General features: G+C 40.2%; 5 protein-coding genes and 1 long non-coding RNA gene across 7 annotated transcripts in view; 1 reads left to right on the forward strand and 5 right to left on the reverse strand.

Moving 5' to 3' along the window:
• Positions 1–40,162, reverse strand: part of fras1 (Fraser extracellular matrix complex subunit 1) — a 222,655-nt gene extending 182,493 nt beyond the window's left edge. For both annotated transcript variants that reach the window (XR_001960653.2, XM_018673668.2), the window contains exons 1-2: positions 39,230–40,162; positions 34,553–34,584 (exon numbers count right to left, since the gene is read on the reverse strand). Coding sequence is in view for 1 of the 2 variants with exons in the window: in XM_018673668.2 (XP_018529184.1) it covers positions 34,553–34,584; positions 39,230–39,317 (120 nt within the window). In the remaining variant the exon portion in view is untranslated. The remainder of the gene's footprint in view (positions 1–34,552; positions 34,585–39,229) is intronic.
• A 4,820-nt stretch (positions 40,163–44,982) lies between these two features.
• On the reverse strand, positions 44,983–56,464 carry mrpl1 (mitochondrial ribosomal protein L1). Its single transcript, XM_018673672.2, has 9 exons — positions 56,336–56,464; positions 54,811–54,910; positions 54,471–54,738; positions 52,735–52,818; positions 52,288–52,359; positions 51,077–51,188; positions 50,885–50,985; positions 50,081–50,162; positions 44,983–45,146 (listed from the first exon to the last, which is right to left on the reverse strand). The coding sequence occupies exons 1-9, from the start codon at positions 56,364–56,366 to the stop codon at positions 45,037–45,039; spliced, it is 960 nt and encodes a 319-aa protein (XP_018529188.1). The 5' UTR covers positions 56,367–56,464; the 3' UTR covers positions 44,983–45,036.
• Positions 56,465–56,891: 427 nt separating this feature from the next.
• Positions 56,892–78,198, forward strand: cnot6l (CCR4-NOT transcription complex, subunit 6-like). Its single transcript, XM_018673671.2, has 12 exons — positions 56,892–57,107; positions 60,733–60,854; positions 62,164–62,350; positions 63,207–63,292; positions 63,440–63,529; positions 63,715–63,783; positions 65,512–65,669; positions 66,912–67,066; positions 67,181–67,332; positions 68,367–68,594; positions 68,865–69,067; positions 71,347–78,198. Exons 2-12 carry the CDS (start codon positions 60,743–60,745, stop codon positions 71,566–71,568), a joined length of 1,662 nt encoding a protein of 553 aa, XP_018529187.1. The 5' UTR covers positions 56,892–57,107; positions 60,733–60,742; the 3' UTR covers positions 71,569–78,198.
• Positions 64,025–90,203, reverse strand: LOC108881618 (uncharacterized). Its single transcript, XR_001960654.2, has 4 exons — positions 90,189–90,203; positions 90,053–90,105; positions 88,341–88,434; positions 64,025–64,908 (listed from the first exon to the last, which is right to left on the reverse strand). It is a non-coding gene; the product is annotated as an uncharacterized LOC108881618 (long non-coding RNA).
• Positions 78,920–81,475, reverse strand: LOC127143191 (C-X-C motif chemokine 10). The gene is made up of 4 exons (XM_051075200.1): positions 81,335–81,475; positions 80,347–80,467; positions 79,536–79,616; positions 78,920–78,985 (listed from the first exon to the last, which is right to left on the reverse strand). The coding sequence occupies exons 1-4, from the start codon at positions 81,399–81,401 to the stop codon at positions 78,937–78,939; spliced, it is 318 nt and encodes a 105-aa protein (XP_050931157.1). The 5' UTR covers positions 81,402–81,475; the 3' UTR covers positions 78,920–78,936.
• Positions 90,204–91,068: 865 nt separating the features above from the next.
• On the reverse strand, positions 91,069–119,945 carry LOC108881619 (protein FAM102A). Its single transcript, XM_018673673.2, has 12 exons — positions 119,788–119,945; positions 119,392–119,697; positions 104,897–105,017; positions 103,529–103,558; positions 101,083–101,199; positions 99,299–99,345; positions 97,897–98,048; positions 96,339–96,449; positions 95,825–96,020; positions 95,609–95,730; positions 94,791–94,860; positions 91,069–94,154 (listed from the first exon to the last, which is right to left on the reverse strand). The coding sequence occupies exons 2-12, from the start codon at positions 119,532–119,534 to the stop codon at positions 94,109–94,111; spliced, it is 1,155 nt and encodes a 384-aa protein (XP_018529189.1). The 5' UTR covers positions 119,535–119,697; positions 119,788–119,945; the 3' UTR covers positions 91,069–94,108.
• Positions 119,946–121,896: the final 1,951 nt, after the last annotated feature.

The raw sequence follows: 121,896 nt of genomic DNA on the forward strand, positions 1-121,896 counted from the left end.
TTTACTTGAATATTAAAATTTGGAGACACGTTTCAGATTCTGATTTTAAATTAAAGACATGAAATAAATTAAAAAGTGAATATAAACTAGAGCAGGGAGTGAGGAGACAGTCGATCTACAGGTGGAGGCTTTTTAATGTTGTATGAACAGCAGCTGCAGCAGCAAAATATACATTGGCTTTGTGTTTGTGTTTCGCTGCCACTGAATTCAAGTGGCATTTCCTGATTTTATAGCTTCATATTTTGCTGTTTGTCCAAATTATCTCTTTTTCTTTCCCTTTATTTCTACTTGTTCCTCCACCTCTGCTAACACCACAGCACCTGGTCACCTGAGGACAAGTCCAGAAATCCAGTAAAAGGATGACACATCATCCCAGAGGCCGACAGGAACACGAAAGTCAACCACATGCATCATTTGCCGCTGACAGACAGAGGCTGATGTGGCGGATATACAGCTGTTGTTCCTCACGGCCTGTGCCTTCACCACATCTTGTGGCGACAGGGAGCGGCGGCTGAAATAACAGCAGCGGTGACCTCTCTGTGGGAGGAAGAGAGCGCCGCAGACGGGAGAGGAAGAAAAGAGTGGGTGGGAAGCAGCCGAGCGTGGCGACACAAATCATCTCCACGCCACCTGACAGGTGACTGCGGCGTGTTGCTCAGGACTCAAGGTCCGCTGGGAGGAGGGGGACGGGGGGTTCAACAGACGGCGAGGTGGTGCTGCAGGTGGCGTGACTGTGACAGACTGCAGGAGAGCTAGGTCAAGTCACCATCATAGATCTGTCAAGAAAGGCATCTAATCCCAGGATGATAAAGATGGAGGTTGGCGACTAATACAACTAAGTTTTTTGACCATAATCAGCTCCATATAGTGATGTCACATGTTGGATAACTATTAAGAAGATGTTGATTCTAGAAATTGGAAACAAAAAGTGTGAAAAAAGTTTAAACCATAAACATTTCTTTACAAGACATTTATTTTCTTTTTTGTCGAGAGCTAAATGAGAAGATTGATACCATTCTCGCACCTGTCTGTCAAATCAAACACTACAGCTAGCAGCTAGTTAGCTTAGCTTAGCGTAAAGACCGGAAACAAAGGGAAACAGCTAGCCTGTCTCCATCCAAAGATGGTGCCTTCCAGTTGTACTCGGAAGTCGGAATTCCGAGTTTCTAGTCACAAGTTTCAACTGGAACGCCCCTGAAGTCGGATTTCCAACTCTCACCACCAACCCTGGTATAAGAATTCAAGATGGCTGCTATTGGCGCCAACAGCAGTGAACACGCTGTCTTCTGTCTTATTAGTTTCACATTAACTCAGTCGGTTCACGTTCATGGTTTAACATTACATTTTTTCAAACAGTTAAATCTGAATGGCTTTTTAAGAAAGTGTTTGCATTAAAATCTAACTTCTGTTCTTCAGGTGGAAGAGAATAAAATTCGCCCAGCAGCACCTGTAAAGCTCACTAATTAGCACTTATTTGTTTAATCCAACCACAAACTAAAAACCACAAGCTGTTGTTATTACACCTTTCATCTAAGTGTGTGTGTGTGAAGAAAGTCTATTATTTTCTTTATCATCAAGCTTCAGCCACGGTCACAACCCAATCAGCATGACAGTTCATGTGTAACCTTGGGAACAGTTTGGGAACATAATCCTAATTCAAGGTCCACTTCAAGCTTTAGTATGTCTGTTAAGTTTGGCCTGTGGTTCAGTCAGTTTAAGGGCATCAAGCATTAGTATTGTTGCCGTGGATAATCGCAATTGACTATGCATGGTGTACTGATTTAGAACATTAATCAGCAGCTGTTATTCAGTTTAAATGAACACCGGTCAATATCCCATGGTGACGGCATTAGAAGCTTCTGATTACGACCAATCTGCAGGACTAACTAACCCAAACAGCTTCAGGCTTTTCTTATCCAACATTTCTGCTCTCGCTCGCTTCAGTCCCTGGAGGATAAAAAAAAAAAAAACTCTCCCTGCTCCAGATGGTCCAGTCGGCCTCTGGCTGCCAGGTACGACTGTCTGTTAACTGACTTTGTGTCAGTGTGAAGCAGAGCTTATGTGCTCTGCAAATCTGTGAAACAAAGGTTAAAAATGTCCTCCATCTGGCAGCGGCTGAGGACAAACTGAGAGTGCATCCCTGCCAAGCAACGACCTGCTGCTGCTGCATCTCATCCACCATCAGTGAAGGGCAACTTCTCCAGGAGTTAAAATGCAGCATTTCTAAGACTTTTGGGAAGTAATTAAAGGCAAGAGGAAGCTCACCAGCTGTGCAGACGTTGAGGATTCAAAGAACATATTCAACTCCGTGAGTGGCTTACATGGTTTTGATGCTGTAAAGGCCAAACACATCGACCTGCAGCACGTCGGGGTACAGAAACACCCAGGATGTGCTACAGATGGTTGTTTGGACCGGAGCCAGACTGATTCAGACGCTCTGCATCACAGTCAGGAGGGAAAGTGTTCGATAAAAAAATCGAGAGGTGAAGCTGAATTGAGCTCACACGCTGTAGCTCTTGTTATATATTTGAATAAAAAATTAAATGTACAATCATAGGAGGAAGTCTTGGCTCAGAATCACGGATCCTTTGAGATCTTGTGTTTCAAATAAGATCCACATTTGATGAAAAGTAAAACTACAAACCTCTACACCTGAGCTGTAATATCTGGTAAGTGACAGACAGTGATGTGCTGAAGGTCGGCGAGTTAAACCCAGTAGTATGAAATAATAACGCAGCTGGAAACTTTTAAGCCTGAAAGTTCATTCAGAAAATGGAAACTTTTGTCAGGAGTTTAAAGATTATCAGGTTCTAGTTTCCCAAAGTGATAAGTTATGATTTAAAATACGACTACTCAGAATTTCACGCAGTCTTTCCCACATTTATTCATCATTAAGGCTACATTGATTGATTTTTCTGGCCACTGGGGGGCAGTAAACACACCCCTCATTAGATTAAAAAGCCTAGCATATCACCAAATAATTATGGTGCGTTCCAGTTGTACTCAGAAATCAGAATTTCAACCAGAACGCCCCCTGAAGTCAGATTTCCAACTCAGAAAGTCGGCGCAACTCCACCAACGGCGACATAAGAATTCAAGATGGCTGCTGCTCGCATCAATAGCAGAGAACACTCTGCTAATTTTACTGTTTATAGCAACATTAAGTCAGTTTTGTTTTTTGATACTATTACTAACATTTGATTAATCCCAAACATACAGATCATTCATGAGAATGATCCATAGTTGCAGCAAAAATAGAAATAATGTCACTTTAGTCAGTTGTTTACTTGAAAAAGTTTGTTCTTTTAGAAGTACCTTCAAAAAACGTATATAGAGGATTTAAGATTAAAACCTTTTATAATTCAAATTAAAAAAACACCAGAACAAAACTTCATTAACTAAGAACAAGACTGCAGTTCTGCAAATAATTATATAACAACTCAGTGATGTAATTACTGCCTCATTTAAACTTCCAATTAAGCCTCCTGTTTCCTCCGACATACTGAATCTCTGAGGGTTTCTGCAGCGTTTCGGCTTCGACAGGAACACATTGCTGGTTTTGTGTAAAGAATAAAAGAATCAAAGCCAGGTCGCTGATATCAGCTCAGACAGGACGATGTTTCCACAAATCCACAGTGATGGTGGAGGTGGAGGTGGAGGTCTCCCAGAGACAAACTCCAGAGTGTTGTAGGTGTAAACAACAAAGTGAATTCCTTCTGTCGATCAGTGCGAGTTCAAAGCCGGAGCCCTTGAATTTTATTATGCTGCTGCTGCTTGTGTGCAGGCAGGGAGGGAGGGAAGGTGTTGTAGGGGTTGATGTAAGTATTGCAATCCCCCCATTAAAGGAGCTGCTGCAGGTTGGCTCTGACTTCCAGGACCAGGCCGGCGATGTAAACCTCTTGCAGGAACAGCAGAGTCACTCTAAAGCCAACAGGGGAACAAATGAGGATGGATTTTTTTTCTTTAGTAGCAGTGGGACGACTTCCCCCGGAGGCACAAAGGCCTCATTCATGGCCTCTGCTCCAGGACGGGCCAGGTTTTTTCGGTCAGAGCTCATCGGCAAACATCTCTTTTGTCCTCCCAAGTGTGCGACGAATAAAAGGTTAAAATGAAAGTGGAGAGAGAGAGGAGCAGCTGGTGTTTGGATCAGAGCCGAACCTGATCACGTTACACCATCATCCAGAGGAGAATGAGTGTTAACGACACACGAGGCGCTTCGTTTATTTCCCTGATGAGAACGACTGTCAGCCATCTTTAAATACTGTAACGCAGTGGAGGAGGTAAAACTACAGTGTGAAAATAGTCAATTAAAAGTTTAATTATAGCAAGAAAGTGGTCAAACTTAATGAGGAAGTGAAGAAGTGAAGAGCAGAGGTGGGAGAGGAGGTAAAGAAACGAAAGAAACAGTGAGAAGAAAGAGGGAAAACTGAGCCAAAGACAAGAAGAGAAAGAGAAGATGGAACGAAGAAAAAGAAGGAAAACAACATGGAGGAAAGAAAGAATTGGGATGAAATGAGACTGAAAATAAGGAACAAATAGAAAACATGAAGACATAAATGGAAGAACAGAAGGTAGAAGAAGGTAGAAAGGAATTAAAATTAGGAGAGGAAATAAGAGGGAAACAGAAAGAAGAAGCAAAGAGAAAGGGTAGAGAAAAGAGTGAAGAATACAAGGTAGGAAAAGGTGTAAAGGAATGAAATGGAAAGAGGAGAGAACACAGACGAAAAGGAACAAAAAGAGAAGAGAGGAAGGAATGAAGGTGGGAAAGAAGGAAAGATTCAAGGCTGGAAGAAAAGAAGGAAAGTCTGAGGGAAAGATGGAAAGATATTTGTTATGTTTTCTGAGCCCACAGATTGAGATTTAAAGCTTCAGTGAGCGATGACTTTGACTTCTAACAGATTAAATTCACGATCTGCCTCCTTTAACTTGGCCTGAACTCCATCTAACGTCCTTTAGAGTTATTCTGGATCATATTTCTGCCGGCTCTTTCTGACTTCTGTCCTCTAAAAGCTGCATCGAATCCATCTGGATCTCCTAAATGTACATTTCCATCCTCTGACTTTCCCTGTCTCCTCCTCCTCCTCCTGTCCTGACACCCTGTTGATGTACAGCACTAATGGAGCTCCATTGTTTCAGCCCTGACGTGGTTTGTGAAGGTCACCGTCGAGTTATTCAAAAAGCTCTGACAGTTTTAGCTGCGAGTCCTTGTCAGACAACGATCAGCCGGCGGACAGAGAGAAGGAGAGAAGGAGAGAAGGAAACGATGGCGACGGTAAAGGAGAAAACGAAAAGGACGAGATTTCATTCTTCCTAATTTCTTTCTTTCCTTATATATATTTTCTTTCCCCTTACTTCGTTTCATCTTTGCTGAATACCTTTCTAATTTCAGTTTTTATCTTCCAGGCTTCCTTCCTCTCTTCTTCCTTTTTATTTCCCTCATAACACATGTTCTTTCCTTCTTTCTATGCTTCCTAATTCTTCCCTTACTTCCTTTATCTCCCTCCTTCTTCTTGTCTTTTTCTTATTTCTTTCCTTCATCTCTTTATTTTTCTTCCTTTGTCTCAGTCTTTCCACCTAATTTCATTCTTTGTTTATTTTGTTTTTTCCTTTCTTTTCCTCTCTTCTCCTTTCCTTCTTTGCTTCCTAATTCTTCCCTTATTTATTTTCTTCTTTCCTTAATTCCTCTATAATTTTGTTCTTTCCCTCCTAATCTTCCTTTCTTCTTCTCTCCCTTCCTCCTCTTCTTCTTTCCTTTACATCCCTCCATCTTGAAATACCTGTTTACTTTTATATTCATTACAGGACTTTATCGTGCAGCGGTGCAGATTTCCATGTGATATAAAAGGATCTGTCCCCCTCTTCCAACACAAAGTTCACCACCAACACTCTCTCCATCTTTGTGTGTCTTTTTCTTTTTGCGGGAACAGCCTCACATCAAGAAGAAAAAGAGCATCATTACCAAAAAAAAGCCCAATCTCTGGTAACAGATGGAAGAGAAGCAGAGTCTCGTCTGATAAGGACAAAAAGGATGTGGTGGTCTTTCGTTTGCCAACATTTTCCGTCTCAGCTCGAGAGCAGAGGAAGGAAAAAAAAAAGCTTCTCTTGCCTCAATCACTTGACTTTAGACACACACAATATACAGCTGCCTCCCCCACTGCCTCCCCCCTTTTCTCCCCTCCCCAACCCTCCAATCCAGGTCTCCTGTTGTGGCTCAGGCCTGGTTGACTTCCCTAATCCTCCTTCCTCCTCCTCCTCCCTCCTGGGGCTTTGGAGAGAGGAGAGGGGAAAGTCAATGAAGTGCTACCTTTAGATTTAGACACGGTTCAAGTTCACGGCTTCTTTCTTTCTTTGTTTTTCTTCTGTCCTTCTTTAATTCCATCCCTTTCTTTTTGTTTTTTCAGTTTAATCTGAACACACAAAAATCCCCCAAACTAGCTCCTAATAGACTACTTAAATTGTGGAAGGTTCAGGATCATGGCTTGCCTTCTTTTTTCTGTATTTACCGCCGCAAAAATTGAAATAAATTGCAAGTTAAGATTCTTCCTTGTACACAAACTGAACTCTTTTTTCATCAACACTATTTAAAGCAAGGGTTTAACCTGAAACAAACAAATTCACTTTCTTTTTCGTCTGGCTCTGGCAAATACAAGATTGCAGCTACACCAACGCCTTTCAAGCTAACACAAAGCATCTTGATTGTTTGAATTGAACACAAACAGAGAGGTAAGAACAACACAGCTACTCCTTATACGGTTTGAAGTGTGTTTGCTTTCTTTTATTTTCTTCTTCTGTTCTTCCTGGTGCTTCCTCACCTCTTTGATCGTACCTGCTCAGGTAGAGTAAGATCAGGTGTTCACGGAGCAGAGTAAATGATTCTGAAAGTGTTATTTTAAGGTAAAATAGCTGCTTAATATTTCTAGTACAAACACACACTGAATGACCTTTACTTGTGGGTATATTTCCACTGTTGCACAGCCATATTTCTGCTGGGGAAAGAGCTACCTTTGGATTTAGCCACAGTTCAGTGCTGCAGAAATAAAGAGCCCAAAGAAAACAAGACTTTTTTTGTCCTTGTTACTGTGGAGTCTTTTGTACGAGGCTGAGCCCTCAGGCACCTCGGCACTCATTAATGTCCCATCGCCGTCAGGCAATGCGGGCCAGCAGGGGGTGGAGAGGGGGGCTCCGCTGCTCAGGCCTCTTAAGGCTAATTTACAAGAGAAGCAGCAGCCTCAGGGTCACGACTGACTCATCAGAGCCTGGTCTATACGCTCTGCTTAAAAACTTCCTGCCCTCCAGTGCTTTGATTCCCGTCGGAGCGCAGGACTTGGAGCTGGTGCTGTGTAATTACAGCGCCGAGGAGAAAACATCCCAGGAGTATCAGTCATCATAAACCACGCGGTGTCGTCTCCGTCCTGGTCAAACACGTGAAAGCTAATTTAACGGTCGCTGGCTGATCTTCCAAGAGGATCGACTGATCTTCAGAAGAATACTGTAGGTTTAACAGCTGAAATTAAAGACTGAATCAAAGTGATATAATATGACCAAAGAGCAGAGCAGAGAGGAGAAAAAAAAACCTTACACTTTGTCAGTTTTTCAAACTTCTCACTTTGGATGAGGAGCATGAATAATTTATAATGAAAGTCCTGCATTTCCATATACTGCAGCGCTACAAAGACGAAGCCTTGTTTCATCTTTCATATTTACATTGGAGGCATTTCGCTGATAGATTCTCATGTTCATGGCGACTTGAAGCTGCAGCTCAGTGTAAACATGTTCTTTTAAAGTCGACTGCTGATGACAAATCAAATGGAAACGCAGGTCACGTGCATCAGTGTTAAATGCTGTGTTAACACGAACAGACACGCAGCAACTTTTGTACTGTATGTTAAAATATATTCATTGTTTATGAGCAGCAACACGACAACTGTGGCTGCAGCAGGAAAAGAAGAAGGTGTCCCTAATATGACTGGTTCTTAGTTACTGCAAATGTTCTAATCACATCAGCATTTTGTTTAGCTGTAATCCTCTCTAAAGCCTATAGCTCATCACGGTGAGTTTCGACTGAGATGGGCTTGTCTGCAACAAGAAACTGCAATAAATACATGTCAAAGACTTGTTTTAAATAATTTAGAAGCTGTACTGTCATTATATAGTTTGTGTACCCAAGGGTAAAACACACACTCACAGGGCCACATAAAAAAAGTAGCTGTGTTGGCGGGAACATGTTGCTACAGAGGGACACTGAAAAACAATCCAATACGTACAATAATTAAAACTATAAGACAGGATGTTACAGCTATTAGATGTCTTCTACTATATTTGATTGGTCCATTGTTAGTCCGTCATCGTAACTACGTCATAACAGACGGGATGTAAACACAGGCTGTGCACACCAAAAATGCAGATCTTTGTGATGCAGATAAAACTTTGGGACAAAAGTTTCTGATGATTCACTCAAACATGAATTTAATCTCAAACAGAAATATTCTCATGTAGAACTCTTTATTGCTGAAAACACACAATCCATTCACGCGCAGAATAATGCAAACTAAACAGGTTTATCCTCGTCAATAAATCATAATAATAACAATGTCTGCAGATGGAGGAGCTCAACAAATCAATACTTGGTGGAATAACAGTGATTCTTTATGACAGCTTTGATATGTTCCTCTGGCATGCTCCATCAATACCTGATCAATACCTTATTAAACTGAAATGCACTGCTGATGGAAGTTAACAAACACAAGGGACAGATGCAGAGAGGACTAACTAAGAAAAATGGAAAACACAACATATTCTAAAAAGTGGAAGTGGAGGGTTTTCTCAAAGGCTTCAGGTATTTTTTCCAGGTGTAGAAAAGTCCTGGAAAAAGCTGGTAAGTGAACCTCCACCACTGAGCTTCCAACTGGTCATTTCATTTAGCTCTGAGCTCTTCTACAAAAGCCTTTCTTCTTAGAAAGTTAGTGAGAGTTTGAAAGAGCGTGAGTAGAAACACAACGAGGCTGTAAAGGTGGACTGGTGAGTAGATGGGTTTTCATGTTAACGTCCCCGACAACCTCTGTAGTCTCATTTAGACACTCGTTAGCAACCGCCTTTTTTAAGACACGTAAAAGCTTCAAACATCAGGAGTGGGGGATTTACTGACCCATTTTATGTTGGAGAATAAAACCTGAAAATGTCTTGAGCTTGTGTTAAAACCACAGACCTTATTTCAGACATTTAACCAGAAACACACTGACTCTGGGACGAGGGAACAGGAAGTGCTAACATGCTAACATGCTAACTTACTTCCTGTTTCCTGTTTTCTCTTCCGGTTTTAAGACTCATTCCTGGACCACTCTATAGTCTCAACACCACAGATTCAGACAGACTGAGCCATCTTGCACTGCTCTTTCACTGGTCAAGCTAGCGTTAGCAATGAGGAATCTTGATATCTTTGTATCTTATAAAGGTATCTTATAAATCATAGCAGAGTATTTAAAAAGTGTTTAAGAATTTCACGGTTGAATCTTCATCCTCTCCAGCTGCAGGACAGTCTCTCTCTGACCTGTAACCTCTCTGCTTCCTCACTAATCACCCCAAATTACCCCAAAAAATGTGACAAACTGCCACACTTTCCCCCATTAAGAGGCTTTGGGCCACAGGTTTGACGTCCTAACAAGCCCCCAGCACTGTGAAAAGAAAACAACAAGTGGCCCACCTCCCTTCTCCTCCTCCTCCTCCTCCTCCTCCTCTTTCTTTGTCGATGGCTGCACTCAATAAAACCCAAAGCTGCCCCATTTTCACCTGTTGCATTCAACTGGTCTTTTGTGTGAGCCGAACTGTGTCAACGCTGGCCTTTGCAGAGGTCACAGGGGGCAGTTTCTTAACGCGAGGGAGGGTGGTGGTGGTGGGGGACGTTTTAAAGCCCTAAGCCGAGAGCTCTGGTGCACAGCTGAAACGTGCCGCGAGAACCAAGAGTGACATCCGTCTCCATCCGACCTCCTGAGAGGAAATCTGCAGAGACAAGCATCTAAACTATAAGAGTTACTGTATATTAATGATATTTGCCTGCTGTATTTTTTTCTGCTTACTCTACACTTAAAAACTAATCCCCAGATCGGAATATCTGTGTTCGCTAATGCCCTTTACAAGCACACGAATGCTAATAAGAATAAGCCTCACTCGTGGTTAACTTTCCAGGGCAGAGGTATACAAAGTGGTTTCACACAAAAAAAAGAGTGAAAACCTAAAAGATAAGCAATAAAATAAAAGTCAGAATTGGATTTTTTATTGATGTTCTTAGAGGGATTTGAAGGAATAAAACAGCCGTCAGAGCAAAACAGCTAAAAACACATCAGTCCGTCTGTAAAGACGAGTTTAACGGTGCAATTTAAAAAAAAAAAAGATGAAACCAATGGATCTGTTGCTTCGCATCTCCTTCCTTTCTTCTTTATCTCTTTTCTTTAATTTAGGATCATTATGTCTGAATTCCTCTCTTAAACTCCCTCGGGAGAAATGAGGCCATGAACGTAAGATTATGTATCTGCGTTTATGGCGTTCAAACTGCTGAACGCCACTGATATCTCTTTTGTAAATGGATACACTCGACGACTGCTGATAGATTTTCTTGAGCTCTTTTCTCCTCAACGAGCCATTTGAGACGCATAAAAACAATGAGTGCATATTAGGGAAAATATGAACAAGCAAAGGGGCGTAATTCACCAGAGGAAGAGAGGGAGACGAGCTAAGAGTTTGTGTCTGAGGAACTGAACTGCAGCGCTTTCAAGAAATTGTTTACAAAGAAGTAAATAAAAGAAACAGCAAGTTTTCTGTGTAATGTAATCACAAAAACCCAACTATGTCACCTGTAGTTGCTCTGTGTAACTCTGGTGAGCAGGTACGACCTCCCGCTAACTGAGTGATAGTCAAACTGCTGGAATCAGACCCAGCAATTTCAAGAGTAAAGCTTAAAAAGACTTAGAAGTCATTAAAAACCAGCGTTCATCTCTGATATCCAGCCAGGAAACTTTGAAAAACTCACAGTTAGAAACAGAGTTTGGTGTGTTTGTTACTGCGACAGCACTTCCTGCTCCAGAAGCCGGGGATCCTGGGTAATATACACTGTGTATCTGGTTGTGGTTTCAGTTCAGAGAGTGGGACTACACAGTCGCAGCTCCAGTCAAGAGATTGATAGACTTTGTTTTCTGTGCATGAAAACCACGTAACGGCTCAGACCTGGAGCTCAACAGTTAATTACCACTCATGGCTGCAGAGGGCGCTGTCGCTCATCAAAGTTACATTCTGTTGCTTTAATAGAGTGGTGCAGGAATGAGTCTTAAAACCAGGAAGTAGGAAGAAGGTCAAGCAGGTCACCCACTAACCAGAAGGTCAGCGGTTTGATCCCCAGCTCCTCCAGTCCACCTGTGAACAGGTGACGTTTATAAGGCTACACTCGGCTGCTCACAGAGCATTTCAAGTCCTCCATCAAGAATTCAGCTCCAGGATCGGCCTGGGGAATTCCCTCTTCTCTTGGCACTTTCCTTTCTCATCAGGGGTAACAAACTCATCACTGCTCGAAGGCTGAGTCTTATTTTGAAATGCAAATTTTCACAAAGAGTGCGCACGGTTTCTGTGCAAGTTTTTTTTTGGGGGGGTGACAGGTTTTTAAAAATGCAGAATGCAAATTCAACTTGCGCCTGGACTGAGTTCTCTGCATGGCTGTGCCGTGACGATGGATATATTTAAATATGTGAAGGCTCAGAATAGGTCCCTGCTGACAGAAGAGCAGCCATGTAAGCGACTTCCTTCGTCCACTGCCATCAGAAATAATGATCTCCACGAGAAGCTCTTATTTCTTCTATTCATAAGCGGTAACCAAAGTCAACGGGAGGACGGCGCTGCCGCTCTGCAGGCTCTTCATTAGGACCTGAAGCAGCCTGTAAAAGCCCTCATGCAGACTATTATCAGCAGGATCGATGTCGGAGAGGTATCGATCGCAGCGATACCTTGAGAAGCGAACATACATGTGAAGAAGAAACCCGGCGTCTCAAGTCCCTGTGGCCAACTTGCCCTTGGACTACCACACCTTTTTTTCCCAAACACACTCCCACTTCCTCTAAAGAGACGTACCTCTTTCCCACCAGTGTTGCAGACATCTCCTGAGCTCTCTGAGATACTGCCAACCTGTATTTTTCGCCCATACATGCCAGAGAGATGAATGACTCGGCCCGACTAATGACAGATAACGAGAAGCCCAACCTCTTGTCTTTTTTTTTTCCCCCCATCTCACCTTGTTTTTACTGCTTGTTCCCTCGCAAATTACAGTGGAGTCGACTTCAGCCTTGCACAGGCCCAGATGTTGCACGGCAGCATCATCGCCTGACATTATATCACTGCACTCTCCGAACACTAATTGCAGCACTGAGAGTTAAAGTGGCTGTTTCCAGAGCAGCTTTTCCCCCTGTGAAATATCTGTAGGTACAACTTAAACCCCTCCTCGTATGTGTCCTATGCTGTTTAGAGCCCTGAGGATCGTGTTTCTACAAGCTGCAGGAACTTGTAACAAGGTGTTATAGCCTCTGTATTATGATACACATTATTTGTATTCCAAAAACATACGTGTGGGATTTTGCAGCACTTACGGTGGCCGTCAGGTGACAAAATGGCGCCAACTACTGCATCGACAAGTCCGCCAAGTGAAGAAGTTTGTTTATATAACTATATTTAGATACTGTAACCACTCTCTCCTTTCTTCTTCTTCTATATACAAGTGTAAAAATGCGAAAGACGTTCAGTTTGTCCATTCTGAGATACTGTAGAGACACAGTGGATTGATTTATAGAATTTTCTATTCCTAAAAACATGGCGAAAATAGATTTTTTTTATGGCAGGTGACAGTATTTTCTGATTTATTGATTTGGTAAGAGATATCCAAAATGAGATATCCTTTGACTCTGATGTCTCAACAAAATGAAACAAGAACTTTGAAGCTGGTTTTATCTAATGTTCAGATTTCTGTTCTGGAAGTTAATGTAAAGTTGTGCATATTTAATTAGACAACGCCTCGTTTGCATATTTAAACATAAAACTGATATCTATTAGTTAAATTTACCATATTGATCTGCAGTGCCTCTGAAAAGATTCCCAGATCTTTGATTACAAAGTGTAACTTTTGCCAATTTTAGGCAATTTTATTCAGGCAAAGTTCTTGTGTTTAGACAACATTTAACTAGGAACTTTGCTTTTTTGTTAAGTGAAAAAAATGGATCTTTTGACTCAGGAGTGTTGAAAAGTTGGTTTATTTGCAGTATAAAGAGTTGTAGATCAATCAGTGTGTTTGCCGTCCTTGTTATGAAAAGCACCTTTTGTTTTACTCAAGGTAAGGTACAAACAAAAACCAGATACACCTTTGTGTTATATCAGCACTAAGTGTAGTAAAATCTCAAATAATACCTCCCCCCTAGATACAGGAGTTTGTGTTTGTATTCAGGTCAAAATATCCCATTTCGCTCTCTGCTGTTCATAAGGCTTGATCTAGATAAAAGATCAGACTCTGCTTTCATGCCTGGCCAAAATCAGAAAAAGTAAAAATGAGATTTTGAGACAGGACTTGTTGAAGACGGTGCCTGTCGTGCTATCTGTCCATCCATCCATCTTTATTTCTTTGTGCATGTGCGTCGTCTGAACTCACAGGGAAGTTCAGTTCAGTCCTGGAAATCAGCCAACACAGACCTGAGCCAGAAGACAGACTGCACAAAGAACAACGACATTCCTCACAACAAAGACCCAGTCGTCAAGCTGCTGTGGAGAGAAGAAGGAGGTGGTGGAAGAGGTGGTGGTGGTGGTGGGGGCGTCAAATAAAAGATGATGACGAGTGCCCGGCGTTGGCCCATTTTCTTTCAACAAACTATCAAATTATGGGCCAAAGAGAAACTGAAGTATCAGGAGGAGCCTCTGCAGCCGACCTCTCCGAGTCTGTTCCTGCATGACACGCATCCTTCCTCTGATGCCATACTGCATGTGTCTACACGTTGGCAGAAAAGAGCAGACCACAGGATGCATTATTCAGGTTAAAGATGGCTAGCATGAGAGCTTATGTCTCTCTTTATTCAAACCACAAGAGATAACTACTGGAAAAACAAAAGCTCGTGTCAGCACAAGGCTGCGGTGAGAGCCTAAAAGCAGCAGAGGAGGTACAGTAGACGAGTAGCACTTAGAGGACGCTGGGGAATCCTGCTAAAGATTCTTTTATTTGAATATTTTTTTGACTTTTTTTCAAATATAAAGACAATTCTGGCTCTTGCATTTGAAGTTAAGAAGAAGAAAAGAATAAGACAGCTTGTTTCATTTTTTTCTTTTCTTAAGTATATCTGCCATTCACTTTCTTACTGGAGGGAGAAGTGTTTCTATCAGTGCTCTACATTGGGTTTCTGTTTATACTACACAGGGTGTCTTGGCATTCATGTTCACACATGCAAAGTCATAAATTTTGGGCTGCACCCGGACCCTCACAGACACCGTTAGATAACACAATTTACATCAGACAGAACCTCCCTCACACTTTGAGGACGCAGAACAGGCAATCTGCGTTTCAAAGAACTCTGTTAACATCTAGCATCAGGTAAAACTCTTGAATTAAATACTAAAGGATCCAAAGAAAGAATAAAAAACCCTTGTACCATCAGTTTGGGGGATTTTCATGCTTTCACATCAGTTAAGAAAAAAGAAATAAATCAAACAAAATAAAAGAAGCTGAGAAAATATGGAAAAGAGGAAATAAATATGCAAATAAAGAAATAAAAGGGGGAACCTGAGAACAAAATAATGATTATACTAATTATATTTCCTGAGCTTATCTCACAGTACAGATTCAGATTTTCTCTCCGAGGTGTGGTGGAAGAAATGCAGGGAGTCCCATGAAGTAGAAATGTTTAAAGGGGCTATGTGTACGTTTTCTCTGCCACTCTCTTTGGGGCAGATTGGAAAGTGATGAGACAGGGCAGGGCTAGCTGGTTAGCATGCTAACTTCACCAGAAAAGAGTAGAAAAGAAGTGATAGAACTAGAAGCAAAACTTTGGCTTTGTTTTACTCACTGGAGACAAGTTGTTTGATCCTGAACTTGCATCGTTTACACTGATAAGTAAACAGCTGCTAATGCTAACGTTGGGCTGTGTAGCTTACAAGTAGACAATTACAGGTTTTTGTTGACAGTTCTGGCCATAATTTTGCTTAAAATAGCCCTGAAATGGGAACAGTAACTGCTGAAATCCAGAAGCACAGTGACATTGATAGAGTGAGGTCTAATGGGGCAAGTTGCACAAGCAGCGTCGCTTCTTTTTAGCGATTTTGCTATGTAACTAGATAGTACAGTGTTATCATTACTGATAGGTCTCATGGGCAAATATTATAGTCTTTATTTAACATCACTGCTCTTCCTCTCAACTTCCTTTAGTCTTTCTTTAATTACCACTCCTTCTTCAGCTGATGTAAAAGCATTTAAAGTAAGATGAAAGATGTTATTAACCATAATTTTCCGCTGAAACAGGTCTTAAACAAATGTACTTCCCACCTTTGCTCTCCTCCTCTGGGAAAGTCCAGAAGAAAAAGGTGGGCGGAGGAGAGCTTAAACACAGAGCAGGACATCAGCAGGAGGAGGAGGAGGAGGAAGACGAGGGATAATCGAACTTGCTCTGCAATGCTGTGGCTCTGTTTACGCTCTAGATTAATGATTGCTGGGCCTCTGCGCCTGGAAGGAAAGTAGGAGGAGGCGGCGATGGGGAGCTGTGAGACAAGACTGTGTTTACCTTTCTACACCCGTCGCCAGGCGGAGGCTCGAGGGTCTGCTGAGGCAGAGTGGTGTTCAGGAGGAGGCAGGGCGGGCGCTGTGCTATTTCCAGTGGACAAGATAAAGGATGCCCATGTCGCTGTGCTCAGACGTGGGAGGCATGGGGCACTGGGTAGCGGTAATTGCCTGCTATTATTGTCCCTCCAGGCTTTTTTTGGTGGCATTTTAACCCCGTGGAGATGAGAATAGTGCCTCCCCTCTATTTCTCCCTCAGAGTTTAGCATCCAACTTTCAAGTTCATCACAGCTTTGCCATGCATATTGTATCGCATAATCTGCACCAGCTCTCAAGTAAAGCTGACACGAGTGGAGAATTAACTGACGGTGCAGTGGAAAACCAAACCGTTGTTCAATGGTTTCTTTGCTTTATGATGTTAGAGGGAGAGCTGGTAAAATTTACAAGGGGGGGTTATTGACAAGGGGAATATTTTTACAGTGTGTTGAAGTGTTGAAGAGTTAACTGTTAACCTGTCATTTCGGGAGGTCGCTATCATAACCTGACTACACGTGCAGCCATCATTCATTGCTGTGGAGGCTGTTTATTATTTACAGCATCAGTCCCAGCACTCTTCCTCCTCCTCCTGAGGCTTTCTGTGAGGCTACTGATGTTCCCATGATAATCACACTCCTGTAAACTGCAGCACTTAACTGACACAGCCCCTCTGTATCCCTTCAACAGGAAAAAATCACAACCACACGCAGGCATTTTGGTTTGGTTTGTGCTCAATCGCATTCATTTCTGCATGAAATAGCAACAAAGTGGTTCCCAAACTGAGCACCATGGACCCCTCAGGAGTCCTTGAGGCACTTTTAAAAAGTCTCCAGGAAAAGTTTTTACTTTCACTTTTTATTTAGGCCTCATTATTTTTACTCTTTTATTTAAAAGCCCATGAGATTATCTGTTTAAACTTCAGTCTTAAGCTTGGAAACAGTAGTTGTGGAAGGAAACTAGTAGGAGGCTGGGTCCATTTAGTAGGTGCTCTGGATATTTTTGATCTTGGTCATTCACTATCATCCATTTTTTGGAGCATTTTAATGACTACTTTGGGAGAAAAAATTTTTTATAGGATTTATTGTTAATGATCGGGAAAACGTTAAAGATTCACCACATGTCCACCAATTTTAACATCTTATTTGTTTCTTTATCACGCCCAAAGTGGAAAGTAAGAAGTTACATAAATGTGTTGGAGATAGAGCGGAGTGGATCGCAGCTATCTCATGACCTCAATTATGGTCACGAGATTCGGGCAGTGACCGAAAGAATGAGATCGCAGATACAAGCGGTTTCCTCTGCATGGTGGCGGCACTCCTTAGATATAATGATGATCTCTGAGTGAAACCACTGCTCCTTCGCATCAAAAGGAACCAGTTGAGGTAGTTTGGTTAGGATGCTTCCTGGGTGCCTCCCTTTTCCGGGCACACCCAACTGAGAGGAGACTTGAGGGTAGATCCAGAACTCCCTGGACTGGACTATACATCTCATCTGGCCTGGGAGATCCCAGTGATCCCCCAGGAGGAGGTGGAAAACGTTGCCAGGGAGAGGGATGTCTGGTCCCTATGGGTTGTGTTGTACTTTATGTCTAATTTCTCCAAGGAAAGGTTGGTGAAAATAGATATTTGGTTGATATCCTGCCACAAACACAGGACCATTGGCTGGTTATGGTTGAAGAAATGCAAAACTATAAGAGGCACAACTGGGGGAAAAAATGTGGAAAATGAACATTATGTAAGACTAATAACATCAGCACAGAGCAGCAAAAAAATCCATCAACACGTCTCTGTAAATGGAAAAAATGTGAATGGATTTCCCAAAAAGTTGAGATTATTAAATGCTGCAGCTCTCTTACCAATACTCTCCACTGAGTCTTTATGAATGACTGGCTACAGGGGAAATTCTTAAGAGTATCCTCCTGGGGTTTCATGAAATTAAAAGCCTTGATGTACCAGGTCACTAACCTAAAATCCACTCACTTAACCCTGAAGCCTGAATCCTGACCCCCGTCCCTCTTTCAGCAGCGACTTTGTTTGCTTGTCTCTCCAGCACTAAAAAGGACGGACACCCCACTGGGTAGAAACCCTCAATAAAGACCCTGCCAGAGACAGAGCTGTCAACCGCCCAGCGGGTGTCATCGAGCCGGACAGCTGAGTCAGCCGACAGTGTCACAGAGGCAACAAGGCGGGGGGAAAAAATGGGACATGTAAATGTGATTTTCCCCTATTACATAAATGCTGCGATAAGAACGCCACGGCTTCACATCACGGTCTAATTGCAATGAAATTATTTGATGTTCTGTCCGAGAATTAGAGCAAACAACTTGAGCACGGCAAGCTCATCAAAAATTCATCCCAAGCTCTGGCTCCCAGACAAATTCTCATGCCCTTCCTCTTCTGTGTGTTTCAGAGAGTAAACTGGTTATCATATTAAAGCATACACATGTGAGACACACATTCCTATTGTTTGACGCACTGTGCTCAAGCGAAAAGGCATGAACAACTAAGATGTTTACACAGGCAGCTCCCCAAACGACGCTCAGAGACGACTTCTCAGTTTGCTGCGAAGTTCCTCTTTAGAGAGCTCGCAGGAATTTAAAAAATGGCCCTTTTTTGTTGCACAAAGACAAAAGAGATGGACAATGAGGCGACTGTTAAAATAAACGTTTAACACCCTCATTCAGTCACACATCGTTCGTTCTCTCGCACCAGGATGAAACAATAACGCCGGGGTCAAACACAGTGTCGCCTCCTCTCTCAGGAAATCAACTCTGGATTATGGATCAGAATCAAACTAATTCATTCCAGTACCTCATCCTTAAATGTCTTTTTTTACCCCCTCAGGGCAGGACCACTATCAGGGTTTTAAAAGGACTCACGTTATGATAATTCCTGTCAACTAAGTTCCTTTCACAGGCAAAACAAAGGCACAGAAGCTTTTAGTCTTTACCTCAGACTGGCCTGTAATAAAACAAGTTGAAGCATGTTCCCTGTCTAACTAGAGGGCAAAGATCAGTCAAACACACCAGAGAGTGTGTGGTCAGTTTTGGCCGGGCCGGCTTCAGCGTCTAACACAAGAAAAAGGTCAGTGGATTATAGGGTATCAGCTGTGAAAGGGTGAAAATTAGAAGTGTCTCCTCGTGTCATTTTGAAAATCTAACAGCGCTGGTTTGAAAAGAACAGGTCTAGTTAGGGAAAAGTCGTGAAAAGGGCATCATGAAAGGGCAACGCCGACAGCTTTGCAGGGCTTCTGTGATGTTTAAGGAACTTCAGACTGAGCAGATTTAAAAACAGCAGCAACACTTCTACAACTCGTTCTATAGGAGTGACAGAAAACTGAAGGTTGCTGGTTTGAAACCATGAAAATCAGGGAATGATAAAGAGTTATTTTCAAACCAATTTCTGCACAGTTTTTCCACAAGAGTAAAGGTATTTTTTGGTACTGCACAACACAAATAAAGAATATGAAAGTGCAAAATACTAGCCTGAAAAAGTCTAAATCCAAAGGCCAGCGTATGCTCACCTCACTCAGTCAGTAGGTCAGTTGGTTGGTAGGTACACCTTGGAGGAATCAGCATGTGACTGAAGGTGCTCGGTTGAAACACCTCCAGGGCATGAAGCGAGTGGGTGGGACTGTTTATTATTGAGGTGGGTTTTGAGAGCATCGTCACCCGTCCCTCGAAAACACTCAAAAATCTTGGGTTGTTATAAACATTGTAGTCCTTACTGAGGCTTTAAACTTTAAGAATATGTGTTCCTATTTTATTCCTAATGCACTATTGTTACTGTCTGACTTTTCTTTGTTTGAATGTCTGAATTTAGCCATGATTATTGCCTTCAAAATGCCCTCAGTTAAACAGAAATGTCATGTCTACGAACACTACTTTTTGCTATTATCTGCAATCTGGAGTAAAATCCTGACGATTTATAAGTGTATAATGCTCACTGTAGAGTAAAGGAGTGATTTCTGACACTAGTCTTGATAGATGAAAACAAGTCTTCAGGCCAAGTCTACCGTCTCTCGAATATATAAAGGTTTTTGTTTCAATAATCTCAACAACTCTGTATCCTCAAGTCGAATTTACTCGCCAATCACGAGCAAACACACGGCCACAAATCTCATCAGCAGAGCTGGGAAGTGAAAGAGATCAATCCCCTCCTCGACAATCCAACAGTCTTTTATATTTTCCTCCTCTCTTATCAGTCGGGCAGGGAGCCAAAGATTTGTATGCTGGTGGAGGGAGCTGTGGAGTAATCCCAGCATCCTGTGGGGTCGAACGGCGAGGGGTTTTGTTTTCTGCTGAAGAGAAGGGAAGGCAGTGGAGTTCAGGTATAAGACGGAGGAAATGAAGTCATCGACAGGCCGGGTCTGGTCTCCAACAGGTAACTCCCCTGAGGCGAACATCCATCTCGAACCTGTCATCGTCGGTTTTACCTCACGGACCTCAAATCCACCGGGCTCCTTTTTAGTAAAAGGTTAACAGTGCGAGGTAATGAGCACGGACTGAAAGATAATCACACCGCACTCATAAAACGCTCTCTGACAGACTGAGGTGCAATTATACCGCTTAGCTTTAAATCTCCAGGAATTTTACACTAAGGCTTTGCCTCTCATGGATTTAGAGATTTATGCCAATCATTCACAAAAAAAGCACAAAATAAGAATTAAAGCAGACATCTGATTATCTATTCATGCCAGGAAGCAGAGGTCAAATCAGTGCCTGTTTTTGTACTCAGTATCCAATATCTATGAGCAACAACAGTACTTCATCAATCAATGATAAGAGAAAGAGGTAGAACATTTGATTAACTTGGAGGAGCTCAGAAACTGGACTAAATCAGACATAAAAACAATGCAAACACTAAAATAAAAGCTTGGTTCAAAGAGAAGTTGAACATCAATTATCAGCTGTTGTCAGATTTGGAGCAGGTTTGAATCAATCAAAAAGAAAAAGAACAGACTGAACAATGTCTATTCTACATAAAGTGTGCACCACTTTCTGCCCAATATGCCATAATTACATGGATCCTGTAGCAGAAAAACAGCAGCCAACATTTGGTTTGTTTTAACCAGACCTTAGTCAAACCGGGTTGGGTGGAGTTTTCTGAGCTAAGGCACTGACAACCAACCTATTTTGTCCTTTAGGTATGAACAGTTGAAAAGTTTCAGTCAATGTGAAGTGATTATCTTTGGGTTCTCAAACGGAAAAAAGCAAAATGAAGATGTCAACTTGGGCTCCAGAAAACTTGGATTCACATTTTTTCTTCTTGATGTTTCGGACCTCCTCTAGACTAAAAGATGAAACATACATTGACAGTAGATGAAGCCCTAAACCTAAAATAAGAGTGACCTTTGAGGCTGTGAGTTACTTCAAAGTGCTTCCACATTATATGTTATTCTGTCTCCTCCCTGAACCTCTTTAACTCCTCACTCTGCCTGCAGTCTGTTTGGTTTCACCTCACCTGCTTCATCAATAATCCAGACAGACTCAAAGGAGAATGTGGTTGACCAGAGACTGACTTCATGGTAGGGGGAATAAAAAGCAGCAGGAGGCAGAGGGTATAGACCCACCTCAACCAGAACCATTGCTGTCCCCCCACGTCTTCAGGGGATGGATATTGGCAGCGCTGCTTCACATGAAATCAGAGCACGTCTGAATCAGCACCGGTTTTCAATCTACGGCTCACTGCTTCCCAGAGGGCCACGAGGAGGAGATGATTTTGGGGTAGTTAGGAGACGATTTCGAGGATAATAGTGGAATATGAAAAAGAAGCAGCCTGATTTTTAACCTTTAAATTATCAAGAGCGAGTCAGCTGAGTATGCTCGCTCTTCACTGAAGCAGCTGCCTTGCTTAATGGCACTTGAGCATTAGCTGGTGACAAAACAAAGACCACCAGCATTTCACAAATGCTAATAAAGCACAAAACTGTATCATCATCGTTTTTAATCTTTCTTGGTTATTTCAAGCCACAATTTGCAGCTGCCCTTTTTGCAATTTAACTTCTCTGTCTAAAATATGCCCGAAATGTAAAAATAAGAACTTAAAAATTCACATTTCTAAGCATAAATGCTTTTGAGCGTGAAGCCAGCAGGCCAGATATCACAATACAAAGGCTTTAAGTACATTTGAAAAGTCCTTCTGGTATGAATGTTGGTTACTGTCAGGTTTTATGCACACGCATATGAAGCTTAATTCATGTGATGGAGTGAGATAAATGTAGCTTTTCGTTTATTTTTTCTCTTATTTTGCAGGAAAAAATAGATTTCTTATCTCTAATCCACTTGTCCATTTAGGGAATAAAGAGAAATTTGATTTAAAAATTTTAGATGATTTTTATTTCTCTCTGTGCCTCTTAACAGATACGTGAGAGACTGATTTTGTGGCCTCACTGTTTGAGGACTTATAATGAAATGAGTTTCATTTTGTAACTCAAAAGAATCAGCAAATATCTCCAAAATGTTTTTTAAAATAAACCTCCATGGAGCGCTCTCATTTTTCACAGCTCTTTCTTCGCTCAGTCTCTTCTTACAGACAAAAGAATAAATTTTTTAAGCGGTTGTCTCTGAAGATAGTCTCATTTCTCTTACTGTATTCAGGACAGAAAACAAGGAGGGAAACCCAGGCATGGAGCCGGAAAAAAACGAGCCCTGTGGATAGCTGGTTTCAGATCTGCAGCGTGTGCGAACACAGCCAATCCGAGCCGACGGGGACAAAAGCTTGGCTCAGTTTAACGCTTCTCTGTCTAAACACTTGTAGCTCCAAGAGCCTGCAGGCACAGACAGAAGAAAAAGTGGAGCGAGAAAGACAAACCAGGGCTCGGGGGCCGCATGCTGGTATTTACAGATAAGGAGCAAACTGGGTTGAATGGCGAGCTGGGAATCAAATAGTCTGAATGAAGTAAAAGACAAAAGGCCGACGACCTCCCAGACCTCCAGCAATGAAACTGTCAAAGCCACCACCGGATGGCCTGGAGGTTCAGGGGGGGCAGATGAGGAAGGGGAGCAGCTAGCTTGTTTGTTTGCCCATTAGCCCAGCGGCTGGGTGTTTGCCAAAGGTTGCAGCACTTCACTCCAGTCCTCCACCAGCTCTCTGCCGACATGCAGAGGGAAAAAAGGGCTTAGTTCCAGTCGAGGGAGCATGGCGAGCTCTCATTTAGGCCCAGAAGCACTGCCGAGGCGTGGGACAGTGTCGAGCAAAGGGTCTCAAACTAAGGATCAGGGGGCCTCTGAGGAGTCGTTAGAGGAGGAGGATGGAAAAAATACATGTACAATACTCTGATTAATGCTTTTAATCAAATGAACTCTACTCTACTCTACAGCTTTCTCTGTTTATCAATCCCCTCAGGACACAGTCACACCAACAGCAGCACTGCCCTAAAAATAAAAATAGCCTCATCATTCAGTGTTCTGTCGGCTCAGTAGGGGTCCCCAACACAGAAAAAAACAAAAAAAAAAACAGGAAAACATTTGCTGCAACATTACCTTAGCAGCACACAATCATATCTAAAGAAGGGCACACATTTCTGTTGGATTAGTCTGTAGCATGAAGGCCATGCATTGAACTTTATCTCACAGCTTTACAGACCAGTAAATGAGGTGTAAAATCCTGCTTCATAGTATAATTACAAACCACTGTGCATCTGATAAAACTTCCCTCTCAGACTGGACTTCCTGCCACCTTTACCTGCAGAAACACGTCCACACCAACAAAGCCCCTTGTATATTTTTTTGAATGTAGTGCTGCTTTATATTTGAATAAGGTCTTACCCAACCTTCTTCTATCCTTTAACCTCCCCCCACACATCAGCACAAACCTCCATGCCACCTTTGTGGTCTTGAAAACTTGTTCCAATAGGCATTAAACCAGGGTTTTCCATAAGTGCTGGCTGTCGGTTGAATGGCCGGACATTAAAACATTTCCAGCCGACTATTTTCTAACTCTTTCAAATCACATCACTGTCACTTCTTATAAAGTTTTAACTATAGTTTAAACCAGATGAAGGATTTTTGTCATCGGACATCTGCATCCACCCAAGAACGTCACAGAGAAGCATCTGTTTTAATTTGTTTATATGTATCTGCATTACTGTAAAGTAATAACCTGTAGCATCTTCCCAAATAAGTCTCAAGGTGTCTTGAAACTTTAATGCTTCTCTGCAATCTAAACCCAACCTCAGTGATGGACATGAAAATAAAACAACACTGTTTTTACACTGCACTATATGAGTTTCTCCCACGAGGAAAACAAATGGGAAACTGCTGCTCTGGCTCAAAAAGTACGAAGGGATTCAAGATGCAAGAAGCAGTTTAGCTTTAAAAGCATCTTGAAAAGAGCAGCCAGTATAGGCACTTCACAGCCTCAGGCCATTTAATAATTCAGATGTGGTAGAGCCATGAATTGCAAGTCCCCAAATGATCTATTTCTGTGTGTCCTGGGCCACAGTTGCTTCTGAAAAGCCCCTATTCTCCTGACATCAGTGCGGGCCGGCGCTCACTTCATTATGTTGAGAACTTCACACATCACAGGAGCAGGGGAAACCTCTCAAAGGGATAAACAGGAGAGGAACAGGATGTACTGGGTTTGGGGCAAGGGATGATTTAGAGAGATCGGGATTCAGAATCTTCTGAGTGAAAGCTACTCAAAAACCCCAGCTAGGTACAAAGACCTCAATGCAGTTTTTAGAGGCTGCTGCACAAAACAAGCCTTTATCCTTGACCCGACATGAACAGTCAGCATCGGTTGATGAGATGCAGCCCAAACTCGAGCTTGAAGTTGTTTTTTGATGTCATGTTGACGCCGAGCACCAAAAGCAAACAACCTCCAACTGAGTCAAAAACTTTAAATGGCATGAAAACTGACGCCACACAGTCTGAAGCTCTTGACAGATAACATACAGGAGTTTAACACTGTACTGACACTGCAGTATTTGACATGTGTGTAGGGAAAATGAAATCATGCAAAGACAAAAACTTTGAATTCCCACTGACAGCACAAACTTCTGACAGAGTGCAGGAACGTTCTTTTGAAAAATCACATATAAAACATTGATGTGCAGTACAATGAACAGTTCATCTGTTATCCAAGACATCAGAAAAAACACTTCACAGATGTCAAAAATATAAAATTTAAGCCAGGTTTAAATTTTGAATTTGACCTGAAATGATTAGCATCTTGTTTGATGAGTCAATCGCCAGAAAATCAATCTTCAACTTTCAATTTTGATCTTTAAGGCCGAAATGTCAAACATTCTCTGATTCCAGCTTCTCAAATGTAAGGATTAGCTTGTGATTTTGTTTTCTGGTCAGATAAAATAAGACTTCTGAAGATATCAACTTGCACTCTGGGAAATTCTAACTGCCATATTTCATAAATGAAATTCAGCAGATTGAACAATAATGACAATAATTGTTAGATGTAGCCCCATGCAGTTATTAAAAGGCACATAACAACGTACTATTGGCCATTTGCCACCAAAAAACTGTTAATTTCATTTACCAATGAACTTATTTTGCATGAAATGAGGAAAAATTTACAATGTTACGAAATGATGCCACTTAACTAACAATAAACTATAAATGGAGGAATCTCCGTCTGTCTGTCCGTTGATCTTCTCAACAACCACTCATCAGATCGACTTCAAACATGGCAGGTATATTGTTGAGGACCCAAAGAAGTGCAGCGACAAATGTGAAGTTTTTCGGGCGAGCGGCTCTCGAGAAAGCTTGTTTGCTTTGTAATCAGCATGACATCTTACTGTAAATGGAGGATTTTCTGTCTGTCTGACCGTTGATTTCCTCAACAACCGCTCGTGATCAGCGTCAAACTTTGCAGGTGTATTGCTGAGGACCAAAGGAAGTGCAGCGTTGACTGTGAAGTTTTCTGGATGAATGGTTCTCAAGAAAGCTGGAACTAACACTATGAGGGCAACAAGACCTTACTGGGGCGGAGCGACCAACTGCAGTGGTAACAAACAAGCTCGACTGACCGCACACTTTGCAGCCAGGAAAGCATGCCAGATTAACGCAGGCCAAGTCCTTTAAAACAAGATAAGATTAAAAGGATTACAAAAAATAACACTTGATTCTATGAACTTCTTGAAACAAGTTACTGGAAGTGATCTCACCACGTTGGTAAATTATTCAACTTGTAAAAAAATTGACTTCAGGACTCAGCAAGAGGCTAATTGTCTTGTCTTCAGAGTCAAAGGTCGCTATTTGCAATTAGAAAAGAAGTTACAAACTACTTAATCAAAGCAGTTGAGTCAGAAGTTTTGTACTGTTCATCCAGTTTAGTTTGCAGTCGGTGTCCCGTCCCTTCTCTTCTGTCAGGTGACCCTACCTGTCCAGAATTTCTTATCAGGCTGAAAGAAGAAAACGCTGACACAGGCCTCCTGTCTCATAAGACTGAGCTGAAGTCAGGGCCCTGCTGTCAAGACTTCCTCCCTCCTGCTTTTATTTTGTCCCAGACTGTCATCTTCAGATGATGTTTCTCCCCAGCTCCTCTTTTTTCCCCTTCAGTACTTTCATCCAGTTTCAGTATTTTTCTGTTTTCCTCCTCTGGGCTCCCTCCCTGCAGCCTTGAAGTGTGCCTGTGGTGCATGTCTCATCCCTCATGGGGGATAGGGGAGGGCATGAGGTCTGATTTGGCTTTTCCTTTGATCACATGGGGGTGGTTTAGAGCAGGCCAACAGAACGAACACCAGTCAGAAGTGACCCGGTCGCCACAAATGAATTATCACTACAGCCCGAGCCTTAATCCACCAAGGAGCCTCAGAAAAGGCAGTTTCCACTAATATACATATTCTGTCCAACAGCAGTCAGATCCTATTAGTGCTTTTAATGTCATATTTCACCACCAAAACCCCAACGGGTGCAAGCGTCAATGAATATGAATACCCAGGCTGAGGATATAACCCCCTCGGCACAGAGGAAGTCAAGAGATCAGCTCTTTTTTTAAAAGGGAGCTCCCTGTATCTGCCTTCACTGTTCACTCTCCTTTTAATTTGAGCTGAATTTTTGGTTTTCAGTCAGCGTCATCAAACACAAGTTGTGGAGCGTGTCGGGTGGCGGCAGCAATCAGACACAGCTGAGATTGTTTTTTTCTGACAGTGACTACAAATGTTCTGCAACACTGTTTTCCTCAGTGCGACACAATCACACAAACGGTGTAATGCAATTCCAGGTGCAGCAAATTACACGTGGAGGTTTATTTGAAAATGGTACGTTGACTTTCAAGAAGTCTAGAAAGCCTTCAACACTAAGAGGAATAACGTATAACTTAAATTACTTTGAATTTTCTTTACAGTTTGCTGATTACATGTCTGTTTGGAAGTAAAATATCATGCAGGTTGGTTGGTGTGACTACAAAAAAATGTGTCACCTAACAAGGACAACAGGTCTGAGTTTAGCTAAATGAAGTATAAGGTGCAGCAAACCCAAAATGTAATGGCGCTTCAGTCAACTATTTAACTGCCGTTCTATGTCAACGCTCCAGGCATCTTAACAGCAACAGTGCTGACACTTCACGTTAACAGTTAATTCTCACTAATTTAACCCAACTAATCGTGTGTTAAACCGACTACAAACACCTTTAAAATTGAGGGGCAAGTAGTCATAGAGTAGTCATTTAAACTGGGACATAATGGCACACATTTTCAGACAGTTTCCAAAGCTTTTCCAAAGAATTCAACCAGCCAACAAGGACAATACACACAATAACACTGTATTTTCTATATTGTGCTTCATCTTTGTCGGTATCTTTGAGGTATTCTGACTGGAAGTGATGGAGAGCTGAAAGCAAACAAGGAGAGAAAGACATGCAGCAAACATCCTCAGGCAAACTCAAACAAGTGACGTTGTAATTACTTAAACCACCAGGACTCCAGGAGGATGACGTGATTTTGTGGGATTTGAAGTGACAGGAACTGGGAGGAATTAACATGTTTTATTACCATCGGTTGATTTAAATGCTGCAACCGTTTCAGCAAATGTAAATGACGTATGATTATTTTCACTCGACATAAATCCAGACAAATCTTCCACACACATATACCCTGACATAAACCACAACTACACCCCGGAGAACCGTGTTTAAGGCACTTCAGAGAGATTACAGTGGTTCAAAGAGGCACGTCAGCAAAATTCATTACCTTTTATGGTTCAACCATATTGTAAACACTAGACACGTGCAGCGATGCATGCACAATCAGGATTGTGGTCATGAGCTCAGCAGGTCTGAAATTAACCACTGAAGTTAGATTGAGTGGAATTAAAAGGGATTTCTCTTACAATTCCTATTTCTTATGCATTTGGAAGCAGTTACACATTCGGAGCTGGTTATCAGCGGTGCTTTGGATTAGAGATTCTCAGCGCTCGGTGTGGGAGAGGAATGACTCAGCAGCTCTACAAATGTTTTAGCCTCAACGACGCATGTGGTAATTACTGTACATCTACATCAACCTGACTGACACATTTAGCAGCAACAAATTAGCTGATATTGTAATGAGTGAACTCTGGAGAGCCGCTGTGATCGAGGGGTTTGGACCAGTACCAACATATTAAGCTACAAACACTGAGTGCCAGTTATGTGTTGCATATGTAAACACCTCATTCCAGCCTTGAGAGACATGGATATGTTAGCTGTACTCCAGTGCAAACCAGGATACTGTGTTATTCAAACTTCTTATCCTGGTTTCTGACAGGACTCTGCCATGTTTCCAGGTAGGGATGGGCATTTGAAGAAATTTCCTTGATTGATCATCAGGTAAATTAACAACAATTATCAATTAATTGTCATGTTTTATACTGAAAATGCCTAAAAGTGTGTTTTTCCTCTTCATTCCAAGAGGAAATTACAGTCCAACAACAATCCTCTTAAACAAAGCTTTTACAGTTGAGCTAACAGAAAGCAAAACTAAAAGGATTGGAGGCGTTCATTTAGGCAAATCAAACAAATTAACAAACCGAAGCTACGGCGCTCGTCATGAATACAACTTGTCTTTTAGACACAATACACAACAGTTATCACTGGCATTGCGATGTTTACAATGAGCTTTTTTATTTCTTAGCTCAAAATTTCTACATCAAAAGCAGCTCAGTTTTCTCGGATAAATTTCAAAGGCGCCTCCTGCTGATTGCTGCCACATAGTGGAAATCATTATATTGCAACACACAACATAGCCCCGCTGATACAAACAAATCAATTAAATTCCATGCAATTGATTAATTCCTTCTTGACTAATTATTCCAGGTGCACAGTTAGAAAAGCCTGATTTTGTGTTGTTGCTCTTGTTACCAAAGATCTGATGGATGGTGACAGATGCAGCAAGAGTTTGTCAGTGCCGAAATAAGAGGAAAAGATTCAGGGATCAGGAGCCAGCTGAAGCCTGTATACTGCTACAATCAACTGTAAACAGGGATGTGAGTAAACACCATACTCTACCAGCATAAGACTCACAACCGTGCATCACCACAGTTCAGGTTAAATCCCAGCTCTGCCTTCTTTGTAAACCCATAGCATGACTGCCTCGGACCTCCGTCCTGATGGCGCTATTCTCGAGGTGCCCTACATTTTGATTCCTACAGGAACAGCGACTTGCAATGCCAGGAATTCGAGCCTCGAGGGGACAGGTGATATATTTGGACATGGTGCTGCATGCTGCCGAGCCCTCTGCTGTCCTTCACTGCGAGCTATGCGCTGCGTTTCTGATGCATGTGTCAGGTCTGGGAGAATTTAAATCTACTTGTTACCTGCAATCACCTCAGTTTCACACTGTACAGCCAGTGTGTAATTACAAGCTACCTGTGCTCCTGGTTGTAGGAGAAAGATGTGTGAGAAAGTGCTTGATGACAAAAGTGCATTTTGGTCGTTATCTTATACAGTTTTCAAGTCCGTACTCATCAAGCCGAGCGTCAGCCGTCATTGGGCCGACGTCAGGCCGCAGTTGAACATCTGTAGCTGTCCTTTGCCTGCATTTTTGCAAGTCTGCCATTATTAGCAGCTGTTCATTATATTTAACGAGTTCAGCAACAGGTTCAGCCTTGTTTCCTTATTTATACTGATGTAAAATCTTAAATGCAGGTCATTTAATAACTTGAGTAGGAGTTAACTGTGTTTTCCTACTCCTTTTCTGCACCCTCTCCTCCAATATCTAAAGGTTTTATTGAGCTAAAGCAGAAACAATAAGTCAATTAATCCATTAGCACATTGGAAAAATTAATTGGTAACTATTTCGATAACTGTCTAAGTTACAGATCAAGCAAAAAGAGTCAAATATTTGTTGGTTCCAGCTTCTAAAAAGGTGAGGATTTGATGCTTTTCTCGTTTCTTGTGCTGTTTGAAATCAGTGTAAATTCTATTTTTTATTATATCTGGGTTTAATATATGGGTTTGACCACTGGTCAGAAAAAAACAAGCAATCTGAAGACATCATTTTCTGACATTTTCTAAACGATTATCAAAAAATAATGAATACATTCACAAATAACTGAGAAGACAATTTCCATTCACTATAATATCTGCTCTGCCATGTTTAGTACAGCTCATGTCAGTCGAAGCTGACGTGAGCTGATAAGATCAGGACGTTTAAGACGACCCGAGGGTGACGTCACTAAAGACCTCTGTTTACACCCAGACAGTCCAGGCTCAAAACCCTCTGCAGGTCTGTTCTGACTCACCAGGTTACAGGTGCTGGAGCCAGGAGACACCTCCACCCCACCCAGAGGAGGTCTGATCAATGAAAAACCGATTCAGCTTTGGGGACTAGACTCTTATCGGCGGTGGAAGAAAGTAAAGACTTGCTCTTCTGAGTCGTTGCTTTTAATCCATCCCACTCGTTGTGACACGTGTAAAACCACCGCAGCGTTGATCTGTGTGGGTTAATGACGAGCAGCAATATTTTCATTTGTAGAGCATAAAATTCTCAATTTAAACCGGCTACAGTTTGACGTTCTGTTGAAGGTATATCAACACCTGATTAATTACCTGTATGTTTAACACCCTACTGCTGAACAATGAGATGCATTTTTGGCATCAGAAATTTGGACTGACTACTTTAGAGTTTGAGCAGTTCTCTAGTCTGATTTCCCATATGGCTGCTGTCAAAAGTTCATTCCTAAATTTGCTTACTTTAGTTTTATTAAAGCAGAATGTTGTGGTAACTTTGGTTTTACTTTGTCCGAGACTGAGCAGTGATATAAAGAAAACTTTAAAGACAACTTTGCAGCAGAACAGATTGACCATGTTGCCCACTCCTTCCAGACCATCTGTCTATCCATTTCTTTTTCTTGTGAATGTGAAGTTGCCAGGTAATGAGAGAAAACATGCGCTGTACTAGCCCGGTTACTCTTAATGTGTTGGTTTGTTCCATGTTTACTTTGCCTGTCTTTGTCATGCATGCACCTAAAAAACCAGTTAGGCACCAAAAGAAACTCTCCAAAAGAAATCTAGTTTTCTAACTTTTCAGAAATGATCAGAAACCAGGTTTATTATTTACGTGACGCTTAAGAAATCAGTTTACTGGAGGAGGTCAACAATAACCTGGTTCTTGAAGTGCATTTAATTCTCTGAGCTCTTCTACAAAAGCCTTTCTTCTTAGAAAGTTAGTGAGAGTTTGAAAGAGCGTGAGTAGAAACACAACGAGGCTGTAAAGGTGGACTGGTGAGTAGATGAGTTTTCATGTTAACGTCCCCGACAACCTCTGTAGTCTCATTTAGACACTCGTTAGCAACCGCCTTTTTTAAGACACGTAAAAGCTTCAAACATCAGGAGTGGGGGATTTACTGACCCATTTTATGTCGGAGAATAAAACCTGAAAATGTCTTGAGCTTGTGTTAAAACCACAGACCTTATTTCAGACATTTAACCAGAAACTAATTGACTTTGGGACGAGGGAACCAGGAGTGCTAACATGCTAACATGCTAGCTTACTTCCTGGTTGTAGGGCTCATTCCTGCAGTGCAGCGAAGATGAATAAAAGGTGTAGCGTGACTTAAAGCAACGTACACAACTACTAAAAATCACACGTTTGCTCAGCTGTGCAGAACCATTACTAAAAAACATTAAAATTTAAAAACATTAAAATTGCTGGAAAAGCTGCTCTAATATGCGTTTACCCTGTGGTTTTAAATGTCTGTCATCTTACATGCAGCATATAATTGTGCTTTTACGTCTTTTTTAATTTAGCTGTGAAGAATGATCAGGCTGATCTTTGCTCTGAGTTATTATCAGCATAAATCAAGCCGAGTCTAATCAAATAAAGAAATCAAAGCCTGGAAAAAGAAGAGAGAGGAAACTAATCGTGTGCGAGAGGACTGTTTTGCTTTTGTGATTATTTTCTAAACCACACAGAGAGGCCTGAGGGCTTCTATTGAGACCTGCACTTTAATTTGTTTTTTTTTCTTTCCTCCCATTTGTTCCTATCTGCCCACCACTCCAGGTGTTGGGGGGTTGGGAGGGGGGTTCTTCACTTTGAACTCCAGAAGGGCCTTTTCTCGACTGTGTCCAAACATGCTGGGACGTCCCACCTGTCTCCCTGCCCTCTCCTTTTTCCCACAACCCCCCCCGTCCTCCTCCTCCACCACCCTCCTAAAACACCAACTGAACCACTTCTCCCTTTACATCCTCGCTCTGACAATTATCCCCCCCTTCAAAAAGACGCAGGGAGGCAGGATGTGTTCTCGTGCGTTTTACAGGATTGGAGTTAGGTATGTTACTGCTCACTGTTTTAAGCTTTACTGTAATTACACTGATAACACAGCAGGAACGAAGCAGGAGTTCGTCATTATTCTACCTGGGAACCACAACTCCTCCACTGAGAGCCGTGTTTAACGCTTTTTAAGAGAGATTACCAGTTGTTGCAGGACACAAGGGTGTTTTTCCAAAGTGCACAGCAGCAACAAATTTCATTCCTTTTTTTTAACTTGGCTTCATCCAATAAGAGGAGACAGAGATATCTTAAGGCAGAATCACCTCAAAGTACATCCTGTGCTGAGGCTGAATGTTTTAAACTGCTCAGAGTTTTGTCTTACGATGGAAAATCTTCTGAAACTGCTTGCAGACCTCTCGCTGCATACAAAAACTCTCCGCTTAAACCTGGCTGACAAATTTCTGTCAGGATTCAAAGCTCTATCATACCTCGTTTGTGACAGGAAACTCAAATAATTAACTGAAAAAAATAGTTTTACTGCAGACTATTCATGTAGCGGCATTCAGAAAAAAAGCTTCTTAATGGTAACAGATAACATGACTAACACACTGTTAAACTCCAGTTAGAAGGTGGGTGATAATACTTTGACAAAGAGGACGGATAAATCTAAATTTTCTCATGTTTCTGCTCATACTCTCTGCATACTGTGTTCTCCCGATATATAAAACATAAAATACATTGTCAAACTTTGACTAACGCTGCTTTTTACAGCTGAAACACGACTCGGGAAGGACTCGTGTCATATTCATGTGAATTTTCCCAGTCAGGAACTCATATTTCCCATTATTATGACTCCACGTTAAGTCAGACATTTCAGTCTTAGCTGAGATGCACGGCATAGCACTGCAACAGGTGTCTTTCCCATTGATGATCAATGATGCTGAGATTACAGCAGCAAAACAAACAAACAAACAAACAAAACCCATATAAATAAGTAAGAGTAAAGGACAGTAACGTACAGATATGGTCCAATTAAGATCAAGGTTTTAAAATGATTATAAGTGAGTGAGTTGATTGTTCCTTGTTCAGCCTGGTGAACTGAAGAATGAGGATCACTGCTGTCAGGCACCAAAATGTCCAAATGCCCAACATTGAAAACTAAATACCTCCAAGTAGTCGAATCTCAGCTCCCTTTCCTGTTTTAACATGATAATATCCTCATGCACAAAGGTCCACAAAGACATGGTTTTCCTTAAGACTGGAGCCTCAGCCCCATCTGAACTCTGATAACTCCGGCCTTATCACCCTAACATCACCAACACTCTTCCAGTGGGAGTGAATCCCTGCTGTTACAGCAGCAGATTAAAGCCCACGGTTTTAAAATGAGACCTTCAACAATCACAATCACATTTGGAAGTTCAACTCACTGAGCTGATTTGTGTCTTAAAAATCACAGACATCACATTAGTGGGCAAACCTCGGCTGCCTACACGGAGGGAATAAGGCGACTTCTCGTGTGTCGACGCCTCAGGCCAAACACGACGACTTCAAACATTGAAATAAGTCTCAAGCCGGGATGTGAGTATCCAGCAGCAGGGTTTAAAGAATGTAAAACAAAAGGCACATCTCGGAGCGAAAACCTTGGATGTTCGCCAATACCCAGCAGAACCGCTGGAATAAAAGCTCATCACAAAACTTCCTTTTCTAAACTTTGAAAAGAGCCTAGCCTTCAGTCGGCCGGAGCAGCGGGAGTCAGCGGCTCTTTCTTTAGCAGCCGGGCTGAGCCGCATCGTGCTCTCTCATCGCCATTATCATCCACAAAGTCGGTATCCGGCATGCATTATAGATGAGACACATCTTCTTGGCTACAGAGGATGTGCACACATGCCTCTTACCACCTACTGTAGCTCAGCACATATACACATTTCAGCCGTCACTCATACTAACCTGGTAATGTCAGTTTGAATAATACATGAGCAAATACCCATCAGGCTTTACAAACGGACACAGGATCCTAAATCTGAGAGCGCGCAGGGAGGAAATCTTAACCAGTGATAACATAGGATAATAAAGGGTGGGTGCACCTACCGCATGCAGCGATCCCTCGTAGATACAAGCTCCTAGGATGACAGAAATAAGAGAGGGAGAGAGCATTAGCATCAGAGAGTCAAGTCATGATCACACCTTTGGTATTGATATGTCACAAGGCAGTTTTTTTCTCAGGGGATTATGTAAATCTGTCATTATAATTCCTGCAGACGCTCGGGTCAAACAGCAGATCGGCCTCATCGAAGGATGAGGAATCAATTGCCTTCAAACTGTAAGATATGAGTTTCTGTCTGTTGAGCCCTGTGTGTCGTGAGTGTGAGCGTCAGTGAAAGTGGTCATCAATACATCTCTGCAACGCTGAGAAAAATGTCAGATAAACAAACAAGTCTGCCCAGCAGGAGATACAGAAATAAATATTCAAAATCTCTTTGACTGGAAGGTCAGGTCTCATGTTACAGGAACTCAGATTTCACAGACACTTGTGTTAATCTATAACTAAGATAAGTCAGCTAATTGTTACACCCTTTACTCATGAGGACAACCCAACTTTAGGCATATCCCAGCAGGTATATGTCCAGAGAAACAATGCCCCACAAGACTTTTTACATGCTAATCAACAACGCTAATGCTAGCCCAAATCTCCAAGGCAAGAGTCTGTAAATTACCAGTAAAACCCCTTTTACACAGGACAAAAACACCCACTAACATCTGAATTTTGTCTCCAGTGGAGAAGGTTGCAATCAGTGTTTATTCCCAGGTCAAATGACTCCACAGTCACAGGTATCTATTAGCTCCAGCTCCGATCAGTTAGGGTGCAAACATGACACCCAGGTGGACATGCTAATTTTTGCCTCTTTTTTCCTTTCATACGTAACACTGGGGTTGCAAGACTGAAATTCAGGGAGCTTAAAATGTGTTTATACAGTAGTTAGCTAGCTGGGAAATCTGATATACTAAGTGTAAACTAGCTAACACTATTTCATTGACAATTTAAGAGGCTAGCTATCATGGTGCTAGCTCAACTGTGATGCTGTTTCTTTATTTCTTTCAGTTTTCTCTCATCATACAAGACAAAGGTTAAAGTTTGATTTAGCAGCTGACTAAGTGTTCATTTATTCATCCAGCCTGTTTCTATTCATTTATCCAGCATCAACTGTAAAAAAAAATATTTTTAAAGACTATTCCAGTTGTTTAGCTAGCTGTTTTTATATCTGTGATGAGTGATCAGTGTAAACCCTTTCCTTCACCTCACACAGTCCTCACACTATGTCTTTCACCTGTGGTACCTGAACACCCTAGCCCCTCCTACTTTGCTTCTGTTGTTGGTCAGATTATTATTGCTTTTGTCTTCCAGCTCCTTACATCGAGTATTTACTCCTGATTTACACTCCCTACATCGCAAGCACCTGCCTAGACATTTAAAAATCCAGAAAACATGCTACCTTTGGACTGAGACAGCAGAGCGCTGATGATTATCTCTGCTCAATTTGAGGGCTAAATGTTGAGAAAACACAGTCGGACAGACAGACACACACCTCAGCCTACACAGTTCAGAAACGCCTCAGGGAAAGTACAGCAAGAGGTTAACATTCACCATAATGATCCAGATGGGGAGAACAAGAGTACAGCCACAGTTGTATTCACATACAACACGATGCCCGAGAGCGAGTCTGTTTACACTGCTGCTGTCTCTTTATCTCTCAGTGCGCTGCAAAATATAATCTGGCAGTTTAATCAGATCAGGGCAAATATACAGAAGTGGTTTACACTGCCGCTAAAGAAAACTGTTTAACTGTTAAGATTTTTAAACGAACAGCCAGTTTGACTCTGAGACATTAATTAACACATCAAATGTTGGTGGTGAGTATCTATCAACGAGCATGAATTCAGTGTAAGTTTGCAGATGTTATTTATGCAAATACACAAGTAGAGATTTCTTCCACAACTTTACCAACTACCAAAGTGTGTGGAAATAACTGGCAATATAAGAAAGACCAGCACACTTCAGCTAACGCGTTTCAACTTCAAAACATACTGGCTTCAAAATAAAGCTGTTTTTTTATACGACTGCTGCTCAAGCGTTGACCATATTGCAATTGAAATGGACCTTCTGTGCACAAAATAGAGGTGATTTTTCCCAAATTGCAAACTACAACAATGCCTCCAGCCTTTTCTTTAGTGGAGTAACTCTACTCTCATCCTGTATTCTCCTTTATAGTTTGGTTTAGGGAATACAGAATTTAAATTAAATTAAATTCTAAAAATCAATACATTTTCTATGGAGGTTTGGTATGTGGAGGTGGAAACCTGAGACACAAAATGTTGCTAATATTTATATTCAAAGCCCCATTTTCACAAGATGATTAGTTAATGAACAGAATCTTGAGTTATCAACCGCTGTTTTCCAGTGATCAAGCCTTGAATATCTCATCAGCTCGAGACAATCACGGTCTAAATGAGTTTCATCATACTCTCAGCCTTCAGAGGAAGATGCATTAATGAACAGATCATCACAAAAATGAGAAATTACCATGGCCTTTACATATTTTCATCAACATTTTATACCCCGTGAATTTGATACTGAAGTTGTGATCACAAGATAACGAGATATTTAAATTATATCATGCTTAATTATGAGAAACCATGGTAACTCTCACTAAACCCCGAGCTTGTACCCCATAAACGCTGGTTTTCTCTGCCGTAACTTCTCAGTCAGGTCTTTTTCTCATCACATGAAAATCCATCTGACAGGGTTTTTGAATGAATGAGCCCCCTCCACCTGAGAGAGGGTTTTTCGTGTCAATCATTCATCATCGTGTGGAGCACTTATGCTCAGAGCAGTCTGATTTATCCCAGAGGGAATTAATGTGGGGATTCACAGGTGAAAAACTTCGAAAAGTCTAAATTTGCTGTAAAAGTGAAAGGTTTTATGGTTGTTTCATCAGTTTTACAGTGACTTTATTTGAATTTACAGGCAGGACATGTTGAGTAAAGTCACAATCTTATGTATCGTAGACATTCAACACACCTTATTTAGCTGGACTTTAACAGGAAGTCTAGACATATTTGGACCTGCAAGTTGCCAAATCAATGCACCATGGGGTAGAAATGCAGCTGAACTTCAAAGCCAGTTTGAGAAAGTCTAATTTAAAATAGTTCTTCTCATGCTGGAAGTTCAGTTGCTTGCCTTAAAAATAAAGTATTCAGGCTGTCATTATCAATAAAAAATAGTCTTCTGCAGATACTTGCAGCCACATTCAACAAGGAATCTGAAACTTTTTGTCCAGAGGAGTCCTCTCCTCATCTCAGCATCCATCCAATCTGCCGAGCAGCACTTAATGCCGGTAACATTTCAACTTTTATAACGACTTTGCTCTGCTTTCCAACGCCAACGTGCTCTCTTTTCAGCAGAAGGGAGGTGAAGGAGTATCTCGCTTTATAAAAGTTTGAATCTTATCAAAGCAAGTGCTGCCAAACAGATTGGACGCGTGCCGAGATGAAGAGAAGATGCGAATGATTTTGGTTTGAAAATAAATAAATAAATAAAATAAAAAGTGAGATTCTGCTGCAGCTGAGAAACTTTCACCTTCCTGATTTCAACATGCAGCCCTGACTCTTTCCCACAGGTACCAGGCTGTAATATTAAAACCCTGAGTTTGATATGAGGACTGAAGTGAAAGCCCTGAATGGGTCAGCTCAGTATCAGCTGCACAGAGACCTGCTTTAGATTCTGCTCCTGACAATCTTATGCATTATGACTCCTCTGATGGGAATACTGTAGCTGTGCATGGAGCAGACCTTTTAGATTTGATGCACGGTTATAAATATTTAAATGGCAGAGAGGCCACGGAGCTTGGGATCGGTTTCAAAGACGTGTTTGGATATTTAAGAAAGTGAAAACGCATGACAGGTCGACTCGGACAAGCTGATTTTCATGTGTTGCTATTCTCTGCAGAGTTATTATCCATGAAGCAGATTACAGCCTCACTCACCTAGGAGATAATGACAGACTGAAGAGTTTATTTTTGAGGCAGCTTTCTTTGATTTAACTGACTTTGAAGTTTGACTTGTCTCACTAAGGACTCATTTTCTGATTTGTAGATCAAAAGATGCAAAGATTACCTGTTTAGGTTTAGTCTAAGTAAAGTTTAGAGCCTGATATTTAAGAGTCGAGATGAAATTTAGTCACTGAAATGCTGCTACAACGACAAATTCAACCTTAAAAACTTTCACTTTTCAACCCAGATTTAACGCTGGTGCTACAAATCTGAGCTCACTTTAAATTCACCACCTTTCTTTCCCAGGAAACGGTGGAGCTGGAATCGCACAAACTTCTCTGGCTGTCACCCTGGGAAACAATAACCTGCTAAGGGAGGGATCCCAAACCAGGGTCATGGCCCCCTCCAGGAGTCCTGGAGGGAGTTCCAGGCTGCCCTCAGCAACTTGAGGAATGAACTACATTTACTGCTGCCTGGATCAATGGAAAGTGTTCCCGGTAGAAAAGGTGAGGGACAACTTTCAGTCCCCTGCAGGATTTCTAAGACAGATTTCTGATTCAGTGCTGAGAATATATATATAATATATATATATAATATGGAGCTAAACCTGATCAGATTTGGGGTCTAATGTGAGTGTGCATGGTGGTCCCTGATAACCCCTGACCTACATAACAGCCCCAACAACTGGTTGAGGTTAAAAGAGACCAAAAATACCAACCGTATATCCCTCGGGGGACGGTGAGGATCCCAGCCAGAGCGCCAACAAATATCCACCATCCACCCATGGTCGCAGCCAAAAGGGGCATTAAATCCAAAATCCAGTCAGGAGGGAAAACGCGTGTTGTGTTTGTGTTTATCTCTCTTGTTCAGTTGAGAGCAGTTCTCTCTCTGAGCATAACTGGTGTCCCGATGTACCAGAAAACAAACCGGGAAAAGATCCAGGAGCTGGAGCTGGAGCTGGAGCGGAGAGACGGAGCGCACCGGGTCCGACTCCTGAGCGCTGCGCTCCGGCGTGGAATACAGCGCAGCCCCGAAACCTGGAGAAAGTGTCCACCACTACTACCACCACCTCTTCTCTCTCTCTCTCCGCCTGCTCACTGTTCTGCCGGTCGGGCGCAAAACTCTGCCAGAAAAAAAAAAGATGCAAGGTGGATTGTCCTCTCCCCCCAGCAGCAGCAGCAGCAGGAGAAGCAGCAGCAGCCGGGACGCTTTTAAAAGCCGACACTCATGACGACGAGAGGCGGAGAGGCGGTCGGACTTTCTGCGCTCCTGCAGTGAATGTTGCGCGGTGTTTGAAGTCACTTCTTGCGGTGCAGCGGTCTTCTTGTCCTCCCCGAGCCCCCCCTCCTCTCCTCCTCTCCCAACTCCCTCCTCCTCCTCTTCTTCTTCTTCTTTTTCTTGTTCGTCCTCCCTTCCTCTCTCCTGGAGGACGTCCCACCTCTCCTCTGCTGCCCCCCTCCTCCACCTCCTCCACCACCACCCACATCGCAGATATCATAATCTCACACGGTGGGGACTCTGCTCCTTTGGGGATTAAAACATGAGGGAGAGAATTAGTTGTTTTTTGAGGGGAATGTGATGATGAATGAATGTAAAGTAGATCATCGGGAGAATTCATCATTTTAATCCCATTTACAGCAGGAAATCTCACGTTAACAAAAATAAAAATAAAAATAATACATTACTGTGTCTCTGTGGTGCTTTGTGGAGTTTGTACTCACTTTATCACATTTGAACACTATTTTATCATCTGTGGTGTGTTTATAATATTCCTGTTATATTACTATAGGGACTTCTGTTGAACTCAATGCTCAGTTTTTAAGTTTTTAAGGTTATTTTAAGTTGTTTAGTGGTGTTTTTATCCCCATTATTAAAGTGTATGGGGACTTCATCTCACTTAATGGCGGTTAATCCTCCAGGAGAGTCCTTATTACATTCTTAACCTGTTCCTACTCATACATCTAAATTCCCAGTGAGTTAAGGAGGATGATACTGCACTGAGTGGCACTTTAGGTGTGATAATGTATTGATTACATATCTTATAAAGCAGTGTTCAAACCGAGAAGTTGTTAAATAAATATAAGCTTTAAAACTGAGTAAAGAGTGGACAAGTTTAGATGAAAATTGTAGAAAAAGTAACTGAGTTTTTAACCATTTTTCCAGCGACTTTTAGCTATCGCTACCTAGCTAAAGTTAGCATTAGCACCTGTTTACTTAACGTTCAGCAAGAAAAGCAGAGAGTCGATGGAGGTTCAGCATCTAATTTTAATCCTTTATCTGCCAAGAGTCGTTTCCAGTGATTCAAAGCAACGCCAAAGCTTTCCTTCTATTTCTATCACTTCTTTTCTTCTACTGAAGTTAGCATGCCAACCAGCTAGCCCCAGCAACGGCGGCCATCTTTGTCACGTTCGATACTGACGCAATGTTCCCATGGAGACGTAGTAGACTCTCACAATGCTAGAGGGACTTCAGAGGGTTTTAATAGTTAACTAAAGGTAGTTTTTGTGGCATTGTCACTAGAAAAATATGATTTTCTGTTAAAAAAATAAGCGTCAGCAGAAAGTGAACACATTTGTTGGACAATGAGAATGAAAATGATCCATATCAGCCACGTCTGTCATATTTACAGCTGTAAATCTGCATATTGTGTCACTGAAATATTCTAATTTTGTGTTTGATGAACCCAGTATCAATTTTATACCATATTCTATACTTTTAGTATCTCTTCATCTGTTCAAAATACTGTTTAAAAGCAGTTTGTAGTTATATTTTGGTATATTTCAGACCCCAGGTCATTTTTATTTTCCATTATTATATAATATCTCTATGTTTTAATAATGCAGTACACTGTATATAACGCTTTAGTATCATTATCTAACTCACAGGTGCTGTAGATTCTAATTTTATCTCCGGTGTTGTCACTTCAATAATCCTGCAGGGAACTGGTAAAGATTTCCACTGACCTTATTGTGTATTAATGGCACTTTGTATTCATAAAGTGTTAAAATATGATTTCCAGTGGGTTTATTTTTCATCTGTAGTAGCTGAGGAGTGTTTAAGTCAGCTGATGTCTGTATAATAACCTTCCAAACAGTGGAGTGTTATGGGCCGTCTGCAGCTCTCTCTGTCTGAGAGTAATGTTTAATCAGAGGGAGTGCAGGACTGAGATTCCTCAGTGTCACATGGCAGTAACCTGATCTCCACTCAGCCCTTTTGTCCTCTGCCAAAAACAGGGATCAGAAACAGTTTTGCCTTTGAACGAGTTTTCTTTCTGCTGCTTTAATGCTCCTGCTGCTGCTGCTGTTTCTGTCTGAACCCTTCAACTATTTATAACCACGACACAGTGACGCAAGGGGAGGATTAAAAAAAAAATACTCCTGTCCGTGATCACAAAACCTCCAACATGACCTGAAACCAGTCAGAATATTAGGAACATCACGTTTATTTACTTGATTCTCACACTGAGGTCACCAACAGTAAAAACATAAATAAAATCAACTAGTTTTTAAAGTTAGTTACAGTTGATGCTCTGCTCAGTCCATATTTAAAGATGTCAGATACTTCCTGTGTACTGTTTTTATTTGTCTAATCATCCGTGCTTTTATTTTGAAATACCTGTGCAGAACTTGAACAGGTGCCTGCGCTTGTATCTGTTTGAAAGCTATTTATGTTTTGTTCTCTAATGTTATGCAACTATAGCAAGCAAATGTAGGACTGCAACTAAGAATTACTTTTATTATTGATTAATCTGAGAATTATTTTCTTGATAAAACAGAATCAGAATCTGTTATTTATCTCTTTCAGGAAATTGTTGCATTGCAACGCTCCATTTATACAAATAAAATAAAGTAAAGTAAAATAAAATAAAGTAGAAATAAAGTAAAAGATGTCTTGTTTAGTCCGATAAACGCTCCACAAAGTATTAAATCCACAATGATATGAAACAGATTAAACTGTCAAAGCCGCACACTGCTAAAAGTAAAGTGAGTTTATTAAATAATTCATACAACATGCAGTAAAACAGCATCTCTGACTCTGGCTGTCAAACAAAATAAACCCATATAAATAAAAATAAAGGACGATAAAGTAAAGATAAGATCAATTAAACAGTGATGTTATTGGTTAAAACAGCTGCAAGTCGAGCAGGGGGGGGTTGTGCTAATCAGTTAATCAATTAATTTGGGACTAATCAGACATGGTGGTAATCTGAGCATCTAAAGTGTCTAAAACATTTGCCGAGTACACACAGGTTTCTTGATATGGAGTGAAATTATGTGATTTCTTATTGCTGCGATGCTGAAAACCTTCTCAAAACGAAAGAGAAACAGAGGAGGGAAATATCTTCCAGGACGAGGAAATCACGTCAAACATACAACAAAGACTGAAAAAAAGATCCACAACTAACAACTTTTCTGAAGTTCCTACTTGTCAACAAAAAACATTTCCACTGTTTCCCCCAGTTTTCATTCCATCTCTTCTTTCTGTCGTCTCTCTTCTCTCTCCTCCCTGCTGCCAAATCCTATTACATTAGCTCCTGTGACTGCCTGATTTCCCCACGGGGACCAATAAACGTCCCAACTTATCTCCATCTTACACTGAATATCAACCTGCGCAGCATCAGAGGATGGATGTTTAATTGGCTGTGCTAATTCAGCACACACAGTCTGACTTACTTGTCAAAAAAACAGAGTGTATGTTGGTGGCAGGTTATATTAAAAGTTGTGTGGAGCTACGGCGAGAGCAGAGATAACACCGTTACCGTTGGCTTTTGTGAGAGCAAATTTTGGCCTTAACAGGGAGAGACAGTTATAAGAATATTAACTTATTTAATATCAGGCTTCTAAAATCTGAATTAATAAAGATGCCTGGATTAAACGCAGAGACTGAAATAGACGAGAAATGGACCTAAACTTCACATTCTTTGGAGCTTTATTCATGAGGAAATCCTTTCAGATGTCCTCCTATATCACCATAAATCTCCATCACTGGGTTTTTCCCTCAGAGAGCTGGTGAACTCGTGAGAACTTTTCAAGGCCATTCAGTCATTTTCAGCAACTTTTAAAGCCTCGTTTGTTTTCTGGAAATCCAGGAAACCTTTAAGATTTGTTCTAAACTCCAACAAGAGCCACCCTGCACTTATATTTATGCTGTAATGAAGCTCTGAAGTGTAGTTTAAAAATTATGAGAGACTACATCTCAAACACACAAATCAATAAAGGAGTTTACATGAAGATTTCAGCTGCAACAGGTTGCAGGAAGCCCTCAGTTCATTTCTAAAGGGGTTAGTAGCACATCCTAAGTCCACACTGCCTCCTGGTGGTCAGACAGCAGAACTACACCTGGTTTTCCACCAGATCTTCCGAACCTGGCTCTGGGGACATTAGCTTCAAGAGGAAATGAGTTGAGGCATGGACAGATTAACCCTCCGGAGAAACTTCTGTTGATTAATTGTTTAGTTAGCTGACAAAAAAATAATTAGCAATCAATTAATTATGTTTGCTTATTCGTTTATGTCATTTTAAGCAAAAATTCTGTGGTAGCAGCTTCTAAAACGTGAATGTTAGTTTTCTGTGATAATCAACTCAGAAAATCAGCAAATTTTTTCTACCATTTTCTGACAATGTATTGATTAAACAATCAACAAGTTAGTTAACAAAATGGACAGACCTATTAGGAACAAAGGCAATTGTTGGCTGCAGCCTTACAGTGCTTTTTTGTGTGTTAACTATTTGCTACATGAACAAAATAAGAATAAAAAGAGTCTTAAAAATACATTTTGACACAGAGAACCTCTACAAGAGGGCAACAAGATGGAGGACCAGTCCGAGTTGATATTGTGCTTCAGTGGCTTTAGACTGGTAATCCAGCTCAGACCAGTCAAGTTCTTCTGCAGAAAACTGGTAAAACCATTTCTTTATCGAGCTGTTTCATCAGTGAAGTTTGGCCTCTTCACACATGATGATAACATGAATTCATAACATCTCACCCGAAACGAGTCACTGAATGTCTTCCTGAAATCATATTAAAGGCCAATTGGAGTCTTAAATCTGCAGAATCATATCCACAGTTGACAGATTTTTAAATTTTAATCAAGCGAAATGAAAATTAGGACATTCCTGACTGAAGGAGAGATAGCTGAAATACAAAAGGAAAGAATTTAAAAACAGGAGATGAATTCTTTAAAGGTCCAGAGGTGGATCTGTGCTGAGTAAACTGACCAAACCTGCTCTGACAGAGGGTAAAGAGACGAATACTTTTCTATAACAGAATTATTAAGTCAGGAAACACACACTAAAATCTTTTTAGACCATTTAAGGACCTCCAGATGTCCTGTAAAACAATAACAGCATCACATGATTTATGGGGCTGCAGGTTCCTGTGCGTGATTATTAATAAAAGTGACTCTGCTGTCCTGGTCACCTCGTCCTCCTGTTACTCTCCCGAGATGTTTTGAAACAACCGGAGCCAAACTCGGAACAAATAACTTTATTCAGTACAGTGACTATATACAATCTGAAACACGCCTCATTCCTCCTCCTGCTTCTTCTCTGCTGGTTTCGGTAAAACGTCTTCGCTCTTGAACCACAGAGCTTCACTGGTGTGACTGGCGATGATCGCTCGCTCGATGAAAGGTCCTGAGGAGGAGAGAGAGTGTCACCACTAAGATCCAGGACAGGAAAGACAAAATGGCAGACATGATGAAAAACACAGGCATTGGACTGAAATGAAAACAAAATCAAACTGAAGCCTGCTGCTCTTTCTCTTTAGCATTAGAGGAGAACTTCAATAATATCGTCGCTATCGATTCATCTATTAACATTTTTAAGGCTGCAACTTAAAGCAACTTAAAGTCCAGACATTTTTACTTTAGTATCACGTACGATGAGGACAAGCATCGCAGCTGGAAATCAGAAATGTTTTGCTTATACATGCAAAAAAAGATTAGTTGATTGTCAAAATAGTTGCATTAATTTTCTCTCAGTTAACTAAACAATTAATCAACTAAATTTACAGCTGTAATTAAGTGAATAATGTCAAGAATAAAAACAAACGTTATTCTGCTGTCCAACCCCTGCTTTATGATGATTGTGTTGATCCAGTTGTGTTTAATTGTTTTATTCTGTTCCCTTTAAAACATTTTGAAAAATGGTAATAAACAGATTGGAGACCAAACAAACACTGATCACAAGTTATCTGAGCCTTTGTAACGTTTATTAAAACGCGTCTGGTCTGATCAGCCAAAAAACAACACAAACAAAAAAATTAGAATTGCTGTTGTACGGCTGACGTTTTGTGCAGTCACTGTGACCTTGAACTTTGACCTTTGGCCACCAAAATCTAATCAGCTCATCACTGAGTCCAAGTGAATGCTTGTGCCAAATTTCAAGAAATTCATTCGCAGTATTACTGAGATATCACATATATAATGCCTCTAGCTATGTCTGTCGCTGATGTTGAGACATAAAAACCAGAATAATCATTTCATAAAGACGCAGAACAAGAGACAAACACCCACATTTATCATTCTGTAATCAACATATTTAACGATCTAAATGTAAAAACATGTGAGTGGGTGTTTAGAGCAGTCAGAGTCTCCCTGGATAACAAAGCTGAAACTAATAAAAACACGAACTAAGGAGTTTGAAAACTTTTAATGCACATCAGACTGAGCATAAATTTAGATGAGATAATATTAAACAGCTGGTTTCAATCTCTCTCACCCACACATCATCTATCTTTTTTTACTTGTTAACATGTACAAAGTCCCTGCAGTTTCGCTCTCTTTTTCTGTCATGTATTTACTTTTAACTTCCTTCGTTTTCCCTTGTCTTCTGTTTCTCTGCATTCAGGTCTTTATTTATCAGCGTATACTTCTGCTTTTGTTATGAATAATTCCCATCAGCCCCTTGGGGTTTTTTTTACTTTCCCTCACCCACACGCTGCATTTATACTCTCCTTTCTCAGTTTTAAGCATTTTTCTGTGAAGTTTCCTCTAGTTTCTGCCCACGCTGCAGCTCCATTAGCTTCTGTCCAAATGGCTCTTTAAGAGACGTTAATGGAAATAAAGGAAAAAAACTCAGCTCTTTACGCAGCTAAAATCAAGTTAACAGTAAGTATTCCACATGTTCAAATCTCCTGATCGTTGACTTTTGGGTGAAGAGGTAATTAACTTCAGCCTAGAGTCCTTGTGGGGCTCTAGTAGAGGAGGTGAACTGCTGCGTAATGTTTGCTGGCACAAACTCAAAGAGAGCTCTCCGCCGACAGAGGGTTCAGAGGAGCCCAGGTGGCTCGGCTCGGCTCGACATGCCGCCTTCGTCGCCACAGGCTGCTCGCCGATGAAAATGAACAGAACTGGAACGAGGCACCGAGTGAGACGTTTCACTCAAGTTAACCGTGGCGCAGAGGACACTTTGTGCAGCCGGGGCGGGTTCAGCAGAGCGTTAACACTTGGAAAAGTCCCACAGGGATCATCACCCGACTAAAAACTGCACACCCTCGACTTTACTGTGAGCACTTCAAACAGAAGCATCTGCTGCGACTGCAGTCACACACCTACTGCAGGTTCTGTTTGGTCTGAAGCTGAGTGAAAAAGTTTAATGACTTGGACCAGGGAAGTTTTCCTTTTTTTTTTTTTTTAGCCACATTTGATTTTATTTGTTTGCATGACTTTTAACTTTAAAGGGAGGATTTTCTGTCTGTCTGTCTGCTGATTTTCTCAACAACCGCTCATCCCATCAACTTTGAACTTGGCAGATGTATTGCTGAGGATCTTTGGAAGTGCAGTGTCGACTGAGAAGTTTCTTGGATGAGCAGTTCTTGAGAAATCTCCAAACGTTATCATCATGTTGCTTGACGTGAAGAAAAAGGCATATCTACTCAACAAGGGCAGTGTAGCACTCAGACAGCACGCACACGGCACGGTTGACTTTGTTTGATTTTAATTTCATTTTGTTTGCTTTGTAGTCAGCATGACATCTAACTATAAATGGAGGATTCTCTGTCTGTCTGTCCATTGATTTTCTCAACAACCGCTCATCTGATCAACTTCAAACTTGGTGGGTGTATTGCTAAGGACCCAAGGAAGCGCAGTGTTGAAGTTTCTTGGATGAGCGCCTCTTGAGAAAGCTTGAAGTGCTGCTTATCGACTTGCTACTTACTTACTTACTTACTACCTGGACAGTTTACAGCGTGCACATGCCAAGGTTTTAAGAAAGGAGGATCTGAACTGTGACGGCACTCTCTGTGTCATCACCCAGATGCCAACAAACGAGACCAGACCATAAAGCAAGATGGATTAACACAGGTCAAGGAAACAGTCTCCATCATTTTGAATGGGCACTCCACTTGTCTCAAAAACTTACCAAGTTTTTCAGTGAAAGCTGGAGGAGAGTTAGGCCATAAGCCAAGAAACAAGTGATTAGTTTCTGGTTTGGATCCAGAAAATTTAGAAGCATTTATTAACCCCAGGAGGCAGGGCATTTTTCAATGTTTTACACTTACTTGACTAAAACAATGTATCTCATCTGTGTATTTTTTCATTTATCAAATCTATACTGTTACCTTGATGTTTTTCTACTCTTTCGTTCATTTATTTTAACTGTTTGATTTCTAATGGTGTCATGTAATCCCATGTATAATGGGACAAATGGTTGGCATCCCACAGGAATAAAATCACTTATGATTAATTTTCTGTTTGTTGTTGTTTATTGTGCGTGATTTGTGACACAATCACTTCTCTCTGATGCATTTTCCAAACTTTGTGACTCATGAAGTGGAGATGAAAGCCACGTTCAAGCCTTAATATTAATGTGTTTACCATCACCTCTTCTGGTTCCCGCTCTAAGGACAGAGGGTGCTGTGTGCTGTACAGATTGTAAATCCCCTAGAGGCAAACTTGTGATTTGTGATACGAGGCTTTATAAATAAATCAGACTCGACTTGAGGAGCTGTTGTGGGCGTCCTTTTTTAATCATGCTAGCGGTGTGACTGTAAGGACGTCAATCTGTCAGCAGGTTGGTCTACCATTTTGGTCCAGATTGAAATATCTCCACAACGACTGCATGGATTAGCAAACGTTTTGTACAGACGTTCGTGATTTGTGCCCTGTAACCTCCACACAGTTTGCCATAGTTTTGCTTCCAGCCAGCTGTGGTAAACAGCTGTACTCTGTTGACGAGGGAAGGGACAAAAGGCACAAAACAAGAGTAAACACATCTGAGAACAGACTCAAACTAATGAACCCAGTGTGTTAACAGCTCAGAGTTGCTGTAAGACTTGAACAAATATTCAGTTTTCTGCTGAAGAGACGCATGTATAAATGGCGACATGGTCCTCAGGAGAGAGATTCAAGACAAATGGGAAAGTAAAGAGTTCTTGATATGAGAAGTTCCAGGTCACAGAGGGCCACCGGTTTTAAAGCGTCCTCCATCAGTGTTTTCTGAAAACTCTGCAGTTTACTTCAGCAGGGACACAGTTAATGACGTTTTATTTAGCAAGCTCAGAATCAATTATCTTTTAGATCATTTAAGCCTCTCGCTCTAATGAGGGTCCATTAACCGATGATTACACTCTGCATCTTATTACTGTGGAGAAAATGTTCAGAAATGAGTTCTGCTTCTCGGTTCAGTTCATAGAAACAATGGAGAGAGAACTAACTGTTAAAGTGTGTTTAAAGGATAATTCCTCATATATTTTACATTTTATCTCTGAATAAATGCTGCAGAGTTTCTTAAATCGATTTTCCTCCAATTGACAGCCATTAGTTTCTATTTATTCCTGTACAAATGAACATAAAATCTGCATTATTTACCATGTGTGGTAGTGCAGTCGAAATACAGAGTGATTAGAAACCTAACGCCTTTTTAGTAAATGGAATAAAACTTGTTCCTTTAAACGCATCCACTGACCTTCAGCCCTTAACCACCTTTGGATATAAAAGAATGATTTGGTGAAATTTCCTCAAGGCGTTACAGAGATACGGCATTCATGAGAATATGATGGACGGACATGGCAGTCTCCAGCATGGAGGCATAAACACAGGTGTAGGTAGTTGTATTTATTTAAAATTTAAAGTAACATGCAGGATAATTTAATTACAAAAATCGCCTCTTCCTTCCTTCTTCAGTTCCTGACAAATCTGGATGAAAACCTGTTTTTCAATAAAACATCCTTGTTTTTTTTTTTGTTTTTTTTTTGATAAAAATACAGTCTTGCAACTGCAGGAAACATGACCGGACAGCTTGTCCGGAAATAAAAAAGATTAGAAAACTTGTTTGAGGGATTGCATCAGAACCTGTCTGGAAAAAAAAAATCACAAAAGAACACCTGGCTGTTGTCTGCATCAGTCTGTGATTCAGTTTACAGCTGTGTCGGCAGAGAGGGAAATCAAAACCAGCCGGCAAACAAAAGGCTGGCATGTTTTGAAAGCTTTCCCCTCACTAACAAATATAAATCAATCAACAATGTGTTATTCTATTCTGAAGAACTGTCAGAGTGTTAGAGCTCATCAGCTGCTGCTGACAGAAGAAGAGCAGCCCTGCAGAGATTCAGTGTCAGTGATCAAACTTACCCATATCGGCCGGTCGGTGGGAGCAGATGTCAGCCAGGACGGTCTGCATGTTGGCGACGATGTGTTCTTTGGGCATGTCGAGCTGTGAGGAGGAGAGACAACAGAATGAAATAAAGTCTTAATATGTCAGGTTTTCCTCCTGTCTGCCGCCTGCAAATGCAGCATGTGAGGTTTTATTTAAGTATAGTGAAGAATGTGCTCAGATCAAACTCTCTTACTGATTTTTGCAAATTAAAATTACTTTATGATCTTTGCTGAGTCAAAATGGAGCCTGGTGGAAGCTTAAATGTAGAAACACAGGGACAAAAAAAAGAGAAAGATCTGCTCAAGATGATTAAAAATGTACTTCATGCCTAAATATACCCCAACACATTTCCCTCAGTCGTCCTCAGGGCGCACAGAATTTATGTTCCAGTTTCCTGTTGGGAAAACAAACTTATATTTGTTTAATCAGGATTTTGTTTTTAGCTTTGAGTTTTAAAATGTAAAACCTCCGGTTCCCAGGACACTGGAGCTGTAGCTGCTCTTGTTGGCAGAAAGTCGGCTTTACGCAGATGATCACAGGGCAGCAACTAACGACTGACTTCATTATCAGTTAATCTGCCAGTTATTTTACACCTTTAAATGTCAGAAAACAGTTTGCACATCTTGTTTTATCTGACTAACAGCCAAAAACAAATTTTTTGCATTAATTTAGCTAAATTATCAAAATACTTGCAGATTATTTGTCTGTTGATCAACTAATTGATGGATCGTTGCAGCTCTAGCTCTCACACATCATGTATGGTTGTGGTTTTGACCTACCAGGGCTATCTGGGTCCTGACGTAGCACTCATCCTCCACCATGAACTCGTGACCCGTTTTAAACAACGACAACATCTTGGGAATGTTGATGCCGACTGTGCCTGAACACAGAGATGCAGAGAGAAGAACTGATCAGCACTAAATCCTCTAACAGCCCTCCGGTCAGTGTGGTGACATGTTGTTTCGTCTTACCTCTCTTGCTCTTTGGAAACTTCTTCCTCAGTTTGCTTTTCAGAGGTAAAAGCTTCGGCAGAATTTCTGGAACTGCTACGTAGAAGTCTGCTGAAATCTCGTCATCCAAGATCTAGAAATGAATAAATTCTACTTAGATTAAAGTTTAAAGACTGAATGACATTTAGACACAACAAATGGAGAAAATGTTTGTTGACAGATTAAGTCGAAGCCCATCTCTATGTGCACATAAAGCAAGTTAATGATGCTCCGGAAATGTGCCGGATTTAAATGTGATTTAAATATTGTTTTAAAGTAGTTTTTCTGTTTTGTATCTACATGATGTGTGTGTTCTTTGCAGACGTATAAAGTGTCTGAAACAAACACAGGCACAAAAATGGAGCAAACCACCACCACCACAGTTCCTCCTCACTGTTATCTACTCTGACCACGTAGCTGCACATCAGCAGAACAACAGCAGCAGCTGCAGCCGTTCTGTCAGTGTCAACACCAGCTCTGTCTCGCCACAGTCTGCTGTAGACAAGGTTTGGATCAAGGACCTTAGCTGCCCTCGTGACTTTGGTATTTTTACTGCAGAGTTTCAACTCTGCAGATTTTGTACCCGACAAAAATTTAACAACCAAGGGAAACAGGACTGGAAGACGTGGCTGAAATCAATATCACACTGGTGATATTCTATTCTGTTAGTATATATCAGAATATGACAACAAACAATACAAGTTTTACCCAGGAACCTGTCTTCAATCGCAATTTTTGAATGACAAGTTGTGTTTATTGTTTCATGTGTCATAAACTAACAGATTATTTAGTACTTTAACACGTCCACAAGTTCCTCATGTCAGGTTTAGGTCAGGGTTTAAATGTCTGGAGTCACAGATGTGACGATTGTAACAGCTGATTCATTCATCTCCACCGCTGATGCAGTCACACTGTGTGGTACAGTTTATTAAATTTATTAAAAAATATAATTCGAGCCAGGAACTTAATGAAATGCCAAGTGTTAATGGGCCGATGCACTTTAGGTATTTAAAAAAAATCAGAGTGCGCGTTGATTGTAAACAAAGTTTATCTGAAAACTTTTGTCCTGATTTTTCTTTGTTGTTGTTATTCATTTTAACTTTGTTTGGAGCTGCAATGAAATCCAAAGGTGAGATGATCCTTTTCCCTTGAAAATAAAAATCAATTCGATCTGAACATTACTTTTAACTCACCTGCTGTATCAGTTCTTCTCCTCCTGCGACCACAGCTCCGTTCTCCTGCGCAACTTTAGCTTGATTAGCATCCTGCAGGGAAAAACAAGGAAGCAATGTCACCCATTTAAATTTGATTTTGGGTGTGTCAGAGTCTGGCAGAGCCACTCCAGTGTCATTCATTACGATCGTTAAAATGCACATTTAAGTCACAACCCAACACCCCGCGCTGCTCGACAGGAATATTAATCAAATCCTGCTTGTAGTGTGATCAAAAACAGCCCCTACCTCCTCCTCCCACCACAACCCATTCATTACAGACAAGCAGGGTGACAAATAAAAGGTGTTGCTGCACATCTGAATCATGCTCAGATGATAGTAAAGCAATTCATCAACAACACACAATCAATTGGCTATGAAATTAAGATTCAGTGAGGCTGTAGGTGGAGCAAAGATTCAAGTTTTTACCTCGGTGAAAACCAGAACTTTGTTCATCCCCGTCTGGAAGGGGTGAGGTAAGTGCACGGTGCTGACGAACGGGTCGACTTTTCTCTGTGAGGAGAGAAAAAAGATTTCATTATGACTATGAAAGAAAAAAGGAGGATGTCAATCACAGACAAGCTTAGGTAATCAAGTATTAAATCTGTTCCACCTCCACGTTAATATTTCACTTCTCGGGAGTGTACTTAATTCATTTTGCATAGGAACATTGGTTTTACACAGCTCTGTGGAGACAAAGAACAGACTCGGTCTCATGTGGACGTCTGGACATCACAGCCGCTCTTCAGTCCTGTGATGTGGAGACAAACTCATGAGGGTTTTTTCTAATGAGTCTGTGTCACACTGTGTTTTTTTTTTTGTTTGTTTGTTTGTTTTTTTTAAAGCTGAGTAACCAAATCTGCTCACGCTGCAAAACTTGATGCTATAAAATACCACTCTGATTTGTGGAGGCGAGGTGAGAACAGCAGCAGCAGCCAGAGTGGGAAAGCACCCAAAGAAAACGGCTGACACGTCTGCCAAGTCTGTTAAAATTAGACATTCTGGCAGGTGATCAACTGTTATCGGGACTTCCTCATCTATTCTGAGAATACAGCTACTTTCTCTGGAGATTATCTGAAATTTAAAGCAACACTGATGTGACAACTTAGTTATCCGACCCAAATACACCTGATTTATTTGAGGATATTTACACTCAGTGGCCAGTTTTTTAGGTACCCCTAGATTAAGACTGATACAGTCTAAATCCTACCTTCATTAAGGTTATAAGGTTCAGTTTTTGTGAAAGTGCACTGAAGAGGAGGCTGCAGTTTGTGTTGCTGTTGAATTGTGATGCAATACAAGGACAGGTGTTTCTATTATTTTGTCTACCCAATTCATATCAATGTGAGCAGGCTGAATAAGAAGTTAGTGTAATTCTTAGGGCTGCAATTAACATAAATTTACCTGGAAATTATTTATCAATTAACTGTTAGCATCAAAAATTAGCATCAAATCTTGCCACAGCCCAAAGTGATGCCTCAAAATATTTTGTTTTGCTTGAACAACAATCGAAAACATTTCGCTTACAACTACATATAGTGACAAAAAACAGTAGTTCCTCAGCAATTCTTTAGCACGCTTCACTATTCTTGCCAAAAAAAGGATTGACACTATTAAATAATTATCAAAATAATTAAATTAATAAGGTGTAGTAAATTTGGAAACCTTAATGCAGCAGTAAAATGTGGTTTACACAAAGTTCTGCTATAAACAATGTAGGGAAAATCGCTAGCAACAACATAACCTGAGTCCAGATTTAAAGGTGCTATATGTAACTTTTTGCTAGCTAACGTTAGCATTAAAAGCTAACTTATGAGGCTGGAGGAAATGTTGCGTTGAACATCAAACTTCCTTCATTTACTCGCCAAGAGCAGACGCAACACCACTGTTAGCTTTTGTTATGCTTCCATTTCTATCACCTTTCTTATACTGAAGTTAGCATGCTAACCAGTTAGCTCCTTGCGACTGTGAGTCACTGTAGTCCAGTTTGTCCTCAGTTAAACTTCAGAGGATGAAGAAATAGCACTGAACAGAGGACATACTCTAACCTCTTGTCTTGTAAACACAATGATGGTCGAAGCTCTAATGCTAACGTTAGCTAGGTAGCGATTGCAAAAACTTACATGTAGCACCTTTAAGAGCAGCCAGTGTGTTGACGCTGTTACCTTTTTCTCCAGTTTCATGTTCAGCTTCAGATCGATGTAAACAGGCTGACTGGCGGGAGTGAAGTCCAGCTCCTGGAAGTTCTTCAGCAGGTCGATGGCGTCTGATAGGCTGTAGATGGTCCTGGGGTAGAACCTCTTAATATACACGTCGTCCACAGGCACCCACGCCGTCCTGCCATAAGGCTTATGTCTGTTTGAGTCATCGATGACAACCTTTTCTTTCTTCACCGGCTTCTCTGCTTCCTCCTTCTTGTGTTTCTTTGGTGTCCTGACAAACAATAAATTAGACGTTAAATCAAGCCTCGATAAAACGTTGTTGTTTAAAAGGTTGTAAACTCACCAGACAGTCCTGACAGGGAGATTCCTCTGTGCAGTTTGCGGGACACCCATGTAGGTGGCACCGCTGGCGCTCAGCAGCTGCCTCCGACATCCTGCTACAACTGGAAAAGAGGAAAAAAGATAAAAAGACTTAAGAAAGGAAAACAAACAGGCACAGGGTAGAAATGATGACCTCCATTTAACACAGACAGATGCTGCTCTCTCTTTCTGGGGGACAGAACATCAAACTGCACACCAGAGCCTGAAAAACGTCTGTGATATTATAAAACACACTTTAATTTTGCATAAACCATAACAACAACAATATCAGACAGAGTTTATCTCCTAGGCAAAGAGAACAGCGTGTACCTCTGCCAAACTGAAGCATCCACTGTTCATATTATTTGCATGAAACAAGAATAACTTATAATATTTGCCTGTGGATGAAAATCTGCCTGTGCCAGTGTTATTTTATCACGGTAACTGATGTGAGCTCATTGATTTGCAAGACAAAATGTGCTCTCCAAAAGTTAAAACCTGTCTGAACTTCGCAGCATCAGTTAACGCGGCCTCCGGTGCTACTTTTAAGTTTTACATCACAAGCACTTTTCCCCAGTCTCGCAGTCTGTGGGTGAATACAAATATTTCAGTTAATTATAAGCAATACATCTCGGGATGCCTGCGAGGATGTGTGCTGGGAAAAGCTGACTCATGCTGGTGTGGTTGCACATCTAGTTTCACAGGGTGCAAAGCAAATTAAGTAAACCAGGTCTTAATGGGAAAATAGAAGTGTTGTAGCTGCTCCGGGACGGAGACAGATGATAGTTATGTGCAAAGTTCTAGCTGAACTACTATAAAGATAAATGTTTGTTTGTAGGTTCTTTAACTTCTGTGTTCAACAGTATGGATCTTAGCGACAGAGCAAAATTTTTCATCCGAAACTACGTTCAGAAATCTAACGATTTAACACAAGTATTCTTGTAAGCAAAGACACGTGCTCAAATAACAATATTTAAATTAACTTATTTAATAATTTGTGTTATCTCTACAATTCGGCATACATATAATCCCACAAACATCACTTTAATTTACCTAAATATCTTTGACTCGTTAGCACCTCTCGTCGCCGCCCACTACGGCGAATTTTGGTTCAAGGACTTTCTGCAAAGACCCATGAATCCACTGAAAAAAACGGTTTCATTTATTTCATTATAAGCTGCCTTGTTGGTTTTATTGATGCCGAATTAAACGAAAAGTGTCATTTAATCAGATTTAATCATATGCTGTGTTAACCATGAGTGGAATTACTCAAAACGCAAAGAAAAAGTAAGAATTACTCATATTTGTGATGTGATTTGGGATCTGTAGCCGTCATTCAAGAAGGCTAGCTAACAGGAAAACGGGCTAGCTAACAAGCTGTAGCCGTTTTGCTCTGTAACCGAAACAAATAAGAAGCGTGAAGGAAGTTTTAAATATATCTATTGGCAAATACATGAATGATTTTTAATGTCAGTAACAATAATGTGTGCTACACTTAAACAACTGACCTTTCCAGACAGTCCGCGTGCAAGTTGCCATGACTGGGAATGCTTCGGATCCGGGTGAAAACAGCGATACGTCCTGAACAGTTCCGCCCGAGAGGTGGAACCAAACCTTCGTTCAAAAATTGATAATCTGTCGATGCATTATCAATCAGGAACCTCACAAAACTGCATAAAAATAAAATAAGTATCTATCTGACATTGTTAGGGTCCGCTCTCATATTCGGCATAGTTTTTTTTTAGACTAATCTGAACTTACTATGTGAAATGTTTGATCTCATAGTAACATTTAGCCATCTCAAGACGGTAATCATAAGTTGATTTTAAAAAATAAACTTATGGAAGATTTTTTTTTTTTTGCTCAAATGCAAGCCGAATTTTTCAGTCGTTTCCACATATTCTATAAAAACATGAAAAGGTACAGTTTGAAGTCTATGTATCTGTCTATATAATATATATTTAAATATCTAAATTAAGTTTGGTTTGAAATGCTAGGCTCACAATAGGATTTCATTTTAAAAAAAATGGGACTGTAAACGACCGCATCTTGTGTTTTATTTCATTTTTAATATTAAGAATGAGTTTATAAACAAATTCCCAGACAGGTGGTGAAAAGTAGGGGGTGCATGCTGAGTGCGGACGGGTACGAGCGGAAGCCGCGTTTGTTGTTCTTCCTTCTGTTTCCGAGACGTTCAGGGTCTGAACGGGTTCAACAGCCGCGTCTGCATGTCTCTACCAATTCCCTCAATAAATCGTCATCTACCCTCCCCGAATGAAGGTAATGTCAATTCCGATTCTGTTCTTAACATCGCGGCCGCTTTACCCCGGGCTGTCCCGGGTTTAAATCTCACACTTAAATCCGCTTCCGTTTGTAGCGACTCGTCTCTCCCCCCGCAGTCCGCACTCGGTGAGAGCCCGGGCGGCGTGCGCCCCGCAGCCGCTAGCCAAACAAATCCAGCGCCGTGCTTCGAGCTCGCTCAGCGGTTAACCTGTTTGTGCTCCGTCCTGGTGCTATTTTTAATAGATTTAACACGAGGATATGTGGAGACTGGCGTATCCAGAGGGCGTGTTTACCTCGTTGCCAGGTGTGACAGCTGGTGAGCGGTGGGCCGAACTTCTCCTGAACGGGGCCTGAACCGTGTACGTTTACGTGCTTGTCACTTTTGACATTATAGCTATGTTTGGATACTCGCCTGTCAGCTGTCAGTGCAGTTGCCATCGCTACATTTTTTCCATTTATAAAAAAAATAATTAAAAAAACTCCTCTCCTGCAAAAAAAACAAAAACAAAAAAAACAATAACAACTCCGCAGTTTCCAGGGCAACAGATTCAGGGTTTATCATAATATTTGGCTGATCTGTGACATTGATATCATCTCGGGCGTGTGATGAAAGTGGCCGTTGCAACTTCAATTTCGTGCCTGTGTCCGTATGGTTGTGATATGAACCGATGTCAGCAGGCCGTATATCTGCCTGCAGCCGCTGTTGCCGCTTACTTGTGACCCAGTAGTGTGTAAACAGGTTATGTAAGTCTTCTCCAAACTTATTCAACCCCCAGCCAACCTCCACTAGTGGAGAAACTACTATGTTCAGCTCATTTACTCAAGTAAAAATACTCGAACAACAACGTGTAACTGCTGTATTTAAGCGCAGAAGTATTATATACAAAAGTAGTGAATGTAAAAGCACAAAGTTTGCAGAAAAGAAGCCTCTGACTGATGTAATAAGTTGCATTATCTTCACTAATGCATCAGTGTGTAACTGCTAGTTTCAGTTACTTTCTTTTTTAGAGTAGAGACACTAATACAGGCTGATTTTAAGACTGAAAACTAATAATTTTACTGCAAGAAACGTGTTGTATTTTATAAACTAATCAAATGTTTTTAATGTTAAATTGAAATAGTAACTATATCTGTCAAATAAATGTAAGAAGTGCAATATTTCTCTCTGTCAGTCATGTAGCTTAAAATGAAAGTAGCTCAAAACTGTCCCAAAGAATAGTACTTGAGTAAAAGTACTTAGTTACATCCCCACCACTGCCAACTTTATGCTGGATGAATGCTTAACATCGTGCACCAGTTGTACACTTCTTCTGCTCACGTGCACAGTGTTCAGACATCAGAGGATAACAGTAAATGTTATGGAATATTACATGTTTATTATTATTATAATACATGCTCCTGAGCCATGCATGTTTCTGTTGACTCGTGTTTAGGGAGTTTAAATTACCTGCAAACTCCTTCTACAAGTTGGGAGAAGATAACATGGCTGCTGATGTTCATACAGTAATTCCTCTAACTTAAACTGAGTAATTTGTTTTCAAGCAGTACTCATGGTATCTGACAGTAAGCTAGTAAAGGTGTTGTGATGATACATGTCAGATAAAAGCATTTATTTTTCATTTTATTCAGCATTGTTATATATCAGTACCAGACTCCATTGACAAAAACAGTTATTTTACCGCGCAGAACGCAGGAGCTGCTGGAATACCACTGCCTTAATGTGTTAGTTTGCTCATGTTATTGTGTGATGTTCGGTGGTGGAAGAAGTACTCTGACTACTTTTAATAAGTAAAAGTACCACACAATAACACAAACAAACTACCCGATCAAGGCAGTGGTATTCCAGCAGCTCCTGCGTTCTGCGCGGTAAAATAACTGTTTTTGTCAATGGAGTCTGGTCGTGATAAAACTGCTGTTTGTGGTTAAACAAAAAGGATCTTCCTCCTAAATAAAAAGCTTTATCTCTGTAGGAATCCTATCCATAACGTTGTCAGACACTTATTATATATTTACTTAACATACATATTAACTTTAATATGCATGAATCAGTTTAAGGGCTCAGATCACATGGGACATTTCTGATTGTCACAGTTGGTTGAATATAAAGAGTGAAGACATAATGAATTTAATCAGCTGCTGTGGCTTGAAGATAAAAATTATTTCTCTCTGCCTGGGAGACCAAAACAAATTCCTTAAATCACGTGGTGACCACAGTCTTCCTGATTATCAAAGGACCTGGATGCATTGCGTCACCGTCTCGGCTCCTTTCTATAGATGCCAGTTTTCATTCCGACCTGCCATAACTGTCCTCAGAGTGCTTCCTCTGTGGTTTTGGGGTTTGGCTCAGATTTTGGGTCGAGGCTTTGTGTCGCTCTCACGGTGGGAAATCACCTCCATCCAGCAGCTGCATGCCAGTAAATGCTGTCTGAGGCAGCTGAGGTCGCCGGCTCCAGCAACTTAAAAGGGCAGACAGTAATTTATTTGGTTATTTTGAATATTTAAATGTGTGGGAAGATATTTTACAGGTGGCTGGAGAATTTTTTGGGGGGTGGGGGGTTGGAGGTCATCGAGGCTTGGGAAAGAAGTTGAGATCTTTGCAGAGGGGAGGAGGTTTCTGAGCCTTTCAGAGGAAATTTCAGTCTGTTGTCTGTTGTTTATCTCATGGTGTTTGATTATTGTGCTGAACAGAATAAAGGCAGACTAATGAGCAGCAACAGATTCTTCATCTAGTTCAAACAGAACATGTGGTCTTACACATACCACAATAAGGACAGGAACTTTTTTGGTTTATTTTTTGTAGAGCTGGAACAATCAGTTGATTAGTCCATTAACAGAAAACTGATCAGCAGCAATTAATAATTTAGCAATTTATCAAGCAAAAACCTCAAACATGATCTGGTTCCAGCTTCTCCAGCATGAGGTTTGGCTGCTTTTTCCTGTTTTATATCTGAATATGTTTGGCAGGCTCTGTGAAACTGTGATGGACATTTTAATAATAATTTTATGACATTTTACAAACTAAAAAACAGTAGAACAATCGAGAAGGTAATTGGCAAATTAATTAATAACACTTTTATCACTTACTGAGTATCACTTTATTATTATTTAAATGAATGTTAATTATTTCACATGATATTTTTGTCATTAAGCTTTTTTTAAAAGCTATTTTTATGTCAACATAATGTTCCTTTTATGTAACTCTTTAGTTTCTTTATTTTCACCGAGTTAATCTGCTAATTAGCTTCTTGATTAATCGATTGTGTTTTGGCTACACAATGTCAGAAAATAATTAAAGATGCATTGATATAATTTCCCCCAGCTCAAATGAGATTCTGAAAATGTCCAATGAAAAATCCAAATCTGCAAAGTTAATTATCATATAAGACAAAGCAAATCATCAAATTCTCACATATAACGAGCTAAAATAGTTTCTTTTTTATTCTTCGGCTTGTTGCAGCTCTACTTTTTGTCACATTTTAAAGGTGCTTTTTATCTATCCTGTTTTTCATCTTTTATTATTGCTGTCGTTTGTCTGTGGGGTTGTGTTGCTCTCTTTAGCTGCCACCTTGTGAGTTTTCTTGGTTTCTGAATTTAAACTAAAATCTCTTTCTTTGTTTTTCAGATTAACAGGTATGCCAAAGGAAAAATATGATCCTCCAGATCCCCGCAGATGTTACACCATCATGTCAGCCGAGGAGGCGGCCAGTGGGAAGAAGTCTCACTGGGCCGAGCTTGAGATATCTGGTCAGTCTTCACTAACTCCCTCTGGGTCTGCCTCTGCAAAAACATCTGAGCTGAAGTCTTGAAGCTCAGATCTAAATAGACAGATTTTCCCTCCAACATGCTGCTGGTTAAACGACTCCTACTAAACCACGTAATTAACTTCTTTTGACCCCAAAAACTCAGATGTGAAGTGACAGTTTCAGACAGAATCACATGGCGTCTGAGGTTCATGGCTGAGTGTGAAACTGAAGGAAAAATTAATCATCAAACTTCCCCAGGGTGATCAAAGTTAATAATTAACAGAGAACCAGGTGTTCATTTGGTTTCTCTTGTAGGTTCCTGATATCAAATAACCTGCCAGTGTTATTCACCTCTCATATAATGGAGACTTCATGCTTTAGGAAGCTACTTTCATTTCAGTACGATTCTTATGTTTAACCAGAAACATCACTATATATCACTACCAGACTCCATTGATAAAAACTACTTTTACAGAGCATCACACAGGAGTTGTTAGAATACTACGGACTCAGTTTGTTTGTGTTATTGTATGACTTTCAACTGTGGAATAAGTATTCATATCCTTTATATGCGTAAAAGTACCACACAAAAATACAAACAAACTAACAGATCGAGGCAGCAGCTCCTGCGTTCTGCTTGGTAAAAACACTGTTTTTCTCAGTGGAGTCTGGTAGTGAAATATAGTGATTGATGATATGTCTTTATTAAAAAGGTCCATCTCTGCAGGAATCCTATCCATTGTCAGACTCTTTGAACAACAATCTGAACCTATCAGTGGCAAAAACAAGAACTTTAGTGAAGGTACTTTGACATGGACAGTTGCCCATTGGATTACATTGCAGCAGTTATTCGCAGTGGCTCAATCCTTCACAGTTTCCAAAGACTTTTATCAAACTTGTACACCCCAAAACATGGGAAAATAAGGTTTAAAAAACAGACTTATCCCCTAAAGTGCAGTAATGGGTCCCAGAGTTCTCTAACAATGTTGAGTTTTTCTGGTGAATTCCATCAGTCTGGTTTTAATTGTGGGTTTTATGCTGTTTCATGTGGTTTTTCACCCTGAAAAGAATTAGATTCTGGCTGAAAAACTGAATTTATTGATCGGGTTTTGGCATGAAAAAGTAAAAAAATTAAATGTTTTGAAAGAGATATTTGCCACGAAACAGAAATATCAATATTGACATCAGTTTTCAACAAAAGTCTAAGAGACAGAGTTTGTTTTGTTCCCTGGCTCGACTGATCACAAAGTTCTTCTAATGAAATCTGAAAGTGTTATATCTTCTTAAAGTCTGTGTTTGTGTTGACTCAGGGCGGGTGAGGAGTCTGAGCAGCTCGTTATGGACGCTCACTCACCTGACAGCGCTGCACATCAACGACAACAACCTGACCCGCATCCCACCGGACATCGCCAAGCTGCCCAACCTGGTCTACCTGAACCTGTCGTCCAATAAGCTCCGCAGTCTGCCCGCCGAACTGGGCAACATGGTCTCACTCAGGTTGGTCACCTGCTAGGAAAAATACAGAGATACTTTTAGGGGCATCGGGACATAACATGAACAAAAGCCTGGAACACGTGCAGAGGATGTTTTAATGGGCAGAATCAACATGAGGAATCATTGTTTAGAAAACTTGAAACCCTTTCCTTTAAATATGTGACTGCCTTTGTTGTAGCGCATCAAATCCTTTTTGTTTAACCAGAAACATCACTATATTATCACTACCAGACTCTATCGACAAAAGAGTCTGGAATAATCGTTGTGCAGCCAAAGAACTTGATGATTGAGCTGTCTCTGCTTCGTTTGGATAATTCTTTATTCTAAATGGAAACAAAGAAACCTGGTTTCCAGCTAGCACATTTTGCTGACGTCTGTCTACTTGCTTGAATGTTACACAAAGGATTACATTTTGCTAATGACTTTATTTGACTTTATTTTACAAAGCCTTCACTTCACTTAACAGTGTATGTTTTGTCGTGAAAAATAAAATATTCAAAGGATTATGTGCCAGACAATCCCAAAGTGTAGAAGAAAAGTGATTTAAAACAACAATTAAAAAACATAATGATCAGTTGCTCAGAAGAAGGAAGATTATGGAAATGTGTGGGAGTGAATGGCTCTCCTGCTAAGAAAAGCATCTCACCTCAAAACTGACAAACAAAAACGACGATGACAAGCAGAGACACATTTTGACTGGGAGACTAAATCCAAGTGACAACAAAGCCGAACACAGTAGAAGACGTTTTGACATCAGTAAAAATACATCAGTGACAAAGAATTACCAAAGTTTGTGAACAAAGGAAAAGACTGAGACACTAAATACTGAAATCTTTGATCTTTGTCCCATTTGTTGCAGGGAATTGCTTTTAAACAACAATCTTTTGCGAGTTCTGCCTTATGAACTTGGGAGGCTTTTCCAGCTACAAACCCTGGGGCTAAAAGGTTAGTCTTTCCTGTTATTATTTCCATTATTTTCAAAGAACTCACTTATGAGTAAATTCTAACAGATTTAAATGACCAATATCCACCAAATCCTGTTATTTTGTGTTTAGGATTAAAATTTCAGTCCGTTTCATGTCTGTTTTGTAGGAAACCCTTTGTCCCAAGACATCCTCAATCTGTACCAGGAGCCTGACGGAACCAGAAAGCTTTTGAACTACATGCTCGACAATCTAGCAGGTAAATGGCTCAGCTGCTTCACCTTACCGCCTTAAGGCTGTTTATTGAAACTCATGCATATTTAACCTGCAGTTTATTGTAAACCCAAGCACCACAGGTATATCATAGCAGGTATACCATTATGCTTGTAATGGACAAATTAGCACTAATCCTTATTTTGCTCTCTGCCATGCCCTGTTTTCCAGTGCACCCAGAGCAGCTCCCCCAAAGACCTTGGATCACTCTGAAAGAGCGAGACCAAATGATCCCCACAGGTAAGGGAGGGAAGCTACTGGAAGTTACACCTTCAACTTCCTGCTGTCATTGTATGGCTAGGTCAAGCGTGATTTATTTAAATGCACAGCATTTAATTTCTGCCGCAAAGGGTCTCTCAAGCAATACATTGACAAAAGACATAGTTTAATGATGTTGTGAAGTAGCGTAGGATCATGGGAGTTGTCTCCACAACCACTGTATCATTGCAGTCAGTATCTTATCATTCAAGGGGGTTTATCAGGAGCTGAATTAACCTCAGAGGTCTCCTCTCCAAAACAAACCAACCAAGTGATTACAACTGGTAAAAACACAGAATAAAGCAGTCTCATGTTAAAAATCGTCCCAAAGGCGAGTCGAGCTTCTGCTAACATTTGCTCTTATTGTTTCTCTGATAACGTAAGATCAAGATGTCTAATGACTACGATCCTTCATCCAGTTAAAATATATAGTTAAAAACTACAAAGATCAAAGAACTGTATCATAAAAATGTGGCTTAAAACTGGGTAAAATGTCAGTGGTTACGCTTTTGGCAACCACAACACTGAGTAGGTATGAAATGGACCATTACCTTGATTAAAGTTATGGATTTCTCAAAGTTAGCAAATTGCTGGAAACATTTGTGATAGAGTAGGAACACAACTCGTCAAAATATGAAATGGAAGTCAAGCCTTATTTAGACATTTTAGCGCAGAAAAGTTTCATACTACATCTTTTAAGGCAGCTTTGATCGATAGTGGAGGAAGTACTTGGATCCTTTACTTAAGTAAAAGCAGCAACACCATAGAGTGTCAATCAGTGAAGTTTTACTTTAGTAAAAGTAATCTAAATATACTTAAAGTACCAAAAGTATAAGTACTCATTAGGGAGACCGGGCTATGCAGGATCATAAGTAGACACTACTTTGTTTTCAGGGGTTGGGAACCACAGAAAGCTGCCTTCAGTAGTGCTGTCATGATCTGTTTCTTTGACTCTAAATCACAGAGGAGCCAAGCTGACAAACATGAGCGTGCTGTGTTTAGTTCACTGACATCACCTTGCTGGATTTTTGGTTTGGAGGTGTTTTACCTGTCATTTGCCAAGAAGGGAAGCTGCCCAGAGCTTTAAACGCTGGCCGTCACTTTGTCCTGAAAGTGAGAGGAAGGAAAAAACTGTCAAAACAAAAAATAAAAAACTAACACATACAGTGATGTAAGAGGGTGTAGAGTTTCATTTGGTTGTTGTACTCAGTTGCCAAGTAGGATAAAACTCAGTCACAACCTCATTCTTTATTTATAAAGCACATCTAAACAACAGAAGTTGTTGAACAACATCTGGGAGAGTAAGAGCCCAAAAAATGGAAGATTTATTGAATAAAATAAAGGCTTTAGGTTTTTTTAAATCAGTTTTTTTTTTCAGCCTTGGGAGACCATAACTTCCATTTATTGTATCATACTGGAGGTGAACAGGTTTAAAATTAAAACAGTGAATGGGAAGAAGAAAGATTTATGTCCAGTTTCATCCAAACTACAAAAAAATGCATAAAATGTTTTAGTCAGAAATATTTATAACCGTAATAATCTGCAGCTTTTGCTCAGTAGTAAATGTTTGTGTTACCATCTGTGTTTGATTGGTAGCTTAACCTTTAGATTTGCTAGTTTAAGCATTTGAATCATCTCGTATTATCTGCAGTCTTCCCAAATTCTGTTACTTGGTTAACGTGTTTCCTACATTTCCATCCTCTCCTGCAGCTGTGTTCACAGTCATGTGCTACAACGTGCTGTGCGACAAGTATGCCACGCGACAGCTGTACGGCTACTGTCCGTCCTGGGCCCTCAACTGGGAGTACCGGAAAAAAGGCATCATGGAGGAAATCACCAACTGTGACGCCGACATCATCAGCCTGCAGGTAGATGAAGGGTCTCGCAGCTCGAAGAGGACATTGCTGTTTCCGTTCTTACATTGTCAACTTTAAGCAACTTCAACAAAGCAGACAGTGAATACTAGAATGTAAACAAGTCTAAGACCCTACAGCCACGCTAGGTCTCCGAACTCGTCTTGGAACCATGGTTATCTGTATCAAATTTTGTACCAGTCCATCTGGTAGATGTTGATATATTTCACAAGATATGTAAAAACTTTGACCCACTGATGCAAAAAGAAGAAAAAGTCACTAGGATTTTTCCTCCTGTGACCATGAATGTTTGTATGAACTTTGATGACAATCCATCAAGGAGTTGTGCAGTTATTTCAATATCAACCAAACTGGTGGGTGGACTGACCGACCAACATCAACGTCATTGGACCACTCAGGATCTTTGCGTGTTCTTTAGCTTTTTATAGTAGAGGAGAGACTCTGGCTTTCTATCAGGATCTGCAATAAGAGGGTAAACTCATTATGGACAACTAAAATGTACCTTTTATTGACTGGCTGTGATTTGTCACGATTGCAGTAGTTTACAGTCTTGCTTTAGCTCACTTGTGACCTTTAATGAGAGGAAGGTCTCTGCCCACCATCAGCCCATCCACTGACCTCTTAATGACCAAGTGAGGCAGGATGATTCACTCAAGAGTTAAGCTGATTAATTGAGCCTTTCAGTCTCTTCAGTACTGTAAATATCAGACTGTACTCTCTGTAGAACTGCAATCAACTGCTCAGATCGATTCAGAGTGTCCAACCGTTTGCCTTCCACACAACCATGTCGCTATCTAGTAAAGTAGACAGAGAGACAGACATTACTGATTATCTGTCCTGGGTTTAGGTTAAAGCCCTCAGGGCAGGAAACTACAGCATGTTTACTTTCTGTTGGCTGGAAAGTCCCTTATTTACTGTTAATATCACTTCAGTAATTCACCACCATGTTTTATCACCTTACAAGCTAGATGGACGTTTCAGGAACCTCCGTCAGTTGAGGAAATGTGAAAATATTTTGGAGTTTAGTTAATAAAGCTATTTTTGAAATGGAAAGTCATGGAGAGGTCATGGACTCTGCACCAAAATGTATGATGGGAACCTTACTTCTTTAGAAAGGCATCTTCAGGACAGACCCTTACCTAGATCACGAAAACCAAGAGAACTACTTGCTAAAACCTTTACACATACCTTTCATTGACTCTTTTAGGTGACTTTTCTTGCCCTGTGTGTCTGCAGGAAGTGGAGACAGAGCAGTACTACACCTTGTTTCTGGAAACACTAAAGGACCGCGGCTACGACGGCTACTTCTGTCCAAAGTCTCGTGCCAAACTGGTTTCTGAGCAGGAGAGGAAACACGTGGATGGCTGTGCTGTGTTCTTCAAGACCGAGAAGTGAGTTTAAGAGCTTTATTTAGCAAAGCAAGGACATTTTTACATCTGATATTTAACAGTGAGCTTCTAGAGTCTTCCTTGGATAACAAAGCTTGTGTGTGGATGTTCTTCTAGGTTTACTTTGGTCCAGAAACACACTGTGGAGTTCAACCAGGTGGCCATGGCCAACTCAGAGGGCTCAGAGGTCATGCTGAACAGAGTGATGACCAAAGACAACATCGGTGTGGCCGTTCTACTCGAGGTTAACAAGGACATGTTCTCTGGTGGTAAGAACAAACAGAGGATGTCATGTCACTAACTTTTGACTTCTTGTGCTGTGATCCAAGGTGCCTCCAAGTATTTCAGCTTCCCAAACACATAGCCATTTTTGCCTTGTCCACCAGTGTCATCAACAGCAATACAACCATCATTTAGCAATCAACTGGTGAATTATTGTTTTCAATTGATTGTCACAAGTTCACGTCACAAGGTGACATCTTCATAGCTTGGTTTGCCTGATCAACTGTCCACTACCCATATCCTCACACCGAGAAGCAGACTTAAAGACTTAATGGTTGATCGATTATCAAAATGGTACCACGATTGCTCTGTAGCAAAATGGTATAGCCAAAGAAGTCAGAAGTGTATCGACAGTAACAGCTTTTTGCCACAAGGTGTCAGTTGTGACTTTGATTGGAAATCTGAAAAGTCCAATTGACGGCATTCAGTGAAGGAAAAGAATGAGCTCCAGAATAATACTATTAATAATAAATATGTTTTAGGGTATGGCTCATTGTGGATGATCCTGTTCCGATAGCATCCATTTCATAAATATGTTCTATTGTTGGTGTTATTATATAATCAGTATTTATCATTTTATTCATTAAACTTTGCAGAGAGAGACAAACAGTTTTGCTTCATGTGTTTCACAGTGAGGTACACATACAGCAAAACTTCCCGTTTGTGGTTTGATGTCTTTTTCATTCACGTGCTGTAATTCTCTGTCTTCCTTTTTAATTATTTTTATTTTACTGTCTCAGCACTTTTTCTTCAGTTGCATCAGAGCACAAGACCATGTTCAGGTTTACTTGGGGGTTTTGGTTTTTTTTTTACCAGACTTCTTCTGTTTTGTCAAATTTTTTTGTTCTTTTTTGTTATAATTCCCTTAAAATCTCACTTAAATAGTTTGGGGGCTTTTTATATTACCTCTTTTATCAGCAATTGTGCAATTTTATAGGGACATGATTTAATTAAACTTTTTTCACTCTTTCACTGGCTGCACATATGTGGCGTAACCCGGTTTTTCCCTCTCTGTTTTCAGGCATGAAGCCGCCACAGGAGAGGCAGCTGATCCTGGTGGCCAATGCCCACATGCACTGGGACCCCGAGTACTCGGATGTTAAGTTGATCCAAACCATGATGTTTCTGTCAGAGCTGAAGAGCATCGCAGAGAGGGCCTCGGGCTCTGTGGCAACTGGCTCGCCAACCTCCGACCCCTCCTATATCCCCATCGTCCTGTGTGCTGACCTCAACTCGCTGCCCGACTCTGGTACGGCTGTCTCATAGTTGGTTGATTAGTCTCTATGTTGGTGTTCGGGCTTCAACATTAACATTAACTAACATTAATTGCCAAGTGGGATTCTACAAAAACAAACCTGCTTTTTAGTCTATTAAGTACACAATGATTTCAGTTTCCCCTTCAGCCAATTGGACACAGTTGGACAGTGCCTTGATCTCCATCAAAAATAAACACAACTGATTTCAGGGGCACTTTTAGGGTTTTATTAACTAAACAAAATTTTACTTTTGTATGATCCAGGTGTGGTGGAATACCTGAGCAATGGAGGAGTGGCCGAGAACCACAAGGACTTCAAGGAGCTACGCTACAACGAATGTCTGACCAACTTTAGCTGCAATGGCAAGAACGGCAACTCGGACGGAAGCATCACACACAGCTTCCAGCTGAAGAGCGCCTACGACAGCAATCTGATGCCTTACACCAACTACACATATGACTTCAAGGTAAAAAAATACTTTTGCTGATTACTTTCCAATGCAGACTCTACAAGTTGAACTGAATTCCACAAATCAAGAAAGTTTCAAAATTCTGCTGCTGGGTTTAGATTGCAACCAATGAACAGAAACCAATGGATGGATGATTAAAGAGTACAATATAATTTGTAAAACAGCACGGTTAGCACAATGGTTGGCAATTGATTTATTGATTTATGGCCCTGAAGTAAAGTTTGGAGACCCAACATAACTAAATTGACTGCCGTGATTTTTACTGCTGTGCCAACGTTTTGGATAATGTAAGCGTTGGGAGTTAAAAAATAAATATTTGCTAATTCAATAAGGACTCAGGTACTCTGCATTTAGAGATGAATACATAGCAACACCTGTGCTGTGGTCACGCCAAACTTCAGCTAAATGACTCTACCAAATAAAAGAAAAAATGAAAGGTTTGCACCAAGGCAAAATTATATTTTAATCTGTCTGAATCTAACTTCACTAAGGCTGATTTGTTGCCACTTTAAATATGCAACTGACAGCAGTTTTTGACTGGGCTGAGCTGAGCAACTAGTTAAGGGCATAAAGGTCAACAGTGAGAGTTTTAAAAAACAAAAACTAACTGGTGTGATGCGGTATTAACCATAGGGTAGACTCATACAGTGTATGTGGAATGTTTTATATCATTTTGAGTATGTTTGCTGTGGGCGATCCCAGTGACACTGAAACCCTGCAGCGTTGGAGGTATTCCTTAGAGCCCTACACAACACAATTTTTCAAAGCTCTTTTAGTTGGTATTTAAATCTGCACTTGCCTTACAGTTTGTGGTGTCTTTCTGCTCCGGTTTCTAATGAGTCATGTCAGCATTTCTCACACAGATTCATGTTTTTCTGCTCCTTGTTTTTTCATTAGTGGCAGTGGACTTCCCCGACTGTCTTACACAAACCTTTAGCCTACAGTTTCTTACAGAAACGCTGAGGACCAAATGGATCCTTGGCTCCTTTTGAAACTTGAACCCTGTTTTTGTGCAGAAGTTCCTTTTTTTGTCTCTACAGAAAATGAATTTTTGCAGGTGTTTACATTAGAATAAAGGAAATAACTAGATGACTAATTAATGATAAGATAGGCAGAATGAAATGAGTCAGCTCATTAATGCATAAACATCCACCATCCATTGCTGATGACTCAGTCAACCAATTAGTATTACGTTACTGGCAAGAGGATGAACTTTATGTGTGAGAAGATTTTTCCTTCACACCACACAAATCTTTCCCTTATCTGACTGATAAACACAGTAAAGGCAGGGCTGTGGTTGATCTATACCTCCGGTTTCATACCCGAGAAATCAGAAAAACCATCGTAAACAATGAATTTGAGATGATTAATATGCAGTTGCATATGATTCATCTTAGACTGACAACTCCAATTTTAAAAAGCCAGAACATTTTACCAAACATATGTTCTCTCACAGGTATTCCTATCTACCTTTTGTTCTCGGACAATGTGCAAGATCTTTTCCTCATTATTTGTCCTGTGGTGGATTTTCAGATTTTTCAAAATTAGGCCAAGAATGCAAAAGGATGTCATCTGACGCTAAAAATCTGAAAATTTTTTGAGTTAGATGAGAATGTGGTATCGGTTAAGTAACAAAAACTGGTTCTGAATGCTTCTGATCAGATATTTCCCCTTTTTGAAATCATTTTTTAAATTTGAGTCTTTTCTCAGGTCTCAAAGGAAAGGTTTTGGGAAATATGCTTATTCAAGTTCATACTGAAAATTGGACGGACATATTGAAACCATTCTATACACCAATTATGAAACTATTACCAGTAACTGGTTAGCTTAGCGTCACACAAAAAGGTAACAGAGGTAACAAACCCCACCAACCAGCATCTCTAAAGCTCATCAATTAACATGGTTTATCTTGTTTGTATTATCCATACATAAATCACCATTTTACTGGGAATGAAGCAACTTTTTAACTGGCAGCTTTTGTTACCTTGAGACAAAGCCAGGCTAGCTGTTGTTTCCAGTCTTTGTGCTAAGCTAAGATACCGGTCTCCTGGCTGTAGCTACATATTTAGCGTACAGACATGAGATAGAGACCAATGTTCTCATCTGATTTTGGACGTGAACATCAAGAAGCGTTTCCCAAAACGTTTCCTTTTAGACCTTTGAGAAACAGGTTTCATTATCAAATAGAAAAAAGGGAAAATATCTGCTCAGATTCTGATGAAATACTTAAATGCTCAGCCCTAAACTGCGATCACATGACGTCTTTGTGTCTGCAGGGCGTGATTGACTACATCTTCTTCTCCAAGACCCACATGAGTGTCCTGGGCCTGCTGGGACCGCTGGACAGCCAGTGGCTCGTCGACAACAACATCACCGGCTGCCCCCATCCCCACATCCCCTCGGACCACTTCTCCCTGCTGGCCCAGCTGGAGCTGCACCCTCCCCTGCCCCATCCGCTCAACCCCCTCAACGGGCTGCACCTGCCGGTCAACAGGTAGTGCAGCCTGAGAGAGAGAGAGAAAGAGCCCCTGCCCACCCTTCTTACCCCAACCTTTTAAACACTGTCCTACCCCCCCTCCTCCCACTCTCCAGCTTTATACAGGACCCTGTACAGTTTACCAATCATGTTAAAACTCAGACACCATCCAACCCCTCCAACCCTAAGACACACCTACCCAAAAGGAGTGAAGTATTCGCCCCGTTTGTTGCTCCTTTTTGTCTTTTTGCACACTGTAAATGTTTATTTTATTTTTTCTTTTCCCCTTGAAAAGTCTTGATACCAAATGTTGGGCTTGGGATGAAGCTGCTATGGTAACCCCCAATGTCAACTGTTTTTTTTGCCTTAGGTATGATCATGACCGCTTGTAGATTCTGCTCCTACAACAACAAACCTTAACTAGTTCTATCAACCTTTTAAGATAAATCTACTACTGATTGGCTGACTTTCATCTGGGTTTCTTTTCACATAGCTGTGAAATAATCTTTTTAGAGTGATAACACAACATGATATTAATGCTGCACCACAGCATGTATATTGTGTTAAACTCAAAGTCTAAAGAACTGGAACCTGATACCACTCCCAAATTAACTTGACAGTAAAAAAATAAAAAATAAAAGCAGTTAACACTACAAACAACTGAATCTAAGTTATGAATGTTCAATGAGGATGTTAAAGGTTTGTTTATATCGGTACATATTTTAAATTTTGATCAAAATACAATTACATACCTGCGATTTTTAAGGTTAAAAGTACTGACTGGGCATTTTAAAAGTAATGTAATGTCGTTGTAACACTAAATTGGTGTGTTTCATATGGGAACTAGAATATGAAATCATCTCATGTCACGGCTGTGGGTCATATTACAGCACTGATAATATTGATGGTGCACTGTTTGAGGGGGCTTTCAGATTGACACCTGCTTTGTGGAAGATAAGGAATAATATCTCTCAAATTCAACTTTTTCTGGATAACGTTTCCACATTGTTTGGGATCATGGTGCCTGAAAAGGATGTCACCTGACTCAGCCTGAAAGCCGCCTCACAGTACTGCGTGGATGTTACTGAGCTGCTGCATTCAGCTGCATTCACTTCTTCTAATATTTTCTTCTATAATACGGGTCTTGAACCTTCTCTTTGATCACTGCTAAATATTTTACTTGCAATGGTGGCCGATTCACGTTCACTGTAGTTTAAAAGATACAACTTGTGAGTCTTCTGCAGCACTATAGGCAACAAAACAACTAATTAAGGCCAGATTTTTGCAAGCATTGCAACCAAATTACCCTCCCATACTCGTTGACTTGCTTTGAAAAAAAAAAAAATTTTAAGACATGAAATACATTTGTAACACAATCCTGACTTTGACCAACAGTGCGCTTAAACACTTTTAGCTTTTGAAGTCATGCTTTGAGCATCTACGGTCTTAAAAGAATATTGTTCTGTTTCCCATCCCCTGACTGGCCAAAGAATTTTCCCAGAATGACTGACTTATACTCTGCCGATAATAAGATAATATTTATTTATTGGTGCCAGAGGGAAAAAAAAAAACTTCCTGAGAAGATTCTGTTAATGATTCGTGACCAGGAGTTGAATGTATTTACCAAAGGCTCACTATGAAATTGGTTGTTGGAGCCTCTTAATGCCAGATTCCTGTGGACTCTAAACTTTGTATATTTGTGTGAGATGATTAGAACTAACAGCCCTTTATGTAAGTTGTAACTCAGGGCTATGCTATGCATCGAGCAGTACCTCTCCAACTAAAGACTCTCAGAGTCGCATTGTACGAGCAAAACCAAACAGGAAGCTATTGTTCTGAAAATCCTTTATAAGCACAGGTAATGTATGTACTTTACATACATATATGTTATTGTTGCTGTTGTAGTAGAAGTCCCATGTCTTTGTGCATTTTTGATAAAACTACTGCTGCACTTTTGCTCCGTTCCCAAAACGTGGGAAGTTCAAAATTGTCTAATTTTTGAGTCGTCAAAAGGTGCAAAAAGCGTTGAGAGACACTCTGGTGTCTTAAAACATCATCATTTGGTTTTGTTCTTTTTAACGAGGCTCAAGTATCAGTGCCGGATCGACAATATGAATGAATGCAGGGGTACTTATTTCAGCATTTAGAGAAAGCCTAAAAAAGTTTGAGAAAATAAACAAATTGTTCAACAAAACCACCTTCGTCCCTTAAAAAGGTTGCAAAACCAGTGGCTCCAAACCTCAGGGTTGGGACCCACACATAGGGCCATGAGATAATTAACAAGGTAGTAAACAAGAAAAATCAAAATTCTGTTTATTTTTGGGACTTTTTTCTAATCTTTACTTCTTTTTCTCACTGTATAGTTAGTGTCAGGGGTCAATACAACTGCTTCACCTAGAATAACATACAGTCTAAAACTGCAACAATCTGATTTAGAAGAATTGGTTAAAAAGAATCAGTGTCTGTGACATTTTTGGATATTTTATGGTGCATTTTGATCGGAACAAAAACAAGATACTGATGTTTGATACCCAGCACTATCTATGCAGAGGGACTCTATAAGAGCTGCCAGTATATGCACTCAGTCTTTAACATATCTGGCATGTTTCATGCTGCAGTGTCTTGTAAACCCCGACCTTTAGAGATTGAATTAGTTAAATTAGTCAAAGCACTTGCTCTGTTCAGTATTTAATAAATAAGAAGCCATAATTATTTTGGGACAAATGGTGTCAGCACAACACGGCACCCTGAACCTGAACCTCAGCTTTAAACCACGCTCAGATCAGTTTAACTGGCCTGGACGGGCAGTATCGGCTTTGCTTCAGTTGCACATGATTTGACTCTAACAAGTACGCCTCCAGTTTTGGAGGAGCGGATGTTTGTGAGCATCTTGAGGCCTATACTTCACTCCTGAACTCACCTCACGGGGTTTTCTGATTTTGTACAACAGCTGTACATAAAATTAAACTGTCTTTGATGACAGGGCGTCTTTCGCATCTGTGAGGGGAATGTACCATTCTCCAGATAAAGGGGCGTATTTTTTCTCACAAATCAACAATGTACTTGGTGTTGTACTTTTTTCTTTGCCCGGTGCACTACGATCTCATATGTGAATACCACCTCCACCTGTCTCTAATGCTCTTGTAGAGGCAAAAACGTCTCTGTCCAACTTTGTTTTTGAACTACGGGCATTTTCTGTCTCTAACTAACATGCAGTCTTTCAACTGGTACTTTGTACAATTCAGTATTACCAAGTTTTTGAGAAGAAAAGATAAATGTTCTAGGTTTAAAAGCAGTTTGTCTTGATGGCTTTTATTTCTCCAGTGCACATTTAAGTGTCATCTCAAAGGTTTTCACACTCTGAGATGATGCTTAATCAAAATTATTTAGGTTTTTCTTCTTTTTCTTTGATGTCTCCCCTCTGAGTTTTCCCAAAAATGGCTTTCCAGATCCCTTTCACATCTCTCTCCACATGTCATCCAATATCCACAGCCACTTCTTTTACTTTTTCCACAGTAATATCCAACTATCACTACCTGTAAGCATTTGACCTATTAATTTTGTTTTCTGTAGAGCGCACCTCACATACTTTTTCTACAAACAACGTGCCTAGTTTGTACAATTTCTCCAACAGCAGCACTGCCCATGAGACCAAGACGCTCAGAGATTAACCCAGCGCCATCATCCAGCCATTCATCCATCCATCTATCCATCCCTTCATCCTTCCAATCCTTCCTGAAACAACCTTTGGGGATGTGATCATTAGGAATTGAAACTGAGGAATCATTGCTCACCTCAGGCTGGTTTATGTTTTTTTGTATCCATAATGTCAAGGACAAATCACCCATTTCTACCAGAGATCTGAAATGCACACTGTCACTTGTTTGCTTGTTCACTTGTTTGCTGGTGAGTTTTTTCTTTCTTTTTTGCAGATTTCCTCTGCAATGACCTAGCTGTATTTTCCACAGGATTATCACAACCGCCATCGCATGCGATTTCTGAATGTAAAATCCTGTTATTCAATATCTGGCCCTGGTTTGTTTTGTTGTCCTCCACTAATAAGTTTATTCAGGCTAAGTTTACAGCAATGTGGTCACTACATGAGGTTATGAGTCTTTGGTGGCCAATGGGACGCCCAGCAATGTTCACTGGGGAAAATGAGGATTATCTGACAAAGTGTTAAGCATTTAGACGAAAGGGTTTTGTTGTCTTTATTCTGCTCTAACATGTTGACCTTGTCGGCCTCCAGTGAGGCCTGGTCGCTGCAATATGAACTTAAAGGATGCTGCGTAAATGTTTTCCTCCCAGTGTATTAACCTGGAAAGGGAATTCAAAAACATGACATCAAATAAATCTGATATCATGGAGATTATGCACTATTTGAAGTGAGCTGTTACAACCTCTAATGTACCATGTATAGAGGATATATCAAGATTTACTGACCACAGGTTAATGCACTGGTTAATTTGCTGGAATGAGGCAATTATAAATTAAGATTTGGTCTACAAAGCAGAAAAGGCAGCAACTTCTGTGTCAAAAGTTGAACCCCATCAGTTTCCTGTCTTCACTTCAAAACTGTAATTTGGTCAAAATGTCATCTATGAATTCTAAGAGAGAGAAATGTCAGCATTCCTAGAAAAGGTATTTTTAAGTTGCTGCCTTTCAGCAACTTTCAGTAGACTTGTTTTAGCCGTGTGTAGAAAATGAAGTGAAACCGGGTGAGGACCCTCAGCCACCAGCAGTCACCCCAAAAAGGTGCTACATTATTTCTCGAGGATTTTAAAGAACTGCACTTGAACCTGTCGTATGTAACTACAATGTTAAGTTTCTGTTTCCAGACCAGCACCCCTTCACTACATGGGTTTTCAATCCTACCAGCCTCCACCACAGAGTGGAGGAAGCAGTCAGTGAGCATTTGTCTGAAAGAGAAAACCTGCAGCTTTGTGGTGAAGAGCTGCTAACATTAGACACAACACAGGTTTTGTATTGTGGAATCCAAAGAATGCATCATGTTTGACAATATAATCAAAAAAGTTGCAAAACTGTAGTGACACAAGTTACTGTGCGCCCGTGAAGACGGGTGGAAGTTTGTCAAACGTAGGTGGCGGTGCTGACTTTGTTGTGTTCCTCTGACTAAAAAAGAAAAGGAAAAAAATACAGATCTAGCCTCGATAGAAGTCCTTTTCACTTTTCTTTTACAAGCTGAGTTGCTGTTGCACATTGCAGTTTAAGTTGTGTTCTCAACTGTCAGAAGTATCCCAAAAACTGGATAAATATAAATGAACAAATAAATAAATACATAAAGATTTAAAATCTGTAAAAGCCACAAAATCTATTTTGAAGGCAATTAAACGGCAAATGAAATATAATTTTTAAAAGATGTTTCACCTGTCGTATCGCTGTAATTTTCATGCTTCCATATGATTAAGGAATGACATGCTCCTCCACAAATCCATTAACTTTTTATAATGGCTGAATTTTAATAGCACTTTTCCAAGTGCTTAACTGGACAAAGAAAAAATCAAAAAATAAAAGCAAAGCAAGTAATCAGATGATACAATATGGTAGTTATTTGGTATTTGCCGTTTTGGGGGCCTCAGTGGCTCCTGGAGGCCCTAAAGCTGCTACTCTGAAGACCTGTTGTTGCTCTATGTAACTTTGGTGAGCAGGTACGATCTCCCTCTAACTGAGTAATAGTCAGTGGGTTAAACTGTCAGAATCAGGCCCAAGGCGTTCCAGAGTAAAGCTGAACTGTAGAACAGTTAAAAAGAAGTAATTAAAAACCAGTGTTCATCTCTGATATCCAGCCAGGAAACTGACGCAAATATCAAGAGTTAGAAACAAAGTTTGATCTGTGGTACGGTGACAACATGTCCTGCTCCAGAAGCAGGGGATTGTGGGTAATATACACCATTCAGCTGTATTTCAGTTCAGTGAGCGGGCCGATTTATAGGCTTTGTTTTCTGTGCATAAAGATTGTTTAACTGCTCAGACTCTGGAGCCCAGCAGAGTTAAAGACCAGTATTGGCTGCAGAGGGCGCTATTACTCAGCAAAGATACATTTTGTTGCTTTAATCATACTTTACCAATCACATTACAAATTATGGTAAACATTAGTCAGTGCTTCCAAACTTCCAAATTTTTGAACCAAGAGCTGCTAACTGAGCAGTCATTACCAATGTTGGTGGCTAAAGGGAGCTGGTACAGACAGCAGCTCTGTGCAGCTCAAGGGAAGCTGGAATAAATTATAAATCTGAGGATGAAAAAGGTCCAGAAGACCCTCCCTTACTTGTCTAGTCTTAGACTAACCTCCCTTTGGCAAACTGAAAAAAACTCAACCCACCTTCTTCTTTGACCAGTCTCTCCCCTTAATAATAGTCATTTATGTACAATCCCTTCTATGTAGATTAACAATCCCATGCTGAATTGAATAAATTGATAAAATGCAGCAAAAAAACAATAAATTGATATTTATACAAATAGAGTGATGGGACTTCTTCAGAGGCTACAGCTGTATTTGACATGTGAGCAGTAACACCTCAGTTGAAACCAAACATACTCGACAGCACTTGTATCATTGCTCCACATCCCCCCTTCCCCCAACACTCTCCCCACCTCCTGTAGGCAATAAACATGTCACTTTTGAAGAGTCTTTTTGTCTGTGTTTTATTTCTTTATTTAAAAAAAAATACAAGTTATAGATACAATACAAGCACATTATATCAAGTTTACTTGAAAGAATTGTACATAAAGTCATTTGTATCTACATGCAGTTTTTACTTCAGAGTACATTTTTTTTTTTTCATAATAAACATATTTCAACAGTTGAATTTCAGAGTAGAATCTTTATACCAATAATGCAATACCATTTTTGCTCGCTTAATGAGATCCCCAATAACACGATATACTTAAAAAAGGGTAAAGCAGCGCAGTCTAAGAGTATTACTATTAATTTCAAGCATATAAGGAAGCACAAAGACCAGATTATTGAGTAATTATCATAATTTTTCCAAAGCATAACAGTGCACAGGCCAGTCAATTGAAGAAAACTGTAACCAAAAAGGTTTGTTAAGTGGCTCAGACCTCTTACAGTTAATTCACAGCTTGGTAAAACTTAAATGAAGCTTTTGCTACATCAAATGTGATCAGAGGTTATGCAGGAAAGTGGTGGATGGCAGGGTGGTTGAGTTGGATGCCTCATCATTCCTGCAATCAAAATGAAAGAAGACAAAAATTAATTAAAAACTGTAGTGAACATCAGATAACAGGTACAGTAGCTTAGTGTTGTGTGGTGATCAGGGATGAAATGAGGACTAAGTGGGACATTAGTACAGTATTACTACACGATTATACGATTCCAGGAAAGTTCAAATTTTTATTACCATTATCGCTAAAACTGATGAACACAAGAGTGAGCCCCTCCTGAGAGACAGTCCGTCCTTTGGACACAATAACATACCAGTCAATACACACTGACATGGCAGAGGGCAGGGAAAGTTATAACACTAAAATAACAACTAATGGAGGTAAATGATTTAGTCCTAGTGCCTCCAAACTCCAAAAGTGTTCTCCCAGCTCATTGTTAACGTTTCCATTTGTAGTTTAGATTCAAAACATCAACAGTGAGATGGAGGGATTTGGGGATTTGGTGCCACTACTGGCTACTGTATCAAAATAAAGAGTGCACACTTTTAAATCTATTTCAAAAATACTGATTGAAAATGATTTAAAAGTGTGGAAAACAAAGGAAGAAACTGAAAAAACTCGACGACTACATCTCCATGACCACCACCACAGTCTTTGTTAAGAACTGCAACTAACAATTCTTTTCATTACTGATTATTCTGTTATTTTTGTAGCACATCTTCACCTTTAAGAGCCTTGTTCTTAACCAGAATAGTGTAAACTGAAATACTTTTGGTTCTATAAGTTCATATAATGTTGATGTGTAAGTATACAATCACTGATGAAACCAAGGCAAGTCATTACCTTGGCAAACTGGTGAGCATGTCGTTGATCCATTTCGCTTTTGGATCAACACAAACTCTGTAGCCATCCCTCCTGGTGACTCTGTGGAGAAAGACAGGGATTACATTTTTATGCAAAGTTGGAGAAATTCTCACATTGCACAAATATGAATAAACATGTCTCCCAATGAGTAATAATACAGCTCAGTCAGTAGATTCATATTTTGACGTAAGTAATCAAGCCGATGACATGATTTCTACTCCACTACTCCTCCTCCACTTGAGCCATTAGTTAATGAGGATGTGTCAGCATGCTAATGGGACACTTGGAAGTTGCATCATTGCTCTGATATCAAACCAGAGCAGAAGCACTGTACTTAGTAGTGCAATGGAAATGTGTTTAGTTGCCAGAGAGATGAGAGGATTAATACCAGTCCTGTGTATGTTAGTCAAGTGCAGACCTGGAGCCTGGAGGCAATTAGCTTAGCTTGGCTTAGAGGCTGAAAGCAGTGGGAACCAGCTGCCCTAGCCCTCTCCAAAGTCCAAAAATACATTAGACAGAACATGTTAATTTGTGATTTGTGACAGGTGTATTTTTTAACTGTAGAAAGATCTGACTACATCCTCCACCAATGCAGTTAATTAGCTAAGGTACAGTTCTAGTGAGACATTTTGGGCAAAAATAAACTCTAACCCTGCATATGTTAGAGATAACCCTCTTTAATTTTTATCCCTGCGTCTGTGCACACCCCTGACAAGCCCTGATATTCAGTACAGTTTCTTGTAATAGCATATTTGTTTACTATCTCTCAAATAAAATAATGACTACTCACATGATTTCAGTCCGGCGGCATCGTCCTGAAATTGGCATCACCTCAATTTTCTTAATGGCTCCACGAGGGATGACTCTAGGGACCATCCGAATGCAGCTACACCACCCATTCCTGGGAGAAGCTGTAAAAAAATTCAAATTTAGAGAGCAGTTTAATTGTCATCTAAGTCTGCTGTGGTTAACAATCCTCTGAAACTAAAAAAAGCTAACCCAGTGTCCATGTGTTAGCCTTTTTCTTTCTTTTTTTCTTTTCTTTTTTGGGAACATCTCACAATCGTCCTCTGTGGATAGTTTGTTCAGAGACTCATTGAACTCAGAGACAGGTGCTTTAACACCCATGTGACTAAACTCCACCAACTAAGACAGACTGTGAAATGTGGTTGAAAGCTCTACACAAAGCGCATAAGTGGGCCCAGAGGTCAGGTCAAGAATGCATTTTCACATTGACAATGTAACTGTTGACTTTAACTACACTAACTATTAAAGTCTTGTAGCTTTTATTAATATGTTGTAGCATTTTTCTTAAAAGTAGCACAGTTTGACACATTTTATGACATCACAACTAAAAATATAAATTCAGGTCAAATAAAACAAGGTTAAAGAGAGAAATAGGTTGATAAATCAATATGCCTGAGCACAATAAATGTGGATGAGATAAATATTGCAGAAAATGTTAATTAAAAGGTTCATCTTATGTTTAACAAATGTAAGTTATCAAAATAAAGTAAGTCTGATAAATAAACAAAGACATAAGCATAAAAGAGCATAAAAATACTTGGGCACTTGCTGTTGTCCAGCTTAAAGATTAGTAAAATATCCCTGTATGCAGATGACACCTTATTGTTTCATTAACTCCAGTTACATAAATTCCAAAAAAACTAAACTCTGAGGGAAAAAAAGAGACTGGACAATTGAAATAAGAAGTTGATTTAAGAAAAATAATAATTCTGTCAACTGTTAGACTGGAATATAAAACAAAAATCTCTTACCATGCAGAGTTGCAATGCAGCAGCAGAGAGTCAAAGCAGCCAGGAGGAGCAGTGGTTTAGGCATCATCTTGGCGGTTGTTTTGATCTTGCAGCACCAATGAGGATGTGAGAGTGATGTGAGAGTGAATAGAGTAGAGTCTGGGTTTATAAAGCTGCAAAAAAAGGAAGTTGTGCGTAGGAAAACTTGCTATTACGGAGGTTTCTGCTGAACGAGCAAAATTTGGGTTTTCCTTTGTTTTCCGCTCAATATTTCATTATCAACCAGACTTTCTTATTTCTGCAAACAAAATAATACAAGAAGTTGCACTATTTTATATGCACATTATTTGGTCTGCACCGTTTTTGGATAATAATGCCACATTTGCCCCATGAAAGGTAGCTGCAAATATTCTTGCTAATTTGCACACTGAGTGAATAATTAATTAGCTTTGACTTATGGTAATATGAAAGGAGGTGGTGGTACCTGAAGGTTAAAAAAAAGTATAAATAAATAATTAAATGTGTTTTTTTGTGGCTTTCTCCCTGGTACTCTGGCTTCCTCCCACAGTCCAGAGACATGCAGGTTATGTTAATCGGTGACTCTAAATTGCATGTGAATAGTTGTATGCCACCTTCTGGGTTTCTGACAAGGTTGAAACTAACTAGCAAACAGTGTTGGTCATGAATGCATTACTTAGGACTGTGTAACAGTGATGTGTTTATTTTTTTAGACACAAGTAGGGACCTTAAAGGCATCTCTGACAGAGCTGACAGCTGGGTAACGGAAGTAAGGTCATGGTCATGGTTAAAAGCGTGGGCATAATCAGCATATGCAGTGAAAGCCTGTGTGTAATCAGCCGACCGTGTAGTTTGTTGTGATTCCGTCTGACAGGTCAGAAATAACTGATGGCCAAGTTTAGGTCCAATTTTGGTTTATCATAAAAACCTACTACTGACAGAAAAATATACAAAGATACCAGACAGATCAAATAAACAGACCAGAATGCAATGTAGCCACAAGATGGTGCATTGCATCTGCAGGTGGTTTTATACTTTAAAAGAATAATTTGCAATAACTAATCCCTCTGGCTGAATCTGTGAGTTGCATAAAGATGTAGAAAATGCAAAAGCTACACATTTTGCTGGTGGGCTGCTAGACCAAGCTGCAAGTAAGGAAGCACTGAAAATATCTCTTTCATTTTAACTTTCATCTACACCCATGATCTGCTTATAATGATCAAACTAAGAGTGATTGCACCAGTCTGAGTCAGTGACCCCAGCCAGAATCAGGAACAGAAAATACTGGGCAAGATACTGGGGAGTACCATTAAGCAAACTTCTGTATTTGACTTACAGGTTGCTGACTGATAACCACATCCCTTCTGGTAAAGAATCAATGGAGGGGACCGTTATCACCCCCAAAATTAGGCCTCAGTTCCCGTTATGAAAATAAGATGTATAGTCTAAGAATAAATTTAGATGAGCTCAGTCACGTACAGTAAATACTGAACTCTGCTGGGATCACACTGGGACCCCCTGAACAACCATGCGATCATTTTGATGGCTCACAAGAGTAAGCTGAAATTTTATGGATGAATTTTACATGCATGTTTTTATTTAATAATTATATTTCCAGTTAAATTAAGTTAGTCCATCTCAAAAATGGGTGTTCTGGGAGTCCATGTTCTAAATTTAATACCCACCTGTGATATTTTTAAATAATTTTTAAGGATATATGTTTCAGATGAAATAACTGACATTAGAACCCAACAAGCCAGCAAGAAGTATGTGGACAAAGAGGAGGGATGTGCTACAAAGGCAAACAGGGTCTGCAATCAAAGAATAACATACACTAGCACAAGCAATGAAAATGAAGGGTGGTGCAGGGATGACATATTTTTGTAGTCCAACCTAGAAGTTAGCATCACCCCAGTTCCCTCGACAAAAGGCCAATGGGATTTCTTTATTGGGTTTTGGCTATTACAAGATTTTATGATACTTAAACGTTTTGTTTAGCAAGATAATCTTCACAGATGAACACCACTGTTCTGATGTTTGAAGCCTTAATACAATCTCCTGAAGTAAAAAGCTAATGTTAGGCTATAAACCAACTACACCACGGTCACATGACGTCAAGATGGACTGGTGAGTAGATGGGTTTTCATGTTAAAGTCCCCGACAACCTCTGTAGTCTCATTTAGTCACTCGTTAGCAACCGCCTTTTTTAAGACACGTAAAAGCTTCAAACATCAGGAGTGGGGGATTTACTGACCCATTTTATGTCGGAGAATCAAACCTGAAAATGTCTTGAGCTTGTGTTAAAACCACAGACCTTATTTCAGACATTTAACCAGAAACACACTGACTCTGGGACGAGGGAACAGGAAGTGATAAAATGCTAACTTATTTCTGAGTTTCTTTTTTCCAGGTTTGTTGTTGGTGCGGAGACATAAAATAATTGTAAAGCTGCCATTAATGTGACACATTAGTTATCAATGTGAACACAATTAAAAGCGTAACTCAGATTTAAAGTATAAGGTAACTTTATTTCATGAACTACTACCAGCATCTCTTTTGGGAACTGAAATGTCAGCACTGTCAAGTTATCAAACACACCCATTCTGTGTACTGCCACTATTTCAGTCAGATTTAGCCTGTTTTCTCTAGAAAATGGTGGTGGACCACCCAATGCTGCACAGCAATAACATACATTTTGCAAACAGTGTGCACCTTTAGTAACATTCAGCACTTTCCAGTTCCCCAAAATCAGGGCTTAGGACATAATATGTCCTAATTACATATTATGTAATTGCAGTTCAACCATTCAGATTCAGTTATCCCATTGATTCTGACACAGAGGACAGAACTATTGTTAGCACAATTTATGATTGGCTGCGCTGACACATTAAGGCTGATTTGGCAGCATAAGTTAGAAATTAAGACTGGCTTTTGGCTGCACTTGAGAGAATAATAAGGACAGAGTGGATTTTATTTTCTTCTCATTTTTATCAATTCAAAATCCAGAGGCCACAGTGATCTGACAGGAGCTGAACAAAGAGGAAAAAAAGAGCAAAAAAGAAGTGGAAAAATAAAGCTGAAATAATCAAATAATCATTTCCTGAGTCGCATATAGAATTCCACAGAAATACCATTTGGTGATAAACAGGAAACGTTCGGTCAAAACATTAAATGTGTGAAATCTGATAAAGATTCAGTGCCATTAATCCCGGAAAAAATACTGCACATTGAAGTATTCAAGAATGATCTGACAAGTCAGATTATATCTCTGTTTTTACAGAGATGTAAAAACAGTATATTTTATCATTACAGTAAATAAAATAGTCAAGATTTCAGGACTAATTTGCTATGAACTCTGGGCAAATTGAACAATTAATCGATCTAAAAAAACAGCTGCTGAAATGCAATTCAATGGCAATGGTCCACATCAAAGTACGTCCACTAAAGTGCCAGACTTCTGGAATACCTGGAATACCACTGCCTCTGTCAGTTTGTTTGTGTTACTGTGTGGTACTTTTACTTATGAATATTTCTTCCATCACTGAAAGTCTCACAATAACACAAACAAACTAACAGAGGCAGTGGTATTCCAGGAGCTCCTGTGTTCAACTCCTGTTCTTGTTCCTGTTTTTGTCAATGGAGTCTGGCAGTGATAAATAGTGACGTTTCTGATTGATTGACCAGTGTAAAATATCTTTGTAAAACGTGTCTCTGACTAATTTTCCTTTGAACTTAAGCTAACTCTTCTAAAAAAGAAACTTCAGAAACTGACTTTTTTCTCCTTAATTGCAAGGTGAAACAAAACTTTAAGGATGCATATGATGCTGCAGAAGCAAAAGTAGAGCAAACAAATCCAGCAAAAAAAAAGAAGAAGAAGAAAAAATCACACTCAACTGCAGACACTTCCTTCTATTATTAGCATGATTAGGGTATTACACCAGTATCTTAAAGTGAAACCCATCTGTCTACCAACAAAGGAAACCACTGCATTTCAATTTCCCGACTTTCAACATCAGAATAGAAAGGTCAGCCCACCCACTGATATACTGCTGAGTTAAGAATGCACTGGAAACCTGACTGCTTAGTTCAGCAAGTACTGAAGCTTTCTGTGTTGTCAGTGGATTCAGTGTTGGGTTTAATGTTGTGTTGCAACTGAAAGACAGTGAGTTTGGATTTGTTTACTGTAGTGCAGTGATCATTCATTAGCAGCTGAAATAGAACACAGATAGTTGTCTAAAAATAAATATAGTTGGTGCATCCATTCCAAACTGACCTAGATGACGAAGAAAACATGACGATACTCACTGTGACACTGAAAAACTGTATCGCAATGTGACAGATGTGAGTGCTGTGTCTGAAGTAATCCTGTACTTTACTGTGAGTGAGCGCACTGTGTGCCTTACAAAATAACCCTGGTAAAACAAGACCTTAAGAGAACAGATTTGAACTACAATAGATTTGAACTCCTAGTGATCACTAATAAGCTGACTGAGCGACAGTTGATCCCTCTCTCTCTTGCATAATTATTTTCTCTGACAGTTAATATTTTTCAGACTCATCAACTTCCACAGCTGTAATTCTTGTCTGTTTTTCGTTTCTGCAGTAAAGACGTCAGAAGACATTTTTTCTTTCTTTTGCACTGTGGTCTGCAGAATAAGAGAATAACTGCAAGATTTTATCTTTACATTTTAACTCAACTCAACTCAGCCTTATGACTAAAGTGCTGTACACAAACCTAAAACAAAGCAAATAAAAAACAATAAAAGCCAACATCTCAAACTGTGTTGAAAGCCAAAGAGAAAAAATGTGTTTTAAGAGAGCAAGTGAGTCGGCCTGCCTGATGTGCAATGGCAACTCATTCTACAGTTTCGGGGCAGTGACCGAAAAAGCGTGGTCACCTATGGATTTCCTCTTTATCTTTGGGATGGGACTGTGGGGCCAGGCCATGAGGACATTTAGAAACAAAGAGAAGAATTGTAAAATCAATCTGAAAACGAACTGGGAGCCAAAGAATTGATGCTAAAATTGAGGTAATGTGCTCCCGTTTTTTGGCACCTGTTAAAAGTCGAGCAGCAGCGTTGTGAACCAGCTGTAGGCGAACAAGTGACTTCTGGCTAACCCCAACAGAAAGTGCATTGCAGTAGTCTAAACCAGTTGTGATCAAAGCATGGATTATAATCTCAAAGTGATGCATAGAAAAAAATTCAAGATTCACAAGAATGGGATGGACAAGTGGACGGATGGACGGATGGATAGATAAACAGTCAACCTAAACACAAAACAATGCTGCTGTTTTTCTGGAGAAAACAGTCAAGAATTTTTTTAGCTGAAAAGACTCTCTAAACGAATCAACATACAAGAAGACACAAGGAATTTAAAGTGTATACACTGGATAATAATCTTCTATTCTGTCTCTGTTATCTAAAGCCATCCAACAAAATTCATTTACTTCAGAAACTACAACACTTTATTTGTGTTATATTGATTTTCTAATGCGATACACTGCACTGGTAACCACACTGATGTTGATACCATACTATTTTAAAGAGTATGGTCTAGACCTGCTCTATATGAAAAGTGCCTTGAGATGACTTTTGTTGATATGGCTCTATATAAATAAAAATTGAATAATTGAATTGAATTGATAATGATTAACATATCTCCTCCACATGCCCACACTTCCCTGGTTATTCCATTATCTGCTCTTTCCTGCACTGTAACAGTTTCTGTGTATGCTCTGTATATTTGTGTTGACAGAGACCTTCACTACATGAAAAATGTTCCGTGTTCTGCACTGTTTCTAGTTTCCACTTGCATCTCCTCGTTTGCTCCTTCCTTTGAGGAAACTTGCAACCACACACTGTCGTGCTCATGCGTGTTATTTCACTGTAACTGCCAGTTACAGTTGCTTACTGGTGTGTGTGTGTGTGTGTGTGTGTGTGTGTGTGTGTGTGTGTGTGTGTGTGAAGAAGTGGGGTTCCTGACTCAGAAGATACAGGAAAGCTGCTATACTTAAGTGCAACACAGATTAGATCAATCAAAGAATGTGACGATAAAGCTGTTGTTGATATTTTCATTATTTTGAGGTGTCAACCACAAGCGTGCTGTGCATCAGCAGATGGCAAAGTGAGAAATAAAGATTTTCATTTATGCCTGACCTGAAAACAAAAGCAAAACTCTGAGCCCTTGTTTTGCTGACTTGTTATGTCAGGCAGCCCACTACACTGTGCCCAGAGTGGTTTATAAAATACACTGGTTTTTCCTTTAGTTGCTGGAGGGAATTTTACAAGGTGACAAAACATGATGTCAGCTTGTTGTCTGGCCTTAAGTGACCAAAACATTAGCTCACGGAGGATTAAACTTCGCACTTTTAAACAAGTAGCGTGATGCCTGTCAAACTGGAGCGTGACCTTTTCAGATGTCATTAGTGATGTCATCAAAGGGCTGTTTTCTCATTTCAAAAGAAAACATGGTTGCGATTATGGTTATGGTCGATGATTCGATGCGCCTGTTGGGAAGACCCTGATTCATCTAAACGTGTTTTTAGCTCCCTCACAGTTCACACACTCAGAGCAACACAACAGCAAACTTTACACCCGAGACTCGTCTCAAAATGTCCGAACCACACAACTGTGATGGAGGTAGAGATGTGATTGAATCGGCCGCTCCGATACTCTCAGCTCCAGGTCGTCAAGAAAATTAAAATAGAGACGGACAGATGATGTGACTGATTACTGATTAACAGCAGATGCGGCACCTGGGAACTGATTAAGGGGCACTGTTTTAGAGTATACACTGGATGTTGTAAAATTAAAATATGAAAATTTCCAAAAGGTTTCCCATCCTGCCTGCTCACTCTGCATGTGACAGTTTTTTGTTTGTTTGTTTTTAAATGTTCTTTAGTATCTAGAAAACTTTTTAAAAGATAATTTAGTCATTCAAGCTAATTTAGATTAACTACAGATTGGTGAATTTAGGAGTTTTGTTTTTTGTTTCTCGCCTCTCTTACCTCCTGCCTCAGACGTCGATTCACTCTCGATTCCACACTCCAGACTTTCACCATGGTCTATTGCTCAGCATTCACTTCTGGTTATGATGGCCTCCTTAACAGACAAACAACACAATTATATTGTATATAAACAATACACATGGCGTTTCACCACACCGTGTACTAAATTTTTATGGCAGATTGCCTGAGATGTTTTTGCACATCCAGACCACTTTGGACCAGGTCTAGATCAACAAGACAACACTTAGACTTCAAATATGGACTAGTTTATTCCAGACAAGCTTTATAGCTCATTGTCTTGGTAAAACCTTTATTCCATTCGTGAAAACTGAAAAAAGGAAGATTTTACAGCTTTATACACATCCAGACCACATTGGACCAGGTCCAGATCAAAAACCACAGCTAAGAGACTCTTTAAAACACAGATTAACTCTTTAAAACACAGTTTAAAGAGTCTTCAGCTACTCTGGGACAATCTAGTCCAGATATGACAAATCTAAGTCTAGTGGTTTTGGTTCTGGATGTGGTCTTGATGTGAAATCTCCCTCTTTGAATTTTCACAAATAGAAAAAGTGTCTTAAGTTGTCTGGGAAAATCTTGTCTGGACATGGCAAGTCTAAGTGGTTTTTGGTCTGGACCTGGTCCAAAGTGGCCTGGGGAAAAAAAGGGGAAATCTCCCTTCTTGCCTTTTCACAAATAGAATAAAAAGCCCTCATGTACTCTGGGATAATCTAGATGGTTTTAGAATTTGGCAAGTCCTAAGTATTGTGGTTTTTGACCTGGACCTGGTCCAATAATCTGGACCTGGTCAAACGTGATGTGGATTTGGAAAAAAAAAAAAAGTGAAATCTCCCTTTCTGCTCTCCTTTTCACAAATCTGAAACCATGTTTTAAAAAGTGTTTAGCTTGTCTGGGATAATCTAGTCCAGATCTGACATGTCTAAGAGTGGCAGTTTGTGGACCTGGTCTGATGTGGTCTAGATGTGAAAAAAAGTAAAACTGATACAATATTTTTTGCATTTTCATAAATCTGAATTTTCAAATCTAGACTATATTATCCCACAGAGGCTAAAGACTCTTTAAACACTAGAACCTTTATCTATGCTGAGATAATGTAGTCTGGATTTGAGAAGTCTAAATGAAGTGGTTTTATTCTGGACAAGGTCTGATGTGGTCTAGATGTGGAAAAAAGCAGTGAAATATCCCTTTTAGAGAAAATAACCGTTTGACAAATCTGAATTAAACTGTTTCGAGGTTGGCAAGGATTATCTAGATCAATCTAACAAGTCTTAGTGTAGTGGTTTTTGATGTGGACCTGGTGTGATGTGGTCTGAAAGTGATAAACGCAGTGAAACCTCGCTTTTTGCATCTTCACAGACAGAATAGGTTTTAAGCGTTAAATCTATACAGAGTGTGTCTAACAGCCTTTCACACATGTAGGAGGTGTAAAAGAAAGATTAAGCTAACTTTTCCCTTAACTGACGAATACGAAAGTAACTTAAACGTTGTGTGGGCGGTGAGCGAATTTACTGTAGCTACAGTTGTTTCTGTAAACAGAAAAAGTATTATTAAAACTATCAATTGAACCCAACGCAGCCAGGTGCTGCAAATTATCATACCGAAGCGCCAATTAGCTTAGCCTCTTAAACCAATGCTAGCCGTTAGCCATTAGCACGAATTAAACATATCTAATTAACTACATATCAACTTACTTCCAGTTATCAACGCTGCAAACCATTACAGATGATATTAACCACTGCTGCGACTTAAAAAACCGAAGAGAAATCTCACATTAACTTGCTTTTTCTCACTCATCGATATCCTGAGTAATCAATGTCGTTTACTTACGTAACTGATGTAGACACTAAATACGTAAAGAAGTGTCGTAAAGAATTGACACCTCCGTCTAATCAGGTAAAATACACGTTGGCAGTGGTGGAGAAGACATTTACTCAGACATTGTACTAATTTGATGCACTGTACTTGTACTTTACTTGAGTATTCCCATTTTATGCTGCTTTAGACTTGTACTCTATTACAATAGAGAGGAAAATACCGCACTTTTTACTCCTCTACTTGATTACTTCAATTAGAGCCAGTAAATACGTTATACAAAAATTATGTATGTATGATTTCAAATGCAGAATTTTTACTTATTTTTATAATGAGTATTTTGAAACGATGTTACTGATACCTTCACTCAAGTAAAGAACTGGAGTACTTCTTCCACCACTACCTGTGTCCTCCAATAGATTCAATACAAGATTCAATAATACTTTGTCAGATGAATGAAATAATGTTTTTTTTCCAATCTCACCTGAAGCAAATAAGATTTAAACATTTAAAAACAGACAAAACTAATTCTAAGCATGTCTCTATATTAATCTCCTTCAATTTGTCTGCTGTCATTATCAAAATAAATGCAAATTTTAATTTAAAAAAAAAGAAATGGACTGCCTCTTTTAACGCATCTGCATATAAAAGTGCATGCATATTTCCATCTAATAATGTAGTGTGAGAGCATCCTCTGCTGTTTGAGGGAGAGAATCGCAAATCTTATGTAGTAAGATATACAGGATGTATTTCATACAGAATTCCCCAAAGTTCAGCCTCACAGATTTGTTATCTTTGGAGACTCTGGGATCTGACAGTTAAACAATCTCTGATTTATAATGAATATTTAATCTGCTGCAACACCAATTATTAAAAACATGACACAGAAACAAAGTCAATATTAGCTTTTTATTGTTTAGAAGTCATTTCTGCAGAAAATAAAAGACTGTAGTAACTACATGATTATTGGAAGAACAGTTCCAACTCAATTCTCTAATAAATTTAGGTTATACTAGCTTTGTTACAATAGAATAATTTGTTAGAAATACTAATAGAAAAAAGCTCAGGGAGGTGAGTTGTGTGCATAGCTTATAACCAACCTCCAGACCCCCCCCCCAAAAAAAAAATATATATATAAATAAATGCTTTAACAGAATACTAAAGGCTGTGGTGACGTAAACCCAAATTTAGACTATACGATCAGTGGTTCATCCCCAAAATGTGAGAGTCACTAACAATGTGATTAATAAACACAGATAACAGGGTAGTGTAAAGGTGAACAGCTTAATGAGCGTAGTGTGATGAAAATGTGAAATAAGAAAGAAAACTGCTGCTTCACTGGAAAAAAAAACATCCATACTTAAAAAGAATAGAGCCGTAAAGGTAGATAACTGTTAAAAAAAAAGGGAAAATATTCTGCTAAAGAGTTATTTTTTTATGATTTTTTTTTTTTTGCTGGTTCCAGGCTCTCCAATGTGAGAATTCTCTGCTTTTCTTTTTTTATATGATCATAAATTGAATAAGTTCCTGTTTTAAGCTATATAAATCATGTTATTTAACTTAATTGAAGAGATTTCTGAAGTTCAAATGACCTGCATGTGAAAAAGTAGATTTATTTCTCAGACTTTCGCCTTTTTTACAAACAGAAAAATAAGATTTTAAGACTCTGCACCAAATAAAATCCTCCTTGTTACGTCTTGAGTTCAAACAGAACACTAATTTTAAAAAGCATCAACCAGCCAGCTGGTTTGCTGTTAAAATCCTCCTCCTCTGTGTCAGCACAACAGAAAACCTAACAGCAGGCTGTTGCTCCACCAGGGGGCAACAAAGACTTTTAACAGTCACAGCCACTGCAACAATCCCTCTTCATCTTCAGCTGGACAGAGTGAAACCAGAACAGCCTGTACCACAGAACTAGTGTTTTTCAGCTGACCACACGTTTTGTTTTAACTTCTGATGGCTGAGGAAAGAAAAGAACTTTTTTTCCCCTCAATAAATTCCTTATGGAGATGGAGCAACAGCGCAGCAGTAGCTCAGTAATCAAGCATGCAGTGAGTATTTCAGTGGGGTTTCTTAGATGGTTACACCTGAAAGTTACGACAAAACAAAAAGAAGTGAACTAAACAAATGAACAGAAACAACATTTCTCTCCTCACCATCACAAGCACTCTGTTATCACAGCTTTCATGGCGCTTTAGGATCATTTAAGAGAAACTTCACAGGCACATAGTGGTTCGACTGCACCTCCCTGATCAACAGGGAGCAGCAACAACAACGTCAATCAAAAAAAAAAAAAAGAGTTGCTCAGTGGTTTTATAAACTCTCGATCACATTCAGTGTTGGATGTGTTGCAGTTTCAAATTTAGGACGTGTAAACTGCACAGAAAGTTATTTCAACCTGTCTTTTCCCTGCTAAAACTAACTAATCAAAACACATGAAGTAAACTCTGAGCCAGGACGATTCCTGCTCAGGATTTCAGACAGTTTGCAGCAATAAAAAAAGTGTCAGATTGATAGTGATGAAGGGGAGAAAGAAAAGAAAATATCTCACAGACACAGACAAAAAATAATCAACTGAATCCACAGTGAAAACACTAAAGACCTGTGGTTAAATTGTGGGTATAATCAATCAAGTTTATAATAAATTGGCTGCTTTGCTACCGCAACTGAAAACCATTATCATCCATACATCCCCAGTCCATCCTGCAGCTCTGCTGAGCCTCACTGCCTTCCTGTCACTAACAGTATTAGTAACAGTTGGGGGATTTCTCTCTCTGCCTGTGACTGGCTTTAATATAGTTTCATGACTCACACACAGAAGGTTTTCCACAGATGAAAGACAGTTTTCCACACATGGTAAACATGGAAATTCAAGTCTAAAAAGATCATTTTAACCCGAACTGTGCCACAACAAATTCACTCTACACTCTGTTGCTTCTTCACAGACACTTTTTCTAATTCAATCACCCAATGTACAAGTTACTGAACATGTTTAATGTTAAATCTGCTTAAAGTAAGATGGACAAAGTGCCTGAGAAGATACAAACCTGCTGTAGCTTTATAGACTGAGGTTGCTGTGGATAATCCATATGGTTTGTAGATGGTTTTCTTACTCACTCAAGTCGAGATGAGTCACTTAAGTAAGACTAACAAACTCTGATAGCTAATTAATTAACAAGAACGTGTGCTGCATGCTAGCTTTTTAGTATAAACGCTACAAACTGATGGCATAATCCATGCTAACACTTAGCAGCATGAATGTTAGCTGCGTCCCAGCGGAAGTCACAAAATTAAATGTATAAAGAGGAAGACAGGAAATGGAGGAGCTGCTCACAGCTGGAAAAAATAAGAGAAATCGCAGGAGGTGGTGAGACTGCTACAGAGCGATCTAGAAGAGCAGAAAAATGCTAAAGATGTATTAGATCTTTGGGGAAACAGTTTGCTTTTTTGTGGATTTTAATTGGCAGTCGCATTCGCTCACTCGCTGTGAATCCTCTGATTACCTGCTCGATTCACACAGACTCAATCAATTTCAGGCTTACAGAGCATGTGTGAAAGCAGCTAATGTTTCCCTCCTCCTCCTTTGAATAATGCTGGTCATTAGTACAGTGTTAGCATGGATAATGAGCTGGAGAGGCATGGATGATGTTGGTGTCTGTGTCTTTAAATCCCCATCCCAAAATTTGTTACTGCAACACAGAAGCAGGTAAACACATCACAAAGGCAGTCTCAGAGAAAAACGTTTTGTGCATCTGTGCTTTTTGCTCTGAGTCGGAGGCGAGTAGGCACCGCCACGCGTTTCACATAAAGTGCAAACGGACGAGGTTCTTCCCCATCACGGCGTCAGACCAGCTGAAGCTCCAGGAAAACCGGCGAGACAAGAAGACAAGACGATTCCACACAGGTCAACACGTCGCCTTTTCCTGCCGCTCGGTTTAATGGCTCTCGATCACCACAGGCTCGTACCCGCCCGCAGACACCCTGCAGGGATTTCAACAGACAGGGACAAAGGTCAGAGTGGACAGTTCACACACTTCTTTTTATGAATGTCAGTTTGTTTACACTTCATCCTGCAGCGTAAAATGATTTTGTCTTTAAACCCTTTAAGACAGATTTTCTTTCTCTTATGCATCTTGCAAGTACATGAAGTTGTGCCAAAAGAAACAAACTCTTGACTTCTTGAAAATTTGAACTACAAATTCCAACAGCGACCCAACGCCACAGAGGAAAGAGAGTGATTTAAATGGAAACTTGTAAAACTACTTCTGTGGTCAGATTTCTACAGAGCCCAGGAGGGGACATGGAGGAAAAAAAATCTGGAAAAAAGAAAAATCTTTTGAGATCTCGTCAAAGTTTCTCAACACCTTGCAAACGTTTCTCAAGATTTTGCAACATCTCAAGAAATTTTTGCAAGATCTCAAAGTTTCTCAAGATTCTTATCCATCGCTCAACACCATCAGAGAGGCATCTGATTGGTCCAAAATGTATTCTGCAGCAGGACAACGAGCATAAGCACAAAGCCAGAGTCATGAAGAACTGCTTTTTAGCTCCAACTAAGAGGAAGAAGAGGAAGTGGCAGAGAAACAGAAAGCGACAGAGGAGCCTGAAGTGTCTCACCTGTTTCCGAGCCTGATGCCGCTGAGCGCAGTGGTTCCATCTCTGCTCACAAACAGACGTAGGTTACTGTCTGAAAGCCAGAAAACACAGGAACACGAGTTAGCAGCCGCTGACGGAAACCAGACGGCGTCAACACACGGACAATAAAAGGTGACGAAACACAGAGCCGGGGGGGCGGGGGGGTCACTGAAGGAGAGAGCTCAGTCCAAAGATGGTGCAGGATGGTAAAACATCTTAGGGAAAAACCTTCCCTCCACATCTTTTTAGTGTCAGATAAGTCATTTGATTTGTAACTTTTCAAAAACATAATCTAGTATGACCCGATCCTCAGCCTGAACAGGAACAACAGAGCCAACGTTTGTCATTAGAAAAAAGTCTCTTCATCTGTCACAGTTTATAAACACCTCATAAAGGTGCTGTCTGTAACTTTTCACACATTTAAACTAAAGCAAAGAAGACAGGACTTCTAGTCAGAGACGAACCACAATAACATGATTTTATTTATTATTTACTGAGCTGATGTAAGTTTGAGTCTTCAGTGTTTCGCTCCGCCCTTCACCCTGATTTATGATCCAGCTGAAGATTTAAAGTCTTGGCCTCACGTCACAGTCGGTCTGTTTAATGTGCATGTGTTTCAACAGACGTGTGACAAAGTCCACTCTCCTCCAGATAAACCCTTCAGTATTTCTGCTTCAGCTGTTCTCTGTTTTCCTCTCGTTTTAAGCTGTGGAGTATCACTACTTGGACCTTTGTGTCACTCACAGACAGAATGAAGTGAACATTCAGCTGCAGCTTGCTACATAATGAACTAACTGTACCTTCAGTGTTGTTGATGTCTGCAAAGTTTTGGCTTTGGACAATTTTCTCCACAATGTCGTCAGCGTCCATACGAGTGTCGTTTACCCAGGAGGGGTGACTCTCCACCGAGTCCTGCTTCCTCCTGAAATACAGTGAACCAAAACAAATGTTGTCTTTTACTGTGAATCTAAAGAAAGTAGATCCTCATGACGAACAACTGTTCTCTGTGTCTGTACCTGGAAAGCCTGTTCGGGGGTAAGACAGGCCGGGGGGGTCGAGGGGGTCTCTCTGGACGTCCGGCGTCCTTGTCGCCCTCTGTGGGTGTGTCGGGGCTGAAGCCCAGGCCTCCAGATGCGCTGCTTCCCGTCGAGGTGTTCCTGCGATGCGTGAGGTCCGACAGGCTGGAGGAGCAGGAGTGCTCGGTGCTGTAGCCTGAGGGACGACGAGGACACAAGAGAGGCATCAGAACCTCAACAAAACTCAACAGCTGAAGACCTGAAGACGCAGCCCGGTCGTATGAATCTGGATTTCAGGTGGGAGGGTGAAAATTCATGAATCCATGGACCCAACCTGCCTTGTGTGAACAGTCCAGGCAGTGGTGTGGGAAATGTTTCCTTGGCACACTTTAGGTCTCTTAATTCTAATGATTGAACTATTAACTTAACTATTAAATAAAGTATTTAATCCACTTTTTTAGAAGAAGACATAATAAGGAAGGTTGGATGAAACATCTGCTGGTGAATGTCGTACCTGAGATTTTGCTGTGCTGGCTGGCGTAGCTGGAGTTACGAGAGTGACCAGACTGGAAGACTTCAGCAGAACCCGACTGGTTCTGGTTCGCCTCTGATTCATCGAGGAGACCTGAAGGCAACAAAAAGAAGAAAACACCACTCATAAACATAAAGCAGTCTTTGTTTACTTTCACAGCATGGATACACAACTCAGCAATGGCCTCCTTTTCTGACTGACAGGAGCTGTAATTTACCAGCGTACACTGTCAGCTGCTGTGAAGTCAAAGTGTTTCACTCCAACCAAAGTAACCGCTTTATAAATTAACTTTTGTTTGTAATGAAAGTCTGAAAACTCTTGGACCTTCACGTCTTGTGGCAGAGATTTTGCACTTTTTCCTCACGTGGAAACATTGTTTTGGACAGACTTACTGAACCAGATGCTGCGAACAACCTCAGCCTTTCAAGTCGTTTTCCAAGTTAAAGCAGAAAAAAAACGGGTTTCATTTTTCCTTTTAATTCAAACTGAACAAATCCTAAACACCGTCAGCTAGTTTTCCATATGAGGAAAGATTTTTGTTTAGAACTTCGTCCAGGACGTTTTGGCTCAGAATAAGAAACACATCTGGCTGAGCGGGGGGGGGGGTTCGAGGCAAAAGACTGGAGTCCAGCTTTAAGAGCACTTTATCTTCTTTTAATCTCAGGTCTTTGGGGCATAATTTCACTGGGATTTATTTTCATATCAGGTCTTAACGCAGGTAAACTGACTTAAAAAGCTTTGACTGGATGTCAAAGAGTTTAGCAGCGGTTTAGTTGTTTTGGCTCTTGAGGTGCTTTTTTATTCGTCTGGGACAGTAAAGCGGAATCAGGCAAACGAGACTTTGTCTTCATCTCAAATCCCTCTGGATCTCAGATTTTACTGTCTGGAAACAGGTTTGGGATTCAATACCATTTTATTGATTCTGAATCCAGGAGCAAATCAAATCCAAATCTTTTTTGAATCCCTCATAAAATCTGTTCTGCCTGAACTGAAACTCAAACATCAACTTTTAAACAGTCTCCAGGTTTAGTTTAAGTATGTTACACATTTTCACATCTACTCTTTGCTTCACATACAAAAACAGGGACAAAATAAAAGATTGAAATAATAGATTAGTTATACTCTGAGCTGGAAGCAACTGTCTTGAACCTAAAACGAAAACATTTCATGCCTGCTGTACATAAACAGAATTATTTTATTTGCAAATAACAAATACTAGTTGAACAACCCGAAAGTTGCCAGTTTTTAAAGACAAAAGCAGCAAAAATCTCCAAATCTATTAAAGTAAACTTTAGAGCAAGAAAGGCTTTCTCATATTTTGGGTATGACTGATGTTTTCACTCTGTTTTTCTTTTCTTCCTCGTCTGTCTAAACAAGTCTTGTAAATCGTTACAGCCCTGCAAGCATCAAAGCACATTTGTTTAGTTATTGTTCCATCATGAAACAGATTATTTCAGCTTTGCATTCCCTTCACAGAAATTAAACCGACCCAGACTACAGCAGTCCTTTTCTAGTCTTTCTGCTGAGACCTGAGTTGTACCTGAGTTGATGATGGAGGGTCGAGGTTTGGCGGTTCGGCCCAGGGAAACGCCTCCAGCCGGTCCAGGCTCGGCTGTTCCCTCCCCCTTACAGTCCAGCTGCAGGGTGTGTTCTCGTCCTGGGATGGAGATGGACTTTGCTGTGCTGGGAGGCCTGCAGGAAAAAAAACACACCACATATCAGTCTGGAACAGATTAAAATGAGGAGAGCTGTGGCTCTGCTTAGCTTGGCACGCTCAGATAAGATTAATTTTATTGACTGTGGGGAAACTGAGTCATTGCAGCAACAAAGGACAGAGGAACACAAAGGTTGTACGTCTTTAACAGTCTGGTTAAAAGGTTAAAAATGTACAAAAAAACATCAAGACAAGAAGAAATACCTGCAGCACATATGACACACATGATAACTCTAACAGCCTACATGGGACAAACAAAAAGTCCCAAAAGTTTCATCAAAAAATAACAAAGAAATCCACATTTGTTGTTTATTTCGCAATAGACTGTATCGGTTCTTTATGTCAACAAGTACAAAACTTTAAATCAAGTCAAACACGAGCCTTCTACTGGGTTTTGCTGGAATCATTTCATCAGCATGAAAACTATCCAGGAAAATGTGCATTAACGTAGTTAGTTTTACAGAACAGAATTCAAGTCATAATGAGTCCTGACAGTTTTACAGAGGAGGCAGGATATCTGTAGTTTAGCTAGCTGGATTTTTATTCTTTAATCCAGATTACCAGTTTTAAATCAGGAGTGTGGGACTTCATACAATGCTGATTAAGACAGGTAATCAGCACCAGGTAAATCTCTGTGTACTGGAGTTTTTAATCTGGCGTCTGTGGCCAAATTCTCATGCTCATGCATCGGTAGAAAGGATTTTTAGTCAACTAGCAGTGATTGGTGATTGCCAGAGCTGAAGAGCAGAGTCACTGTGGATACAGCAGCTAGGAGTTTGTTGGAAAAACCAAGGAAGCATCCAAGAAAAGTTTCTGACGCCCAAAATAAAAAAGAGGAAGGAACAAAGTCTAAAAAAGGAAGCGACTGAAGTTTTTAACTTTGAAAACCCTAGTTTAACACTCATGTTGTCCTCTGGGTCAAAGTGACCCGGTGGCCGACAATGTGCCTTCGTGTATGTGTGTGTGTGTGTGTGTAGTAGTAGTAGGATTTGTTGTTGTGCATGACGTTCGTGATTCTGAAGCGGTTATCTTTTGTTTTTGAATAATAGTAAGAAGAAAAGAGTATACAGAATATGAAGGGCAACAGGAGGGTTAAAAAAAAGTTTAAAAAGACTGAAAACCCTCATAATAACAGTATCAAAAGATATCTATTAAACGTAAACATAAATATCTTTTAGAAATCACTGTGACAGACAGACTGTTGTAAATCTATATTTCAACTACTCACGTTTTGAAACACGGATCTCCAGACAGGAGGGTCATCCCGATGATCACCTGTAAGAAACAAACAAACAAACAAATTTTTTTCCTTTCTTTTATTTGAACGACATCTCTGAGTCTTGAACATCTCAAAGTTAAATATAAGCAACAGGTGAAAAAGACAATAACGTCTGTTTTACCGACCAATCAAAGTGAATTCTAAAACTGTAGTTAGTTCCAGTTAACTTATCAGATTTATCACTGATTTGACAATAAAAAAATGATGAAATATTTCTCCATAGTTGTGAAATTGCAGTTTTTTTTATTTGTCATTCAGCGTCACGTACTTTCCCATTCACTGTTTCCTCTCCTGTACACCTGACTGAATCAACATACTGCTCATCAAATCACCTGTTTCTGTCCTTATCACAGAGGAATAATCAGGAACTGATTCAACAGTATCACCACCCATCCAAGCTCTGTTTCTTTAAAAACAAAAGTTCAAGATGTAAAAAACATAAACCAGCAGCTTGAACTCAAACTATTACTGACAGTGAACATGTTTCAACTAAAGTCTGTTGGCTTCTTAAGCAACAATAAAACCAGCTGGACGGCGTTGGGGGTGAATTCCCGGTGAAAACACTGACGTGTGAGTTACGCACGGCTGCACAGTGTGAAGTCCTCCAGAGGACCGGGATGACAAAGATACTCATGACTGTCTTGGCTCATTAAAATAAAAGGCAGTTTGTGTGGATGATCACCAGGTGGCACTGCGGAGTCCCTGAACTCATCAGTGGATGAACCAGAACCTCCTTCACCCACAGAGACTTGAACCTGATTCAGCTGCAGGTGAAATTAGCAGCTATGGTCACTATCAGGCTGCAACTAACAGGTTTTATTCACTTTCAATGAATTAACAGATTATTTTCTCGATAAAAAAATGCCAAAATGTTATAAAAAATGTCCATGACAATCTCCTGAAGCCTGAGGTGACATCTTCCTGTTGCAGTTTCTATAAAGCCAACAGTCAAAAATCTAAAGATATTCAGTTTATTATCACAAAGAGACAAAGAAAAGTAGTAAATCCTCACAAATGAAATGCTGGAGATTGGTTGAAAAACTCCCTCATACAATGAATGAGTTAATTTTCTGTTAATCACCTAATATATTTGCTGTGTGATTTACATAAATCATCCTAAAATGTTTTTGTACAGATTAGTGGCTTGGTTTATTTTTTTGGGAACAAAACATCATTATCATTACTGTTATTATCGATGAATAAAACAAATAGATAATCAACAAACGTGGTCAAGACAAAAATAAAACATAATAATTCACTAAAATCCAAGGTGACATATTTAAATTGCTTTTTTTTTGTCTGATCAACAGTTAAAAACTCCAATATATTAAGTTTATTATCAGTTAAGACAAAGAAAAACAGTAAAACCTCACAACTGAGAGGCTGGAAAGAAGGAACGACAAATCACAAATCAATTGATCGACTGCTAATTCATCTCTGGGTGGAACTACAGTGCTAGAATATATTTTTATTTTAACAAAACCAAAGGACTTAAACAAAAGTCCCGCACCAGTTTAACATGACAAAGGGACGACTGATCTTCAACCTTTCCACTCAGGTCGCTTTTGACTAAATTTGTGGAGAGGGGAAGCGATCAATCAGGTCAAGTGTCAAAGGTCGAAGTCTCAGAGTTAATGATCAAACTTGCTTCAGGCACTGGAGCCTATAAAATATATGACACATTAAAATCTCGTTTATACTTTCTGCTTTTTTTGTCACTCATCATCTCTTGCCTTCAGTATGGAGTTGTCCTGCCGTGTGTTCTTAGTGTCGTATCCCTCGAGCAGACAGCAGCGCACGGTGGAGCCAGAACCAGCAAACTCCGCCATGTTGAGGTCGGTGAAGCCCAGCTGTGAGCGCGAAGAAGAAGAAGAAGAAGAAGAAGAAGAAGAAGAAAAGGACTTTAATTCTAGACCCACCAATGCTGGGCCCTTTTATTTTTGGGCACGTGTTTAGAAAGTACAGATCTCTGCAACACCCATCAATTAGTGCACCGAGCAAATTCACATCGTAAAACGTCACGAGCGTTTTGAAGTTTTAGTGTATGACAGAGCGCAAAAACCACACGTCAGTCTAAACGCAGACGAAGAGTGAAACCTGTATTTTTAAAGTGGAAAGCTTCAGCACTGAGCGAGCAGGTGTGTCACATTTCTGCGGCAGGGTAGATCTTGGTGGAAGTCTCAGTAAATTAAAACGTGGAGGGAAGGCCAGAGGGGGACTGCTGTCGGTCTCCCATTTGCACTTTTCACACCCCATTAGTTCACATCTCTGTGCACAAACCAGCATGTTTTGTTTCAGGTGCGATCTCCCTATCTATTTATCCATCCAAAATACAATCAGTAGTCTCATTTCCATGTTAGAAAATAAACGAGAAAATAACTAGAATGAAGAACACCTTTTTGCTTGCATTTTACTGTGAATCTTTAGTAAATAAAACTAAAAATTTCACTACCTTGTTAGAAAATATGCAATAAATAATGGTGAGGAAGAGAAAATAAAGCATAGAGGGACTGTGGCTACTAAAAAAAATACATGCAGACATTTAACAACATTCAGTTAATAGCTGCAGACCAGATTTCATGCACTAACAAATGCTGAAATGTCATTAGCAACATTATTAGCATTAACAGTGGGTGTTAATGAGGCGATGCTGGGTGTTTCTTCTGGCTACCTGCCCCTGGGACAACAATACCCAAGCTTGAAGGCCTAGAGGGAGGTTTCTATGAATGAGCTAAAGGCCCCATGTGAACGAAAACAGACTTTCAGACATGTAAAAAGACTCCATGTTAACTTCCAGTTTGTAATTATGATTGAGAGGCTCTGATTCTTCTGAAAAATCCTGTATATGCGACTGTTGAATGTAATTAAAGCAACATAACGTAACTTTGCTGAGCAACAGCGCCCTCTGTCGGGCTCCGAGTCCAAGCGGTTAATCAGTTTTCATGGACAGAAAACAAACCCTATCAATCTCTTGACTGCGTAGTCCTACTCACTAAACTGAAACATGACCAAATATATGGTGTATATTACCCACGATCCCCGGCGCCTGGAACAGGAAGTGCTGTCGCTATAACAAACACACCAAACTCTGTTTCTAATTGTTGATATTTCGAAAGTTTCCTGGCTGGATATCAGAGATAAACGCTGGTTTTTAATGACTTAAGTCTTTTTAACTGATCTACAGTTCAGCTTTACTCTGGAACGCCTTGGGCCTGATTCCAGCAGTTTAAGCTGCTGACTATCACTCAGTTAGAGGGAGATACAGCGCCCACAATGGTGAAGCATGTCAGTTGTTTAAACAGAAATCCTTCCCGTTTCTACCACTGATGCTATATGACATGAATGCAACACACAGAGTGCCCTTCTGTTCCTTATTTTTTACCTTAAACCACTAGACTAGACGGCTTTATGAATTTAATTTGAAGGCACCATTGCACTCGATGCCTCTAAAAGTTGTAATGGTTTAAGCATGTGATACTCGCTGTACATTTAGAAACCCCTGACCTACTTAAGTGTAGGTCAGGGGTTTCCACACAGCTCCAGATAACACTGATAAGTGCGCTGCCTCAATTACTTTTATCTCTAAAACAAACCTCACAGCTTCGTGCTGTGTGGAAACTGCCTTTGTGATGTTATTCTAAATTAACTCTGCGGGTCTCTCAAGAGAAAGGTTCCCATTCTTCATTCTCCAGGTTTCCCTTTTCTTTAGGGAGCTTCTGTTTTCATAGGTGTGTATTTAAGGAAGCCAACTTCTAAGGAGGGAAGCAAGGTAAATTTAGCTAAAGGAAATCTAAATGCAGATTGGGCGAAAACAGAGGAAACGGTTCCTGTTGGGCAACGACATCCAAAAGTTTATCTTCGTGAGGGGATTGACCTTGGGAGTCTCATTCACGAGACATGACTCATCTGTCAGAGAGCTGCCGCTACCATTACGGTTAGAGAGGTGTTGGCAGGATGTTTTGCAGATTCCGGGCAAATGTGCACGCGAGGCGGACAAGTTTTTGATTTATATTTACACCGGCTGGTGGCAGGCTCGTCAAAGGGCCGTGAGAAACGCTAATATTTACATTTTATGGCATTAAGGCTTACACAGACTGACACAGGCTCATCTGTAACTGTTTCTATGTGTTTACGAATGTGAGAGGCGAGGATACTCTAGAGGGAGACGCAAACTCTTACCTTCGTATATGCTTTTCCTCCTTTGAGTTCCTGCAGGAGGAAAAAAAACAGGAAGACAGTAATGAACCTAGTGATTCAGCTGATCCAACTTTATATTAGAGAGGCCTCCAATTACAGGGTCCAACGACAGAGTTGAAAATTACAGGCCAAGACCGCACTCATGGTTCCTGTGTTGCTCAAGCCGAGCGTGGCACCGAGGCGGCATTCACATGGGAGATTTAGCATCAAGTCTGCACTGAAATATCCTGGAAACATTTCTGTGAGAAACTCTTAATGCAGTCTGTACCTCTTTATTTTTGGAAAATTAAGTTTGTTAGCGGACGCTGCTCTGTAGGATTGAGTATCGTTCAAGTACCGACACCAAAATGACACTTGTTTAATTTCTTCCAAGCAAAGGATAGAAATCTTTTTATGCAGAATCATTCCCAAAAGGCACTGATCTAGGCTTAAACCTGTCTACATATGGTTAAAAAGTTTTTAAGATTACATATAACAATGGTTTAAATGACTATATTTTAGTGTGTAGTAGGTCCTGTCTACATGGTCAAATATAGCCCTTAAAACAAAGATTAAAAGTACTCTAGACTTCTAGAATATTACAGCTGCAATGACTGGTCTATCTATCTATTTTCTTCAAGCAAAATATCAAATATTTGATGGTTCCAGATTCTCAAATGTAATAATTTGCTGCTTTTTTTGTTCTTATGTAATAGTGTATTGAATATTTTTGGGTTTTGGACTCTTAGGTTGCACAAAACAAGACTTTTGGAAACTGTGACGGGCATTTTTCACAGTCTATTAATGGAGAAAATAGTCAAGAGTTTGGTCAGAGATGAAAATAAACATTAGCTGCAGCCATACAAAACATCTCAACTGTCAAACAGCCTTTAAAGACCGTAACTGTAATGTAGTTTCCCACACACCAGGAAATCCCTCTGGTTCATTGATACCTTATTGCATTATTGCTCTAAGATAGTTGTAGTCAACAGTTTAACCACTGTTCTAAAAGCAGGGATCAAGCTTTATTTAAAGCATCAGAGCGGTACTGCTGATTCCTACCTCTAAGTAACTGGCTGATATAACTAAACTACAGGTTAAACCGACTGCCTCATCCATTGTTTTCAATACTAGAAGTTGGACTCGAGTATATTCAGATCTGCTCAGTGTTCAGTATTGACGATGGATGGATGTTATGGTCCCTCACAGCAGTAAATAATGACAACAGGCACGTAAAACAAGAGACAACCACATAACTGAATGTTTTTACTCAACAAAACTGTAGTTTTCTGTCCTTTAGGTTCAAATCCTGTCATACTTTTTATTGATCTAGAGTATCTGCAGACTTGTGGAGGACACTGAGACTCGTACCTTCCTGACGGACACCCTGCACACAGAAGGATCCAAGACTCCGGTGTGGGGGTTGGCGCTCATTTTTGACACAAAGGTAAACCTCTTCCTCCAGCGAACGCAGTTTTCTTGAACCTCCTCTCTGAAAGAAGAAGAAAAAAAAAAGCAAGAACACATGAATCTCTGAAGAACAGTTTGGTATTACAATGATTTTTCATTACGAAATGCCTTTCCATCTCTGCTTACTCCTTACTTCTAATGATTCATTTTTTCTACGAGCTGAAGCAATGGCATTCAGGCATGTTATGTAAACTGGTAACAACCTTAAGTGTGCACTTATACATCGACTAGGACTGAACAAGAACTCTTTCCCAAACCTTTCCTGACATTCAGGTCAAGCCCAAACATTTGCAAGACTTGGCAACGTCTAATTTTGATTCTCCATATTGTCTGACACATTTTTTCCAGTTATGTCATCCTTGTCTCACAGCCTCATGACCACTGTGTCCACTGAGGATCAAATTTATCAGAGCAACACTGGGAAAACATGTTGTGAGCAAGTTTTTCCAAAACTAACTGGATTACACAGCCGATTCCCATGGCTTCTGACTCTGATTACAGTTTTGTTCTTACAATAATTCAGTGGACAGATGCAGAGTCAGTCGCTCATGAAGTGTCCACCAGTCAACTGGTTTGTCTCTCAGGAATTTCCCTCCTGCTTTACTGACAAGAAAACCTCTCAAGGAAACAAGTGTTAAGTCTCCAGGCTTCTGTGAAAACATAGTCTGGCTTGTCAGAAATGTCAGTGGAAAACCTTTTAGTATCTGTACATCCTGGTTAACGGGTGGGAAACGCAGCAGTAGATGTAAAAACAGAGCGGGTCACTGATCTGTTTGTTCCTGAAAACAAAAGCTGAAGTGAATGGCAGTTCGACAAATTCCTAAAGAAATGTCATAGAAACACTGCAGCAGCAAGAGAAGGAAGAATGTAGGTCTGTAACTGAAAAAAGAAACATCCTAATTTGCTTAATAAAGCACTTGTGACGTGTATCGTGTTTCCAAAACAAGATTCACATTAAAATCTGATTTACTGCAGCTCTACATGTCATCTGTATTTGGTAACACTTGTTTGTAGCTGAAACAACTCATCAATTAACTGTTTTGATAACCGATAAATCATGAAATGTCAAACATTCCCCTATTCCCCCTTTCCAAATGTGAGGTTTTGGGATTTTTCTATGTCTTATGAGATAGTTAAGTGCATTCTTTGGGTTTTGCAATGTTGGCTGGGACTGCAACAGGAATTTTAAAAAGATTTCTGACATTTCATGTTGAGGAAAATAATCAATAATGAAAATTATCATTAGTTGCAGCCCTACTCTTCTTTCATTTTAGAGTACAATACATATTTTTGACTTTTCCTACAGAGACAGACCTTTTTATCAAAGAGTAAGACCCTTTTTAAGCCAGAAAAATTGCTATATATCTCAACCAAACTCTATGGACAAAAACAGGAATTTTACTGAGCAGAACACAGGAGCGGCTAAAATACCACCATCCTTCTGTGTGGTACTTTAACTTGTATAAAGGATCTGAGTACTGAAAATCACACAGTAACACAAACTAACTAATCAATCGAGGCAGCAGTATCCCAGCAACTCCTGTGGAGTCTGGTAGTGATCTATAGCAATGATTCTGGTTTAAAAAAAAAGAAAACTGAGTTTCTCACCATGAGCAGAAGTAATCCTACTGTGTTATTTGTAGTTGATTATAAATGCCTGGTGCTAAAAAGGGGGAGACGTTTGAAGTTGTACTCTAAAATGCTACATACTAATTACAGCTTTTAAAAAATCACTAGAAAATCGTTGCAGATGCAGGTTAGCCTTCATCATTTCTACGATATGAGAATCTACACTTTGCTGCGAATGACCATCATTTGGTCAGACAAACATTTCAGTTAAATACCATCCTGTTAAAGAGCCCCATCATTTGTTTAAATGTCCCGTCAATCACCAGTGAAAGGGTGAAAAAGTCGTGTTTTTCTCCTTTTAAATGGCAAACAGCTCATTTTGGAATCTTTCACTGGAGTGGGTCCAACGTCATGCTGAGGAGAAGTGGATCAACTGAACAGCCCAAATGTTTCTGGAGTCATTTAAACTGCATGACGCCTCCTTAATTGCAGCACATTATAAATCACACACTCAGGGCTTCGTGGTAGGGGTGTGATTCTGCTTTTAAGAGGAAGGTGAGAAGTTTTATCCAAAGCCAACGCCAACTCCAGAAAAACATAGATGTAGTGTGTAGAGTTTGATCAGACAGATTATGTTCGACTGCTATCGCCACATCAACGCTCGTCGCCATCAGCAAATCAGGAAGGAAAGGGAAAGGTTTTCATTGCCAGAAGTAGATCAGAGAACAAAAAGTACGATTTGAGCTTCCACCCGGTGATTAATGAAGACGTTTATATGTGAAATTCCGGTCTGAAGTTTATCCTGATGTGGAGATAAAACAAAATGCCCTGACTGTGGGCTGTATTTGATGCATTTTTGCAAGATTTTCTATGGTGGAAATACAACAAATAGGCAATAAATGTTAATTAGAATAAATTTTCAAGCACTGAAATGAATAAAATACATCACAGGAGCAGAGATATGTATTGCACAAGTTTAGTTTTAGAAGTTAGCATCAACCTGTTTCCCTCCACAAAGAGCCAATGAGTTTCTACAGTGAACATGAGGCAGTTTAAAGGGTTTTTGTGAGAGACAGAAGGTGCAAATGACACATGTATAACAACACACACACACACACACACACACACACACACAGTCTATAGTACAGACTAACAGCAGCTGCTCGTCACACTCCCCTCCCCCCCTTCCGTCCAATTCAACCACTATCCACCGTCTCTCTGCGACGTGCTGTGTGATTTCTATCACTTTATTTCCTTCCTTCTTTCTCTTCCTTCAGTCAAACACTTTGAATCAGCTGTTCACAGTTTTCTGAGGAAACACGTCAAAGCTGAACTACTTCCACTTTGCTTTTGCTTTGGTTGAACGAAAGGTTTTACTATATTAATCCTGCACGTTTATGATTTTTAGTAAAGAGTAACATCTTCCATTGAGGACATCTGTGGTTATCTATGGTCAGGTGTTGCTTTAACATAATTATAGCCAGTTACAGATGATAAATACAAATTATTGACAGGGCAAAAGGTTATTTTAGCTCAAAAATTCTTTTTATTTGCTGTTTTATGAAGCTAAAATGATCTGGCAATCAATCAAAAAGTAAATCAACAAGAAACCGAGTAAAAATACTAAACATTTGTTGATTGCAGCTTTTCAAATAAAGTTTTATTGCTTTTCTCTGTTTAATGTCCTTATAAATTGAATGTTAGAGATGTTTTTTACTGCTGATATAAACAGGTATTAGTCCTGCTAACTCAACATGGCTTTGTTCCTTTATTTAAACCAGAATGTCTACAAATATTACTCCATCAAATGAAATGAATGTCAGGTCTGGGTTTGCTTAAACAAAAATCATGACTCACAACAACAAGAAAAGACAAAAACACAAAAACACAAAGCATGTTGCCAATCATTTGTAACCCTAAACCAAAATCCTAGTCCTGAACGAACACTTTAAAGACGAGAAAGGAGGTGAAAATGTTCCTCATCCATCTATCCCTGGAAACAAATGAGGTTCTCAGAAGAGTAGAGACACAAAAGAACACACACACACACACACACACACACACACACACACACACACACACACACTCGGTCTCAGCTCTTATCAGAACCCCCCCACGCTATTGGTTCTCCAGTGTGTAACGGGGAGCGTTCCCAAACCACATTCCTCAGTCCAGATGGCTTTGTTCAGGCTCCATGGAAACCTCACACTCCTCAAATCCACGCTCTGCCAGCAGCTCGGAGGAGGAGGAGGAGGAGAAGGAGGAGGAGGAGGAGGAGGCGCTCGCACCAACAACACTCTCTCTTTCAGCCTCAGACGTTTTTATAAGCCCTGCCGCCGTTTGTTTTTTAATCTCACCTGCAACCTTTGCACCTCCTTTATTCTCGTTTTTGTGCAGGAGGAGGCCGGGGTGTAACATTTAACAGAAAATCCTGAGAGCTTTTACACCAGCTCTGACTCTTTTTCTCTCACATGTGACTCAGATCTTTTGTTATGAAAACAACAAAAACAGCACTCACACTGTCTCAAGTCTGATCTGAACCAGATAAATATCCAATATTTAATCAGATCCCGCGGCGTGAGAGGCCTTCATACGACGTGTACGAGAGCCGTGAACTGTCACAGAAAAACAACAGCTCACAGCAAAGGCTGCATATTTAACAAGTGAGGCTGTTGTTTACTCTGTAATCGTGTCTGATTCAGCAGAGGAGGAGAGCAACACCGACTGCATTTATTATGCAACAAAGGGCTGAAACAGTCAGTCAGTTTGCAGGAAAATCATCAGCTGTTTGACCATTTTGTTAATCGATAAATGTTTCAACTAACATGATGAAAAAATATCAAACATGTTTTGTTCCAGCTTTTTACTTCTTCATGTCGATTAAATACTTGTAAGTTGTATTGATTAAAATGCCAGTCACAGCAATATTTCATTTAAATTCACTAAAATGAAAAAGCAAAGAATCCTGTGCACTGCTGGTCACTGGTAGTTGTGTTATTAGACATTTATCAGGTAAAATTGATCGTTTTAATTTAGTGCTGCACATACTAATTGCTTTCATGATCAGTTATCTTGTCTCAGTTAATCATTTGATCTTTAAAATATCAGAAAATAGTGACAAGCTCCTAAAATCCAAGGCAATGTCTTCAAGTGGTTTGTTTTTGCCAACCAATGATTCAAAAGGATATTAAATTTAAAACAGAAAAAGGTGCAAATCCTTACTTGAAAAATGATCTAATCAATCTAAAAACAAATAATCTCATCAATTTATAACCAGTCAATACCCACAGCTAAAAGTCTTGGTGAAGGTAGGTGTTCTCTGATTCTTTACAGTTTGCATATTTTGGATGTTTCTGGGCATCTTTTGAGAGTTTAAAGTGTGTAAAGGCTTCACAGAGACTCATCCAAAAATAAAAGACGAGATAGGAGCAGCACTTCAGCAGAGTGCAGCTGCACACAGCTCACGTGAACAGACGACTGATGTGATAACGCCTGCACAGAAAAACGAACACAAAGGCCGTCACTGTGCGTGTTCCTCTTCCTTGCACTTGTCCTGCAGGCCGTCCTTTCATTATAAATGTACAGTTTAATCTAATTAGTGTTATTTCAAACAGAAAACTGCAGTGTCCCTCGACTAAACATAATTTCAGACAGCTGAAAATAGAGCAAAACCTCATGCGTCCTACATCCTGAAGACGGAGGAGCAGCAGCTCAGGAAAGAGTGGCACTTCTACAATTCATCCAGAAATCAACTCAGTCCAAGAACCTCAAACCAAATCAAAAACGCAGATCATAAAACCAGTAATATAACCCCCTTTATATGGAGCAGGCTCACATTCCTACATCATCAACAATTACACACAAATTAAAGAAAGGAGGGCAAGAGTCAAAATATTCCTGTGACTGTATCACATCCAGGAAAGATTAGGAAGTGGTAAGAAAGCAAATAAGAGCTGGAGAACAGATTGAGAGGATTATATTCTTCAAAATAAAAAAACACTGGAGAAAGCAGAGGAGGGAGTAACGAGAGGAAGAAGGAGGATATGAAGATTATTTTCTGTGGAGATAAGGAGAGGAAACATGGGAAGAGAAGGACGAGCTTCAGGTGCCTGAATAGCTGAGTTTTTAGTTTCTATTTAGTGCAGGGTATTTATTTGTCTACGCAGAATATGAGCGTAAATATTAGTATAATTAAATTATTGTTTAACTACAGTTTCTTATGTGTACTGCTTCATAATTTACATGTTGTAAACTTTTTTATTTGTTTACGATGCCTTGGGCAGTTTATCAAGGATTTTTTTTACTATCTACTTCTTCTATTTACAACATATTTCTTCTTTCTCTGAACCGGGCGGCACAGCCTGAGGTGTAGAACCTGACATCTACAAATCAGCTGTTTAACCTGCTGCTTGGAAAACCTGACATGATTAAATATAGTGAATCTGTCGTGCTGAGCTAAAGTTACAGGAACTGGAATCAGATTTGTTTTGACCTTCTCCCTGCTGCCAAAAATCCGTAATCTGGCGAGACGACAGGTCGTAAAAACTCTGTCCAGTAATCGAGCTGTTTCTGAGTCCGTGTTTCTCCTGTGAAAGTCTTTAAGTTAGATGGTTAAACAGAAAACAACGAGACTGCACCCTCAAAGTCTGAAACTGCTCCCTGATTTGAGCTGCCCCCCCAGCATGTGATGACTCAACATGTCAGCGATGCAGCAGGACGGGATCCTTATCTCCCATCCTGGTTTGGCTGGGTGCCTCCTGGGTGGTGGGGTGGGCCCCCCGGTCGCAGCAGAAACACAAACAGCAGCCGAACCGACTGACCGGGTCGGGTCACGTCACATCGACGGCTCAGATTAACAGCCCCGGGAGCAGAGTGCTGAGGAAGCAGACAGATCCTGCAGGGGGGGCGTGTGACGTCAGGGTGTGGGGGCGGTCGAGGAGTCAGAGCGGAGGATGTACCCGAAAGGTCACGAGGTCAATCCTCAATGACGATATTTAAACAACTACATGTTCAGATGTTTAATTATCCATTAAAGCAGCAACTAAACAAACAACATTCAGTCAAATAAACATCAATTTCACACATTAATGTCAGATAAATAATCACCGGCAGAGCTGCTGAGCCTGAGAAAACAGTGATATAACGTGTTGTCTGTGGCTCAGGAGGAGCTTTGTTAAGTCTCTGATTATGTGACAGTAAAATCACCATGTTTATCTCAGAGGTTCTCACATTATTCTCAGCTGGCTAGCCCGAATGCTAACCTTGTAGCAACACCAGCTTTACAGCTTTAATTAGGTAAGATTGTTGTGTTTTTGGTAGAATTTAGTGACTGTACCTCCTTAAACAAGATGTTTATTAGCAGGGCTGCAGCTATGATTTTGATTACTTTTTAGGCTCAATTATTATTTAATTAATTAACTGCTAAGCCCATACAATATCAGAAAAGTTTCCAGCTGAATATTTGTATAAAAACCAGATTTTCCAATGATCCAACAGAGAGAAGAAGAAAGTTTCTTTGATAACAGACAAACTAATCATTTATCTGTGTTGCTGCTTAAACAATAAACCATTGGTCAGTTTAGGAATAAAATAAACAGATTAAACCTTGAAGCAGCTCACAGTTTAAGCTTAATCTGACAGTTCAGGCCATTTTTAACTGGACAACTCGCTTCATCCTTTTATTGTGGCTACATGAACCTAAACTGAGTTTGGCCTCTGTGGTAATGGAGCTGCTGTAATCTCAAAGTGCTGCAACCGAAGTTATTCATTAATAAGATAAACAACAGGTCTCCTGAGCTCAGTGAGTTATCAGCAGTTAACTCCACATGACTGAGGAGGAAAACGTGGAGTTCAGTTATGTCACAGGATCGAATTTTCTTCACTTTGTGCCAAATCAAAGCTTCATAAAAACATGGAGATAAAAAGGTCAGTCATAGAGTGAGAGGCTCCGACAATCAATTTTCACAGGAACTCCCCTGAAAGGAGGCGAGCTCGTTTTGATTACCTGGCCAGAAACCAGAGGGATAACATCCAAAAAAACACCCCCACACCCCATACATACACACACACCTCCCCTCACATCCCACCAAAACGCTAACGGCTGGAAAAGTGAGATGAAAACAGGAAACAGCTGCTGAGAGTCCGCTCGTCCCCCTGGTCGATTTTCTAACTCTCCCCGCGAACTCGCTCCTCTCTGGACTTCTTCCTTCCTTCCTTCCTTTTCACTCAGCTCTTCCCTCTCTTCACTCACATGCCAAAGTGTCCAGGCTCTGAGGAGTTTGTCGACCAGGTGAAAGAAGTGACACTCTCTCCTCACAGCTTTCTTGAGCCTGAAAGCTCTGCACATACATGTTGATGATAAGGTGATTTAATAACTTGCTGGTTTCCAGCTCGTGTTTCCACTGAACTCCCTGGCTGCTTCACTCAAGCCAACAACACTCATGGGGCTGTTGGATGGAACTGCTCCTAAAATAATCAACTGATTACACAAAACCAATTCCCTGTTGCTCCTCACAGAGTCCATGCACAGCAACAAATGATACACAAGTGCACATTTTTACTGTGTGTGAACCTTAACACTGCATCAGCGCCACATCAAGGTATCCTCTGTCCTGTGCCTCAGCGTTGGCGAGAAAACTCTCCAGAGAAGCAGCGTTATTGTCAAATTAGCTCCCCAGACGAACACATACTGTCTGTGTGATGCATCTGCTCCATGCTACAAGTGTAAAGTGATGCAACAGCAGAACAGAGTGGTGCAGGAACGAGTCCTAAAACCAGGAAGTAATTTAGTAATTTAGCATGTTAGCACGTTAGCACTTCCTGTTCCCTCGTCCCAGAGTCAGTGTGTTTCTGGTTAAATGTCTGAAATAAGGTCTGTGGTTTTAACACAAGCTCAAGACATTTTCAGGTTTTATTCTCCAACATAAAATGGGTCAGTAAATCCCCCACTCCTGATGTTTGAAGCTTTTACGTGTCTTAAAAAAGGCGGTTGCTAACGAGTGTCTAAATGAGACTACAGAGGTTGTCGGGGACGTTAACATGAAAACCCATCTACTCACCAGTCCACCTTTACAGCCTCGTTGTGTTTCTACTCACGCTCTTTCAAACTCTCACTAACTTTCTAAGAAGAAAGGCTTTTGTAGAAGAGCTCAGAGCTAAATGAAATGACCAGTTGGAAGCTTAGTGGTGGAGACGCAAAGATCGCAAATAGCCCATTAAATAAGAAACAGTAATCCAACATTATTCTCCACGCAGCAACAAGAATCAGTATTAGTTATTCCAGAAAAGAGACCTCGTGAAAGAAGTTACAACTGTGCGAGCAGGAGGTGGAAAAAAAATCAAGCATCTGAGACGACAATCCTCAAAAAAATCAAGTGTAAAATCTGCAAAAGGAATCACAAATCTACGACAAATGACCTGAGAACTGTCTGGACCCAGGACCCACCTGTCACAACCCAGCTGATACATCTTTATTTATTTTATGTATCTCTTATTTAACCAGGAAGACACAATTCACGACCAAACCAGCAACAAAAACTAGGTGTTATATAAGAAACACATCATTAAATTAAACAATCACATACTGTTAACACAACAAAACAGGACCTGAGAGACTTAGAGGGAAAATAACTGACTAATTAAAACATTTACATTCCTTATTAAACATTTTTTGAATGCAAGACAGACAGGATTCAAAACCTGGACTGAACCGGATTTTACACGGTGCACTTCAAACCCAGATTTATACTTTTGAGAGTCACATGACGTAAATTTCATCATCAGCTCGTAGCCACATGTCTACTGCACACGTGTTGAACATGTGAGCGGTGTGGTATGTACAGAGCGGCATGCCTGTCTATTTAAGAGAACACGTCAGGGCTCAAGAATCCATCAGGGAGAAACTTAAAAATGATGCAAAGGGACACCACAGAGGACGAAGAAGAGTCACTTAAAACCTTCAACGAGGCCGTTTACAACAACTCAAACCAGTCAAGTGCCGGTGACGCCGGACAAGAGACAGGCAGGAAGCTCTGCCAACTCCACCCGAAAGGTTCCTGGTACTCCTGAGGGCCCTGAGAACTACATCCTGAACCTTCCTTCTGGGAAAATCTGTGAACACTGTCACACGACACGACACGACACTGGACGAGGGCAGTGTCAGATTTCAGCTTCAGGAACAGTCGTTATTATCAGCCGTGTTTAAAGTTCATGTCAGCTATTATAACATTTTACTCATTAGCTTCACTGTAGAGGAAAAGGTGGAGATGACACAACTAGAAACTACAAAGGAAATCATTAGTTTGTGGGTCGAGAATTATTAATTGTCTTGATCTGGACTCTTGTGTGACTAATCTTTGGGTTTGAAATAAACAAAATGAACAATGAAAGATAAACAGTTGGATAATTTTCTAGCAAAAAGAACAAAAATGTCGTCAGTGGAAGCAGTTTTCCAAAACTGATGCACTAAAAATAATCAAAGCACCAAATATTTACCAGTTCCAGCTGTTAAAATAAGAAGATTGATGCTTTTCCTTTTAATACATGATCTTAACTAAACATATTTGGATTTTTTGATTGTTAATTGTTCAAAACTAAACATTTAGAGACATACTCTTCAGCTGTGGGGTGCTGTGTTTGATACTTTTGATTTCAGAAAACAGAAAACCCGACTGAACCGTTTACGCCTCATTTGACTTTGTGAAAACCCACGACACATGTGAGTGTGCCGCTGAGGTTAAATCATTATCTGAGCAGGAAATGAACACAATGTGTCCACGCTGCCACATCAGAAACTCACTCAGACTTTACTTCTTCTTCTTCTTCCACCTCTCTGAACTCTCCTCAGGTGTTTCAGCCTCTTACTGCTCCAACATTCCTGTTTTTTCTTGACTTTTAAACACAAAAATCCCCTCTATCTCCCCTTTGGATCACTGCAGCCACAGTCAGGTTGTTATGGTTGTGTCTTCACATTATTTACAACCAGCTTCATGCAGAGTCGTAGCTCTGGAAATGTCATAAACAGTATGGATTTAAAAAAAGGAACGTAAACTTTAAAATGTCAAAGTAAAAACAAGACGTAGCTGATAAAGGCTGAACCAGGTTTTCCTGCCAAATCAGGATGGAGACCATCTGTTGTCTGAAGCTGCTCAGAGTGAAAACACATTAACCATCAGTAAAATCTGACCGGCTGGGCGTACGTGGACGTTTTCCAGTGCTGATACAGCTCGAGAAATCTAACTGTAATCTAAAAATCTGCACCTGCTTGTCGTCTTAATGAGATACAGTACAGGTGATGTTTTGCATAATTTTCAAACCCATTAGAGACGTTTTTTAAGGGTGAATGTTCCTGTCTCACTGGATCTGAATGAGGATTTAGTTCATTAAGTATTTAGGTAATAACCTGGTAAGATGCAGAGCTTTTACAAAACTAAAACACTATAAAAATGTTCTCAGAAAACAAGCTCAGCTTTGCTTCGGTCAACTTTCTTGTAATTTTGTTTCTAAGAACAGTTAAAACACTTTGTCCAGCTGAATTTCTGAGAAAACCGAACATGCATGACGAGTTTTATGTAACTTCAGCCTCTGGCTTCTCTTTTTGTTTGCCATGTCCAGTTGTTATAAATGCACAGCACTGTTTTATGTTGTTGTATCACTAAAACTGTAAAACCACAAGTTGAACCGAGGCGACGGAGCACAAAGGTCCTCTGTCAGTCTGTCTGTCTGTGGGGACATCGGTCGTTAAGTGGGTTACATCACGACAAGCGAGACAACTCCCTGTTGTGTTATGTTGTGTAAGTTTGTCCCTTTATGTGCAAAGGAAGAAGAAATATTTCGATTTGTTTCCCTCGATTCGATTTGAGGATTTGCCTCTTTTCTCTGCGTAATCTTCAGACAAAACAAGACGTCTGAAGACGCCACACCGCCAGAGAATCACCCTTGACGGCTGATTTTGCACAATGCAAACATAACTAAGTTTAATCAGACTGTAGCAGCAGCCCTGATATCTCCAATTAGTTTCTCTGCAAAACTTTCCACTGTTGTCTGACGCTGATCACATCCTGATATAATGTCCCCACTGTTCATGTGCTTGACTGCATTCATTCTTCAGGGTGCAGAGAACCAGGAAGGAACGTGGGACACACGAGGACACCGCCGTCATCATGCACAGAAAACCGTGGTTAAAAATGGCTGCGGCCCTGTGAGGTCGTGACCCGCAGCGTCTATTTTACATGAGGGAAAAACTGAGATGTTTAACTGAGAACAAAGTGGTGAGGAAATTAAATATGCAGCAATGTTTTCCAGGCTCCCGCCCAGACGCATCGGTCTGAGAGCTGGACGGTCACGCTCGCAGCATGTGATCCCGTCTGCCTCCAGCCAACGAGGACTTTTCACGAGTCCCCTGGGCGAGCTCGCTGTTAATCACTGTTCCCGACCCACAACAAGGCCCAGTCCCCCCTCGTACAAAGACCGGGTTTGTCAGATCTGTGACATAACGCTAATCTCTGTCCGCCCGCGGTGGGAGCCTCCCTGCGCCGCCGTCGCCTCCTCCTCTGAGAGGGGCCTTGTTTTCAGCCACAGAGATGATAACGGAGATGAGGAGGGAGGGAGGGAGGGAATCTGAGCTGTTATATAACCTCCAGAGAGGAGAATGACCTCTGAGAGAACAGAGACCTCAGACATCGCTGAGGACAGGACAGGAGAGGGGAGGGGACGGGGTGCAGGGAGGGACAATTTCATTAATCCTCTGCAAACTGGGAGTTTTAATTTGTCAAACAAACATTTTTACGAGGCTGCGATAAAATAAACGATCTCACAACGCAAAGTTTTGCATCAGCAAACTCTAAACTCATGAACTAAAGCAGGAGAACATGTCATGATTTCACGACCATCCAATCCAATCAACAGAAAACATTATCAGCTGTTTTAACTACTCATTTTATCATGTCAGCTTCTTAAACGTGAGGATTTTCAGCTTTTCTCTGCCTGACTTAACGGCGTGTGGACAAAAGAAGGAACTCTGGGAACTCTGGGAGGGAAACCATCCTTAGTTTCTGACTTTTTATGGAATAAATAATTAATTAAAAGAATAATCTACTGCATGTGTGAATGGAATAAAGCAGGTCTAAAGGCGTGATCCACGTACACGACTGTCAGCTCGATGGGGTCGATAGAGACGTTTTAACACCGAGCACAGGCTCCTGTTTAACTGGCATCTTTTCTGGGCAGTTTAAAGATTCCCTGCCAATAAAACACTTAGCCGGCTCACAGTATAATGCCTCATATTGCTTTACAAGTTGAGGTTAGTTTAGTAGGTCAGAGTCTGGGACACACAGAGAGAGAGGAGACAGGCTTTGTGCTTCAGGTTGGGTTTGAAAAGAAGCAGCACAAACAAAGCAGTGGAGTGAAAGAGACGTTTTCTGTGATGTTTGTTCACTTGGTTCATCCAGACGTCGGATAAAACAAGCGCGACTTTCATCCTCGATAAATGAACTTGCAACACTCGGGCACAAACTGTCTGAAACACTCAGGAAACTGTGTTGCAGGTTTTCAAGTCAAGCCTTAAACATATCCCATTTTTAAGATCTCTGAGACGGACATCTGAAGAGGCCGTGTAATCTCGTCTGCTGGACCAAAGACGAGGAAGTGAGAAGAGATGAAAGTTGATGTTATCAAAGTCGAGGGAGGAAAATCTGGAGTTAGAGATAAAAGGCCCAGAAATGCATCTTCACCTCATCCTCGAGTCTTTTACCCAGAAACAAGAGGCTGAGAGCTGAAAACAGCAGCTGGGTCGTGGAGTCTGAGGAGGTCTGGAGCTGGCAGACGAGATAATTCGACCGGTGAGAGCTGGTTTGAGAGGTTTTGCCGTGTTTAGTCTGGTTGTCCGGTGGAGGTGCCAGCACAGATACAGAGAGGCCACTTAACATGGCAACACCCAGCGTTTAAATCTGACTCAGTCTGAGCTGCAAAAACTGAGGCTGGTGCCATGAAAACCTGGAACAATCCAGTGCAACAACACAGTAAGAGTTTAAAAAAGAGGCATTTAGACGTTTATAGCACTGAAGGAAAGAAACAAACCACTAAAAACATGAGAAATCCTTCACCTTCACTGCAAAATCACTGCATTTAACTAGACAAACACAACACAAACAAGTGCAGGAGCCATGTTTGAGTTACAACAATCAGTCAATTAATCACCAGAAGAATTAATCTGGAACTAGTCTGATAATCGATTCATCGTTTCTGCCACTTTACCAGAAAAACTGTCAAATATTTGCTGCTTTTCTTAAATAAATGTTGTTTTCTGACAATAACTTAGAATTTTGAACTGATGCACTGACAAATCAAACAATTTAACAAAGTTTGAATGGATGCTTTCCACTACATTTCATAGAATAAAGGAATAATCAATTACTCAGAAAGGAAAATAGCAGTCACAGCTCCAAAACCTCAAAGAAATAACTCTGACTTTAAGGTAAAGTTTATAAAGATGCAACAGCAACGCATTTAGTCTATTTTAGATCTTCATAACAGTAAAAAGGACGAAGAAAAACCACATGATCAAAGAAATCCTGCATAAATCACTACATTTAACACAAGAGACACAAGCTCAGCAGATGAAACAACTCCATTACAGATTAAATAAACCAATACATTAACTATAAATCTCCATGAAGACACTTTAAACTGCTGTAAAAAGAGTTAATGTGTCTTTAACAGAGGAAAACATGTTTCTAAAGGTACTAAAAATTTAAAATGTCTTTTTCTGGTATTTTGCATGTATGCGGTGAGGTCTGAGGTTGTTTTCGTGCGATCTGAGGTGTTTTTACCTGGAAGAAGTGGCGACAAAGTCTCCATCCAGCAGCCTGAGCTTGCAGAACAAAACTCCGTTGACAAAAGGCACAGCGGTCAGCTCCTCCAGGGTCAGATGAGTCTGGAACTTAAATTTCTTCTTTTTCACGAAGAAGGCCATCGTTTCACTCGCATAAAACGTGGCTAAAGCTAACGAGAGAACTGGAAAATTAGTATTAATAGCTAGCTGATGTGAATGAAGTGTCCCTGTCGCTGCTGTTGGTGTTTTTAGTTTGTGTTTTCATGCGAACTCCGCTTCTTCAGAGATGATTCAGCACAGAAATCTGAAAACAAATCAAACATTTCGGTTAATAACAGGTATAAACGCGGGGAAAATGTCAAAGTAGGAGGTTTAAAAGTAACAAAGGACCCACCTGGAGACATTTCGGGCACTGTGGGGTTTGTCAGCGGCGGTTCAACAACAGAAAATGACAGAAAAAAGACGTTTCATCTCTTTTTCTCGTCGGTACCGAGAGGAGGAACTTCAGCGTTAGCCGCGTCAAGCTAGCTCAGAGTACGTCATGTAACTTCCGGTTGATACTTTTCAGAATAAAAGCTCAAATACAAACAATTGCAGAATTTAACTAAAACCAGGTTTTTCTTGGCTAAATATGTTTATGCGTTCAAGGAAGTTGACTCTGATTAAATAAATATAAACATATGACTAAACTAAACAGAAAAGACACAAAAATATCTGTGTTTATATACAAAAAAGTTTCTGAAGTTGTAAACAAGAAAATGGGCAGTGCAGGGTGTGGGAGACTGGAGGGAGGGCTGAAATAAATATTAAATGTGTAATGTAATAAGTTACTTTATATGCAGTGCATACAGTAGGTAATAGGTATTCAGTATTACAGGGTTATCCCACAGGGATTGTTTCTGATAGTAAGTAAGTGTTAAGTATTAATTGAGAGTTCTGTAGTGATGTTTCCTGCCTGCTTCCTGACTCTGGAGGTGTTCACGTCCCGGATGGCGAACAGGACCAGCACCAGCAATCTTTTCTGCACTCCTGACGGTCTGTTGCAGTCTGTTCTTGCCTTGTTTAGTGTCCAAGCCAAAGTAAACAGAATCAGATGTGCAGATTGCAGCGTAGAGCTGGATCAGCAGCTGCAGAGGCAGGTTGAACTTCCTGAGCTGCCTGAGGAAGCACATCCGCTGCTGGGCCCCGGGCCTCATACACCTAAGAATAAACCAATTCATCAAACTTTTTTTGACTTTTAAAATGTCTCTGAATCAAATAATAATAACAATAAGAAGAACAATAACAAGAAGAAGGAGAATTGTATTGTAGGATTAATCTAAACAATTTTGATCCATTTAAGTTTAAAACAATGGACTGTTTGAAGTTTGTTCTGTTTGTGGCTCTTATTTTAAAAGGTAAATCACATAACTTCCGGTAATTTACTGACTCACTCTTGTTAACTTGATACAGCTTTGTGGCGCTGATTCACCGCCAGTCACTCTGCAGCCTCAGCGGTGAAACAGCGACACTCAGTGGCCAAAGTCTGAACTGCAGCTGAGCGCTGATGGTGCCTTCAGGGACCATAATGTCGACTTCAGCCAGCAGAGAGCAGCAGAGGACTGAAGGAAAGACAGAGTGGAAGTATCATCTAAAATCTCTACTCTGTTCTACTCTGTTCTATTGTTATTTCAGCACCTTATTGTACAAGTGTCGTTCCAGGATTCAGTGATTTAACTGGGACATTATGGAGCAGAGTGAGGCACATTCAGTGCATACGAGCTCAGTTTCTACTGAGGTTTCTCTGTTAGTTTATTTATCAGTTGGTTTTTATTATACTTTGATGTAAAGCTGGTGTGATGCTGACTTACCTGAGTTTCCTAACTGTGTCAAAAGAAACAAAAAAGGCAGAATTATCAAACAACAGTCAGTGTTTCATTTAATTTTACCTCAGATAAAAATCACAAATCACATAAATCATCTAAAAAGGCAAAATCATATAAACTACAATATAGAAAAATAGAAAAGATTAATATTTTTATGAATATCTATATTTTTAATATCACACTCATTGTTCAGATGATTGTGACCTGCCTTCTGTGTGACTCTATTTCCTGTTTTATTTTGAACTGACTTTTCTTTGTACGTCCATTGTAGTGCTACTTCCTGTCTTTATTATTCCTCACCTGTGTGATTGGTTTTCCCTCCCTGATTTAGCCAAGTGTCTGTGCACAGATTCAGACTGGAGCCAGACATTAGAGTGAGATTTAAAAGTCAAATTTAAACCACCTGAAAAATCTTTGAACTGAATCCACTGGTTTCATCGTCTCCATCTGTTCCTGGTTAAACCCTGACAGGACCAATCAGAGTCCGACAGGGGCAAGAACTTTCAGAAATTTCAAACCAAAATCATAAATACAAAACAGATATGTCTCTAAATAAAAGTATAGTTCACATCACAGAGTTTTTGACTTGTGTTTTAAAGGGATAATATTTTATAAACAGTTTTCTCTGACGACTGTTT

This window comes from Lates calcarifer, linkage group LG13, assembly GCF_001640805.2.
Source record: "Lates calcarifer isolate ASB-BC8 linkage group LG13, TLL_Latcal_v3, whole genome shotgun sequence".
Taxonomy (NCBI): domain Eukaryota; kingdom Metazoa; phylum Chordata; class Actinopteri; family Centropomidae; genus Lates; species Lates calcarifer.

Coding starts and splice junctions, on each gene's coding strand:
- mrpl1 (XM_018673672.2), bottom strand. CDS start 56,366: ATGGCAACTTGCACGCGGACTGTCTGGAAAG. Junction 54,911..56,335: donor CACGCGGACTGTCTGGAAAG/GTCAGTTGTTTA, acceptor CCTCTTTTCCAG/TTGTAGCAGGATGTCGGAGG. Junction 54,739..54,810: donor CTCCCTGTCAGGACTGTCTG/GTGAGTTTACAA, acceptor ATTGTTTGTCAG/GACACCAAAGAAACACAAGA.
- cnot6l (XM_018673671.2), top strand. CDS start 60,743: ATGCCAAAGGAAAAATATGATCCTCCAGATCCCCGCAGATGTTACACC. Junction 60,855..62,163: donor GGCCGAGCTTGAGATATCTG/GTCAGTCTTCAC, acceptor GTGTTGACTCAG/GGCGGGTGAGGAGTCTGAGC. Junction 69,068..71,346: donor ACTACACATATGACTTCAAG/GTAAAAAAATAC, acceptor TTGTGTCTGCAG/GGCGTGATTGACTACATCTT.
- LOC127143191 (XM_051075200.1), bottom strand. CDS start 81,401: ATGATGCCTAAACCACTGCTCCTCCTGGCTGCTTTGACTCTCTGCTGC. Junction 80,468..81,334: donor CTGCATTGCAACTCTGCATG/GTAAGAGATTTT, acceptor ATTTTTTTACAG/CTTCTCCCAGGAATGGGTGG. Junction 79,617..80,346: donor TGCCGCCGGACTGAAATCAT/GTGAGTAGTCAT, acceptor CTTTCTCCACAG/AGTCACCAGGAGGGATGGCT.
- LOC108881619 (XM_018673673.2), bottom strand. CDS start 119,534: ATGGCCTTCTTCGTGAAAAAGAAGAAATTTAAGTTCCAGACTCATCTG. Junction 96,450..97,896: donor ACCCTCCATCATCAACTCAG/GTACAACTCAGG, acceptor TGTTGCCTTCAG/GTCTCCTCGATGAATCAGAG. Junction 94,155..94,790: donor GGCATCAGGCTCGGAAACAG/GTGAGACACTTC, acceptor AAATCCCTGCAG/GGTGTCTGCGGGCGGGTACG.